The sequence below is a fragment of the Choloepus didactylus genome, chromosome 6, assembly GCF_015220235.1.
Source record: "Choloepus didactylus isolate mChoDid1 chromosome 6, mChoDid1.pri, whole genome shotgun sequence".
Lineage (NCBI taxonomy): Eukaryota > Metazoa > Chordata > Mammalia > Pilosa > Megalonychidae > Choloepus > Choloepus didactylus.
In genome coordinates, this window is record NC_051312.1 from 17290035 (window position 1) to 17434213 (window position 144179).

Here is a 144179-nt window from a genome sequence, read left to right on the forward strand (position 1 = left end):
AGCTTGGGGAAATAGAAAAAGAAAGTTCTTGAAATTTAAAACTGGGATGTTTGGATTCTTAGATAGTGACAGTTTACTAGTAATTTATTTAGTCCTTTCTTAAGAAGTAAATCTTGTGAGAATTGTGATGGACTCAGCATAAAGAAACTCTGTGAATTATCCTGTTAAATCATTGTATGGTATTATCTTTAAACTAAATAACTGCATATTCTAGCACATTCATTTATGACATTCCTTCTCAGATCACTTTTAAAGCAAGGTTTACCTAAGATCACATCAACTTTCTTTTGACTTAGCCATTTTACCTTGCACTCGTAGCTGTCATAATGTCCCAGATCATTTATCTTAGTCCCTGTGCATAAGAAAATTGTAGTCAGACACTTCTGACAAACTTAGAATATGTTCTTAAACCCAAACATGAATATCTGACTCTTCTATTTATATATCCAAAATATCATCTTCTAAGTTTACCTCCTCTAAAAGCCAAATGGATCTCATTGCAGGGATCCAAAAATACCACAAGCTTGTGAGGCTCCCTATCATGACACTACAGATATCTGGGCCTTTCTCAGACTCCTTCTCCCTTTACCAGTGGAAATCATCTAGTACCATGGCTTCCTATTTAATGCACATGCCAATATAGGCCACATTGATATCTCCAACCTTGATTTGTTTGCCAAGATTGAAACTTATAGTTCAATTCTTTGATATTTGTACTGGGAATCTAATAAAGACCTTAAAGTTAACGTTCTTGAGTTCTCGCTATTCCCAGCCAAACTGATTCTTCCCTCAGACACTACATCCACTCAATTACAGAAGACAAATCCTAGCAGTCTTTCTTGATTTCTCTCTTTCCCTTACCCCCCATTTCTCATCCATCAGCAAGCCCTGTCTTTTCTGTGTGAACTATTTTCTATTTTCTGTACATATCCACCTTTCTTTGTTTCTACTGTACCAGTCTAAGGTGTTGGACTGTACCAGTAGTTTCCTAACCAGTCTCTGCTTTCACTCCTGTTCCACTACAATCTTTTCTCTATACTGTAGTTTGTGATATTTTTTAAAATGTAAGATATATTATGTTCTTCTTCTTAAAACAAGCAAAATAAACAAACATACTCCATTGGTGTCTCATTCCACTTAGGATAAAATCCTAATTCTCTCCCAGGATCTACATAATATGGTCCCAACCTGCTTCTCCAGCCTCCTCTCAGACCACTTTCCCTTTTGTTTGACTTAGCTCCAAACATACAAGTAGTTTTCTGTCTCTCAAACATACCACACTGCTACTTATAGTGGTTTCTGATGCCAAAAGCATGCTACCACCACATTTTTACATGGCATTTTCTCATACATGTCTCAGCTCTAATGCCACCTTTCAAACATGAATTTTAGGTAGCACCTCCACACTCAAGGCACCGTCTAACACTTCACATGATTTCATATTCTTCATGCAATATATCTGCTTTAGTTTTCTGACTGATAAAACAAATACCATGCAATGGGTTGGTTTCAACAGGAATTTATTGGCTCATGGTTTTGAGGCAAGGAGAAATTCAAGCCTCAAAGTTTCATCAAGGCAATGCTTTCTCTAAGAAATCTGTGGTATTCTGGGGTTGGCCGATTGCAATCTTGGTCCTTGGCTTTTCCTTCACATGACAATGCACGTGGCAGCCTCTCGTGGTCTCTCCTTTCTCTTCTGGGTTCCGTTGACTTCCAGCTTCTGGCTGCTGCCTGTGTCTTTCTCACACACTCTCAGGCCTTCCCTATAAGGCCTTCAGTTATAGGATTAGGGCCCAACCAGATTGTTGGGCCATACTTAACTGAAGGAACCTCATCAAAAGGTCTTATTTATAAGGGTCCATAGTCACGGGAATGGATTAAGTTTAAGACCATGTATTTCTGGGGTACATAGATCCACAATATCATTATCTGAAATTATAGCATTCACTTTTGCGGTTTGAGATTTGTTTTCTTCCTCCTCTCCCAAGAATGCATACTTCATCACTGCAGAGGTGAGGCCTTATCTGAATAATTTACTGCTCTAAGTCCCATCATCTAGAACAGAACCGGGGACATAGTAGGATTTTCTAATTACTTGGTGAATAAATGAATAAATAAATGAGACATTGTATTTCACATTTTTTAATAAAGGTAAAAAAAATCCTTCAATTTCTATTTCTTCCTGTTTAAGAATAAAAACAATTGAGATAGTGTTTTACCTAAAAAGGATGTTTTTTTTCTATGTATATGATAAACCCCAAGAAAGAAATTAAACAGGGGCTCAAGCTGTACTTCTAAAACAGGGCAGCATCCTCAGCAAGGTGGATCCCAACTCTAGTCTCATGGATTTTTAAACTGAAAAATGTTAAATGTTTACATGCTGCATTAAAATGCCACAATCTTGTTGCCAGCAATTGGAGCACTTTGATTTTCTCCCTAATTCTCTTTGGATCTAACAAGATTTATTTAGGGACCTCTTTTACCCTCTGTATAATCAAGAAACATGCATACACTACATACAAAATAAAACAAGTTACAAGTTAAGTGAAGAATTACAGGTTAAAAAGTATATATTTAATCCTACATGGCAATTAGGAAACATAAATCAACACATGTGTAACCTTAGAGTAGAAAAGCCCTATCTAAGCTTAACACAAAAAGCAAAATCACCATTAAAAAAAAATGACATATTTGACTACAATTGTGTTAAAATCTGCATGAGAAACACACCATGAAGAAAATTAAAGGATAGATGTTAAACCAAGAAAAATATGTGCATATAGTCAGAGCATATGATAGTTTATATAAATCTTTCTTACAAACCAAATTAGAGAAACATGAACAAATCAATAGGAAAATGGACACAAGTTGTGAACAGGTAGGTAGTTCACAAAAGCAGAAATACAAATTGCTATAATTGGATTTAAAAAATATTCAATGGTACTACTACTCAGAGAAATGAAAATAAAATGAGAATTTTTTACATGAAAAAGGCAAACATTAAAATTAAGAATAATACTGAATGAAAATATTGATAATAATAAAATAGGCCTTCTCATGAACTATAGGTAAAAATAGAAATTGTATTGTCATCCTGAAGGTCATTTGACAACATGTATCAAAAGTTTACAATTTGGTAACACATATCAAAAATCATTAAACTGTGCAAGGCCTTTACCTAAGTATTTTCCTTGTCAGAATGTATCCTAAGATTTGCATGTATGCCCAAGGTTTTTCATCCTAATTCTATGTATGGCTGTAAAAAATGGAACCACTTTGCAACCCATGAAAATCACACATTGTCTTCTAACCTGCATACCTTTCTTTCCCCTAATTGCCCTTAATATGTATTTTGGATCAAGTTTTTTCTCCGTTTTCACTGTTCATTGTGGCTATTTAATAAAATTCCGATTTTTTGTCCTCAGTTTATGAAACAATGAAATAAAAATTTTATCTTGGTCTCAAATATTTTAAAAGAATATTTAACTGGTAAGTTGCATTTTTTATGAGTCTGTCATTCTTTATTACTTTTTATCTGCACTGTTTATCCTCCCTCCCCAGAAAAGAAATTATCCTCTCCTGTACTGAATTGTGCTACATACATGCATTTTTAATAAAACAAAACAAAAATATTCCAGGGAAAAATCTGTGCATTTGGTGTTTTGTCCCCTGAAGGAAAGGCAGAAAACTGATGTGGAGACATTGTGGGCTTTTGATGTGGGGACTGTGATGGAAAGTAAGTGTCCATTGAATTTGTGAGTGATAGTGTCCATCACTTTAATATGACAACATATGTGAAATGCCCAGCACAATGCACATCATGCAATAGAAACAGTAATTATGAGCTTTTTTATGGCAACAGGTTATTTGAAGGGGAAGGGAGCAGAAGAAGAGCAAGGGTTTATCATATTCTGTGTCTTCCAGGCCCTCCTATGAGTTTTCCTCATGAACCACAAAGGAAAATCCTGCATTGGATCAACCCCAGGGAATGTGAGGGTCTGACCACTGGGATGGAGATTAATTGTCTCTGCTGTTAGAAAAGTTAAATGTGGATGTGCCTTTTACACCCCAGAGGGTGATTAATTTACAATGCTGGGAATTGTGGATTCTGCGTGCCCTTCCTTTATGAGATATTCAAGCAGAAAATGTAATGATTCATCTGCAAGGATACAGACAACCACCTTCCTAAACTCACCGCAGTCATGACTTCATTGTTTCTTCTCCATGCATTAGTCTACGCCTGCCTGTCTGGGCCCAGACCAAGTTCATGCAGAGCACAGGCTGCTGTGGATTGAGACTGAAAAACACACCAGCCCCAGAAGTAGACATAGATTTATTGGGACTTATGAATAGGAGAGATTCTCCAGTGACAGCCCTTCCAGAGGTTTAGCATCCATGAGGAATAGAAGTGCAAGAGGGATAATATGTGATTTTAGAACAAAGAGATTCCATATAGTAAGAGGACACCAAGTCTCTAGTATAATCATTAAAGGGGCCTAAAACCTGATATTTTACTAAGTTTAATGATTAAGACTAAGATACAATCAATGCCATTTTTACATCCATGGTTACATTCTTCCCCCTCCAGGGAGATTGTTTACTTTCTTTTCCTTTTCATAAACTGAACCCAAATTCTTTCCTTTCCTTTTCTGCTTCTTTGATGGAATCCTCTGAAGGATATCCTGACCCATGTTTGAAACTTTGCTGTTAGGAAGAGAATCAAAAAATAAAACATTCCTAGGGAGGTGGCAGGCTCATGATCCATACCCAAAGAATCCAGAAGTCAAGAGATGTTTTTGGAGAAAGACTTACCAAATGACATATTCTATGTAGAAGGGAAGACCCCAAACCCCAAACTTTGCCTTATTTTCATGCTAATCCCCATCTGAAACTCAACTGCCAGCTTAAAGCTTGTCGCCTTTAAAATAGAATTTAAAAGAGAGTACTCTTTCAGCTTCATCAGTCATTGTATTATTTAGGGTTCTCTAGGAAAACAGAATCAACAAGAGATATCTGTAAATGTGAGATTTTATAAAAGTGTATCACACAACTGGGGGGATGCACAAGTCCAAATTCCACAAGACAGGATGCATGAGTCCAAATTCTGCAGGGCAAAGCAAACTGGCAACTCCAATGAAGTTGTTGGATGAATTCCTCAGGAGACAATGGTTAGCCAAAAAAGAAGTGAAGGTCCTCTCTCTTTCTCCCTGAAGTCTTTAATTGATAGGATTAAATCCAGCTGATTGAATTCTCTCATTGAGGAAGGCATGGCCTTCATTGATGTATTCAGTCACAGATGCAGTCAATTGACTGATGATTTAATAAACCAGCCTTCTGGTTTATTAACCAGCAACAAATGTCCTTGCAGTAATGGTTAGGCCAGTGCTTGCTTAACCAGACACCTGGATACCATCACCTGGCCAAGTTGACACATGAACCAAACCATCACAATTTTCTTCACAATAAGTATACAGGAGAGGTTAGAAGGCTTTAAGCACCTGAGAAGTTAAAGGGAGAAGAAAACACTGAATGTGGAAATATCCCAGTCCAGAAGAGGGTGCTCTCATAGGCAAATTCACATATCTCACAATCTGACCTAGGTCAACCTTGGTTATGTATTATTGATATCAGTTCGTAACATTTTACCTCCACAACCAAGGCATCTGCCAAGCCTAAGTTGACAGCTAAATGGTCAAGCTCAAACTTAGCTAAAAACTTTAACACACTGGCAACTGCTGAAAGCTAATTAAGTAGTAATATGTGCAAAGTGTGATGGGTTTTGCATGCAAAATCATTCCCTAATTGTTATCTATGTTATCTTTTTTGGTGTTATCCTATAATTGGAGATGGTTCTATTCCCATGCCTTCCTCCAATCTCCCACAATAAACATAAAGGAATTAACATATACTCAGTATCCACTATGCACAGAATGTAGAGCTAGACAATTTACAGTTACTGTTTTTACTTAATCAGTACAGTAGCCTACAAGGTGGATATTTCCCAGATGAACAAGTTTCTAATCCCAGACCCAAAAGTTACCAACACTGCCAATTTACGGTTGTCACTTATGCCATCAAATCTTCATTCTCTAACTCTACAAATGAACTAATATTAATTTAAAATGTGATAATATTTAATTCCAATATCTACTGCACCCAAGTGTGGAAACTGAACTATACAAAATTATGCAATTTATGTTTCCACTTCTCTATGTAGTCCTGCATACAGATTGAATTCTCTGTTTTATGGTGAGGTTAGGGACTTTCCCCTCTCTCTCAAGAAAAGAAGAGCCTCTCCTATGTTCAGGAAGTCTCTACATCTTTTACAAGAAGCATTCAGTGGTTCAAATTATGTAAAAAAATCCCTAAAGATACATCATTCTGATTTATTTCTAGAGTAAGATTCAGGATACTAATAAGCAGGATAATAGACCTACTCTCCTGGTGCAAACTTGTATAATGGGAAACAGAATTTCTATTTCTGTTTTTGCTGCTAAGAAATCTTATGGTTGAACTCTGAACTTTCTTCTCTGAGGCAGTTCTCTAAATGAATTTTTAGGGACAAAATAAAAGAATGATTGGAAAGAGCTCTTTCAGAGAACTTGTCAGTCTCAAGAAGACTAAATTCCCAAACCTCACCTCTAAAAACACCTTTCTTTGAACTTGCATATCTCTCAGAGTAGCTTTCCTTTTTCTATATTTAGTGTATGCCAAGATAGGGGTGTCATGGCATTTAATATGTCCATGCCCAAGTATCTTTAAGTGATCCTATAACTAAGCACTCATTCTGTGCCTAGAACTGTATTATAAGCATTGTACACAGCCTCTGAATCAGGAGTTACAAGAACCCCATGAGATAAGCAATATAATGCCCATTGAGCATAAGGAGGAAGTGAGCTACAGAAACAACCTTTTAATTATGGACCAAAAATCACGTAACCAAAAAATGGCAGTTAGAACTAGAAGCAAGCATTATCTTGATACCAAAGCCCACCCAACCATTTTACTTTCTTACCACTCTTGTGCCAACACAAAGAGACCCAAACAAGACTTGGGTTCCACCCAAACTTCCTTCCCTCTCTCCTTCACATATGTTCAGGCTTATGTCATGGTCTGACATTAATCCTAACCTTCCCTGATTCTCTCCCCATTTCATCCCACAGGCATTTACTTTAATAAAACCCTTGCATGTTTGATTTTGTTTTGGCATGTGTTTCTTCGACAACCTGAACTAACAGAGCCACATTGTTCATAAAAGTCCCAAACAGTAAACAACCTAAATGTCCAGAAAGATGTGGATGAATAAATTGAATTATGTTATGCAATGGAATTTCATACAGTGTAAATATGAACAAATTATAGCTACACACAAACACAAGGACTGACCACACAAACATACTATTTAGCAGAAAATGTCAGGCAAATAATACCTGCAATATGATCAAATGCATATAAGATTCAAAAACAGAAAAAAATAAAACTATATTAGGGATGCATAGTTGGTTAAACTAGTGAAACATAAGCAAGTGACTACCATAAAAATCAAGATTGTGATTAGTTGGTGGAGGGCACAGAGGGAGAAACTTGTGATTGGAATATAATATTCTAGGGTTTCCAAATTGCTAGCAGTGTTCCATTTATTGATCTAGGTAATGGCTACATTGATGAGTATTCTATAATTATGAATTACTTTGCTGTGAGTTATATTCCCCCCCAAAAAAAATCAGCCACCTGACCATGTGAATGGCTGAATACACCAATCCAAAGCACCAATTCAATGTCACAAACTATCAAAGTCAAGCCCCAACTATATTTTGTCTACAAGAAATCCATTTTAAATATAAAGACAGAGATAGATTAAAATTAAAGGGATGGGGAAATATATATCATTTCAAAAGGAAGATGGAATAACTTTATTAATTTCAGACAATGCCAGTTTCATAACAAGGACATTTATCAGAGATAAAGAAGAGCATCACATAACATTAAAAATAGTTGGTTCTCCAAGAAGACATAACAATCCTTTATGTGTATGCACCTAACAGAGTTTGAAAACACATAAGGCAAAAACTGATAGAAATAAAAGAAGAAATAAATAAATCTACTATTACATTTGGAGACTTCACATGTTTCTGACAGTAGTTGACAGATCCAACAGGCAGAAAATCAGTAAGGATATAGGTGAATTGAGTAGCACCATCAATCAACTGGACCTAATTGACATTCATAAAATATTTGAGGAAATAATGGCTGAAAATTTCCCAACTCTTATGCAAGATGTAAATATACATGTCCGAAAAGCACAATATAATCCAAACAATATAAACCCTAATAGACCTATTCTGAGACACATAATAATCAGAATGTCAAATGCCAAAAATAAAGAGAGAATTCTGAAAGCAGCAAGAGAAAAGCAATTAGTCACTGTGCCAGTTTGGATATATTATATCCTCCCAGAAAAAGTCACGTTCTTTGAGGTAATCTTGTGGGGGTAGGCTTAACAGTTTTTTATTAGGATGGGATGTTGATTGAGTGTTTCCATGGAGATGTGACTCACCCAACTGTGTGTAACACCTTTGGTTAAATTATTTCCATGGAGGTGTGAACCCCATCCACTCAAAGTGGGTCTTGATTGGCTCACTGGATTACTTAAGAGAACTCAAGAGCTGACCCGATGCTGTCTGGCACCTGGAGATGCTTGTAGATGTGGACAGAAGTATGTTTGGAGATACTAAGCTAAGAGATGAAGCCTAGTTTGCCCCATAGAAGCTAAGAGAGGATACCCAGAAGCTTAGAAAAAAAATGCACTGGGAGAAGGAAGCAAGGATGCACAGGAGCTGAGAGAGAGCAGCCCAGAGACATTTTGGAGGAAGCCATTTTGAAACACAACCTGGGAGCAAAGGACCAGCAGACACCAGCCACATGACCTCCCAGCTGACAGAGGTGTTCCGGACGCCATCAGCCTTCCATCAGTGAAGGCATCCTCTTGTTGATGCCTTGGTTTGAACACCTTTATGGCCTTAGAACTGTAAGTTTGTACCCAAGTAAATACCCTTTATAAAAGTCAATCATTTCTGGTATTTTGCATAATGGCAGCATTAGCAAACTGGAACAGTCACATACAAGGGATCAATAAAATTATACCTATTTCTCATCAGAACCCAGAGGTGAGAGAACAGTGGTATCATATACTTAAGGCACTGAAAGAGAAAACTTGCCAGCCAATAATTCATTATCTGACAAAACTGTCCTTCAAAAATTAAGGAGAATTTAAAATTTTCACAGATAAAGAGAAACAGATAGTTCATCAGCAAAAGACTTGTCCTACAAGGATTATTAAAAGGAGTTCTTCAGGTTGAAAGGAAAAAACAGGAGAGAGTGGCTTCAAGTATAGTGAAGAGATGAAGATCTTCAGTAAAGGTAACTAAAAGGGAAAATGCAAAACCCCATAGTAGTGAATCCTCAATATATAACTCTACCAGCTAATTTCAATAAGGGAATACAAATGAACAAGAAAAGTCTTATTTCCTGATAATGGACAAGTGAAATAGGAAGATGTAATGTACAACAAAAACAATATAAAGAGGAGGAACAGAGGCTTATGGGAGCAGAGAACATGTATGCTATTGAAGTCAAGTTGGTATCTGTTCAAATTAATAGGTTATAGATGTAGGTTGTGTAATACAAACCTCAAGGTAACCACAAAGAAAGTATTTTTAAATATGCAGAAACAAATGAGAAAGAGATCAGATATATCACAAAAGGTCAACTATACATGTTCCAGTTTGCTGATGCTGCCATTTTGCAAAACACCAGAAATAGATTGACTTTTATAAAAGGGAATTTATTTGGTTACAAAGTTACAGTCTTAAGGCCATAAAGCATCCAAGGTAAGGCATCAACAATTGGGTACCTTCACTTGAGAAAGGCCATTGGCATCCAGAAAACCTCTGTTGCCTGGGAAGGCACGTGGCTGGCATCTGCTTGCTCCCAGGTTGTGTTTCAAAACGGCATTCTTCAAAGCATCACCTTACAACAGCCATCTTCAAAATGTCTGTCTCAGCTGCAGCTCCTCCAAAATGTCACTCTCAGTTGCTCTATTAGTGAGCTCCTTTTGTCTTCAGGTTTATAGTGCTCCAGCAAACTAAGCAAGGCCAATGATGAATGGGCAGGACCACACCTCCATGGAAATTAATCAGAGCTATCACCTACAGTTGGGTGGGTCACATCTCCATGGAAACAATCTAATCCAAAGGTTCCAACTTAATCAGCACTAATATGTCTGCCCCTACATTAAAGAATATGGCTCTTGATGGAACATAATATATCCAAACTAGCACAATACAGAAAAGGAGACTAAAACAAAAGAAATAGACAAAAAAAGATATGAAATATAAAAACCTAATGGAAAAATGACTGAAGTAAGTACTGCCTTTACAGTAATAACACTGATTATTCATGGATTAAACTCCCCAGTCAATAGGCACAGATTGGCAGAATGGACAAAAACAAAAAAAAAGCATGATCCAACAACATGTTGTTTATAAGAGGCTCACCTTATACCCAAAGTTGCAAAAATATTCAAAGTGAAAGGATGGAAAAATATATTCCATTCAAATAGTAATCAAAAGAACTGGGGTATCTACACTAATAACAGACAGAATAGTCTTTAAGTCCAAAACTCTTATATGAGGCAACAAAGGACATTATATATTTTAAAAAGTGTCAATAAATCAAGAAAAAATAGCAATCATAAATATTTATGGACCTAACCATGAAGCACAAAATACATGAGGCAAACACTGGCAAAACTGAATGGAGAAATAGACACCTCTACAATAATAATGCTCATCAATAGACAGAGCATATAGGCAGAAGATCAATAAGAAAACAGAGAACTTGAATAATGACCTAACAGACATTTACAGAACATTGCACCCCAAATCAAGGGCACATGGATCATTCTCCATGATAGAACTTATGTTGTGTCACAAAACAAGATTCAGTAAATTCCAAAAGTTCAAAATTATGCAAACCATTTCTCTGTCCACAAGGAAATCAATAACAGGTAGAGAGAAAAGTGGGGCAAGATGGCAGTGCTGAGATATGGGTTTTAGTTATTCCTCTGGGGCAGCTGGGAGATAGCCAGGAACTGTGGGGAACAGCCACTTTATGGAAAACTGTGATCAATCATGCATCATACAACAGTCTAGAACAGTGGAGCAGCTGAGATCACAGTGAAACCTACAAGTTTCTCTGGCCAGGGGGCCAGTGCCCCTCCCCACCAGGCATGGAAGACTGCCTTGTAGCTGGTTTCCTGAGGCAAGAGGAAGCAGTCTGTGCTGGGAACAGTGAGGGAGGCTCAACCCAGCCCCAGTTACAGAAATGGTTAACAAACTTGGACTGCTGAATAGAAGCTCCAACCACGGATAAACTGAGACCAGACACAAGAGAATCTGGGAGTGATCAGCCTAGCAGAGAGGAGACACAGCTAACAAAAACAGAAAAAAAAGAGACTTTTGGAGTTGGGGGTGTTCAGAATATGGGAGAAGGTCTGGGCTCCAACAGAAAGGGGCACATAAGCATATCTGGGAAGCTGGGGCCCTGCTCTGAAAAGCGGGTGTTCCAGTTTGCTAATGCTGCCCATTTTGCAAAACACTAGAAATAGATTGGCTTTTATAAAAGGGAGGTTATTTGGTTACACAGTTACAGTCTTAAGGTCATAAAATGTTGAAGATAAGGCACCAACAACAGGTACCTTCCCTGGAGGATGGAAAATGGAGTCTGGAAAACCTCTGTTAGCAGGAAAGGCATGTGGCTGGTGTCTGCTCTGGAGTTCCAGTTTCCAAATGTCTTTCTCCCAGGATGTTCCTCTCTAGGCTGCAGCTCCTTTCACAGTTGCTTTGCATTCCTTCAAAGTGTCTCTTGTGGCTGCAGTAAGCATCTGGGCCTGTGTGGCTCTTTTTAAAGTACTCCACTGATTCAATAAAGACCCACCCTGAATGAATTGAGCAACATCTCCATGGAAGCACTGAGCCAATAGGTTCCAACTTAATCAACACTAACACATCTGCCCCTTCAAGACTGCATTAAAAAAACGTGGCTTTTTCTGGGGGACATACTATATACAAACTGGTACAGCCAGTTTTTCTGATTTCTTGTTTCATCTTCTCTTGCTTTCAAACTCCTTAAGTTTTTGCATTTCAATAGCCCATCAGAGCTCCTCTCTCAAACCAGTACCCTGCAAGGACAAAATTAAAGTTGTGTCAGAGTAACTTTTCAGTAGGAAGAGATAATAGCCTAAAAGGCTTATCTTAAAATACTCTATAAAGGGACTGACAAAACTTGGGGCTTGGGAAAGGCCCTTCTTTTTATTTTTATTTTCCTTTTTTATTGTTGTTGCAATTTATTTAAATATTCTAAGTAGCCCATTACAGAAAGCCTCAAGATTTGCAACTGGCCACTGGACCCAGCAAGACTGGAGCTAAAATAGCTCTGAGAGACAAAGCAATGAGTCTAGTGCAGGAGACAATTCTGTAAAGGGAATAACTTCCCCAATGAAAGAGGAGGGCTGGGTCCAGCTCAGGTGTCAGCCCTTCTTCACAGAACTCAGTGCCCAGGGCCTAGAAAACAGAAACCACTTTGAATCAGCCATGCCCCAAAAGAGGCTAGGTCTTTGGAGAATTAAAGGTACTGGTGACACCTCTTTACCCTGGTGGGGAGCTTCAGGTTGACAAGCACCATATTCTGGGCAGGATAGGAAAAACACAGAGACTGGAGGCTTCACAGGAGAGTCTGACAACCTGCAGATTCTTATTTTTAGGGAAACTCCATACCCTCCTCCTGAGAACTGAGTCTGTCTGGACTGGGAAAATATGTTTGGGGTCGATCATATATGAGGAGACTCTCTCACAAAAAGGTTAAATAGAGGTAGAGCAAAAACCAGAAAAACAAGAGGTGAAAAACTCTGATCAACTAAACAGAAGTTATGGTAGAGGTCTAGAATAAGTTGAACTCAATGTCCAAAAGCAGATAAAGAACAAAGCCAACCAACAAGAAAATCCTAGGTAAAAGAGTGGAAATGACCTCCAGAATAAATTAATCAAGAAAATCAGATGCCTGGAAAGCTTAAGATAACAAGCCACACTAGGAAACATGAAAACATGGACCAGCCAAAGAAACAAACACCTCAACTGAGATATGAGAATTGAAACCACTAATTAAGAACAAACAGATCTAAATCAATTCAAAAAACAAATCACTGTTCTGAGAGAAGATATGGCAAAAGAGATGAAAGATATAAAGAAGACATTGGGTGAACATAAGGAGGAACTCAAAAGTATGAGAAAGCAAATGGCAGAACTTATGGGAATGAATGGCTTAATAGAAGAGATGAAAAGTACAGTGGAGACTTACACCATATTTGAAGAAGCAGAAGAAAGGATAAGTGAACTACAAGACAAGACATATGAAAGCCTACACATAAAGGAACAGATAAGGAAAAGAATGGAAAAATATGAGCAAGTTTTACGGAACTGAATGACAACATGAAATGCACAAATATATGTGTTATGGGTGTCCCAGAAGGAGAAGAGAAGGGAAAAGGGGCAGAAAGAATAAAAGAAGAAATAATCACTGAAAATTTCCCAACTCTTTAGAAAGACATAAAATTACAGATTTAAGAGGTGCAGCATATCCCAAACAGAATAGGTCCCAATAGACCTACTCCAAGCCACTGATCAGACTTTCCAACGTGAAAGACAAAGAGTGAATTCTGAAAGCAACAAGGGAAAGTCAATCCATCACATAAAATGGAAGCTTTATAACACTGTGTATAGATTTTTCCACAGAAACATGGAAACAAGAAGGTATTGTTATGATATATTTAAGATAATGAAAGAGAAAAACTGCCAACCAAGACTACTGTACCCAGCAAAACTGTCTTTCAAAAAAGAGGGAGAGATCAAAATATTTTCAGATTGACAGACACTGAGAGAGTGTGAATATGAGACCTGTGCCTCATGAAACACTAAAGGGAGTGCTCAAGGCTGATAGAAAAAGACAGGAGAGAGAGGTTTGGAGAAGAGTGCAGAAATGAAGAAAATCAGGAAGGATAAAAGGAGAGAGAGAGAAAAAAATAAGATATGACATATATAATCCAAAGGACAAAATGGTAGAAGAAAGTACTGCACTTACAGTAATAACATTAAATGTCAATGGATTAAATTTCCCAATAAAAAGACATAGACTGGCAGAATGGACTAAAAAACAAAACCCATCTATATGCTGCCTACAAGAAACTCACTTCAGATACAAGGACAAAAACAGGCTGAAAGTGAAAGGTTGCAAAAAGAGATATCACACAAACAACAACCAGAAAAAAAAGAGAGAGTGGCTAGGTTAATAGCAGACAAATTAGACTTCAAACATAAAACAAAACACAGACAAAGAAGGACACATATATTAATAAAAGGGAAAACATAAGAATCATAAATATTTATGCACTGATTAAGAGTGCCCTGAAATACATGCAAACACTCTCAACACTGAAGGGAGAAGTAGATAGTTCTACAGTAATAGTTGAAGATGTCAATACACCGCTTTCACTAATGGATAGAACATCTAGACAGAGGATCTATAAGGAAACAGAGATGCTGAATTGTATAATAAATTATCTAGACTTGACAGAAATTTATAGAACACTACACCCCACAACAGCAGGAAACACATTTTTCTCAAGTGCTCATGGATCATTCTCTAGGATAGACCACATGTTGGGTCATAAAGCAAGTCTCAACAAATTTAAAAGTATTGATATTATACAAAACACCTTCTCAGAACATAATGGAATGAAGTTGAAAATCAATAACAGGCAGAAGGTCAGAAAATTCACAAATACATGGAGGCAAAATAACACATTCTTAGACAACCAGTGGGTAAAGAAAAAATTACAAGACAAATCACTAAATACCTCAAGGCAAATGGAAATGAAAACACAACATATCAAAACTTATGGGATACAGCAAAGGTGGTGCTGAGAGGAAAATTTATTGCCCTAAATGCCTACATTAAAAGAGCAGAAAGCCAAAAACTGGAGAAATTCACGGCTCACATGGAGGAACTAGAGAAACAACAGCAAAGTAAACTGAAAGCAAACAGAAGGAAAGAAATAACAAAAGTTAGAGCAGAGATTAATGAAATTGAGAACATGAAAACAATAGAGAGAAATAACCAAACCAGAAGTTTTTTGTATGAGAAAATAAATAAAATTGATGGACCTTTAGCTAGGCTAATGAGAGAGAGAGAGAGAGAGAGAGAGAGAGAGAGAGAGAGAGAGAGAGAGAGAGAGAGAGAGAGAGAGAGAGAGAATGCAAGTAAACACAACCAGAAATGGAAAAGGGGACATAACTACTGACCCCACAGAAAAAAAGGAGACAATGAGACGGTACTATGAGCAACTATGCACTAATAAATTATACAACCTAGACAAAATGGACAACTTCCTAGAAAAGCATGAACAACCAAAATTGACTCAAGAAGAAGCAGACAACCTCAACAAACCAATCACAAGTAAAGATATTGAGTCAGTCATCGAAAAGCTCCCAGGAAAGAAAAACCCAGAACCAGATGGCGTCACATGTGAATTCTACCAAACATTCATGAAAGAATTAATACCAATCCTGCTCAAACGCTTCAAAAAAAAATGAAGAGCATGAAAAGCTACCTAATTCATTCTATGAAGCTAACATCATGCTAACACCAAAGTCAGACAAAAATACTACAAAAAAAAGAAAATTATAGACCCATCTCTTTAATGAATATAGGTGCAAAAGTCCTCAACAAAATACTCACAGATCGAATCCAGCAGCACATTAAAAGAATTATACACCATGATCAAGTGGGACTTATTCCTGGTATGCAAGGCTGGTACAACATAAGAAAATCAATTAGTGTGATACACCACATCAACAAATCAAAATGGAAGAAACACATGATCATCTCGATCACTGCAGAAAAGGCATTTGACAAAATTCAACATCCTTTCTTGATGAAAATACTTCAAAGGGTAGGAATAGAAGGCAATATATGAAAAGCCCACAGCTAACATCATACTAAATGGGGAAAGACTGAAAGCTTTTTCTCTAACATCAGGAAAAAGACAGGGATGCCCATTGTCACCATTATTCAACATTGCATTGGAAGTTCTAGGTATAGCAAGTAGACAAGAAAAAGAAATAAAAGGAATTCAAATTGAAGAAGAAGAAGTAAAACTTTCACTGTTTGTGAAAACATGATCATCTATGTAGAAAATCCAGAAAAATCTACAGCAAAGCTACTAGAGCTAATTAATGAATACATGAATATACAAATCTAAGATGCTCAACCAACTCCTAAAAGGAGGAAGGCTAAATAGACCCATACCACAGCATTTTATGCTCAAACTATAAATTGACATATATAAAGAGTGAGTTCTGCATGTCTCAAGACAGAAGCAACATGTCACGTACAAGGGACCTTCAATAAAATTGTGTTGACTTCCCATTGGAAATCAAGGAGGAAAGAAGGCAGTGGGATAACATATTTAAAGTGCTGAAAGCAAAAATCTGCCAACCAAGAATTCTACATCCAGCAAAACTGTCTTTCAAAAGATTAAGACATTCCCAGATAACAAAATTTGAGGAAGTTCGTTACCATTAGACCAGCTCTATGAAAGATGCTAAAGAGAGTTTTGCAAGTTGAAAGGAAAGGATGTAGACAATAGATTGAAGCTGCAGGAAGAAATAAAGCTCTACAGTAATGGTCATGACAGGGGTAAATATAAATGCCAGTACTATTGTATTTTTTTGGGTTTGTAATTCCACTTTTTACTTCCTACAGGATCTAAAAGGAAAATGCCTAAAATGTAATGGGGATTCACTAGTTTTGGACTTATAATGTATAAGCATATAATTTGAAATGAGAACTACATATGAGGGGATGAAAGGATATAGAAACATAGATTGTGTATTGAATGTGGTATCAAAATAAGCAGATTGTTATAGATTTAGGATGTTAAATTTAAGCTCTAGGGTAATTACAGAGAAAAAAATATCATAGAATATGCAAGTGCATAGAGACAGAAATTAGCAAGGGGCTGTGAGTTGGGGAGAATAGGACTTAATGCAAAATGTGTGTAGGGTTTCTACTTGGGGAGATAAGAAATTTTAGTAATGTAAGGTGGTGAGGGTGTAACATAGTGAATGTGATTAATCCCAGTGAATGGTATGCTTGGGAGTAGTTGAGATAGGAAAGTTTATACTGTATATATATTCCCACAATTTTAAAAAAAAGAAACAACTGAAGAGACAATGGCAAATAAAGGCAACACATGATCCTGGATGGGCTCTAACATGGGAGGTGAGAAGGCTTAAAAGGACATTATTTGGACATATGAAAAATTGAAATGTAGACTGTAAGTTTAGTATCAGTGTTACATTTCTGAACTTAATAATTGTACTAAAGGTAGATATATAAGTGACTATTATTGTTTTGAGGAAATGTGCATGGCAGTATCAAGTGTTCAAGGAGCATGATGTATACAACCTACACTCACGTGTTCAGAAAGTGGATTGATACATTGATTGATGGCTAGATGAATAGATTGATAGATTGATGAATAGATGAAATAATATGGCAAATGTGGCAAAATGTTAAAATAGGTATCTAGGTATCTGAGGAGATAAAGGAATTTTTGAGTCCTGTATATGTGGCTTGTATTATTTTTGTTACTTACTCTTTCTTTGAATAGAATTTCAAAATAAAGTTTTTTTTAAATCCATTAATGCAATCCACCACATAAACAAACTAAAAAAGAAAATCATATAATCATATCAATAGATTCATTAAAAGTATTTGACAAAATCCAAAACCCATTCTTGACTAAAAACTCTCAGCTACTAGAAATAGAAGGGAACTTCCTCAACTAGATTAAGAATATCTACAAAAACCTGTAGTTAACATCATACTTAAAGGCGGAAATTAGATGTTTTCACCCTAAGATCAGAATTAAGGCACTCCTGTTCAACATTGTATCCGAAGTCCTAGTTAAGACAAGAAGATAACAAAGGAAATAAAAGGTGTGAAGATTGGGAAGGAAAGAAGGAAGAAATAAAACTTTTTTTTTAGCAGATGTCATGATTTACAATACCAAAAGTAGTATTCATGAAAGAAACAATTTTTACATTGGATTTTAAAATTAAATTAAGTTTAATTTTAAAAATTAAAATTAAAAACTTGTGCTCTGTAAAATATATGTTAAGAGATTGAAGAAACAAGCCACAAACTGTGACAAAATAATTGCAAAACACATATCTGATAAAAAATGTGTATATAAAATATACAAAGAACTCTTAAAATTCAACAGCAAGAGTAATCAACAGCAATGTACTATATAGTTGAATGTGGTTGAAAGAGGAAATGTTAGGATGTATATATTGCTAGCAAAAAAATTAAAAGATAAAGCATGGGACTGTACAATACAGTGAGTCCTGCTGTTGATGATGGACGAACAGTGCAGCGGTAGGAATGTTCTTCATGAATTTTAACAAAAGTACGATACTAATGCAGGGTGGTAAAAATAGGGTGGTATATGGGGGAAAATACCTAATGTAAGTAATGGACAATAGATAGAAATATTTTAATAATCTTTCATCAATGCAAAAAAGGTAACTACTGTTTAAAAAAAAGTACAATTTATATTAAAAGTGCTAACATTAATAGTAACAAATGTTCCACACAAAAGCAAGGTGTTGCTTCCATAACAAATAATAGAACATTTGTTACTGTTCATGGTGCATGCCACTCCTGTATTTTATGCATGATTGTTTTGTAAATTCACAGGTTCTCTAATTTTTTTTTTAAATTTAACTCAGCAGCAAGAAAATAACCAACTCAATTTAAAATGGGCAAAAAAAATCTAGACACTACACCAAAGTTACCCAGATAGCATATAAGCATATGAAAAGATGCTTAGCATCATGCATTATTAGTGAACTGTAAATTAAATCAATGGTATATAACTGCATACCTATTAGAATAGCTAAAATCAAAAAAAGAAGTGATAATACTAAATACTGGTAAGAATGTGACTAACAGGAACACTCATTCATTGTTGGTGGGAATGGAAAATGGTACAACCTTCAGAGAAAATCCTCCACCTCTTCCCTCCCACAAGCCTGGGATTTGGCCCTCTTGCCTCTCTTAGCCAGATGTGCCCTCCTGCTCTTCTGCTTTCTGTTCCCTTTTCTTACATTAGAGCACAGACCTCCTTCCTCCACCTGATGTTTCAGAAACACAATTATATAATGATATTAGCATTATGATGATATCAGTATCTTACATTTATGTAGTGCTTAGAAGTATACAAGGGACTACCCTGTGCACTGTCATTTAATTGACTTACACAGTTAACACCAGGAAGTGACTATGGAGGTAAAAGGGAAAAGTGTTGGGTGAGGCTTAAGTAGAGGCAGTTTAAATAGATTTCAGATTTGTTTCTGTTCTTATTTTACTGCAGGGAGTGGTAGCAGAAATAGGGGAGTGCTAGAAAGTGAAGGGAAATTATCACCAGTATGGATGAGAGCTCAACTCATCATTTCAACCATGCAATTCTATCTGCATTCACTGAGGCTGACTAGGTGCATCATTAAAGATGCAAAAATCAATGAAATGTGATTCCTGCATGCTGGGAATTTGGTCTAACAGCGATGACATATAGGAAATTATACAGTATAATGGAAAAATGAAATCTTTGGAGTTGGGGGAAATGAATAGATTATACTCTCTCTCTCTCTCTTTTTTAACAGAAGTTTATAATTTACTGAGACAATGGCAGGAGGCTGGCAGATAGAAATCAAAATATCACCTTAATTACTGACCATGCTCTGTTGGAGAACATGGCTTAAATATGGGCCAGTGGCTGTCCCACATGGCACCCAGAGTTACACAGACTACTCTACTCTGCTTACTTGGTGGCCAAGAGCAAAACAGTTCACACACTCTCTGAAGGGAGATAGATCCCAAAGGAAGAGAAGAAAGAAGAGGAGGCCAAGATATCTCATCTTATTTTTCCCCTAAATGTACCAATGATATAAGTCAATTCTGCCTCCCTAAGGATTGAATGAAGGAGGAGCCAAAAAATAAATTCAGTGTAGGTCCCTCACTGTGGAAACATGAGGAGAAGGAAACAGAGACCCCACAGACATACTGAGATATTGGGGGTTCCTCCATATTCACCCTCTAAGAAGGCCTGTACTGGAATCCCTTCCATGGCTATAGGAACCTCCAGGCCTGAAGACCTGATCTAGTAGAACCCAGTTTACCAGTATCTCCAGAGTCCCACTTAAGAATTCTGTAAAATGCTCACACCCAATGCCTGGACCTTACAGAATTATTATGAGCCCAATGAAGAAAATGGATTTTTTTAATCTCTTAGAAAACATAAATGTAAGGGATTCTTATCATTATTAAATGCCAGTTCCCCAAGAATGTACTCTCAGACATCTTGGACCAGACTAAACCCTATACCATTCTTTCCCCATTCTTGCCCTTTGGTATGAATCATCACAGTTGTAATTGCATATTCCATGTCTGATTTCTCCACTGGACATTAAATTCTTTGGTATTGGTATCATATCTACTTGTACATCATTCTATCCTCAGCATCTGGCACCATGTCTAATACAAAGTAAGTGCTAAATACATATTTCTGATTGATTATTATAATTGACCCTTTTGAAGGAAATCAATTACATGAACAATTTGTGGCCAGTGTCACATGTATCAAAAGAAAATTGACTCTTGAATGATAATACCATTGATATAATTGTTGTAATGGGTGTGACACAAGGATCTTGCATCAAATTCAAAGTTGATACAGCTGAGGAAAATGGCCTTTGGGGATTCTTCAGGCCACTTCCTAATTAGATGTCTTATCACAATGGATGTGTGTGTGTGTGTGTGTGTGTGCACACGCGTGAGAAGGGGAGAGAGAGAGAGAGAGAGAGAGAGAGAAAGGCATGTGCACAAACGTTGCTTAGTAACCTTTTAATAAATCCCACTGTGTCTGCAACTCCCAGCTTCTCCACTAAAAATTACATTTCCTAAAAATATCCAACATTATTCCCTGTGCTAATTATTATATCATACTTCCAATTCAGAATCTGTGGACAAGTATAGACTGTATATGTGTTTGGGTGAAGAGACTCAGAATAGTGAAGAAGGGGAACTTGGCATGCTCACCATTCTAACTGCAAAGGTAGGTGAGGGCATCCAAAGACACAATTGTAGGCAATCTGAGTTAAGTACATATATAATTTTATGATTTCAAGGTGTTCAGTCTTTATTCCCAAAAAGGTAAAATATCCATTGAAGTATCTGTATTGAAGTATATGCTATATACTGAAATATATGTCATAGGCTGATTAAGATCTACTGCCTCCTAACATAAAATATTAGGCTTCTCAAGACATGCTCAAATTAGAAGGCATATTTTTGGTATTAAAATATTCCATAAACATTTACTGAACACTTAGAATATAGGAAAATAAATAACACACAGTCCCTCTCCAAAAAGGAGATTAAAAGCTAGTTTTAATCTGAGAATGGGGAGAGAAACACAATTATATAACCTTAGAATTATGATGGTATTAATACCTTACACATATATAGTGCTTAGAAATTTACAATGTGATATTGCATGCACTGTCATTTAATTGTCTTACACAACAACAAAAAGTGAATATGGGGGCAAAATGGGGAAGTTGAAGATGACACTGAGGGTGGAATAAAGGAGAACAAGTATTTTTGGGATAACTATTGCACACCAATCTCTGTATATCCATTCCTTCATTCATTTATTTAAAAATAATTATTGAATACCTGATATGTGCCAAGTACAGTTCTAGAAAATGGAGATACAATGATGACAAAACAAAATCTCTTCTTTCAGGGAGTTAATATTTGGGGAGAGGGAGACAGAAACAAATGGATAAATAATTTCAGGAAATAAAAAGTGCTAAATTATCACAAGTAACCTTCACAAGAATCTGCAAAGAAGCCTACATTCCCAATTCCATGGATGAAAAATCTGAAGGTCATAAAGTTTGAATAATGTACTCAGGGTCATAGAGTCAAAATATAAAGTACCTGAACCTGGCTTCAAAGGCTGTGTTCTTTTGAACAAGCTGCCTCTAGGTTGTATAATGATGGACAATAAAGGGCACTTTTATTCTCATCTGACATTGCACCTGATAGTCTAGAGTCTTCTGAGATGATTGGACAAAAGAGCAAGTTGAATGACATTAGTTCAATAGAGCAGCCAACAGTTAAAGCTTCACCCACAGTTTCCGGAGATCCTACTTGGCTAGCCCCAGGCTCTCTTTGGGATGCCTGTAGCCAATGCCTCATGGAACCATAATGTATCAAAATAATAGTTAGAACTGTCTTTCATATGCCTCTTTCCTTTAATAAATAAGTTTCATTAATTGATTTATTACTTATTCTATTACAGAAAAGAAAAAGAGTAATCCAAGACACATAATAATAGAGCTCAAGTCACTGGGGACAACCCTTTTTTCAAATTGTAAATAGGAGCATGAGTTTTTCTAATATTAAAAATCAGAAAGCATTTTAAATCATTTTTAAAAAGTAGACACAATGCAATGTCTTTTAAAAGTAAAAACCACCAAAATCCAGTTGCCCACAGATAATCCCTGGTATTACGGTGATATACATCTTTCTAGACTTTTACTTGGCTCAGACATTTTCTTCCAAAATAGCATCAGATGATATACTCAGTGCTTCAAACTGAAATCTTTTCATGTCTACAAATATATATTATCAATTTGAATGGCTGCAAATACTGTATTGTACTATTGTACCATAATTTATTGAACCAGTTAAAAAATTAGATACTAATTTTAATTCCAATTTCTTCTAAACGTCACTATTCTAAACTTTCTTTCTACTTAAATAAAACATTAAATTTATTAACTCCTTAGCATAAATTTATTAACAATTTAGAATAAATTCCTAAAATATAATTTCTGGATCAAAGTTTAGATACATATTTCCAGAATGACCCCAGAAATTTTGTTCATGTATATACTTCCACCAAACACAGAGGGAGACACGAATCTTCTCAATGTTTTTCAATCATTTAGATGAGGAGTGATATCTCATTGCAGTTATAATTTGCATCTCTTTGATTCATAGTGTGATTGAACATCTTTTTATATGTTGGCTGACCAATTGTATTTCTCTCTGAATCATGGCCCATCTCTTAAAGCATATTTATCTGCTACTGATTTATAAGAGCTCTTTATATATCAAAGATATTAAACCTATTTTATATTGTGTTTTAATGGATATTTTCTGAGTGATTCATTTATAACTTACTTATAATGTCTTTGAAACATGAAAGCTTAACATTTTTATTTAGTCAAATCTAATAATCTTTGGTGCAATGCTTAGAAAGTTCTGTACACCAAAAATTATAAAAATATTTACTTAATGTTATTCTAATATTATAATTGTTTTTTTTTCTATTTATATTACTAAGATTGCAAAATCTTCCTTGGTCTTTAATTTCTATGAAAAGTTTAAAAGTTTTGCAATCTATTTCATCTCAATGAATGTATCTATAAAAAGAAATCAAACATTCAAACACAATTAGAATTATGCTGTTCCTTTGCAATACCATAATCATCAGTTAAAATTGGAAAACTAACATACCATTTCACCTGGTAATTTCATTTCTAGGAATTCACCTTAAAGAAATCACAGATACACATGAAGGTGCATTTACAAATTGTTGAGTTCAACATTATTTGAAAATAGTATTTAAGGTCCAACTAGGCAAACTCAAGAGGACAGCTTATGACTTTTGCAGGCCCCATCCCCTGCACATTCTACAAGCCTATAGTGCCACTCGCCACTCCTGGTCTCCAACCCCTCTCAACCCCTGTTTCCCAAGATGTCACTGCTGATGTGAATAGTACCCAATTCCAATCTAGCCTTCATAATCAATGACTTATTCTCAGCTGATTCCCCTGCCCCTGTGAAAACCTACCTCTACCCTAGTTATCAATGTAATACACATTCCACAAAGGATTAGGGATATCATGCCATCAACAACAACAAAACAAATACAATAAAACAACAAAATGTAAAAAAGAGACTCCTAAGACAACACTTGAAAACAATATGAAGTAGGAAATTCAGCCACTCACATGGTTTTGAGTGTCATGGAAGCCAAAATAAAAATCACGATCAGTTACATGGTCCTCATTGTTTAAAATGAGGAATCTTATTGGTTTCCCAGGGGAGCTCCCCTGCACTGGGTTCATATGAGGATACAGAATCATTCCCACTACCAATATAATCCTAAAGTAGAGGCAATCTTCCTTGTAGACTCCTGTATAAGTCAGAGTTCTCCAGGGAAACAAAACTGACAGAATCTTAAGAGATGTGTTATAGGACTTAACTCATCCATCTGTGGGTATTGGCAAATCCAGATTCCATAGGGCAGGCTGTGAGTTGGGTACCCTGATAAGTTGATGATACATCCCCCCAGGAGAAGCTGACTGATTGAAGTAGAGAGAGAAATTCTTTCCAACCGCTGAAGTCATCAGTTCTCACTTAAAGGCCTTCAACTGATTGGATGAGACTTCAATCACTGCTGAAGAAAATCACTTTTTGCTTGTAGATGTAATCAGCTGTAGATGCAATCAACTGACTTATGATTCAAATCTGTCCATGAAATACTCTCACAGTCACAATCAAGCCTTTGCTTCCCTGACCAAATAACTCAACACCATCTCCTAGTAAAGTTGACAAATGAAATTAGCCACCACAACTCCCTCAATAAAAAGGAATAACATCATTTTAATTATATTATTCCATTTGCATAGCTGTCAGCTATGTGCTAGGTGTCAGTGAAAAACTACGGATTACCAATTCTAGGGAACATGTTATCTGATGCTGGCATATTAAAGTAGGATTCTTATTAAATGTATATAAACAGAGCAATTAAAAAGGCAATCCACTTTGCCCATGAAATAAATTATTTCAATGACAGGAATATCAAAAACAAATTTTTAAATAGAGAACATTTTTAAAAGCATTTCTTTATGTCTTAATCCCCACAAATTAAACCATAAGATACACTGAACTTTGTCAACTAAAAAGGGAAATATCAAGACATAGGTTGTTTATGGAATGCTTTATTGTGCTGTATTTCAAGGAAAGTTTTATAATCTTTTTCCTTGTAGACTGCTCTCCCATTTCTTACCATATTTTCTTCAGACATAATTCCATTGCTTTGAATGCCAAAACTGTCTATAATGTAGAACTGGATTTTGGTCATCTCAACCATTTGAATGTTAAAAAATTATCTGGGGTGTGAGCATCTTTGGGATATACAGATATTCTTATTACAGAGTTTTGTAGACTGACGGCTGGATATCTGATTTGAAAAGCTATTTTGTAATAATGTGGCAAAATAGTAGAAAATCATCAGATTTGAATCAAATAAGCCTGGTTAAAATCCTCTATTTTTCACCCATTCATAGTTCATTTCTGTAAACAATAAAGGTCCTCCTCTGTTGTGCTCAAAATGAGGAGGGTTGGGCTAAGTCACTTTGAGGTCCAATGAGGCTTTAGTGAGTTTGTGATATTTTCATGTGTCCTGAACAAAGACTGCAGCTTTACACTATAGCAAGAGGCTTGTTTGCCCACAGTAAGGTCCACATTTACCAGAGTGCCAGGCAAGCATACTTATGAGGGCCCAATTCTTCTCTTCCTTTAAGGGAGAAAGCCAGGGTTAAGTAGTTGGGCTACTTAATTAACTATTTAGGACTTACCTACCCCTTATAATTCTGGTAAACTGCTATGATCGAATTCAGCCCCTGTGACTCCCTGATCTGACAGAATGGTGCAGTGGCAAGACCCCTAGAGTCAACTACTTTGGGTTCAAATCTTCAATTTGCCACTTATACACTTGACAATCATGCAGCGTAGGCAAGTCATTAACTGTTCTAACTACTGCTTCCCCATATAAAAATTGAAGATAATCACAACCACTCTATAGACCTAACAGAGACACCATAAGAACCGAGATGAGAGAGATTGCAAGTGAAAGCCCTTGGTAGAGTTTAAAGCTTTGCATGCATGTGAAAAAGTTACTCCTACAGGATAAGCCATAGTCAAAACAGACCACAGTCCATCCATCTCCCTCCAGTGTGAGTACAGACATAGGATCCATGAGCATGATGGTTCTTCCTGTCAAACCAAGGTCTTCCCAATAGGAAAGAAGAATCATCAGGATAATTCCCAGAACACAAAGGGTAAGATTCTAGTCCAGTTTTCCTGAGCAGTCACAATGCTCTGGATGCTGAGAGAGCCTCATGATGATAGGTGATAAATGATGCTGGTGCCTTGTGGCACCACACTCCTAACTCTAACATAACTTTTCCCCAGGTAGACATGGAAGAAGGTCATCCCCAGAGCAACCACACCACTGTGAAGGAGTTTGTATTTTTGGAACTCACTAGCTTCTGGGAGCTGGAGTTTTTCTTGTTTGTGGTCTTACTCTTTGTATATGTAACAACCGTGTTGGGCAATGTCCTCATTGTGGTCACTGTGACCTGTGAGTGCCACCTCAACACTCCCATGTACTTTCTTCTATGGAACAAATCAGTACTGGACATTGTTTTCTCATCCATCACAGTTCCCATGTTCTTGGTAGATCTTTTGTCAGAGAGAAAAAACCATCTCCTATAATGGCTGCATGGCACAGATCTTTTTCTTCCACTTTGCTGGTGGAGCAGATATTTTTTTCCTCTCTGTGATGGCCTATGATAGATACCTTGCAATTGCCAAACCCCTCCACTATGTGACCATTATGAGGAGAGAGGTATGGATGGCCTTCGTGGTGGCTTCTTGGGTAGGGGGTGGTTTGCATTCAATTGTCCAGATAATTCTTATGCTTCCACTCCCCTTTTGTGGCCCCAACTTCCTGGATGCCTTCTACTGTGATGTGCCCCAGGTGGTAAAACTGGCCTGCACAGACACTTTTGCTCTGGATCTTCTCATGATCTCTAACAATGGGCTAGTGACCTTGCTGTGGTTCCTCCTACTCCTGGGGTCCTACACCGTTATTCTGGTGATGCTGAGATCCCAATCTAGAGAGGAGCAGAACAAGGCCCTCTCCACCTGCACCTCCCACTTCCTGGTGGTGACTCTCCACTTTGTCCCTGGTGTCTACATATACTGCCGGCCCTTCGCCACACTGCCCATGGACACAATTGTATCCATCAATAACATGGTCATCACCCCCATGCTGAACTCCATGCTCTACACACTGAGGAACCAGGAGATGAAGTCAGCCATGAGGAGACTGCAGAGTGGGCTTGGGCCTTCTGAGAGCAATGAACTGGGGTGAGGGAGTCAGGCTGAGACTAGAACTTTAAGACAGATTTAGTTTTCTCAAATTTCTAACCTAAGGGCAAGAGACAGATAGCTCTTTTCTCTGTGCATCCTCATAGCCATTCAACTCTATTAGAGAGGATATAAGAACAAAAGGAAGATATGAGATTGAACAATGTGAGCTATCAGGCTGCTGGACTGGGGAGAAGTATGGGGTATAAGACTGAAATCAACATCCTAAATCCCATTTTGGTGCAATGTGTGATTCTCATGCCAGCATACTTTGCCTGTCTATAACCACTTTTAATATGGAAATAACACTACCCACAAGGTTGTCATGAGGATGAAATATGATAACTGTTATGAGAATGGTAGTTGTGAAAGTCAGCACTGTTCCTGGCACTAAGCAAGTGTTCCATCCATATTCCCTGTTAATTATCCACCTATTCCTAAACATATATACAGAATATAGATGTATTTATTTATATAACATGTTCTTTCTTGTGACTTGTCATTTCCAGTCATTTGTTAAAATCATTTATTGATTTTTTGCATTTGGAGTCTAGAAACCTAAAATATTTCACCAAGTAGTGAAAAGAAAAGGAATAACTTAAGTTGTGTTAAGCCATATATATATCTGTACATGGACAAATCTATACCTAGACCAAGAATTTCTTATTCTCAGGTACATTCTACTGATTTGCCCACTGGACTTAGTCTCAAAAAATCCTTCCCTTTCTCTCTTTTTCTATTTCACCCCCAAGGCTTTTATAAACTGGAGCAAAATTATATATAGTATTCATAGATAATTCAAGGCAAGTCACAGTAGCTCAAATAAAAGTACATAAAAAATATCTTTTCACACACTCAAGGCCCATTTTGTGTACCAGGAGAGAAAAGAAACATATCATTTTTAGGGTCATATAGGAATCACCATTGGGTCTGTGTAAGTAAGAATCCACCCCTTTTCCTGGGAAAGATTCCAAGAGAGTAGATAGAGAAATGATCAGTCTCCTCTCTCTAGGCTCAGCTCAAATTCCGTCCTTCAGCTTCCGTGGCCATTCAAAAATTCAACAAGAAGAGTAACGAAGCTCAAGAAATTGCAACACACTAAACAAATTTTTGCAAGATGTAAAATTGTAATTCATTCATATTCTGCCAAGGAGATCCCAGAAGTTGACAAAATCTGTCATCCTCTATGCATGCTATAAGACAGAGACATTGTGTTAAGACTCTGAATCATATGACACTGCTTCTCCCCCTTTTAAAATTATTGCCCCCATAAAAGGACTTCTTAGATATTTTTTTCTTGATCTTCAATCCATGAAATTTGAATACCACAGATATGGTATTATATGGTATTATAGCCTTGAAGGGCCCCAACCATTGCCATATTTATTTTTTACCCCAGAACCAGTGGTTTCCCCCTTGGGATGATATCACCTTCATTGAGAATACATGAGTATATGACATTAGATGTTTCCACAGAGCAATTTCCTCAAAACTCAGAGAATCATAGAATACATGGATGATTTATGTCCTCTGTGGCCTTTCAAGAATTTAGAAAGCAGAGAAATGTGGATGTCTTCATGTGTATGTACGTGTGTGTGGTGTGGGTGTATGCATTTGTGTGAACTTGAATGCAGTAATGACTTGGAGACTGCTTAATAAATCCCACTGGGACTCCAACACTACCAGCAAAATGTCCATTCTGTTTCCACAGTCACATCCAATAAAATTCCCTTTGCTAATTCTTGTATTAAGATTGGGCCTGAGGGACTAGTGCATGTAGTGGGGACTTTTTGTTACTGGTCAAAGAGTCATGACAATGTGGCTTTTTCCAATGTGAACACTGAAAAGAAAACACTGAAGTCTGGTATATCCAATCTCCAGAATGACTTCACCTACCTTCAAACATGATATTTCCCCAACAATGTATTCACTGAGTCCCAGAATCAGTTGATGTGAATTCATGGCTGGATGCTGAAGGATTTCGGTAAAGAATTACTGTGTGTGAGACATTGTGAGTCATACATGAACATAATGAGCACTAATAATGTAACAGGAATGTAAAATGCTGAAATAATAATTAAAAACTTTAGTGACAGAAAAATAAAGAAGTGGATGTTAAATATTGGGAAAGGGGAAGATCTTCAAAAGAGAGAGAATTCTACAGAAATAGTAAAAGAAAAGGCAACTTGTGTTTGATAGAGCAGTTGAGTTGCATATAAAGAACAGATTTTGTTCCAGCGTAGATCATCCGTGGGGTCAAGAAGCTCTTTCTAAAAACTGGGAACATCCTTAAAAGCATGCTTTTAACTCCAAATTACCACCAAAAGTGTGACAGTTCCAAAGCCAGGGCCACACCCACACATTACTGATGACTCACTGGGTCCCCCTTCCCCTTGCCCAGAGACAGCCCTGCTTGCGGACCCACTGACCCAGCACCTAAGCTTCTTGTCCAGTTGATCAAATCACACAGGTTTGTTGAACAAAAATAAGAAAGAGTTCAAAGACAAGCCATTCTTTTATTGAATAGCATTTTAAGTTTTGTAAATATCTTTATAAATAACCCTTAGTGAAAGACAGGGCAGATCTTGTTTTTACGGGAAAGGGAAAGGAGTAAAATGTATGGAGTGCCTACTATGTCCTGGGTACTTCACAAACATTATATTTACTACTTACACTACCCAATGAAGTAAGTGTTATGCTTCCTAGTTTGCAGAGGAAGAGACTGAAGGAAATTAAAGGACATGCCCATGGCAAGAAAGGAGAAAGGGGCAAGATTCTCACCTAAATATGGCCTACCCAAAAGCTCTTAACATCATCCCATACCACCTCACACTAGACAGCTCCCACACCTTACATCTGAGAATATGAGATACAGAGAAGCAAAGTGACTTTCTCAGGGTGAGAGAGCTATTTTATAGGCTGAATCCGAAGACAAATATCTGGCATCACTGAGACAAAGTCAAAGGAAGAAGCAAAATATTTTCTTAGCCCTTATTCATCATGGCCCCTCTCACTCACCCATACTCCACTACCAGCACTTATAAGTCGTGGTGTGCACTTTTTAACTATGTTTATTCATTAATTCAAAATCAGTTGTTGAACTTCTACCCTGTGTCCAGAATATGGTAAGGCTTTGACAATATTAGGATATGTGAAACACTAAGCAAACAAGATGAACTTGAGGTTTAATAGGGAAGCTACACTGAACTCAGACACAGATGTAAGAAATTGCGTGAGATAAACTCATCGGTGCTAGAAGGGAAGTCAGGGTAGGGAATGATGGAGTCACAAATGAGGGATCAGTTTGAGAGTGCCAGGAAAGATTTCACAGAGGGAGAGCCTGAACCTGAGTGTTAAAAGTTCAGTGTTTGCCAAGGCAAATGGGAGATTCTGAGAATTAGAAGGACATGGCAGGCAGAGGAAACAACAGGAGCACAGATGCAAGGCTGTGGACCAGCAAGAATTTGCATAAAATTTGAGCCCCTAAAACAGAGGATCAAAGGAATCAGGGCACCAAATAATGTCCAAGATGGAGCAAAGTCTCAAGTGCTGTAAAAAGAAGTTTAAACTATATTCTGTAGACAATAGGAACCACTGAAAAGTATCAAACAAATGAATAAAATGGTCCCATTTATGACTTATAAAGACATTTCTGGAAACAACAAAGAGGATAAATTAGAGGAAAACTAGACCAAAGGAAAGAAGACCAGTTAGGAGATGACTGTAACAATCTAAGAACAGATGCTAAGGGCTTAACTGAGGATGGAGAAGAGAGGATAGATTGAGAGAAGTGCAGAAAATAGAGTTCTTTGGAGAGTTTTTAATAAATTGGACTGGTTTCTAGCAAGGCGAGTGGCTCAGTAGCCTTTTGAATGAAACATGCTACCTGTTAGTGCATGCTGTGTAGTTGACTGTGTCCTCATGGACCAAATGAACTGGGGAAACAAGACAAGTAGTCACATTCTCCAGAGCAAATGTTAGGCAAAGTGCTATTTTGATTTATTTATCCACATAATTTCCCAAGGCACTCACCTTCCCAAGATTGTTTTTACATAGACCAAGCATGGTGCTTCCCAGCTCGGGGCTGATTTAGGGACCTTCTATCTATACAGTGGCGCTACCTGACTCAGACAGAAGCTTAGGCTGTGTATGGACTTTTTCCTCTAATGCTGAGCAGCTCAATCACCTGTATCACCATTGTAAGTCTTTCCAGAAATTACTGGAGTGATGTGGATTGGAACATGCATTGTGCTTAAAGTCAAAGTCTGACTTCACCGCTAGCTTGCTGTGTGACCTCCTACCAATCACTTAAGCCTCTCAGGAATTTATTTTTTATTTCTCCTGAATTGATCCTCAAGCAACAAAAGGTTACTTACTTCTGACTCAAATGGGCCAAATATAATGAATTGAAAAATGTCTCAGTTGGATCTGCCATTTCCTTTCCAACCATGAGAGGAAATTTCAAAGGGAGGGAGTGAGGGAGGGGACATTGCTTCCATCTTGAGCTGGTGTGAATGTACTGATTTGTACTTCATCAGAAAATATACAAATCCCAAGCTGAACAGACAGTGCTTAAATTTTATAGGAAGGTACTGTACTTCCTGCTTCTCTGTGGTAACCCTGGATTTCATGTCCTTTATGTATATATGCATGCCTGGACCTTAACTGTCTTGAGGAACAGAGCTGTCTCCATCACCATCATTCTCATCTTTATGTTAAATCCCATGATTTATCCACAACCCCTGAGTATTCATGGAATGACATTTTAGAAAGTAAAGGTAAAACTTGTGATTTCTTAAAGATAGTAGAAGGAAGGGCAATAGTCTGAAATAACCTCAGAGCACTGGCAGAAAAATTTATTGCACTTAGGTGTGCAGCAGCTTTCAAAATTATACAATGGTATTGAAATTGATTCCTATCATGTTGTTACTGAAAGGCATCTGAGCATTTATTTAGCCCAATAGAAACAAAGTGGAACATAAATAAAATCAGACCTTCCCTGCACACTGGAGAGGGCAGTAGGAAGGCCATCTCCACATGCACTCCCATATCACTGTGCCCTACATCTATGTTTATTCTCAGCCCTCCACTGCCCTCCCAATGGGCAGAGCTGTCTCCATCACGTTCACTGTCATCATCCCTGTCCTGAACTCCATGGTCTACACCCTGTGGAACCAGGAGATGAAGTCATTTATGAGGAGACTGAGGAGAAGTCTCATGGTTTCTGAAAGAGAATATTCTCATTATTGATTGTGGAGCAAGGTGCAGTGTATATTTGAATTATTTTCTTAAAATATTATCTGTCACATATTGGGACCCATCCATGCACAGAAATTTAGCTACAGCAGGATGGCAGAGGCACAAAGGGTCAACAGCCTGGAATGCTGGTTGGGAATGAACACCAGCAGGAAGCCAAGTAGCAAGAACATAGTCCTTGAAGAGGACAGCAACTGACAGCAAGCAGTGCACAAAGGTGAAATGTAACAGGAGTTTTTGAATGTCCAAGCAGTAGGATGAAAGAGCTGTGATTTCTAGTCATGTGATAGGCAACAAACTAGCAGAGCTCCAGCAGCAAGATCCCAGTTCAACAAAAGTTATCCTATGACTATTTACTGGGCATGTAATGTGTCCCAGCCCCTGTTGGAAGGCATTCTTCTCTATAATTTCTGCCTGGTCAGTGATTTTGGACCTTCTATTTAATCAACTCACTTATAAAATACACAGTCACAAACCCTACTACCATTCAATATATTCAAAGAGACTTAGGTTGTAAGGATTTCTTATTGCCTCTCACTCCCTATGACTTTGTCAGAACTGATTGTAACCTGGAACTTATACAGCATGATTCTGTAAAGTCCCAGTATATAACTTCAGAAATGGTAAGAATGTGGAACTACCTGTTCATATCACTGCCACTTATTTTCAACTAAGTGCAAAAAGAAAATGTGATATCCAGTCTGTTCTGGTTTGTTAATGTCACCATTATGCAAAATACCAGAAATGGTTTGGCTTTTATAAAGGGGGTTTATTTGGTTACAAAGTTACAGTCTGAAGGCCATGAAAATGTCCCAATGAAGGCATTAACACAAGTATACCTTCACTGAAGGAAAGCCAGTGGAATCGGGAAAACCTCTGTTAGTTGGGAAGGCATGTGGCTGGCATCTGCTGATCCCAGGCTGTGTTCCAGCTCCACTCAGATCCTGTGCATTCTTCAAAGTGTCTCTCTTGGCTGCAGATGCACTGAGTTCCTTCTGTTTGTCATCTCTTTTATATGGCTCCAGTGATTTAATTAAGACCCATGCTGAATGGGCGGGATAACACCTCCATGGAAATTATCCAATCAAAGGTCTTGCCCACAGTTGATTGAGTCACATCTCCATGGAAACACCCAATCAATAGGTTCCAATCTAATCAACACTAATGCATCTGCTCCAACAAGATTGCATTAAAGAACATGGCATTTTGGGGGACGTAATACATCCAAATCAGCACAGAGTCCAATAAACACTTATTTTTCTTATGTGCACTTCTTTGCCCTTTCTCTCACCATATTGTATTAAAATATTCCACAAAAACTTTAAATTAGTAGATCTAATTCTACTTAATATTCTCAATATCTAGACTAGTGCTAAGTAAATATCTAGACTATCTAGAATAGTTCTAAGTAAATATCTGCTGAATTTCTGAATGGAAAGAAATGAAAGCTTGTAGAAAGTTGATACCAAATTCCAGTTAATCTTCATTTTTAGTATTTAAACTGAATTAACTTCTTAAACAGATACTTCCTTGTGGAAGCCAAAGGTAATGGAAATGACTAAACCAGAGCTTACTCAAGGCCTTAGTATCCATGTTGGTCTCCTTATGAGGTCACCAAAACATATGTTGGAACCCAAACAACATCCTATTGCATCTACACAATAGAATGGAAACATCGCAGGGTAAATGAATGCATATTCAGAAACCCATTCATTCAGAGTTCCAATCAGTGTGTGTTCTGTGCTCTTCCAGTACCTGGGATACTTGAACCAAACATAACCACAAAGAAGAGGGTGGGACTTATTTACTCTCTCTTTCTCCTGGATCCTGTAACCTAGTAAGCCTGAGGGAAGAGAAAAGAGAAGGGGTTCACTGAAATATAACTAAAGGCTGGGAATAATAATACAGGACCACATTCTCTTACTTTTGGAATTCAGAATGTCTTAGATTTAAAAAAATAATATAGGGCATGTACTATATATTACATCATTTCTCCCATGGGGAGTAACTCTTACTCAAAGACTTTAATATCTCTTGTAGGGAAATATGTGAATATTCCCTCTAAAAACAATAATTTAAAACTAAGCATAACTTCACATTAATTCAGATCAGATTTTTTAACAAAAATTATTAAGGGGAGGACAAATTTTACTTCCAAATGTGTTTTTTAAAATCTCAGCATTCAGTTTTTGGGGATTTCAGAATGACTGGCAATAAGAAGGGATTGTGGTGGGCAGAAGGATTGATCTTAAAGATGCACATCTCCTAATCCCCAGAACCTGTGAATATGCTATTCCACTGTGTTTTAGTTTCACAGAGGCTAAAACAAATACAATGCAATGGGTTGGCTAACTAAACAAATGTATTGGCTCACCATTTCAGAGGTTAGAAGGCTTGCTTCCTCCAAGGGTCATTATCTTCTGGCTGGTTGGCAACCTTTGGGGTATCTTGGCTTCTCTATCACATGGCCACACACATGGTGGAATCTTCTTTCTCTTCCTGGGTTTGTTGACTTCCAGCTTCTGGCTTGTTTCTCTGCAGCCTTCTCTACAACGCCTCCATTAATAGGATGCAAGACCTATACTGATTCAGTTGAGCCACACCTTAACTGAAGTTACCTCATCAAAAAGTCCTATTTGCAATGGGTTCACACCCACAGGAATGGATTAAGATTAAGAAATGTTTTTGTGGCAAACATAATTCCAAGCCACCATACATAGCAAAAGGGAATTAAGGTTGTAATTGGAATTAATGTGCTAATCAGCTGACCTTATTATTATCTGGATAAATTGAATGTAATCACAAGCATCCTTAAAAATGGAGGAGAGACACAGAAGTGGAGTTCAAAGGATGCAACTTTAGAAGTACTTGACTTGATGGCTTTGGAGATGGAAGTGGGCCATAAATCAAGTAATGCTGACAACCTCCAGAAGAATAAAAAAGCAAGGAAACAAATTTTACCCAAGAGTCTTCAGAAAGGAATGCAACCCTGCCAACACCTTGATTTTAGCCCAATGAGATCTGCAGCTGACTTATGACTTATGGAACTATAAAATAATTTTGTTACTTTAAGCTGATAAATTGTGATAATTTATTACAACAGCAATGTGAAACTAATGCAAGGGTGATGCTTCAGTTGGAGATGAAGAGTCTATAGAAGCCAAAGAGGGAAAGGAAAAGAAAGGTAAATGCTAGAAGAAGGGACGAGAGGTGAGGAGACCATTTCTTCCAACCAAGGGAGTGTGGCCACTTGCTTCTCCCTAGGACCTGGGAATGAGAACTACACATAGGCACAAATCTTGAGTGTACATGGACTTGGCTATAGAAGCCAGTTACAACTGTCACCACTTTAGGACTAGGACATAGCACTTGAATCTGAAGTAAAGGTTCTAATAGAACACCTTCTGAAATTCTATGTGTAATTGATTAATCAACAATAAAACCATTTGATACCAAATAAATTGCTCTCACATTTTATGAAAACAGACACAGAAATGGAGTTTCAAGTATTTTGTATAGCAACCACACTTAACATATTTGAAGATGCCATCTGCTATGCAATGTTTAAGTTCGTGGGCCAAGGGCTAGATTATGGTATCCAGTTGCTTCCTCAAGTATGCATTGGCCTGACTGTTGCCGTGACAGTATTTAAGTCATTTGTTAATTGACTGCAATTACAGCTGATTACATCTACAATCAATACAGGAAATTGCCTTCAGAAATGAGAAAAGTTTTATCCAAACACCAGAAGGTCTTAAAGCAAGAATTTCAGCATTCAGAAAGAATACTTTCCATCTCTCCACCAGCCAGCAAGCTTCTCCTTAACCAGAGTTCCCAAATTCTGGCCCACGTTTCAGAATAAGGAACTGCCAATCCCTGCAGTCAAGCAGCCAATTCTACAATAAATCTCATAATATTTGCACGTATATACTTTCACTTCTATTTCTCTGGAGCACCTTGACTAATACACACTGTAAGATGCATGTGACACTTTAATAACATCTATAACATCTATGTAGTGAAGCATGAAACACTAGCATGCTACATGTACACATTCAGGGATATCTGAATTTTCAGGGATTATATCAAGGCAAGAAGAAAGGTAGGAGGTTTCAGGAATTTAACTTAATCTGTAATATTTTTATTTTTAATTTCTATTTCATGAATAGAGAAAATTGAATAATGCCTTTAAAAATAATACATGTTATTTTACTCAGGGGGTCTATGCTACCCTCCTTCAGGCTGATCTGAGCATCATCTCTTTGTCAGACCATGGCAAGCCTCTACTCTCCAATGTCGTTCTGTGTCACTCAGCAGAAAACACGTTACACTAATCTAATAGTTCTGCATGATTGGAGCCCTGTTACCTCCCCACCCTCTTATTCTGTGTTCTCCCTCTCACAAATTCCACCTTTGTACCTACAGTCCCCTCCTCAAGTACACAGGCCTTTCTTCACTAACCTTTTGGAAATTTTAATCCCCTGCTAAGACACTTTCTATCCCTTCTTGTTTCATTTTTCTCTGTAGTGTTTCTTCCAACTAAAATACTCTCCATATTTTACTTATTTTGTTAATTGTCTGTATTCTCCCACTAGGATGTAAGCTCCATGGGGGCAAGAATACTTGCCCGGTTCACTGTCACATTCCCAGTGACTAGAGGAGTATCTAGTACAGAGTAGGTACTCAATAAGTATTTGCTGCATGGATACTGGGGTTATTCTTTTGTAATTTTTAATGTTTGAAATACTTTAAAGATGCTGGAGATCCTATAACAGGACTGATTTCTCTTCTTAGGTGATTGCCATTTCCTGTTTTCCATTCATATATTTATTCTTGTACTGATTTTATTTTATTTTTGAAATTCCTTTCTCAAATATACAACAAGTCCATGAGAGATTCAGGTTTTTTTTGAGTAAATGATATTGCACACCTTCAGTGCTATCAACTCTTCTCAATCCCTTCATCTGTTCAACATGTCTGTTGAGAGCCTGTATACTTGAAGCTTAATTCAAATGTAAGACTCTTTTTGGCAAAGCAAATACTTGTCCCTTCTGTGTTCTTCTGTAGTTTTACTCTTCTCTTCATACTGGCTGCTTCTAATTTAAATAAATACACAATAAGTGAGACAGAAAGCAATAATCCATTCAGTCTGGATCTCTGTGACCAGATTTCACAGCCCTAGAAATAACAAAAATTAAGAATTCCCATTTCAACTCCCAGGACATTGATCCATACTATTCCTATACTGCAGACTAATACATTGAGTTGGTTTTATGAAAGCAATTATGTGGACAATTCTACCAACTTATCTCTATATTGCTATATAGAAACAGCTTTCTCTAGCTCTTACCAAAGTAAGAGATATCATAGAGTAGAATGATAAGAAACAATCAACAAGTGTGTACACATAACTATAATCTATGACATGTTTCTATACATATTAGTGCCTACAGCAGCTTCAGGGAGCCATAACCATCCTCTGCATGACAAGAAAGTGAAGAGTAATGAAATGAAGATGTTTGGGGTCCGGTTTTTTTTTTCCAATTTAATAAATTTTATTTTGAAATAACTTCAGTCTTACAGAAACAGTTGCAAAAACAGTACAAACCCCATAAGTAGAACTCCATTGGGGTCCAGTTCTTTTTTCTAGCTTCTTAACAGTGCAATTCATGTGACCCATTAAAATAAATAGTGTACTGTCAAACTGTGAAAATAAACCTTTAAATTCTTCAGCCACATTATTTGGCATGTTTAAACAGAAACCTGATTGAGATGAGGATAAGGGAGTTTATTTTTCCCTCCTGCAATTAAATAACCTGGATAAATTCCAAAATGTGTCTTTTTTTCCATAGTGAGTATTTGTATGTTTACACATTCACATATGTAGTAACAACATTTTAATAACTCCCATTGAAACTCTATCACCACCATTAGAATTAGCCACTTAATTTCTACTTAGTGATCATCAGTATGGTTTATGGCATATAAATATGAAATCCATCACTGGAATGATACAGTCCAACTTCATTATTGTAATTACTTCTAGGCAATGGGAAAAGACAGAATAGGAAGTGTTAGAACTTTAGCTGAATCTGTTACATTTTTACTTCTTTTTCAGAAAATAAAGAATTTACTTTTCACATATGCCTGAAATTTTTCAAAGTAATAGTTGAGAAAAATTTAAATGGAAAACAAAGGATTTCTACTTCCATCCATGAGGTATTCTTCTGTCCATCTGTCCATAATGAACATTCTGGTAATGGACTTTCTTTCTCACCAGAAAAAACTAGAAAATTGGACAAAGTGTATGAAACTGCATCAACCAGACAAAAGACAACCAGCAGTGCAGGCCTGTGATACAAGAAAGAAGAGAAACAACACGAGCTTTACAATATCTCTGGCTTCTTCTGATTGGCACTTTCCAGGGTTCAGTGGAGAGAAAAGTAGTCCAAGCAGAGCACAGTAGTCTCCCTCAAAGGAGAAAGAGCTCAGAGTTTGGAGAAGCTGAATCTCTTAGAATTCATGGATCAGAGTACCAGATACTAGGGATTAATGCAGAGAAAGAGCTCTATAAATCTACAGAGAGCTCCTTTCGAGTCTTTAGCTGATTATTAAGCTGTGCATACATAGGGAGAAACATCAGGCTGGTCAAACAACAACCACTGGAAGCTGTAAAATTTTAAAATTCTTAAAGCTCACACAGGGCTGGGAGGTATTCAGGTACTCAGAAGAGAGAGTGGATAGACCTCACTGAATACACAAGTCATTCACCTTGTTCAGAGATGGCAGAAGAGTCAGGCCACAGTAATAGAGCTAATGTACACTTAGAGTAGATGCTACAACAAGATCTGCCACATCAAATCTTTAAAGCAAGCCACAAAGCATCATAATTATCCTCAAATAAGTTAATTTCCAGGGAAAAAATTAAATACTTTTTAAAGGACGACCTCAAAATCAAAACATTCAGCACATTAATATTGGCCATGTTCAGTATCTGACCAAAAACAGCCAAATAGGTGAGGAAGCATGAAATGTGAATTTTTAACAAGGAGAAAAATCAATTAATAGAAAGAGACCCAGAAATAAGACATATGATAGAGTATCAGACAAAGATATTAAAACAGCTATAATAAATATACTCAAGGATTTAAACAGAAACAATTAAAAGAGTAAAGAAATGGAAGAAAACATAAATAATAAAAAGAAATTCTAGGGCTGAAAAATAAAATATCTGAATAAAAAAATTCACTGGATGCAAATAACTGAAGATTATATAGTAAACAATAAAAAAGAATCACTGAGCTTGAAGACCCAGCAAGAGAAAATATCCAAAATGAAGTCCACAGAGGAAAAAAAAAGACTGCCAAACAAGAAAAAAGAAAGAGCCTCAGTGATTTACAGGACAATATTAATGAGTCTACCAAACACAGACTTGAAATATCCCAGAAAAGGCAGAGAACAGAAAAACAATTTAAAGAAATAATGGGGAGAATTTTTTCCAAATTTGAGGAGAACAATAAACCCATTAAAATAAAAAATAAAAAATAAAAAGCCAGACAAACACAAAGAAAACCACATTAAAGCATATAATAATCAAAAAATTGAAAACAAATGATAAAGAAAAATCTTAAAATGAACAGAAGGGTAAAAAGTAGCCCATAACTTAAAATAATAATAGCCATTAACTTCTCCTTGGAAGCAATTAATTACAAAAGACAATGGAATATATCTTGAAAGTACTGAAAGACAAAAAGTCAAATCTAAAATTCCAGATTTGAAACAAAATTTTCAACAATAGTGAAATACATTCATTTTCATTAAAGCTAAAAGAATGTGATACCAGCAAACCTGCACTCAAGAAATATCATGTGAAGTTCTTCAGACTAAAATAATGTGATATCGGATAGAAACTCAGAAATATACAAAGAAATGGCAAAGCCTGGAAAGGTCAAATATATGAATATAGTATTATTTTTTTGGTTTCAATTTCATGAAATGAAATTGAATGTTGAAAGTAAAAATAATTACAATTGAAAGTGAAAGGATGGAAAAAAATATTCCATGCAAGCTACAGCCAATAGAAAGCAGGAATAGCACTATTAATCTCAGATAAAATAGACTTTCAATGCAAGGATATCATATGAGATAAAGAAGAGCACTATATACTAATAAAAGGAACAATTCAACAAGAAGAAATAGCAATCATAAATGTCTATGCACCCAGTCAAGATGCCCCAAAATATATGAGACAAACATTGGCAAAACTGAAGGAAACAATAGATGTTTCTACAATAATTGTGAGAGACTCAATTCACTACTCTCTTCTATAGATAATTCAATCAAACACGGGACCAATAAGGGAACTGAAAAACTAAACAATGTTCTAAATGAATTTGAGTTAACAAACATACATAGAACATTACATGCCAAATCACCAGGATACACATTCCTCTCTAGTGCTCATCGAACTTTCTCTGAAAACAATCACATGAAATTCCTAGGCCACATATGCATGGGCAGGACAAGACATGTGTGCAACAAAGAACCACAGGGAAAGACCCCATGCTTTGGCCAAGAGGTATTCTCCAAATGCATTGTATGACTAAGCTCTGAATGAGAGCACACAGGTACAATGAGGCCACCACATTGTGAATGTGATAAAAACTTAAGGAACAGATGCCTCAGGGTCTAATTTCCATTGATAACACATTAAAATATCAAAATGTCCAGGTTTCAACAAAATATTGCTAATATATAAAGAAACAGGAAGCAATGGCCCATGCAAAAGGAAAGATTAAAGCATTAGATACCATCAACAGGGAGAAACAGACCTGGGTTATACAAAAAGAAGGCTTTTTAAAAATGATTCTAAATATGTTCAAAGAGCTAATGTAAAAGAAGGACAAAGAACTATTGTAAACTAGGAAAACTAGAGAGGAACACAGAGGGAATATAAATAGAGAGATAGAGATTATGAAAAGGAACCAAACAGAGCTGAAGACAACAGTAATAGAAATAAAAAAAAATATTCTTCAGATGGATTTAACAACAGTCTGGGCTGGAAGAAGAGAAAATCAGTGAACTTGAAGATAAGACAATTGAAATAATTCAGTCTGAGGAGGAAAAAGAAGAAAAAATGAAGAAAAATGAACACAGCCTTAGGTACTGTCTGATACCATCAAACATGACTAATATAGGCGTTGTGGGAGTCCCAAAAGGAGAAGAAAGAAAGAAAGGGGCAGAAAGAATATGTAGAGAAATAATGGCTGAAAAACTCCCAAAGTTAATGAAAGACGTGAATATACACATCCAAGACACTCAACAGACTCCAAACAGGATAAACCCAAATAGACCCACACTGCTACATATTACAATCAAACTGTCACATGCCAAATGTAAAGACAGAAATCTGAAAGCCACAAGAGAGAAGTAATGTGTCACATATAAGGGAGTCTAAGTAAGATTAAATGCTAATATCTCATCAGAAATCATGGAGGAAAGAAGGCAATTGGGTGATATATCTAAAGAGCTAAAAGGAAAAAAAAATGCCTACCAAGAATTCTATATCCAGCACAACTCTCTTTCAAAAATGAGGGAGTTTTTCACTACTAGATCAGCCCTACAAGAGATGCTAAAGGGAGTCCTGAAGATTGAAAGAAAAGGACATGAAACAATTGACCAAAGCTAAATGAAGAAATAAAGATCTCTAGTAAAGATAATGACGTGTAAAAATAAACACCAGTACTATTATACTTTTGGTTTTTAACTCCACTTTTTACTTCCTATAGGATCTGAAAGGCAAATCCATAAAATGCAGTGATAAATCAGTGGTTTTTTACTCATAATGTACAAATATAAAATTTATGACAAGAACTACATAAAGATGGGGAGATGGAAGGATAAAGGAAAACAGTTTGTGTCTATTATTGAAGTTAAGTAGGTATCAGATGAAAAAAGACTGTTACAGCTCTAGGGTATTAAATTTAAGCCCCAGTGCATCCACAAAGGAAATAACAGAGAATATGTGAATGCACAGAGACAGAAAGTAGAACATAGTTTATCAGAGGTGGGGGGCAGTGGTGATGGGCAGTTAATGCCTAATGGGTGTAGGGTTTCTGTTTGTGTAAAGGGAAAGTTCTATTAATGAATGGTGGTGAGGCCACCATATTGTGAATGTGATTAATCCCACCTAATGATATGTTTAGGAAGGGTCGGGATGAGGAAGTTTATGTTGTATTTTTGCTTTCTAAGTGTGAAAATAAAACAATTAAAGAGACAATGACAATCAAAGACAATATGTGATCCTAGATGACATCTAAGAATAAAGGAGGAAAGGCTCAAAAGGACATTATTACTCTGAACAAAGATGAGTGTATGTTGGAAGAGGAAGACTAAGGCATTTATGACAGCAGAAAGAAAGATAGAAGGTAAAGACTGGGATTGTAAAATTCAGCCAAACCTAGAGAGGTCAATTTTGTTGATTAAATACACAAATATAAGAAAGTTTTTACATGAACAAATGAATGTCAGTATTGCAAGGTGTTGAAAATTGAACAGTGTGGGGAAAAATACAATCAATGCAAACTAGAGTCTATAGTTGTCAGTAACATTATAATATGCATCCATTAATTGTAGCAAAGGCAACATACAAAAGCTAAATGTCTATAAGAGAGGGATATAAGGTAGTGGTATGGGATTCTTACTGTTGTTATTCTTTGACCTTGTCAGTATATTTTATTTTATTTTGATTTTCCTTCTGTCTTTTATGACTTTATTCTTCATTTTGTTTCTTCCTCTTCCTCTTTCTTTGCAGAAGAAATAGAAATATCCTCATATAGATTTTGGTGGTGAATGTATAATTATGTGATTATAACAGGAATCACTGATTGTTTGCTTAGGCTGAATTGTATGATGTGTGAATAAAACTTTAAAAAATAGAGGGATACAAGTGCTGAAGAAAATGTGGAGTCTCGGATGTACCTATTCCCTGTTAGCAGGGAAGTAGAATGATGCATCCCATCTGGAGGGCAGTGTGATTGTTCCACAGGCAGCTAAGTGTGAGGTTGCCATATGTTCCTGCAACCTGTTATTGGGTCTATTGTTGGAAGAACTGAGAGCAGGGACACAAATGGACATTTGAACACTGGTGTTTATGGAAGCCATATTCATGATTTGGAATGGGTGGATGTGACCTAAGACTACACCAACTGATAAACAGAATGGTGAACTGTGGTGTATAAATACAATGGAATACCAAGCAGGGCAAGAGAAATGAAGTTATGAGGTACACAGCTAGGTCAATGGACTCTGAGGACAGTGTGTGGAATGAAATAAGCCAGAATCAAAAAGACAAACTTAATGCCTCACTAATATGGACTAACTATGTAATGTGCAAACTCTGAGAACTGAATCTGAGAGTATGGGTGATCAGGGAAAGGCTTATGGTAAAGGTTTCTGGATTGAAAGCTCTTAGAGAAGTCACAGCTATTCATGAGCTGTGATTATCTCTGAATTCTGAGATGCTGAGCTATTTGAGTATAACCTGCTTGGTCCCTGTTTGGGTATCTGTGTGACCCCTGAAACTCAGAACCAGAGTTCAGCAGCTATGAATGTCAGCATCACCCCATACAGCAAATGTTAAAGAAGCTGAAAAAGGGATCAGTCTTCAAATAGAGATATCAACAAAATAGACTTGATTAGAACTAAGGTAAACCAAACTAAAGGGAAAAGGATGATATTGACTGTGTTTTAAAACAGAGAGAGGGAGAGAAATAGGAAATGTAGCAAAATGTTGGTATCGGTGGATTTGGATATCTGGGGTGTGGAGGTATGTTGGAGTTTTCTGTATGGAGTTTGTATTATATTTACAAACATCCTATAAGTGTACATTATTTCAAAATACTTTAAGGAAAAAAAGAATTATGTTTGTCACATGCAGGGTCCTCTCCCATACTGTTTTTATTTCTGTAGAGATAAAAAGAAGAATTTGGCCTACTGAAACAACAATGTAAATGCAAGTAAATCCAAATCCATCATCTCCCAGGAACAGTGAAAGTGGGTTCCATATAATATCAAACCATTAATAAATTGAGTTAATATAAAATTACTACAATAATTGTGTGGATGGATTTACTAATTTATATTTATCTAGCTGTCTCCAAATTGAGAGAATCCCTATGAGCATCATATAAGAAAAGCGGAATATTGTGCATTTCCCCAACATCTAAGCCACGTTTCTGTAAATTTGGATATTCATAGCCACATCATGGGGCCACAATCATTCTGTGTTTAATTAGAAACCGAACAGTTAGCAACTGGCTTGAGGTCCAGTTTTTTTCTAGATTTTGGCAATTTAATTGAAAGTCCCCATGTATGTGATGTCCTCTGAGCCTTGCAAGCTGTGGAAACTTGAAGTGCCTTGGGCAGAGCTTCTGGCATGCTTTAACTAAGTTCTGATTGAGCTGTGGTTAGGGGATTAATTTCCTCTAATGCTGCTAAATAATTTGGACATCAACCAAAATGTGTTCATATGTATGTTCATGTACCCATATGCATGTCTTGGTAACTTTTTAATAACTCCCACTGAAACTCCTCCACCAAGAATAGAGTCAGCCACTTGACTTCCACTTCTTTGTCCAATAATATTCCCTTTGGAATTCTTATATTGGGCCTAAGGCTAAGGGATTTGTAAATGAGACAAGGACACAGTAGAATAAACTCAAATATGTGATTTTGAGTCTGCCCTTTCTCTCCTGAAAGTGGAGCATACACATTAAAATATTTAATCCTACAGAGTTTAACTCTCAAAACCAAAATTTTTCCAGAACTAATGTCAGCTGTGTTCCATGACACACAGAACCCTATGAGGTAAATTTTTACTTGGAGTTTGAGGATCAAAGAAACTACGTAGAGACTTTAACTACTAGCTAAAGTTAAAACTTATGGTTAGTGAAATGAGTTATTGTGAAATATTATTGATTATGCATAAATAATTTGGCTTTAAATATTTTACAGATATATTAAATGCTTCAGAACTAAGATCATCTCAGTGACAGAAGTCACAAAGGTGGGTGTTAAATATGAGGAAGAGCAATAATTTTTTAAGACAGAGGCCAAAATGTGGTCCATTCAGTGTGAGCAAAGATGTATATTTGCTGTGACCCTTTGAGTTGCTCATTGATGAGGCTGCCTCAGACTAGGATTGATGCTGACTGGGATTCCAGAAGCCCTTTCTGCCAAATGGTCATCTTTAGACAAACCATTCCAAATCCTCTTGTGACATTAGACTATTGGAATCTGTAAAGAAGATTCAATTTGAAAGTTAAAACGAAAACACTGATTTTTTTAATCTCACTTCCATAACTTCCATTTTATACATTTTCCCTTCACGAAACATAGATTCATGCTATATTCCAAATGAAAAACAGGGACAATTAGTACTTATCCAAAGGGTTGTATGAGGATTAAATAAATCAACTTTTTATACCATTTCACATATAGTAAGCACTCAAAAATAGTAGCTTTTCTTATGGCTGGAAATAATCATATCTCCTTTCCCACCCAAGTCTGTCTGTCTTCTCTCATGCTATATCTCACTTTTTATTAGGTATTGTTACAGCCATTGATTGACACAAACCATTCTCCTCTGTCTACTGTAAACACTTTGGCAGTGCAGTCAAATTTCTCCATATACATTTGAAGATGTGCAACGTGTTCACTCACTACATAGAAGGTGGCACAAGCAATAATAATGAAATTTTCTTGGAATTATCAATAGCAGTTTACAAAATACAAGCATTATTCTAATGACACCAATGCCTCTACCTGCTATGTGATTCTGCTACCCTCTTAGCTGTGACCCAAAGAGGAAAAGAGGCAGACAAAACCTTCCCAAACTAGTTAGTACCAGATGGAGCTCTTCTGTGCTCCGCCAGCAGTTTGTGTTAGCAGTGTAACCCATGTGTGTCTCATGCATTTCCACATTTGTCTTTTCCATTAATTAGTTTGAAAATTGCTCTAGAGTGAGGATTTTTTCATCCTCATGTATACAGAATTAGCAGTAGCAGAATCCCAAGCACACTAAAAGGTTATCAAAATGTGTGTTGAAGGACTAAAGGACTCATTGACTAAATGAATATCTTCCCTCTTGCCCTCCTAATAAAGGCAATGTGGGAAATGTCATTGACTCTAATTTAGGGAGTTAGGTTCCACTTTATTAGCATCAATTTCTGCTACACAATCTTTTTGAGGATGGCACAGAATATGTGAAATTAGATCAAATATATGTTAATTCAAACTTATTTTTGAATTTTATTATTTTTAAAATGAAGAGCTGTTCTGAGACTGTTTTTCTGTCAACTTTACACAAAAATTAATTTAAAAAAAGAATTCTAATCAATCAAAGGCTTAATTGATGAATGGGTATCATAAAGGACAGAACATAGGCTTTAAAACTAAACAGAATCATATCTGAAGTTCAGCTCCACCACTTACTACTTTTATGAGTTTCGAAAAATTAGAGATAAACAACCAAGTGCTTTCATGTGACATAGGTTGAGACAAAAGAACAAAAAAAAAAAAAAAAAAGATTCAATGGATCTGAAAAACTATACCAGGATAAAAGAATTTATTTTCCTTGGCCTAACCCAGAATCAAGAACTGAGCTTGATCTTATTTCTTTCCTTACTTTTGGTGTATGTGACAACTCTTCTGGAAAACCTCCTCATCATGGTCTCAGTGACTTGTGAGTCTCGCCTTCACACTCCCACGTATATTTTGCTCCGCAATTTATCTATTGCCGATATCTGCTTTTCCTCCATCACAGCTCCCAGGGTTCTGGTAGACCTTCTATCAGACAGAAAGGCTGTCTCCTTCAATGGTTGCTTCACCCAGATATTTTTCTTTCACCTTATTGGTGGAGTGGATGTGTCTTCTTTGTCAGTGATGGCACTGGATCGTTATATAGCCATCTCCAAGCCCCTGCACTACATGACCATCATGAGTAGGGGGCGATGCACTGCACTCATTGTGGCCTCGTGGGCGGGGGGCTTCATCCACTCCATCGTGCAAATTTCCCTGTTGCTCCCACTCCCTTTTTGTGGCCACAATGTTCTTAACACTTTCTACTGTGATGTCCCCCAGGTCCTCAAACTTGCCTGCACAGACACCTTTGCACTTGAGCTCCTGATGATTTCCAATAATGGACTGCTCACCACACTGTGGTTTCTCTTCCTTCTGGTGTCTTACATGGTCATCTTGTTGTTACTAAGGTCTCAGGCTGGAGAGGGCAGGAGGAAGGCCATCTCCACCTGCACCTCCCACATCACTGTGGTGACCCTGCATTTTGTGCCCTGCATCTATGTCTATGCCAGGCCCTTCACTGCCCTCCCCACAGATAAGGCCATCTCTGTCACCTTCACTGTCATCTCCCCTCTGCTCAACCCCTTAATCTACACCCTGAGGAACCATGAGATGAAGTCAGCCATGAGGACACTCAGGAAAAAGCTAAGACCTTCTGACAGGGGATAGACCAGTAATTCCCTCCTCTTCATCACCTATGGGCCAATTTGTGCTCTTTTCCCCCTATCAACTCCAAGATTTGAAAATGTTTGTCCATTAAACAAGTTCTATTTAATAAGTGATTTCTAATTTTTTTTTTCTATTTCTACTAACAAGGTAAACATTACTTTGAAGAGTTTGATCAGCTTGCAACTAATGGGAATGAGTTTAAAATATGTGTTTCATTGTCCAGAAGAAAAGAGAGAAATAAAACTGTTAGCAGGTGAAGTGCATATTGTTTTTGCAGGAGAGACTTGCATGACATATAGGAAGCTGAATCAAAATACACTCAGACATTCCCACCACATTCCAGCATTGTTACCAGGAAGGGAGCTGAGACAGGTATTAAAACATAACGGAGCTTGGGCATCGGAATCCTATAAGCACTTTCATGAAGTACACACATCCTAATGAAGTAAGCACATCCAAATTAAGTTCCTCCTTCTACTCTATAGGATGAATAAAGGGAGATTTTGTTATCTTAAGACCACACACCAGAGTTTCAGAGCATGTGCCTTAGAGTTAGCAGAGCTTGATTTAGGAGTTAGATTTGGACCTCATCACTTGTAAGTTCTGTGACCATGGGCAAGATCCTAATCCTGGACTTAATGAACTCCAGGCTTGCTGGCCGCCCCTCCAACACATTCCCTCAGCACCCTATGCTTGCTTTATCATAGCACTCAGAACTCTGTTTTGAATTTCCTGTTCTCCTTCTTTCCCTGTCCCCCAAGAAAGATTATACTTTATTTGTTGTTTTATCCTCAGCACCTTGCAAATCCAGTGGAATATAGCAAACACTGTACTGAAAAATTGTTCAATTAAAAAATCAAATGAATGAAAATTGCCTCTCATTCATTTCTGGTCCTCAAAATATTGAAGAATATTATATATTAACAAAAATGATTTATTTTTATTCTCTGAGGTCATGACTCCATACAAATGAAAAGAAAAACTTACGAATCTGCTTCAGACAATGCATTCACAAAAAGTGTTTTGTATTCAAAAGGTGTTTATATTCAAAAAGTTTGGAATAAAGTTTAACTTTTTTAATATATCATTTGGGTCAATTGGGTCTTTATTTGTTTGCTTATTATGCTAATTACAACTGCTGGAAGGTTTGCGCTTTGTTTCTTTTTTTCTCATTTCCCAAGGTAGACTCTAGATCTTAAAATTGTTAAAACTAGAAAAATGTTCATGTATGGGATCAAATCTCAGTTCATATCACAGAGCAAAGGTCCTGTTGTGGGGGTGTGCCCAGAACATCCAAGGAACAGAACAGAGGACATTGAAACCAGATGAGAGGAAGCAAGGTAGAGAGAGATAGTAGTTGAAGTGAAAGAAATAATGGACCACGTCTTTAGAACCTTGTAGGACATTGCAAAGATTTTGATTTTCACATTGTGTGAGATAGGTTGCATTGAGAGGATTTTGAACTGAAAAAAATAATACGGGCTTTAAAACAATTGAGGGGACTACTGTTATAAATAAGGACAAAAGCAGGGAGACCACTTTGGAAACTGCTGCCATAATTAAGGCAAAAGATAATGAAGACATGACATAGGGTAGTAATGGTGCAGGTGGTGAGAAGATTGAAAAACTTTGAAAGTAGATCAAGTGGGATTTGCTGATGCAGCCAATGTGGGGTTTCTGACTACATGTGTATCTGTGATAACTCCATCATCCTGCTTGGTCATCAGCCCACAGAGAACTCCTTAACTCCTAAGTGACCCCTGCAGGTCCAATGCCTCCCACTAATACTTTGTGGCACATGTCAGGACATAGTAATCACCCTGCACACGTGAAACTACCTAAGGGTGCAATTACCTATTCACATGAATCAAGGAACTAGGAGCAGGATGCAGGACCTCTCTCTCCAGGACTCTCCAGAGTCCATACTTCCACGGATATGGAGGAAGGATAGCATGTAAGGACTCTGAGGCTCAGCCTGTCTGGGTACAAATCCCAACTCTACCACCTATGAGATATTTGACCTCAGTCAAGTGTCTTAATTTCTCTATGCACAAGTCTCTTCACCTGCAAACAGCAATGATAATAATTACCCATTACAGTTACTGTAAGAATTAAATATGTTAATACATGTGAAGTACTTCAGTAAGTCCCTGCACCCAGTGCCCAGATCTTGGCTTCTAATACCATTCTCCAATAAAAGAACAAGGCTGTGTAGAGAAATGGATGACTCTAGGATTGAGACAGGGAATACAGAAGGGAAGCCTAGAGCATCTTAAAGTACCAAAAAGTAAGAAAGCATCCAAAGAACAAAATGATGCAGGTTATGTCAAAGAGACACAGAAGTCAACAGAAAGAACCCCCAATGGTCAAATCTGGAACAACTCAAACAACAAAATATGTCCAATAGTACTGAATTATAGCCCAAGGTATAAAATAAATATCCAAAAGTCCATAACAATGAATAATAAACAAATTATTGAATAAATAAATAAATGGGAAAGAGTAGACAAATCTCCCACTCAGAATACTACTAAAGAATTTATGTAGATTCTTTGCCCTCACATAGTGGCGTATAACTCCCCTTTTCTTAAGTGTGGGCTGCATATAGTAACTTCCTTCCAAAGAGTAATGTATGGAAAGGGGAAAAAAGAGTAGCTGTACAGTGGAGAAAACTTACACTACTTCAGTCAGGCGACCAACATGAACACCGTTAGTGATAAAGTCATGTTAACGGTATGTATCCCCGATATAATGTGATGGAAATGGCACTTTACCACTGTGGTATTCCCCCCCAAACCCCAAATCCCCGTCTAACCCTAAGAAAATCATCAGACTAATTTCCATAGAGGGACATCCTACAGAATAATCTACCAACACTCCTCAATATTGTCAAAGTCATAAAAACAAGAGAATCCTGAGAAGCTGTCACAGCCTATAGGAGCCTAAGGAGACATGATGCCTAAATGTAAAGTAGTATCTTGGGTGAGATCCTAGATAGAACAAGGAATTAGGTTAAAAACTAAGGAATTCCAAATGAAGTATGCATTATACTTAAATCAGTTCATTAGTTGTGATAAATGCACAATAATCATGCTAGTAATAGTGGAAAAAAGGTGTAGGATGTATGAGTATTGTCTGTAATATTCTTGCCACTTTGCTGTAATTCTAAAACAATTCTAAAATTAGAAGTTTATTGAAAAAAATGTACCTGGCCCACAAGAAATTTCAATAAACATTAGTTTTATTTTTATCAGGATGTTTCCCAAAACATGTTGTCTAGGTTCAGAATCCTTTCCTTCCCTACAGCTTTTGGAGATAATAGGATGATATAGAGGAGACTCTTGATTAATATTTCAAAGGAATATCCTGCCAACCTGCTACTGGGAGAACCTAAAGCAATTTCTGCCTCCTACATTGGATGCTGAGCAAGGTTCTCCTTACATGTTGAAAGAGACACCTTATTGAGTCATGCAGATGTAAAGCAAATCCCTACAGATTCCAACTGGAGAAGTTCTGAACCCAAGCAGTAATTCAAATAGTGTGGTGTAGTGGTTAAGTGTTCTGCTGGAGACAAAGCTGGCTCTCCATAGGACTTGATATATTGGATTTAATTCTGGTTGGGGCTGGAGAGTAGTGACTGGGTCTGGATAGTCAGGATTCTTGCCTGCTGAAGGAAGAATGGAGGGTACCTTGGCCAAAGGAGAGCGGCAGCCAACAGGCAGCCCTCTGGAGGCAAGACACCCCAGACAGAGAGGAGGACCAATAATATCCTTTACATCTTAATGGTGATCAAATAATGCAGCTATCAAGTAGAATCCCAATTCTCACACCATAACCATCATAGTGTTTTGTTTCATTTTGCTTTGTTTTTCTGGGTATACTTAGCCAGCAATACTGCTTCGTCCTGTGTCTGCTACAACTTCTTCCCAAACTGGAGAATTCCTTGTGAATATAGTGTTGGAATATGGAGAAGGAATGGGCCTTCCTCATGCTTTCATGACCCTGACATTTCCAATTCTCTTTATATTAGCTATTAGACTCAGAAAATAGATTCGGATGGAAGGACCCCATGAGTCGAGTCCCCTTCTCAGTTATCAGTCTGTCTGTGCCACCAGTACCCACAGGCCAAGTGTGCTCTGATCCCTGGCAGCAGAGGTTTCTAAGAAATGCAACTTCACATGTTTTAACAAAGCTTATCTTCCTGTTAGAGCCAGAGGATGAGGGGATTCACTTTCTCAGTTGCCACTAGAAAATGTTGGACTACACAAAATGTGTGTTTCAAAGTATATGTACTTGAATAATGTTTTAATTACTCCCACTGAAATGCCCTTACTATCAGCAAAATGTTTCCCACAGCCATAGCCAACTGTAATCCCTCTGATAATTCCCACAGTAGATCTGGGATTAAGGAATCAATAAGTGTGATGGGGCACTGTGAATTAGCAAGGGAGAGCCAAGAATATATTTTTCCCTGAGTCCACCCTTTGCCACATAAAGGTAGAAGAGAAGCCACTGACACCACTGGGCTTCACAGGGACATTTGTCTTTGAAACCAGAATTTTCTGAAGCTGAATGACTCCCAATGTTCATGTGAACATTCTTTAAGATTCTAGAATTCTTGCAGAAGGTTGGAGATATTATGTAAGAAATATGCCACTACATGAGTATGTGTGTGTGTGTGATCTTTGGGTATCTGTGTGTAAGAGTGAGAAAAGTAAAGTCCTTGAAATCCAGATGTAATTGATAATTATTCACAAATACACTTTGACTATGAATAATATAATATATACACAAAATGCTGTATTCCCAGGATGAACTCTTCAGTGACAGCACAACTTAGAAATCGTAAGAAAGAAGATATTGTGGGATGAAAATAAAAGAAATTACATCAGTTTGAAATTGGGAAAAAGGCAACTTTTGTTTTCTGGGACTCCTTAAAGTCACAGAGAGTTTTTTCAGGCTTCTTTCCTCTAGATGGATCTTCTCATACTGAATTCTACAGAAGTATCTCTTATTCTAAATTTTAATCTAAAGAGAAAAATTTGATATTTGAAACCTTCAGAAAAGTTGAAAGAATCGTACAGGAGCCACCTAAATACACTCCCTTAGATTTTACCAAAAAAAAAATGTTATAGCAACAAATTCTTTGTGATCTCCATACCTTCACGTTCACACCCTTTCTTCTAACCAAACTTTCCATTTATAAGTAACTTCTATATGTCCCAAGTGGTCCCCCCAAGCCACAGTACCTTTTCTCCCCATTCCCATGTGCCCCAAACATAAATGACACAACCTCTGTGCAGATTTCTCTGTCTTTGAGTGACAAATATCTTCCTTTTCTCCCATGTAGCTCAACATCTGTCCATAGATGGACTCTATCATTGCCATATAACTACTAGACTTCTACTGTATTTGGGTCATGCTCCCTTCTCTCAGCCTGGAGCTCTTTCAATGCTCTAACAATATTTGCTCAATAATTGGATGGATGTAAAACAGCAGAAGCTGGAAGATGTTGTCTGAATTACCAAAGGAAATTTGTGAACATGTGATCTATTCTTTCTGACAAAGGGACCTGGCCTATCCCCATTCCACAGATGAGGAAATGGACTCGAAGATGTCACTTAATGCGCAAATCACACAGCTGTAAGTGGCAAAGCACTTGACTCCAGGGGATGCTCACTCCAGAGCCCATGAACTGAAGCACTTCTTTGGTCTGCCAAAGCGAAGTTAAACAAGAATGGAAACCAAGCAAATTTCATTGCCGTTGAAGGAAAAACTCATCTTGTTTTTCTCAAACAAGTACATTGTGATGCAATTATTTTAGAATACATGTTCTAGGAAATATACAGCTCCCCTAAAAGCTTCTTAGCATATTAAAGAAACTCTGTATCTGTGAAAGTTATTGGTACAGACATTTTCTTTAAGGTAATACACATAGAATCACACATTACAAATTGCGCAGTGTTCTAAGTACTGATGCTTTACATAGATTAATTTATTTAATCTGCATAAAAACCCTCTAGTGGGAGATGCAATTGTCTCCAAATTACAGATTCAGAGACTGAGATTGAGAAAGGTGAAGAGACCTACCCAAGTTCACATCACCATAAAGTGCCCAGCTGGGCTTTGAACAGGCTGTCCTGAGTGTGGGGTTGCAATCCACTATTTAAACCACTATGTTGATACCTCCCAGTTGTCTTGTTTTTTGTTTTCCAATTTAAAGAGATTTTGAACAAATTCACACACAGAGGAAAGGAATCTTGAAAAGAAGGTGAGCTAGGTGAAAGAAATATCCTCATTTGAACTGGAAAACAAAAAATGAGAGCAGAGTGACTCATCTTTCTTTTCTTTGTGATTGTGGGAAGAATAGAAAGATAAACTGAGAAGAAAGGAATTAAGATCCATTCAAATATTCTTCAAAAATTGAAATAAAATAAACGAAAGGAATTGAAAAGGCAATACAATTATATGGCAAGTACATATTTAACATTTTAAGAATACGTCAAACAGTTTTCAAAAGTGTTTGTGCCATTTTGCATTCCCACCTCCTCTGCATCCTCGCCCACATTTGATATTATCAGTTTTTAATCTCAGCCAATCTAGCAGATTTATTGTGGTTTTAATTTTCATTTCCCTAATGATAATGATGTTCAACATTTTTCCATGTGCTAATTTGCTATCCCTATATCTTCTAATAGAAGTGTCCAAATCATTTGCCTGTTTTAAAAATTGGCTTGTTAGTTTTCTTATCATTAAATTTTAAAACTTACAGTCATTCCACTACTAGATACTTACCCAAGGGAAAAGAAAGCATACGTCTGCACAAAGACTTGTATGTACACAAATATCCATAGCAGCTTTGTGTGTGTAATAGCCAAAAGCTGGAAACAATCCAAATGTCCATCATCAGGTGAATAGATAAGCAACTATGCCACATCCACACATTAAAAAAAATTTTTTTTAAAAGAGGGAGAGGCAGAGAGGTAAGAGTTTCTCTAGAATTCTGTCTACAGAGAACAATTTTACAGATAGGGTTTCTTAAAACCAGTTAAATGGAGCACCAAAAAAAAAAAAAAAAAAACTTGCTTGTGGAACTCAAAATGTCCCAGTCACAACAAAATGGCACCACCTTACCCACAAATAAAGATGACTCCAGTTTTTACATCCCTCTTGTCCAAAATATTCTCTTTCTGAATATTTAACATCCATCTGCTTTTTTTATTCTTTTTTTAATAAGAAATTTTATTTTGAGATGAATTCAAACTTACAGGAACAGCTGCAAAAACAGAACAAACCCCATACATAGAACTCCATCATACCCCGACTCCCTTCCCCCGATACCCCGATCCACCACCTTTAACATCCTGTCACACCACCATGTCTTTCTTTCTTTCCCTCCCTCCCTCCCCCCTCTCCCTCCCTATCATCCCTCGTCTATTGCTCTGTCTTCTGAACATGACAGCAAGCTGCACACATCCTTGAAAAAACAATAAAATTCACATATACATTTCCCATGAACAAGAACATTCTTTTATGCAATCCCATTAAACGCAGCTAAAAAGTTCAAGAAATTCAACCTTGATACAAAGCTTACATTCTATATTTCCTTTTTTTTTTTCCTTATGTCCCATCTGTGTCCCTTTGAGCCTCCTCTCCTCCATCCTCAGATCCCATCCAGGATCACCCTTGGCATTTAATTGTCATCTATTTAGACTGTCTTTTTCTTTTTTTCAATTGTGGAAACATATATACAGCCTAAATCTTCCCATTCCACCCCCTCCCTAGCATTCCATTAGTGGGATTAATCACATTTAAAATGTTGCAATGCTATCACCTTCCCACCATCCATTTCTAAAAATTTCCCTTCACCACAAACAAAAACTCTTCTCTCATTTCTTAACTCCCCATTGCCCCTTCCCCCACTTCTTGGAACCCCTACTCTACTTTTCATCTCTTTGGTCATATTCTCTGATACTTTCTTTGTGTTTACCATTGGGCTTAAATTTAACATCTTAAATCTATAACAATCTTGTTTTTCTTTGATACCAACTTAACTTCAATATGACACATAAACTATGTTCCTATAATCCCTCATTCCCCAACTTTTATGTAGTTCTTGTCAAAAACTACAGATTTTACATTGAGTCCAAAATCACTGATTTATCATTGCAGTTTACGTATTTTAGATCCTGTAGGAAGTAAATAGTGGAGTTAGAAATCAAAAATACATTAGTATTGGTATTTATATTTACCATGTGATCTTTAGTGGTGCCCTTTAGTTCTTCATGTAGTTTCAGTCAATTGTTTAGTGTCCCTTCCTTTCAGACTGCTCAACTCCCTTTAGCATTTCTTACAGGACTGATCTACTGGTGGTGAAGTCCCTCAGCTTTTTTCTCTGTCAGTAGGGCTCTCTTAGTATCTGAAGTAGGGCAGGTCTTTTATTAGCAAATCTCTCATTGTGTTTTTGTCTGTGAAAAATTTAAGCTCCCCCTCAAATCTGAAGGAGTGTTTTGCTGGGATAAAGTATTCTTGGTTGGAAATTTTTCTCTCTCAGAATTTTTAAATATGTCATGCCACTGCCTTCTCACCTCCATGGTGGCCACTGAAGTAGTCACTATTTTAGTCTTATGTTGTTTCCTTTGTATGTGGTGAATTGCTTTTCTCTTGCTGCTTTCAGAACTTGCTCCTTCTCTTCAGTATTTGAGAATCTGATCAGAATATGTCTCAGAGTGGGTTTATTTGGATTTATTCTATTTGGAGTTTGCTGGGCATTTATGCTTTGTGTATTTATATTTTGTAGAAGGTTTGGGAAGTTTTCCCCAACAATTTCTTTGAATACTCTTTCTAGACCTTTACCCTTCTCTTCCCTTTCTGGGACACCAATGAGTCTTAAATTTGGACGTTTTATTTTATCTATCATACCCCTGAGATCGTTTTCAATTTTTTCCCCATTCTTTATTTTGTTCTTTCATTTTCTGTTCTGTGGTCCTCAAGGAGTCTGCATTGTTGTTCAACTTCCTCTAATTTTGTATTATGAGTATCCAGAGTCTTTTTAATTTGGCCTACAGTTTCTTTAATTTCCATAAGATCTTCTTTTTTTTAATTTACTCTTGCAATTTCTTCTTTATGCTCTTCTAGGGTCTTCTTTATGTCCTTTATATCCTGTGCCATGCTCTTCTTCATGTCCTTTATATCCTGTGCCATGCTCTCATTGCCTGTCTGTAGTTCTTTAATTGAGCCAAGTACTGTGTGTCTTCTGATCTTTTGATTTGAGTGTTTGGGTTTGGGTTCTCCATATCATCTGGTTTTATCATATGCTTTAAAATTTTCTGCTGTATTTGACCTCTTGGCATTTGCTTTACTTGATCTCTAAGTTTTCAGAACTGCAGCTTGGTGGCATTACACTTAACTAACCAGCAGATGGCAGCCGTGAGTCACCGATTCCCCTCAAATCAGTTCTCCCCAAATTTGTCTTTGTGGTATGTGGGGATGTGATTCTTGTGGGGTTCAAATGTTGCACTAAATTTGGGTGTGTGTGTTGGTGCTATCACCCCTGAAAGAGGGGCATGGTCTGAGCGGTTAGGGAGGGAGAGCAGCTTTAATAATCAAACCTCCCAGGTGTTCCTGGAGATTTAAGGCTGTTGCAAGAGTCTAAGCCCTTCATTTCAGTCTTGGTACAGATTGTCTCTGCCACTGACCCACAAGTCCTTGGTATTGGTGTAGGTTCCCTGGGATTTCTGAGCAGGTCTGTTTTCCCTGTTGTGCTATTCTAGGACCTCATATGAGGGAGGGCCACACCACATCATAAGTGTGCATCAGCCTCCAGAGAAGTCCTGTGACACCAGGCCGTGCAGGGGTGTTCCCAGCCCACTTCAATGCAGGTTGAATGGGATGCATTAACTTCCCCCTTTTTGGCACAGCCTCCTGCCCTCCCAGCTCCAGGACAATCAGGCATGAGTGTATTAAAGGCCTCTGTCCATGGCTGATATTGTGGCATGTGTGCGGTGCTGTGGGAAAGATTCCCCATACACTGGGTTTCCCTGGCCCGGGCATGAGTGTCTCCAGGCCGCCGGGGAGATGGGTGCAAGTGGTGCAGTTTTTTCCTCCTTTTGGCTCCCCTTTCCTCCCCTGGCCCCAAGAAAATCAGCAGTGGATGTGGGAAGGGATATCCTCCAAACCAGACACTGAGAAGTTAGCCCAGCCCACTCCTGCCATGCTTCACTGCACAGATCACTCCATCATATCTGCAGCTGCTCGCGGGCTTTTTTTTTTTTTTTTAAAGAACTGGTCCATCTCCAAATGCCAACCCACCATTTCCCCACACTGCAGAGGGGCTGAGGGACTTTCAGCTGACTCACTCACTCGTTTCAGAATGGAGACTCCTGGTTTCACCAAATGCGCGGTCCCTATAGATTTAGCAGACCTTGTCTGGCTGGTGCTACATTGGAACTGGTGTTCTGGGTCACTTTCTGGTTTTTATCTCGTATTTTTCATGGAGGTGTTTTTTTTTGCCCTGTCTCACCTAGCCGCCATCTTAGATTCTCCTGCTTCATTGGTTCTTTGTCAGTCTAAAGGTCTAGTAGATCTTCCAGCAAATGTTTCTATCTGTTAAGAGAATCCTTTCAGAAACAATATTTTAGCCCTTGTAATCTAACCCAACTGTGATTTCTTAGCAGAGTCATATTTAGAAGACATTACTAGAGTTCACCATTTTGCATGTTCTCTTCTTTCTAGGGACACAGCTAGATTATGTACTCCAGAATCTCATGCAGTTAGGTGGGGCCATGTGACCAATTTCTGGCCTATAGATTGCAGTCAAAAGTGACACACACCGCTTCCAGGCATGGCCCATAAAGACAAAATCCTCCATAGAATCCTCTGTCCTCTCTCTCTTTCTCCTTTCCCTGGGTAAGTGGAGAGGATGGTGAGGATCTAGAGAAAGATGGAGCCCAAGACGGAAAGGGCCTGCATCTGAGCAACTGCATGGAACAATTCCTTCTTTCTACAGACCACTACAGACCTGTGACATGTGCAGGAAATAAACTTTTATTGTGGTTATTGAGATTTGGGGATTTTTTGTTACAGTGGTTGGCCTACTTGGATTAATATAAAAATACCAGCTGCTGTGTCTTGAACTTTGTGATAATGAGAGGTGTAGTACAGTAAAGTTCATTGATCCCAGAAAAATATAAGCTTGACTGTTAGATAAACCTTCTCCTAGACCCATTTCCATCCCTTTCACTGCACAGACTAGCAAATTCTCGTATTCATTGCTTAAACTTTCATGGTTTTTACTACAATTTCTCTACCTTCCTGTGGATTTAGTGGAAAGTATAAAGGAGTGGTGAGGTCCCTGTATGCAGAAACAAGGAGAAACTTAGGGCTGCTACATAATGGGGAATCAGTTGATTTCCATGGGCATGCTTAGCATCTGACTCTGCTCAAGCTTTTCAAAATTCAGGTTAACAATACTCCCACTTATGGCATTGACTCCTTTTCCCCTATGGTTTTAAAGTGATTTGGGGTTGTTTTCTCTCCAAATGAAATTAAAATTGATGCTTTCTCTCCAATTTGAATTACTCAGAGGGCATGAATGCAGTCCTTGTTTCCCAACTTTCCTTTTAAATATTAACTACTGGTATTCACCCCATGAGTGAACTACTTGGTGTCTACACTGAACTCACTCCTGCACAAATGTGGCATACCACATACCATTTAATTCCTCTGCTATACTGTTTTCTTTGCTTAGAATGGCCTTCTCTGCCTTTTTCCCCTTGAAAAGGTCTACTCACTGTCAAATATCTTTTGAAGTGCCTACAATGTTTCCCCAGCACTTTGTTCATATATTTATTAAAGCATTTATGAAAGCATTGAACAAATGCCTCTAGGGAAGTATGTGTATTTAATTTTTGCAGCATTCTGAAGCCTAGAATATAGTATGTGCTCCACAGATATTTGTGGAATAAATAATTGAAAGTAAGTAGTGGAATACATAAATGAGCCTCACCTGAAAGCAGTATCACCCACATGGTCCCCAGTACATACTGTAGGACCAATCTCTTTTAGGACTCCTGGTAGCCATAGATGCCCCTTTGTTTTTGGTCTTAAGGTGATTTTTTTTTTCTTATTTTGAGAAAACAAAATTAAACTCTGCCTTTAAACTTTGGTGCCATCCCACTCAACATAAATTTAAATCCTTTCAGAATGCCCTAATTGTTTCTTCAGTTTCCTCATGGCTGACTTCATTTCCTGATTCCTCAGGGTGTAGATCAAGGGGTTGAGCAAAGGGGAGATGACAGTGAAGGTGACAGAGATGGCCTTATCTGTGGGGAGGGCAGTGAAGGGCCTGGTATAGATGTAGATGCAGGGCACAAAATGCAGGGTTACCACTGTGATGTGGGAGGTGCAGGTGGAGATGGCTTTCTTCCTACCCTCACCAGCATGAGATCTCAACATCCTCAAGATGACTGTGTAAGACATAAGGAGAAAGAAGAATACAAACCAACTGAGTAATCCATTGTTGGAAATCATCAGGAGCTCCAGAATTACAGTGTCAGTGCAGGCAAGTTTGAGGACCTGGGGGACATCACAGTAGAAAGTGTCAAGAACATTGGGGCCACAGAAGGGGAGGGGCAGCAAAAGGGAAATCTGCACAATAGAATGGACAAACCCCCCCACCCATGAGGCCACTACCAGGTTAGTGCATCGTCCTTTATTCATGATGGTCATATAGTGGAGGGGTTTTGAAATGGCTAAGTAACGATCAAATGCCATGACAGAGAGAGAAAGAACATCTGCTCCCCCCAAAAGGTGGAAGAAGAACATCTGAGTGACACAGCCATGGAAGGAGATTGTCTTTGTCTTTGATAGAAGATCAACCAGGACCTTAGGAGCTGTGATGGAGGAAAAGCAGATGTCAAGAACAGATAGATTACGGAGCAGGAAGTACATGGGAGTGTGAAGCTGAGACTCACAGGTAACTGTAACCATGATGAGGAGGTTTCCCATCAGAGTCGTCATGTACACCAAAAATAAGAAGACAAATAAGATCCAGCTTAGCTCTCGAGACTGGGTAATACCAAGAAAGATAAATTCTTTCACTCTGGTGTAATTTCCCTCATCCATAGGAACAGAGATCCAAATGCAGTTAAAGAATGTGTTATGAAGTCTAGTGTTCCTTTTGATTTTCAACTCAGGAGGAGGTTCTTCTTTTTCTACACATGCATCATGCAGGCAATTTAGTATTTTGCCATCAGATGGACGATGACCCAGGTTTTTCATTCAGTCATCCAAGCAGCCAGGTTCCACTATTATGGCCACTGAAACACAGATTACAGTAATGAAGCCATTTAAATTGTACTTTAACTATAACATCTGTACTTAAAGTACTAAATAATAAGCATAAATTGGTTTATATTGATATTAAGGATTTCTGTTCACAAAAGACACCATTAAGAGAATTAAGAGGTAACACACAGGTGGGAGAAGATATTTATAATATATATATCTGTGATATACATTACATCCAAAATATATAGAGAGCTTCTACAAATCAATAAAAAGACAGATGACCCAGCAAAATAATGGCAAAAGACATGAACCAATACTGCACAAAAGAATTGTCCAAATGCCAATTCTACTTCTTCAGGGTATGCAAATTAAAATTATAGCAGGGAACCTCTATGGACACATGAGAATGGCTACATTGCAGGAGATGAAAAATTCCAAGTGATGGTGAGGATGTGGAGCAAATGAAACTCTTACACACTCCTGGTGAATGTGTACAATTGTTAAAAAACTTCACTTTTGGTTAAATCTGCTTAAGTAGATACAGATAGCAATCTGTTCCACTCACAGAAAATACATGAATATGTCCACCAAAAGACAGAATATTCAAAGCACACTGTTTGTAATTGTCTCAAATAGGAAAATGACACAAATATCCATCACAGTAGAAAAGATCAAATTCACACAATGAAATACTATACAGAAACAAGAAGGATCAACAATTGCACACGATGTTATAAATGACTTTCATAGACAATGTTGAGTGAAATAAACCAGGCATAGAAGAGCACATACTATCTGATTTTGTTCATATAAAGAACAAAAAATTGAAGGGAGCATGAGGGAGGCTTCTGGGGTGCTGGTAATGTTCTCTTTCTTGATCTTGATGTTTGTTTTATAGGTTTATTCAGTTTCTGTGAACATTCATTGAGCTGAACACTAATGTGCATTTTCTTGTTATGTATGTTATACCTCAATAAAAAGTTAAAAATAATAAACAAATATAGTGGCTACTTCATAAGATTTTTACCTCATGTATAAAGATGAATTTCATTTAAAGCAAAATTTAATTGACCACCCACTTTCATAGGAGGTTAGTTTTAATAACTAACTTTCACCAGCTACAATCTGAGGGTTATTGTTGGAATTTCCTCTCCTTTATGAACTTTAAGTCCTCCCAAACTCTTTAGTTATGCAGATTGCCCTGCTGTAAACATTCAGTTCTTTCTCTGATTCTTGTTTTGGTTTCTCTAGTTTTTTTCCACTATGTTCATCTAACCCTAGAAAAACCCTTACAAGACCATGTTTCCCCAGTCAGCACTCTCCTTTCCACTCTCACAGAATACTACAATAAAAGGCCCAGTTTCCCATTCCATTGGCATTAGTTCAGATTCAGTTCAGTCTCCTCCTCTTCTGTGTTTATGTCAACAGTACTGGGTGAAATGTTCAAAATAATGATCACGGGAGATGTCAGGTCTTCAGAATCTCTGACATGAGAATTCCCCACACTATTCAGACCATGGCTAGAAAGTGGAAGAATCATCCCCAGAGGAGTCTTTGGTTAATCTGGAATGAAGAAGCACACTTAAATTATGACAACAGTGTGCTTTAGGATCTTTCTTTTGGATACTGGAATGATAAGTCAATGGTAACTCAATGATTTTTCACACATAACGAATAACATACATTTGTAACCAGAACCCAGATCAAGAAAGAGAACATTACCAGCACCCAGAAGACTCCTTCTTTCTCCCTTCAGTTTTTTATATTTTTGTTCTTTATGTAAACAGAATCAGATAGACACTCAGGAGACCACTATGACAGGCCTGAGAATTTCCTGCGTCCCTAGCCTCTCCCTCTTTCCTCTCTTTCTTTTTTCTTTTCTTTTTTCTATTTTCTCTCCCTTTTATTGTTTTTTTTTTAATCCTTTTTTTCCATTTACCATTTTGATGACATTCAGACTGTCTTGGGAGAAAATCACATAAAAGGATTACAGTTAAGACAATAAGAGAGTTGCAACTTATGGAATCTTCAGAAGGAAATGTGAGAAGGAATAAGATCATGGGAATCTATGTGAAAAACTGCAGGGAGTTCCATGTGGTTGTTTAATTTTTGTAAACCTCTGCTGCCCAGGAACTCTGCTGAACAATATCACTTCCCACCTTTGCATTTGGACAAATATACATGAATTGTCTGGAACATTTATGCAATTTGAGGTCCACCATTTCTTAGCTTGTGAGCTCTTGGGCAAGTTACTCAATCATTGTACCAAATTCATGGAAAACTTTTGTGATGTGCAGGGAACAGAGCATAGAGTCAATTCTGACCATGTGCCATTATAATTTATCTACACTATTATGATAATAAGGCCTGCTTCACACACAGCATGCTTCCAAGGAGTGGCTGCGATTATATGTCTACTTTGGAAACTGAAAGCAGCAGGGAATCTGATTTTACCAGTTGCTTCCCAGGCTGCTAGCCCAAAGTGCGTTCTTACGTATGCCTGGACCATCTCTCTGGACTGTCTAAGAGTGGATGGTCTGGCTAGTGTCCCTGTGGTTCAAAGCCCTTTTCCCAGGAGCTCTGTGCAAGTGGAAAATGATGTCTCTCCTCTGGAAATATTTTTCCTTTTTGCTTAGAAATCTGAGCTAAGGTATAAGTTCAAAAGATTGGAGTATTGTACATACATACCCCTCTGTGAAGAAACTAAATTTTTATATGACGTTATGAACATATCTATTTATGCCATAAACCTTTAAAGAAAGAAAAATGCACTATAATTCCCAAAATGAAATCTACTGTTTTGGATATCAGACTCCAGGGGTTCCATGCAACTTTCAAGGTCTTAGCATTACAGAAATGCAGGCAGAGTAATGGCTCTGTGCTTTGTTTATTTTTTGCTTGCTTATAGCTAACATTTATTGAACATGCTGTACAGTGTGTGCCATATATCTCTTTCAAGAGCTATAATATCCTTGTGAGATAGATATTATTATCTTGATTTTATAGCTGAGAAAATTGAGGTAATGAAAGATTCAGCTGTCATGGTTGGTAAAGCCATGTCTCAAACCAAGATGTCTTACCCCAAAGACTAGCACTCTTAACCACTGCAACTATACTTCTTCCCAGAATTGATCTACTCTTCCCAGAAAATGTTGAAAGAACAGTGATCAGGAACGCCCTTTGCAAATCAAGCAAAAATGATATGTGGATTCAAGATGGTGTTGTTAGAAGCATGCACATGGCAAATGAGAGGTGTGGTTGAGAGAGACTTAGCATGACAGGATGTTATAGATGACTTCAAAAAAAATCAGAAAGATTAAGAAAGCAGTTTTTGCAGCCTTCAGAGGAATCTTCATAAAGTACCTGAATCAACCACACATAGCGCCAATGGCAAAGTGCAGAAATGAGTTCTGAATAGCAAAACCTCAACTATGAACTCCCTTTCAAAATAATGGATCTGGTAAGTTCCTATGGATGCTCTCTTTTACAAAGATTGGGAAGGATACTTTGAAAATACAGTATTATATACATCACATTAAAAACATGAACATTATAGGGAGGGAAGGGGAAATAAATAAATAAATACAATTTCATGTGTCTGTATATGGTGAAAATCAGGATCACAAGGATTTCTTAGAAATCACTCCATTGAGGATCATCTTTTGGAAATGAAAATATCAAACATCTTCTACAGAGCCCCCAAATGGAGATATTCCCCTAGACTGTAACATTCCATTGAACAAATTTTGCCCCATTCTTTGAATTGTCATATTTTTTTACATGCTCCTCATATCACAGGTTTCTCCTTCCCATTATTGAAAGCTCCTACACTTTATTGGATCTCTATAGGTTTAGGAGCATTGATAATATTTTCTGAATTTTAGTAATACATAAGGTCATGTATAAGCTAAAAATTAAGAGTTGTTTCTCAAAGTCCCCAACCCTCCACTCCCAGCCAGGAAGCAAAGCTTAACTCAGTAACCCTTGTCAGTAAATGTTGTTTTTCCAAGACAATCATCCTCCTGAGAGCTGGAAATATCAGCAACTTCTCCACTACCTTCAAAATACTTTGAACCTCAACATCCTGCAGAGTAAAATGTCGGTTCATCCTCTGGAGCCAACTGATATTCTTCCTATACAAATTTTTTGTAAGCCACACTTACCCTCTTCCTAATAGTGGAAAAATGCCACTTTGGTTGAGTAAGAGTTTTAGCTCCAAAAGAGCATTTTATAAATGTGCAGCATTTCAAGAAACCAAAAGTAACAGATTTTCAGTTTCAGAAGTTCACACACACTAACAGGTAAATGTTCCTTTCTAAAGTCTTCAATCCCCATGTGAGAAGTGGATCTTATGATGCATCAAACAAATCTTATAAGAAGTAGGTTCTGGCACAATCTATGCTTGCATGTAAAGCCTACCTCAAGACTCTTGAGTTTTTCCTTGTCTTCCTTCAGATGGGAAAAGACAAACTCAAGGAACCACATCTTCATAACTCTACCACTCTGACTTATAGTGTCTTGGCCAACTGCATCAGTCCCTCATCCACAAGCCCAGTATAAGAATTACCAAAGGGATTATTGTTGGGTGTGAATGAGGAAGCTGGGTGGCCAATTCCATTGAATTCCTTTGGGAGTCATTAAAATGTCCTCCTCCTCTCTCTTTCTCACTGTCATTTCTCTTCCACCCGATTTCATATGTACATGCAGAGACACCAGCACACATTCAGGATATGTGCTTTCCTCAAGAGGTAGCAGATGAGACAAGGTGTTTTCCTTCTTGGCTCAGAAAGTGTTGTGTTAAACCACACCAAGAACAGTGCAGTTTTCTTCCCAACCAAAGTCACTGTGGTTCTTGGCTGGGTTCCTGTTGGGAAAAGCATCTTAAATAAAAGGGTAGCAAAGGACAAACCTAAGCTTTGTGGTGACTGCTGTGTTGATTAATATGTGCAGTTTCTATTTAAAGCAATATGTGCATTACTTGTATGTAATTATTTTAATTCAAATCTCTGAGACCTACAGCTCACTCAGAATCTTGGAAGGCAGCACGGTACAGCTCTTGATATTCAACAAGTTCATTATTATTTTATGTTTTGGTGCATTCATGGGTACTCAGAGATGTTTATAATGAAAATATTTGATTAAAGGGCCATATATTGGAATGGGTAACTCAAAAGCCATATGTATGCCCAGAGCCAGTTGACTTTTCTGTGGTTCCTTGCAGCAGAGCTTAGAATATAATAAAACTTATTTCAATAGAAAAATGCAGCACAACGTGATTTTGTATCATCCAGATAAATGATATATGCGTGAGTAATCAGATGCAATTATTTTCCACTTCCCCTGAGTTATTGAATCAGGTTATGTTGTGTGTTGAGACATGGTTTGAGGAATTAGGGACAATGATGAGGCAAGGTACAATGATGAGTTCTCACCCCTTTTGGATTATGGTTCTGAGATACAGTGATTCAGACACCACAGATGGTTGGTGTTTTTCAATTCTAACATAGAGATAAAAACCCAATTTGAGTGAGTGACAAGTGATAGGAAGGAAAGGAAAGGACATATTTGCATGAAATGGGTTCTAAAGTGGTTTGTGGTGTATATTTTTCATTGGCAATTTCATAAAGAAAAGCCTAGGACTCTTGAGACCAGAGGTACCCAAGCAAAGGTAGCAGGGGCCCATGACAGGTGAGTTGGCTAGTATGAATTATTAGTATTTTCATACTTGTGGATGTGGGTTAATATTGTAAAAAGTTAGAATTGCTTGCTCAGGGGGACAGAAATGGCAAACAATTGAGCCAGTTAGTTAATGAAGCTTATAGGTCCAGGCCAGGTCCACTGAGGGAAAAAAAGTGAGGTTTGTCTTCAGCATTCACTCTCCTTTGGCTAACTCTTGTTGGGGCCTCTGTTCTATCTCACTGGGCCTGACTTCTTGGTCTGATCCCTTATTGCTACTCTCAATGCAAGGGATTAATCTCATCTTTGCCTCATCATGTTCTTTTGGTATGAGACATCATTTTCTGAGGGACATCATTTTCAAAATTCTGAGTAAGTTGTATAAATGATAACAGGAAAATCAATTGTGATGTGTGTGTGTGTGTGTGTGTGTGTGTGTGTGTGTGTGTATGTGTGTGTTGATTCGATTAAAAAGAGTTTACCTATCTATATACCCATGTTGGCCCAAAAAGATTAAGGGTGGCATAAAAAGGGATCATAGTAAGCTTTTTCAAATATATTATAGCCAAGATCTTAAATATATTATTCTCCCCAAAAGCTAGCTGCTTCCAAGCTTGATTTAATATTTTGCATGTTTTCCCTCCATTGTTTGGTAAATATATTTGCTTCTCCTTTCTGCAGTTGACGTCTGACTGTTGCCTACTGCTGTTTTGTCAGCAGACATTTCACCTTCTGTTTTACCAGTTCCAGAGGAATTGCTGAACAGCTTACAGCACTGCCTGTGGAAGTAACACTCAGAGTTCTTGTTCTATATTGATTTATAATCTCTCTCATATTTTCTTCATCTCCAAATGGCCTGAATTCTTTGTTTAGTCATGACAAGTTAATCTGATGAGGGCATTCATCTTACTCTCAGAGCCAGCAGGGATTTCTCCTTGGACCCGACTGACCATCCTGCTTACTGTCATTTTCAGTTTTGTTTTGCTCTTTGGAAAACTCAGTTTCAGAATTGTTTTCAACAACCTGCACTTTTATTTCTTCTAAAGCTTGATTGAATTCAGTCATTTCAAAATTGTGTGTATCAGCATTCTCCTCAGATAGACATCTTCCTTTATTTGTTTAAGGTCTCCAGATAACCTGTGGCAGCAGCCATCTGACTCACATAGAGAGCTTTGCTCACTTTCAGTTTCTGACCTACAAACCTTTGCTTTTCCTGACATGTCTTCATCAGAAAATGAGAATTCAGATCCTGCAGTTTCAACATTTTTATCATCTGGACCTACTGGATGAAGCAGTTCATTATCTGCCTGCATTTCCTTTGTGTAGCCACTGGCTGAGGCCTCTATATCAAGACAGTCCATCCTCCTGATATCACTAAATGTTGGATAAAGTTCACTTTCATAGCTGAAATGTTTCAGGAAGAAATAGCTAGTGCATTTAATGTCTCTGTCAAAATACCATTCAGCATTGGAAAGAGAAGTTGAAATCATTCTGGAAAATCAGTCAAGGTAATGTGGTCATCTTTCTCCAAAATGAGATTGAATTCATTGAAATCTCCATGAATTAGCCCATGATTTGCAAGTTTGACAATTAATTCCATAGCTTCATCATATACTAATGCAGTCTTAAGACAGCATGGTGTATCTGACATAGAAGAGTCCATGATCACTGCATGGCAATTGTAATCAATTGGCTTTCAAACTGGGAATTGCATCTCATACAGTGCCTTCATATAGGTGAATTCCTTCAAGGCAGGGAGACAAGAATAAATAAAGCCAAGACATCTTATCTCTGTGTTTATGGTAATCATGCCTGTTTTTCAGATTTTGAAAGGAGGGTCTTCCTAGTCTGAGAAGCTTTAATGCGAGATGCTTTCTCTCTTCACTTGCAAAATGTAAATATTTGATTTTTTTGCCAACACCCACAGACCTGTCTAGAAGAAAGTGTTTTCAAAGCTAGGTAGTCATATCGGTGTTTGTCAACCCAGAGCCCTGGACAGTTTTGGTATGTTCCCAAACTATGCATTTGTTTCACTAATTCTCTTAAAACTTTATTACAGCCACCATGTTTAAGGCAGACTATAAAAGCAATCAAACTTCAGGGAATGATTTCATGTTTCTTCATGCCCATTTACACTACTTACTGCTGTCAGGACTCTGAAGTCATCCCAGCTCACGTAACGCAACTTGGCCTTCCCCATGACGGCCCAAAGTGGCAAGGCTCAGTCCAGCTATTGCGATGTTTTAATGACAAAGAAACAGAGATTTTTAAAAGGATAAATTCTTTGGGTTTAATGGACATCCCTGTGTTCTCTATGCTATCCGTTCTCTAATCATGAGGAGTATGAGCCACATAGGAGATGAATGTAACAGCTGATGGGGCATAGCATTTGTGCTATAAAGAACAATATGGATAAAATATTAGAAATAATATTCATCCTTCACTGAGAATTTACTACCTGTGAGGCATTGTGTTTTATATATACTATTTCATTTTAACTTCCACAACAACTCTACGAGGTGTGTGTTTAAGTAGCTTTGTATAGGTGAGGTAGTCCCATTGGAGACATTAAATAACTTTCTCAAGATCATGCAAGAAAGACAGGATTTGAACCCAGATTTGTATGACTCTGAAGAGAGAGCTTTCAGCTACCATACTTTGCAGGTTTCCCAGCTGAAGACATTAGCTTGAACACACAGGAGCTGGCACATGGGACTGTCCTCTCATTAACACCAACAGATTGAGAATAGACTGGTTAGAGTTGTGTCTTCTTTAACACTTCTCCCTTTTCAGTGGGAAGAAATATGAATCACTGGTGAAGCCAAGCTGAGGTTGGGCCTGGGAAGGCTGCAATTGGAAAATCAGTCCTTGGATAATGGAAGGGATTGCTCCATGTGAGGGATTCCAAGATTTTGACAACATTTGAACTCATCATAAGCATGTGAATCTAGTGAGTCTAGTTCCACATTAAAATAAACTATTTAGGACATTTTGGGAAACCTTCCCAAGCTTCCTCATTCCTGATAAGAATACAGGAAGAAAACCATAATATATCTTGGAAGTTCTCAATAGGTCATGAGACCACAGGGAGTTTAAGCAGAGGCAAAATTTTCAATCTGTAATAGGTCACATTTCAGAGGTACTGATTATGAGATCCTTCTGGAGCAGGATTACAATTTGGTATAGACAGGTCCATTAAAGCAAAATGTTGCATTTATATGATGGAAGAGTTTTAGATTGGGAGTCTGAAGACTTATCTCTGTTAATCAACTCAACATAGGACCTCGGACAAATAATTTTACCTTTCTGGGCTTCTATTTCCTTATCTTCTGGAAAAGGGGTTGGACTTAATCATTCTATTTGTCTGCCATACAGTTGTACAGATTGACAAGTGAAAATGTATCAATTACTTCAATCTTGTTACGAGTTACTTCATGCTGTCCAGAAGTCAGATTAGCAGTAATGTATTAACTTAAATAGGAAGATAGTTAACTAATAAGTGTAGATAGTTAATTGAACAACATATTTGAGTATACAAAGATGAATACATTGGAAGCAAAATACAGTTAAGTCCTCAGGGATGGAAAATTTGGGGATTCTTCTTCTATTCCCTTTCAGGAAGCTTGAATCTTCTTTTCAGTCTTCTCATAGCTGACTTCATCTCATGGTTCTTCAGGGTGTAGATCAAGGGGTTGAGCAGAGGGGAGATGACAGTGAAGGCAACAGAGATGGCTTTATCTGTGGGGAGGGCAGTGAAGGGCCTGGCATAGACATAGATGCAGGGCACAAAATGCAGGGTCACCACAGTGATGTGGGATGTGCAGGTGGAGATGGCCTTCCTTCTGCTATTTCCTGACTGAGATTGTAGCATTGATAGGATGACAGTATAAGACATGAGCAGGAAGATAAACCACAGGGTACTGACCAGACCATTGTTGGAAATCATCAGGAGCTCAAGTGCAAAGGTGTCTGTGCAGGCAAGTTTGAGCACCTGGGGGACATCACAGTAGAAAGTGTCAAGAACATTGGGGCCACAAAATGGGAGTGGGAGCAACAGGGAAATCTGCACAATGGAGTGGATGAAGCCCCCCCCTCCATGAAGCCACAATGAGTGCAGTGCATCGCCTCCTACTCATGATGGTCACATAGTGCAGGGGCTTGGAGATGGCTACATATCGATCAAATGCCATCACAGAGAGAGAAAAAATGTCAGCCCCACCAAGGAGGTGGAAGAAAAGCATCTGCATCATGCAGCTTGTATAGGATATTATCTTTATCTTTGATAGAAGATCCACCAAGACCTTAGGAGCAGTGATGGAGGAGAAGCAGATGTCAAGGATGGCTAGATTGCAGAGCAAGAAGTACATGGGGGTGTGAAGGCAAGGCTCACAGGTCACCGTGATCATAATGAGGAGGTTTCCCAGCAGAGTTGTCATGTACACAAAAAATAAAAAAAGAAATAAGATGAAGCTCAGGTCTTGGGACTGGGTAAGTCCCAGAAATATGAATTCTTTTACCCTTGTGGCATTTTCCAGCTCCATTGAATCCTGTTTCTTATTCATTGTGTATCTTGAAAAAAATAATAGCGTTATTTCAAAAAGTGTTTACTCTGTCTTGATAGATTCAGGTATAAGGTCTGAAATCAGTGAGGTATTATCACCGCATGGATAGCTATTCTGGAGTTATTGCTAAAGTGTCCAAAATGACAGCTTATTACACAAACATGAATTTAATTTTTAGAAAAATATTGCTCTAAATATATAAATTCTAAGTATTTAAGATACAAGCAGATAAATGTTAAATATTCAGAAAGAGACTATTTTGGACAAGAGGGAAGTAAAAATGGAGTCAGTTTGATGTGTGGGTAAGGCGTTGACATTTTATTGTGACTGGGACTGGGACACTTTGAGGTCCAAGGGAGTTTTTTTTTTTTTTTTTTTGGTGCTCCGTTTAACTGGTTTTAAGAAACCCTATTGTAAAATTGTTCCCTGTGGACAGAATTCTAGAAAAACTCTTATCCATGCCTCTACTGTTTTTTTTTTTTTTTTTTTTTAATCTTCTTAATGTGTATATGGCATAGTTTGTATATATTTAGCTGTTGATTGACATGTGGATTGTTTCTGGCTTTTGGCTATTAAACCTAAAGCTGCTATGGACATTTGTGTACATACAAGTCTTTGTGCAGACGTATGCTTTCTTTTCTCTTGGGTAAGTATCTAGGAGTGGAATGACTGTAACTTTTAAAACTTAATGATAAGAAAACTAAAAAGCCAATTTTTAAAAAAGGCAAATGATTTGGACACTTCAATTAGACTATACAGGGATAGTAAATTAGCACATGAAAAAATGTTCAGCATCATTATCATTAGGGAAATGAGGGTTAAAACCACAATGAGTTAACACAATACATCTGTTAGTTTGGCTAAGATTAAAAAGGATGATAATATCAAGTGTGAGCAAGGATGCAGAGGAGGTGGGAATGCAAAATGGCACAAACACTTTTGAAAACAGTTTGATGTATTCTTAAAATGTTAGACATATAGTTGCCATACAGTCTTATTGCCTTTTCAATCCCTTTCTTTTATTTTATTTCAATTTTTGATGAATCTTTGAATGGACTTTAATTCCTTTCTTCTCAGCATATCTCCCTTTTCTTCCCAGAATCACAAACAAAAGAAAAATGAGTCACTCTGCTCCAATTTTTACTTTTCTAGTTCAAATGAGGATATTTCTTTCACCTAGCTCACCTTCTTTTCAAGATTCCTTTTCTCTGTATGCAAATTTGTTCAAAATCTCTTTAATATGGAAAACTAAGAAACAGGCAACTGGGAGGTATCAACATAGTGGTTAAAGTAGTGGATTATGACCACACACTCAGGACTCAGCCTGTTCAAAGCCCAGCTGGGCACTTTCTGGTGACGTGAACTTCGGTAGTTCTCTTCACCCTTCTCGACCTCAGTCTTTGAATCTGTAATTTGGAGACAATTGCATCTCCCACTGAGGGTTTTTGTAAGGATTAAATGAATTAATCTACATAAAGTATCAGTACTTAGAACACTGCCTAATTGGTAATGCATAATTCTATGTGTGTTACCTTAAAGAAAATGTCTGCACTAATAACTTTCACAGAACCACAGTTTCTTTAATATGCTAACAATCTTTTAAAGGAGCTGTTTATTTCCCAGAACATGTATTCTAAAATAATTGCATCACAATGGACTGTTTTGAGAAAAATAAGCATTTTTCCTTCAATGGCAATGAAACTTGCTCGGTTTGGGTTCTTGTTAACTTCGCTTTGGCAGACAAAAGAAATGTTTTAGTGCATGGGCTCTGGAGTGAGCATCCCCTGGAGTCAAGTGCTTTGCCACTTACAGCTGTGTGATTTGAGCATTGAGTGACCTCTTTGGGTCTCCATTTCATCATCTGTGGAATGGGGATAGGCCAGGCTCCTTTGTCAGAAAAGAATAGATCACATGTTCACAAATTTCCTTTGGTAATTCAAAGACAACCTCTTTCAGCTTCTGCTGTTTTACATCCACCCAATTATTCAGCAAATATTGTTAGAACATTGAAAGAGCTGCAGGCTGAGAGAAAGGAGCACGATCCAAACCCAGTGGAAAAAAACATAGAAGTCTGGTAGTTATACGGCAATGATAGAGACCATCTATGGACAGATGTTGAGCTACGTGGGAGAAAAGGAAGATGTTTGTCACTCAAAGACAGAGAAATCTGCACAGAGGTTGTGTCATTTATGTTTGGGGCACATGGGAATGGGGAGAAAAGGTACTGTGGCTTTGGGAGGCTACTTGAACATATAGAAATTACTTATAAATGGAAACTTTGGTTAGAAAGAAAGGGTGTGAACGTGAAGGTATGGAGAGCACAAAGAATTCGTTGCTATAACAGTTTTATTTTTTGGTAAAATCTAATGGAGGGTATTTAAGTGGCTCCTGTACGATTCTTTCAACTCTTCTGAAGGTTTCAAATATCAAATTTTTCTCTTTAGATTTAAATTTAGAATAAGAGATACTTCTGTAGATTTCAGTATGAGGAGATACATCTAGAGGAAAGAAGCCTGAGAACTCTCTGTGTACCTTAAGGAGTCCCAGAAAACAAAAGCTGCCTTTTTCCCAATTTCAAACTGACCTCATTTCTTTGACTTTCATTTCACAATGTCTTCTTTCTTACGATTTCTAAGTTGTGCTGTCACTGAAGAGTTCATCCTGGCAATACAGCATTTTGTGTATATATTATATTATTCATAGTCAAAGTGTATTTGTGAATAATTATCAATTACATCTGGATTTCAAGGACTTTACTTTCCTCACTCTTACACACAGATACCCAAAGATCACAGACACACACATACTCATGTAGTGGCATATTTCTTACATAATATCTCCAACCTTCTGCAAGAATTCTAGAATCTTAAAGAATGTTCACATGAACATTGGGAGTCATTCAGCTTCAGAAAATTCTGGTTTCAAAAACAAATGTCCTTGTGAAGCCCAGTGGTGTCAGTGGCTTCTCTTCTACCTTTATGTGGCAAAGGGTGGACTCAGGGAAAAATATATTCTTGGCTCTCCCTTGCTAATTCACAGTGCCCCATCACACTTATTGATTCCTTAATCCCAGATCTACTGTGGGAATTATCAGAGGGATTACAGCTGGCTGTGGCTGTGGAAAATATTTTGCTGTCAGTAAGGGCATTTCAGTGGGAGTAATTAAAACATTACTCAAGTACATATACTTTGAAACACACATTTTTCATAGTCCAGTATTTTCTAGTGGCAACTGAGAAAGTGAATCCCCTCATCCTCTGGCTCCAACAGGAAGATAGGTTTTGTTAACATGTGAAGTTGCATTTCTTAGAAACCTCTGCTGCCAGGGATCAGAGCACACTTGGCCTGTGAGCACTGGTGGCACAGACAGACTGATAACTGAGAAGGAGCTTTGACCCAGAGGGTCCTTCCATCCTAATCTATTTTCTGAGTCTAATAGCTAATATAAAGAGAATTGGAAATGTCAGGGTCATGAAAGTATGGGGAAGGCCCATTCCTTCTCCATATCCCAACACTTTATTCACAAGGAATTCTCCAGTTTGGGAAGAGATTGTAGTAGACACAGGACAAAGCAGTATTGCTGGCTAAGTATACCCAGGGAAACAAAGCAAAATGAAACAAAACACTATGATGGTTATGGTGTGAGAATTGGGATTCTACTTGATAGCTGCATTATTTGATCACCATTAAGACGTAAAGGATATTATTGGTCCTCCTCTCTGTCTGCGGTACCTTGCCTCCAGAGGGCTGCCTGTTGGCTGCCTCTCTCCTTTGGCCAAGGTACCCTCCATTCTTCCTTCAGCAGGCAAGAATCCTGACTATCCAGACCCAATCACTACTCTCCAGCCCCAACCAGAATTAAATCCAATATATCAAGTCCTGTGGAGAGCCAGCTTTGTCTCCAGCAGAACACTTAACCACTACACAACACTAGTTTGAATTAATGCTTGGGTTCAGAACTTCTCCAGTTGGAATGTGTAGGGATTTCCTTTACATCTGCATGACTCAATAAGATGTCTCTTTCAACATGAAAGGAGGACCTTGCTCAGCATCCAACGTAGGAGGCAGAAATTGCTTCAGGTTCTCCCAGTAGCAAGTTGGCAGGATAGTCCTTTGAAATATTAATCAAGAGTCTCCATATCATCCTGTTATCCCCAAAAGCTGTAGAGAAGGAAAGGATTCTGAACCTAGACAACATGTTTTAGGAAACATCCTGATAAAAATAAAACAAGTGTTTATTGAAATTTCTTGTGGGCCAGGTACATTTTTTTCAATAAACTTCTAATTTTAGAATTGTTTTAGAATTACAGCAAAGTGGCAAGAATATTACAGACAATACTCATACATAGTACACATTATTTCCACTGTTATTAGCATGATTATTGTGCATTTGTCACAACTAATGAACAAATATTAAGTAAAATGCTTCAAAACTTCATTTGGAATTCCTTATTTTTGAACCTAATTCCTTTTTCTGTCTAGTATACCACCCATGATACTATATTACATTTAGGCATCATGTCTCCTTAGGCTCCTATAGGCTGTGACAGCTTCTCAGGCTTCTCTTGCTTTTATGACTTTGACAATATTGAGGGGTGTTGGTAGGTTATTCTGTAGGATGCCCCTCTATGGAAATTAGTCTGATGATTTTCTCAGGGTTAGACAGGGATTTGGGGTTTGGGGAGGAAGACCACAGTGGTAAAGTGTCATTTCCATCACATTATATCAGAGGTACATACCATTAACATGACTTTATCACTAATGGTTTTCATGTTGGTCACCTGACTGAAGTAGTGTGTGTAAGTTTTCTCCACTGTACAGCTACACTTTTTTCCCCTTTCCATACATTACTCTTTGGAAGGAAGTTACTATATGCAGCCCACACTTAAGAAAAAGGGAGTTATACTCCACTATGTGAGGGCAAATTATCTACATAAATTCTTTAGTATTATTCTGAGTGGGAGATTTGTCTACTCTTTCCCATTTATTTATTTATTCAGTAATTTATTTATTGTTCATTGTTATGGACTTTTGGATATTTATTTTATACCTTGGGTTATAATCCAGTACTATGTGACATATTTTGTTGTTTGAGTTGTTCCAGATTTGACCATTGGGAGTTCTTTCTGTTGACTACTGTGTCTCTTTGACATACCCCCATCATTTTGTTCTTTGGATGCTTTCTTACTTTTTGGTACTTCAAGATGCTCTAGGCTTTCCTTCTGTATTCCCTGTCTCAACCTTAGAGTCATCCATGTCTCTACACAGCCTTGTTCTTTTATTGGAGAATGGTATTAGAAGCCAAGATCTGGGCACTGGGTGCAGGGACTTACTGAAGTACTTCACATGTATTAACATATTTAATTCTTACAGTAACTGTAATGGGTAATTATTATTATAGCTGTTTGCAGGTGAAGAGACTTGTGCATAGAGAGATTAAGACTCTTGTCTGAGGTCAAATATCTCATAGGTGGTAGAGTTGGGATTTGTACCCAGACAGGCTGAGCCTCAGAGCCCTTACACGCTATCCTTCCTCCATATCTGTGGAAGTATGGACTTTGGAGAGTCCTGGAGAGAGACGTCCTGTATCCTGCGCCCAATTCTTTGATTCATGTGAATAGGTAGATGGGCCCTTAGGTAGTTTCACGTGTGCAGGGTGATTACTATGTCCTGACATGTGACACAAAGTATTGGTGGGAGGCATTGGACCTGCAGGGGTCACTTAGGAGTTAAGGAGTTCTCTGTGGGCTGATGACCAAGCAGGATGATGGAGTTATCACAGATACACATGTAGTTAGAAACCCCACATTGGCTGCATCAGCAAATCCCACTTGCTCTACTTTCAAAGTTTTTCAATCTTCTCACCACCTCCATCATTACTACCCTATTTCATGTCTTCATTATCTTTTGCCTGAATTATGGCAGCAGTTTCCAAATTGGTCTCCCTGCTTTTGTCCTTATTCATAACAGTAGTCCCCTAAATTTTGTTAAAGCCCATATTATTTTTTCAGTTCAAATCCTCTCAATGCAACCCATCTCACTCAGTGTAAAAATCAAAATCTTTGCAATGGCCTACAAGGTTCTAAAGACGTGGTCCATTATTTCTTTCAGTTCAACTACTGTCTCTCTCTACCTTGCTTTCTCTCGTCTGGTTTCAATGTCCTCTGTTCTGTTCCGTGGATGTTCTGGGCATATCCCCACAACAGGGCCTTTGCTCTGTGATATGAACTGAGATTTGTTCCCAGACATGAACATTTCTCTAGTTTTAACAATTTTAAGATCTAGACTCTACCTTGGGAAATGAGAAAAAACGAAACAAAACACAAACCTCCTAGCAGTTGTAATTAGCATAATAAGTAAACAAATAAAGACCCAATTGACCCAAATGATATATTAAAAAAGTTAAAGTTTATTCCCACCTTTTTGAATATAAACACCTCTTGAATACAATACACTTTTGTGTATGCATTATCTGAAGCAGCTTCAAAAGTTTTTCTTTTCATTTGTATGGAGTCATGACCTCAGAGAATAAAAATGAATCATTTTTTGTTAATATATAATACTCTTCAATATTTTGAGGACCAGAAATGAATGAGAGGCAATTTTCATTCAATTGATTTTTTAATTGAACAATTTTTCAGTACAGTGTTTGCTATATTCCACTGGATTTGCAAGGTGCTGAGGATAAAACAACAAATAAAGTATAATCTTTCTTGGGGGACAGGGAAAGAAAGAGAACAGGAAATTCAAAACAGAGTTCTGAGTGCTATGATAAAGTAAGCATAGGGTGCTGAGGGAATGTGTTGGAGGGGCGGCCAGTGAGCCTGGAGTTCATTAAGTCCAGGGTTAGAATCTTGCCCAAGGTCACAGAACTTAGAAGTGATGAGGTCCAAATCTAACTCCTAAATCAAGCTCTGCTAACTCTACAGCACATGCTCTCAAACTCGGGTGTGTGGTCTTGAGATAACAAAATCTTCCTTTATTCATCCTGTAGAGTAGAAGGAGGAACTTAATTTTGATGTGCTTACTTCAATAGGATGTGTGTACTTCATGAAAGTGCTTATAGAATTCCGATGCTCAAGCTCCGTTATGTTTTAATACCTGTCTTAGCTCCCTTCCTGGTAACAATGCTGGAATGTGGTGGGAATGTCTGAGTGTATTTTGATTCAGCTTCCTATATGTCATGCAAGTCTCTCCTGCAAAAACAATATGCACTTCACCTGCTAACAGTTTTATTTCTCTGTTTTCTTCTGGACAATGAAACACATATTTTAAACTCATTCCCATTAGTTGCAAGCTGATCAAACTATTCAAAGTCATGTTTACCTTGTTAGTAGAAATAGAAAAATTAATTAGAAATCACTTATTAAATAGAACTTCTTTAATGGACAAACATTTTCAAAACTTGGAGTCGATAGGGGGAAAAGAGCACAAATTGGCCCATAGGTGATGAAGAGGAGGGAATTACTGGTCTATCCCCTGTCAGAAGGTCTTAGCTTTTTCCTGAGTGTCCTCATGGCTGACTTCATCTCATGGTTCCTCAGGGTGTAGATCAAGGGGTTGAGCAGAGGGGAGATGACAGTGAAGGTGACAGAGATGGCCTTATCTGTGGGGAGGGCAGTGAAGGGCCTGGCATAGACATAGATGCAGGGCACAAAATGCAGGGTCACTGCAGTAATGTGGGAGGTGCAGGTGGAGATGGCCTTCCTCCTGCCCTCTCCAGCCTGAGACCTTAGTAACAACAAGATGACCATATAGGACACCAGAAGGAAGAGAAACCACAGTGTGGTGAGCAGTCCATTATTGGAAATCATCAGGAGCTCAAGTGCAAAGGTGTCTGTGCAGGCAAGTTTGAGGACCTGGGGGACATCACAGTAGAAAGTGTTAAGAACATTGGAGCCACAAAACGGGAGTGGGAGCAACAGGGAAATCTGCACGATGGAGTGGATGAAGCCCCCCGCCCACGAGGCCACAATGAGTGCAGTGCATCGCCCCCTACTCATGATGGTCACGTAGTGCAGAGGCTTGGAGATGGCTATATAACGATCCAGTGCCATCACTGACAAAGAAGACGCATCTACTCCACCAATAAGGTGGAAGAAAAATATCTGGGTGAAGCATCCATTGAAGGAGATAGTCTTTCTGCCTGATAGAAGGTCTACCAGAACCCTGGGAGCTGTGATGGAGGAAAAGCAGATATCGGCAATAGATAAATTGCGGAGCAAAATATACATGGGAGTGTGAAGGCGAGACTCACAAGTCACTGAGACCATGATGAGGAGGTTTCCCAGAAGAGTTGTCACATACACCAAAAGTAAGGAAAGAAATAAGATCAAGCTCAGTTCTTGATTCTGGGTTAGGCCAAGGAAAATAAATTCTTTTATCCTGGTATAGTTTTTCAGATCCATTGATTTTTTTTTTTTTTTTTTTTTTTTTTTTTTTTGTTCTTTTGTCTCAACCTATGTCACATGAAAGCACTTGGTTGTTTATCTCTAATTTTTCCAAACTCATAAAAGTAGTAAGTGGTGGAGCTGAACTTCAGATATGATTCTGTTTAGTTTTAAAGCCTATGTTCTGTCCTTTATGATACCCATTCATCAATTAAGCCTTTGATTGATTAGAATTCTTTTTTTTAAATTAATTTTAGTGTAAAGTTTACAGAAAAATAATCTCAGAACAGCTCTTTATTTTAAAAATAATAAAATTCAAAGATAAGTTTGAATCAACATATATTTGATCTAATTTCACATATTCTGTGCCATCCTCAAAAAGATTGTGTAGCAGAAATTGGTGCTAATAAAGTGGAACCTAACTCCCTAAATTACAGTCAATGACAATTCCCACACTGCCTTTATTAGGAGGGCAAGAGAGAAGACATTCATTTAGTCAGTGAGTCCTTTAGTCCTTCAACACACATTTTGATAACCTTTTAGTGTGCTTGGGATTCTGCTACTGCTAATTCTGTATACATGAGGATGAAAAAATCCTCACTCTAGAGCAATTTTCAAACTAGTTAATGGAAAAGACAAATGTAGAAATGCATGAGGCAGACATGGGTTACATTGCTACCACAAACTGCTGGCGGAGCACAGAAGAGCTCCATCTGGGACTAACTAATTTGGGAAGGTTTTGTCTGCCTCTTTTCCTCTTTGCGTCACAGCTAAGAGGGTAGCAGAATCACATAGCAGGTAGAGGCATTGGTGTCATTAGAACAATGCTTGTATTTTGTAAACTGCTATTGATAATTCCAAGGAAATTTCATTATTATTGCTTGTGCCACCTTCTATGTAGTGAGTGAACACGTTGCACATCTTCAAATGTATATGGAGAAATTTGACTGCACTGCCAAAGTGTTTACAGTCAACAGAGGAGAATAGTTTGTGTCAATCAATGGATGTAACAATACCTAATAAAAAGTTAGATATAGCATGAGAGAAGACAGACAGACTTGGGTGCGAAAGAAGAAATGATTATTTCCAGCCATAAGAAAAGCTACTATTTTTGAGTGCTTACTATATGTGAAATGGTATAAAAAGTTGATTTATTTAATCCTCATACCACCCTTTGGATAAATACTAATTATTCTTGTTTTTCATATGGAATATAGCATGAATCTATGTTTGGTGAAGGGAAAATGAATAAAATGGAAGTTATGGAAGTAAGATTAAAAAAATCAGTGTTTTCTTTTTTACTTTCAAATTGAATCTTCTTTAAAGAGTCCAATAGTCTAATGTCACAAGAGGATTTGGAAAGTTTTGTCTGAAGATGACCATTTGGCAGAAAGGAGTTCTGGAAACCCAGTCAGCATCAATCCTAGTCTGAGGCAGCCTCACCAATGAGCAACTCAAAAGGTCACAGCAAATATACATCTTTGCTCACACTGAATGGACCACATTTTGGCCTCTGTCTTAAAACAATATTGCTCTTCCCCATATTTAACACCCACCTTTGTGACTTCTGTCACTGAGATGATCTTAGTTCTGAAGCATTTAATATATCTGTAAAATATTTAAAGCCAAATTATTTATGCATAATCAATAATATTTCACAATAACTCAATTTCACCAACCATAAGTTTTAACTTTAGCTAGCAGTTAAAGTCTCTACATAGTTTCTATGATCCTCAAACTCCAAGTAAAAATTTACCTCATAGGGTTCTGTGCGTCATGGAACACAGCTGACACTAGTTCCGGAAAAATTTTGGTTTTGAGAGTTATACTCTGAAGGATTAAATATTTTAATGTCTATGCTCCACTTTCAGGAGAGAAAGGGCAGACTCAAGAATCACATATTTGAGTTTCTTCCACTGTGTCCTTGTCTCATTTACAAATCCCTTAGCCTTAGGCCCAATATAAGAATTCCAAAGGGAATATTATTGGACAAAGAAGTGGAAGTCAAGTGGCTGACTCTATTCTTGGTGGAGGAGTTTCAGTGGGAGTTATTAAAATGTTACCAAGACATGCATATGGGTACATGAACATACATATGAACACATTTTGGTTGATGTCCAAATTATTTAGCAACATTATAGGAAATTAATCCCCTATCCACAGCTCAATCATAACTTAGTTAAAACATGCCAAAAGCTGTGCCCAAGGTGCTTCAAAGTTCCACAGCTTGCAAGGCTCAAAGGACAACACATACATGGGGACTTTCAATTAAATTGCCAAAATCTAGAAAAAAACTGGACCTCAAGCCAGTTGCTATTTGGTTTCTAATTAAACACAGAAAGATCGTGGCCCCATGAAGTCGCTATGAACATCCACATTTATAGAAACATGGCTTAGATGTTGGGGAAAGGCACATTATTCCTCTTTTCTTATATGCTGCTCATAGGGAATCTCTCAATTTGGAGACAGCTAGATAAATATAAATTATTAAATCCATCCACACAATTATTGTAGTTATTTTTTGTTAACTCAATTTATTAATGGTCTGACATTATATAGAACCCACATTCACTGTTCCCGGGAGATGATGGATTTGGATTTACTTGCATTTACATTGTTGTTTCAGTAGGCCAAACTCTTCTTTTTATCTCTACAGAGATGAAAACAGTATGAGAGAAGACCCTGCATGTTGACAAAGGTAATTCTTTTTTTTCCTTAAAGTATTTTGAAATAATTTACACTTATAGGATGGTTGTAAATATAATACAAACTCCATACAGAAAACTCCAACATACCTTCACACCCCAGATATCCAAATCCACGGATTTCAACATTTTGCTACATTTCCTATTTCTCTCTCTCTCTCTGTTTTAAAACACAGACAATATCGTCCTTTTCCCTTTAGTCTGGTTTAGCTTAGTTCTAATCAAGTCCATTCTGTTGATATCTCTATTTGAAGACTGATCTCTTTTTCAGCTTCTTTAACATTTGCTGTATGGGGTGATGCTGACATTCATAGCTGCTGAACTCTAGTTCTGAGTCTCAGGGGTCATACAGATACCCAAACAGGGACCAAGCAGGTTATACTCAAACAGCTCAGCATCTCAGAATTCAGAGATAACCATCACAACTCATGAATAGCTGTGACTTCTCTAAGAGCTTTCAATCTAAGAACCTTTACCATAAGCCTTCGCCTGATCACCCATACTCTCAGATTCAGTTCCCAGAGTATGCACATTATATAGTTAGTCCATATTAGTTAGGCATTATGTTTGTCTTTTTGATTCTGGCTTACTTCATCCAACACACTGTCCTCAGGATCCATTGACCTAGCTGTGTACCTCATAACCTCATTTCTCTTGCTCTGCTTGGTATTCCATTGTATTTATACATCACAGTTCACCATTCTGTTTATCAGTTGGTGTACTCTTAGGCCACATCCACCCGTTCCAAATCATGAATATGGCTTCCATAAACACCAGTGTGCAAATGTCCATTTGTGTCCCTGCTCTCAGTTCTTCCAACAATATACCCAAAAACAGGTTGCAGGACCATATGGCAACCTCATACTTAGCTGCTTGTGGAAACACCACACTACCCACCAGATGGGCTGCATAATTCTACTTCCCCGCTAACAGGGAATAGGTACATCCTAGACTCCACATTTTCTTCAGCACTTGTATCCCTCTATTTTTTAAAGTTTTATTCACACATTATACAATCCAGCCTAAGCAAACAATCAGTGATTCCTGGTATAATCACATAATTATGCATTCACCACCAAATTCTATATGAGGATATTTCTATTTCTTCTGCAAAGAAAGAGGAAGAGGAAGAAACAAAATGAAGAATAAAGTCATAAATGATAGAAGGAAAATCAAAATAAAATAAAATATACTGACAAGGTCAAAGAAGAGCAACAGTAAGAATCCCATACCACTACCTTATATCTCTCTCTTATAGACATTTAGCTTTGGTATGTTGCCTTTGCTACAACTAATGGATACATATTATAATGTTACTGTTAACTATAGACTCTAGTTTGCATTGATTGTATTTTTCCCCCACACTGTTCAATTTTCAACACCTTGCAATGTTGACATTCATTTGTTCATGTAAAAACTTTCTTATATTTGTGTATTTAATCAACACCATTGACCTCTCTAGGTTTGGCTGAATTTTACAATCCCAGTCTTTACCTTCTATCTTTCTTTCTGGTGTCATAAATGCACTAGTCTTCCTCTTCCAACATACACTCATCTTTGTTCAGAGTAATAATGTCCTTTTGAGCCTTTCCTCCTTTATTCTTAGATGTCATGTAGGATCACATATTGTCTTTAATTGTCATTGTCTCTTTAATTGCTTTTTTTTTTTTTTACACTTAGAAAGCAAAAGTACAACATAAACTTTCTCATCCCAACCCCTCCCAAACATACCATTTGGTGGGATTAATCACATTCACAATGTGGTGGCCTTACCACCATTCATTACTAGAACTTTCCCTTTATACAAATAGAAACCCTACACCCATTAGGCATTAACTGCCCATCACCCTTGTCCCCCACCTCTGATAAACTGTATTCTACTTTCTGTCTCTATGCATTCACATATTCTCTGTTATTTCCTTTGTGGATGCCCTGGGGCTTAAATTTAATACCCTAGAGCTGTAACAGTTTTTTTGGTCTGATACCTACTTAACTTCAATAATAGACACAAACTGTTTTCCTTTATCCTTCCATCTCCTCACCTTTATGTAGTTCTTGTCACAAATTTTATATTTATACATTATGAGTAGAAAACCATTGATTTATCACTGCATTTTATGAATTCGCCTTCCAGATCCTATACGAAGTAAAAAGTGGAGTTAAAAAACAAAAGTAAAATAGTACTGGTGTTTATTTTTACACATGTTGTTATCTTTACTAGAGATCTTTATTTCTTCATTTAGCTTTGGTCAATTGTTTCATGTCCTTTTCTTTCAATCTTCAGGACTCCCTTAGCATCTCTTGTAGGGCTGATCTAGTGGTGAAAAACTCCTTCATTTTTGAAAGACAGTTATGCTGGATATAGACTTCTTGGTAGGCATTTTTTTCCTTTTAGCACTTTAGATATATCACCCAATTGCCTTCTTTCCTCCATGATTTCTGATGAGATATTAGCATTTAATCTTACTGAGACTCCCTTATATGTGACACCTTACTTCTCTCATGTGGCTTTCAGACTTCTCCCTTTACATTTGGCATGTGACAGTTTGATTGTAATATGTAGCAGTGTGGGTCTATTTGGGTTTATCCTGTTTGCAGTCTGTTGAGTGTCTTGGATGTGTATATTCACGTCTTTCATTAACTTTGGGAGTTTTTCAGCCATTATTTCTTTACATATTCTTTCTGCTCCTTTCTGTCTTTCTTCTCCTTTTGGGACTCCCACAATGCCTATATTGGTAATGTTTGATGGTATCACACAGGTACCTCAGGCTCTGTTCATTTCTCTTCATTTTTTCTTCTTTTTCCTCCTCAGACTGAATTATTTCAATTGTCTTATCTTCAAGTTCACTGATTTTCTCTTCTTCCAGCTCCAGACTGTTGTGAAATCTATCTAAAGAATATTTTTTTTATTTCTGTTACTGTGGTCTTCAGCTCTGGTTGGTTCCTTTTCATAATCTCTATCTCTCTATTTATATTCCCTCTGTGTTCCTCTCTAGTTTTCCTAGTTTACATTAGTTCTTTGTCCTTGTTTTACATTAGTTCTTTGAACATATTTAGAACCATTTTTAAAAAGTCTTCTTTTTGTATAACCCAGGTCTGTTTCTCCCTGTTGATGGTATCTAATGCTCTAATCTTTCCCTTTGCATGGTCCATTGCTTCCTGTTTCTTTATATGTTTTGCAATATTTTGTTGAAACCTGGACATTTTGATATTTTAATGTGTTATCAATGGAAATTAGACCTTGAGGCATCTGTTCCTTAAGTTTTTATCACATTCACAATGTGGTGGCCTCATTGTACCTGTGTGCTCTCATTCAGAGCTTAGTCATACAATGCATTTGGAGAATAGCTCTTGGCCAAAGCATGGGGTCTTTCCCTGTGGTTCTTTGTTGCACACATGTCTTGTCCTACACATGCATATGTGGCCTAGGAATTTCATGTGATTCCTTTCAGAGAGTGTGCCATGAACTCTAGAGAGGAATGTGTATCCTGGTGGTTTGGCATGTAATGCTCTATGTATGTTAAGTCAAATTCATTTAGAACATTGTTCAGTTTTTCAATTTCCTTATTGGTCCTCTGTTTGATTGAGTTATCTATAGAAGAGAGTAATGAATTGAGTCTCTCACAATTATTGTGGAAACATCTATTGTATCCTTCAGTTTTGCCAATGTTTGTCTCATATATTTTAGGACACCTTGACTGGGTGCATAGACATTTATGGTTGTTATTTCTTCTTGTTGAATTGTCCCTTTTATTAGTATGTAGTGCTCTTCTTTGTCTCATATGATATCCTTGCATTGAAAGTCTATTTTATCTGAGATTAATATTGCTACTCCTGCTTTCTATTGGCTGTAGCTTGCATGGAATATTTTTTTCCATCCTTTCACTTTCAATTGTAATTATTTTTACTTTCAACATTCAATTTCATTTAATGAAATTGACACCAACAAAAAGTAATACTATATTCATATATTTGACCTTTCCAGGCTTTGCCATTTCTTTGTATATTTCTGAGTTTCTATCTGATATCACATTATTTTAGTCTGAAGAACTTCACATGATATTTCTTGAGTGCAGGTTTGCTGGTATCACATTCTTTTAGCTTTAATGAAAATGAATGTATTTCACTATTGTTGAAAATTTTGTTTCAAATCTGGAATTTTAGATTTGACTTTTTGTCTTTCAGTACTTTAAAGATATATTCCATTGTCTTTTGTAATTAATTGCTTCCAAGGAGAAGTTAATGGCTATTATTATTTTAAGTTATGGGTTACTTTTTACCCTTCTGCTCATTTTAAGATTTTTCTTTATCATTTGTTTTCAACTTTTTGATTATTATATGCTTTAATGTGGTTTTCTTTGTGTTTGTCTGGCTTTCTATTTTTTATTTTTTTATTTTAACGGGTTTATTGTTCTCCTCAAATTTGGAAAAAATTCTCCCCATTATTTCTTTAAATTGTTTTTCTGTTCTCTGCCTTTTCTGGGATATTTAAAGTCTGTGTTTGGTAGACTCATTAATATTGTCCTGTAAATCACTGAGGCTCTTTCTTTTTTCTTGTTTGGCAGTCTTTTTTTTCCTCTGTGGACTTCATTTTGGATATTTTCTCTTGCTGGGTCTTCAAGCTCAGTGATTCTTTTTTATTGTTTACTATATAATCTTCAGTTATTTGCATCCAGTGAATTTTTTTATTCAGATATTTTATTTTTCAGCCCTAGAATTTCTTTTTATTATTTATGTTTTCTTCCATTTCTTTACTCTTTTAATTGTTTCTGTTTAAATCCTTGAGTATATTTATTATAGCTGTTTTAATATCTTTGTCTGATACTCTATCATATGTCTTATTTCTGGGTCTCTTTCTATTAATTGATTTTTCTCCTTGTTAAAAATTCACATTTCATGCTTCCTCACCTATTTGGCTGTTTTTGGTCAGATACTGAACATGGCCAATATTAATGTGCTGAATGTTTTGATTTTGAGGTCGTCCTTTAAAAAGTATTTAATTTTTTCCCTGGAAATTAACTTATTTGAGGATAATTATGATGCTTTGTGGCTTGCTTTAAAGATTTGATGTGGCAGATCTTGTTGTAGCATCTACTCTAAGTGTACATTAGCTCTATTACTGTGGCCTGACTCTTCTGCCATCTCTGAACAAGGTGAATGACTTGTGTATTCAGTGAGGTCTATCCACTCTCTCTTCTGAGTACCTGAATATCTCCCAGCCCTGTGTCAGCTTTAAGAATTTTAAAATTTTACAGCTTCCAGTGATTGTTGTTTGACCAGCCTGATGTTTCTCCCTATGTATGTACAGCTTAATGATCAGCTAAAATCTCAAAAGGAGCTCTCCATAGATTTATAGAGCTCTTTCTCTGCATTGATCCCTACTATCTGGTACTCTGATCCATGAATTCTAAGTGATTCAGCTTCTCCAAACTCTGAGCTCTTTCTCCTTTGAGGGAGACTACTGTGCTCTGCTTGGACTACTTTTCTCTCCACTGAACCCTGGAAAGTGCCAATCAGAAGAAGCCAGAGACATTGTAAAGCTCGTGTTGTTTCTCTTCTTTCTTGTATCACAGGCCTGCACTGCTGGTTGTCTTTTGTCTGGTTGGTGTAGTTTCATAAACTTTGTCCAATTTTCTAGTTTTTTCTGGTGAGAGAGAAAGTCCATTACCAGAATGTTCATTATGGACAGATGGACAGAAGAATACCTCATGGATGGAAGTAGAAATCCTTTGTTTTCCATTTAAATTTTTCTCAACTATTACTTTGAAAAATTTCAAGCATATGTGAAAAGTAAATTGTTTATTTTCTGAGAAAGAAGTAAAAATGTAACAGATTCAGCTAAAGTTCTAACACTTCCTATTCTGTCTTTTCCCATTGCTTAGAAGTAATTACAATAATGAAGTTGGACTGTATCATTCCAGTGATGGATTTTATATTTATATGCCATAAACCATACTGATGATCACTAAGTAGAAATTAAGTGGCAAATTCTAATGGTGGTGAAAGAGTTTCAATGGGAGTTATTAAAATGTTGTTACTACATATGTGAATGTGTAAACATACAAATACTCACTATGGAAAAAAGACACATTTTGGAATTTATCCAGGTTATTTAATTGCAGGAGGGAAAAATAAACTCCCTTATCCTCATCTCAATCAGGTTTCTGTTTAAACATGCCAAATAATGTAGCTGAAGACTTTAAAGGTTTATTTTCACGGTTTGACAGTACACTATTTATTTTAATGGGTCATATGAATTGCACTGTTAAGAAGCTAGAAAAAAGAACTGGACCCCAATGGAGTTCTACATATGGGGTTTGTACTGTTTTTGCAACTGTTTCTGTAAGACTGAAGTTATTTCAAAATAAAATTTATTAAATTAAAAAAAAAACTGGACTGCAAACATCTTCATTTTATTACTCTTCATTTTCTTGTCATGCAGAGGATGGTTATGGCTCCCTGAAGCTGCTGTAGGCACTAACATGTATTGAAACATGTCATAGATGATAATTATGTGTACACACTTGTCGATTGTTTCTTATCATTCTACTCTATGATATCTCTTACTTTGGTGAGAGCTAGAGAAAGCTGTTTCTATATAGCAATATAGCGATAAGTTGGTAGAATTGTCCACATAATTGCTTTTATAAAACCAACTCAATGTATTAGTCTGCAGTATAGGAGTAGTATGGATCAATGTCCTGGGAGTTGAAATGGGAATTCTTATTTTTGTTATTTCTAGGGCTGTGAAATCTGGTCACAGAGATCCAGACTGAATGGATTATTGCTTTCTGTCTCAGTTATTGCATATCTATTTAAATTAGAAGCAGCCAGTATAAAGAGAAGAGTAAAACTACAGAAGAACACAGAAGGGACAAGTATTTGCTTTGCCAGAAAGAGTCTTACATTTGAATTAAGCTTCAAGTATACAGGCTCTCAACAGACATGTTGAACAGATGAAGGGATTGAGAAGAGTTGATAGCACTGAAGGTGTGTAATAACATTTACTCTAAAGAAACCTGAATCTCTCATGGACTTGTATATTTGAGAAAGGAATTTCGAAAATAAAATAAAATCAGTACAAGAATAAATATATGAATGGAAAACAGGAAATGGCAATCACCTAAGAAGAGAAATCAGTCCTGTTATAGGATCTCCAGCATCTTTAAAGTATTTCAAACATTAAAAATTACAAAAGAATAACCCCCAGTATCCATGCAGCAAATACTTATTGAGTACCTACTCTGTACTAGATACTCCTCTAGGCACTGGGAATGTGACAGTGAACCGGGCAAGTATTCTTGCCCTCATGGAGCTTACATCCTAGTGGGAGAATACAGACAATTAACAAAATAAGTAAAATATGGAGAGTATTTTAGTTGGAAGAAACACTACAGAGAAAAATGAAACAAGAAGGGATAGAAAGTGTCTTAGCAGGGAATTAAAATTTCCAAAAGGTTAGTGAGGAAAGGCCTGTGTACTTGAGGAGGGGACTGTAGGAACAAAGGTGGAATTTGTGAGAGGGAGAACACAGAATAAGAGGGTGGGGAGGTAACAGGGCTCCAATTGTGCAGCCCTATTAGATTAATGGGTGTTTTGTGCTGAGTGACATAGAATGACATTGGAGAGTAGAGGCTTGCCATGGTCTGACAAAGAGATGATGCTCAGATCAGCCTGAAGGAGGGTAGCATAGACCCCCTGAGTAAAGTAACATGGATTATTTTTATAGGCATTATTCAATTTTCTCTATTCATGAAATAGAAATTAAAAATAAAAATATTACAGATTAAGTTAAATTCCTGAAACCTCCTACCTTTCTTCTTGCCCTGCGATAATCCCTGAAAATTCAGATATCCCTGAATGTGTACATGTAGCATGCTAGTGTTTCATGCTTCACTACATAGATGTTATAGATGTTATTAAAGTGTCACATGCATCTTAAAGTGTGTATTAGTCAAGGTGCTCCAGAGAAATAGAACTGAAAGTATATACGTGCAAATATTATGAGATTTATTGTAGAGTTTGCTGCTTGACTGCAGGGATTGGCAATTCCTAATTCTGAAGGGTGGGCTAGAATTTGGGAACTCTGGTTAAGGAGAAGCTTGCTGGCTGGTGGAGAGATGGAAAGTATTCTTTCTGACTGCTGAAATTCTTGCTTTAAGGCCTTCTGGTGGTTGGATAAAACTTTTCTCATTTCTGAAGGCAATTTCCTTTATTGATTGTAGATGTAATCAGCTGTAATTGCAGTCAATTAACTAATGACTTAAATACCCTCACGGCAACAGTCAGGCCAATGCATGCTTGAGGAAACAACTGGACACCATAATCTAGCCTTTGGCCCATGAACTTAAACATTGCACGGCAGATGGCATCTTGAAATATGGTAAGTGTGGTTGCTATACAAAATACTTGAAACTCCATTTCTGTGTCTGTTTTCATAAAATGTGAGAGCAATTCATTTGGTATCAATGGTTTTATTGTTGATTAATCAATTTCACATAGAATTTCAGAAGGTGTTCTATTAGAACCTTTACTTCAGATTCAAGTGCTATATCCTAGTCCAAACAGAGTCCATAAAGTGATGACAATTGGAACTGGCTTCTCTAGCCAAGTCCATGTATACTCAAGATTTGTGCCTATGTGTAGTGCTCATTCCCAGTTCCTAGGGAGAAGCAAGTGGCCACACTCCCTTGGTTGGAAGAAATGGTCTCCTCACCTCTGGTCCCTTCTTCTAGCATTTACCTTTCTTTTCCTTTCCCTCTTTGGCTCCTATAGACTCTTCATCTCCAACTGAAGCAACACCCTTCATTAGTTTCACATTGCTGTTGTAATAAATTATCACAATTTATCAGCTTAAAGTAACAAAATTATTTTATAGTTCCATAAGTCATAAGTCAGCTGCAGATCTCATTGGGCTAAAGTCAAGGTGTTGACAGGGTTGCATTCCTTTCTGAAGACTCTTGGGTAAAATTTGTTTCCTTGCTTTTTTCTTCTTCTGGAGGTTGTCAGCATTACTTGATTTATGGCCCTCTTCCATCTCCAAAGCCAGCAATGGCAGGTCAGGTACTTCTAAAGTGGCATCCTTTGACTTCATTTCTGTGTCACTCTTCCATTTTTAAGGATGCTTGTGATTACATTCAATTTATCTAGATAATAATGTTAGCTGATTAGCACATTAATTCCAATTGCAACTTTAATTCCCTTTTGCTATGTATGGTGGCTTGGAATTATGTTCGCCAGAAAAACATTTCTTAATCTTAATCCATTCCTTTGGGTGTGAACCCATTGTAAATAGGACTTTTTGATGAGGTAACTTCAGTTAAGGTGCGGCTCAACTGAATCAGGAGAGGTCTTACATCCTATTAATGGAGGCCTTGTAAAGAAGGCTGCTGAGAAAGAAGCCAGAAGCTGGAAGTCAACAAACCCAAGAAGAGAAAGAAGTTTCCACCATGTGTGTGGCCATGTGATAGAGAAGCCAAGACACCCCAAAGGTTGCCAACCAGCCAGAAGATAATGACCCTTGGAGGATGCAAGCCTTCTAACCTCTGAAATGGTGAGCCAATACATTTCTTTAGTTAGCCAACCCATTGCATGCTATTTATTGTAGCCTCTGTGAAACTAAAACACAGTGGAATAGCATATTCAGAGGTTCTGGGGATTAGGAGATGTGCGTCTTTAGGATTTATCCTTCTGCCCACCACAATCCCTCCTTATTGCCAGTCATTCTGAAATCCCCAAGCACTGAATGCTGAGATTTTAAAAAAACACATTTGGAAGTAAAATTTGTCCTCCCCTTAATAATTTTTGTTAAAAAATCTGATCTGAATTAATGTGAAGTTATGCTTAGTTTTAAATTATTGTTTTTAGAGGGAATATTCACATATTTCCCTACAAGAGATATTAAAGTCTTTGAGTAAGAGGTACTCCCCATGGGAGAAATGATGTAATATATAGTACATGCACTGTATTTTCTTTTAAAATCTAAAACATTCTGAATTCCAAAAGTAAGAAAATGTGGTCCTGTGTTGTTATTCCCAGCCTTTAGTTATATTTCAGTGAACCCCTTCTCTTTCCTCTTCCCTCAGGCTTACTAGGTTACAGGATCCAGGAGAAAGAGAGAGTAAATAAGTCCCACCCTCTTCTTTGTGGTTATGTTTGGTTCAAGTATCCCAGGTACTGGAAGAGCACAGAACACACACTGATTGGAACTCTGAATGAGTGGGTTTCTGAATTTGCATTCATTTACCCTGTGATGTTTCCATTCTATTGTGTACATGCAACAGGATGTTGTTTGGCTTCCAACATATGTTTTGGTGACCTCATAAGGAGACCGACATGGATACTAAGGCCTTGAGTAAGCTCTGGTTTAGTCATTTCCATTACCTTTGGCTTCCACAAGGAAGTATCTGTTTAAGAAGTTAATTCAGTTTAAATACTAAAGATGAAGATTAACTGGAATTTGGTATCAACTTTCTACAAGCTTTCATTTCCTTCCATTCAGAAATTCAGCAGATATTTCTTAGAACTTTTCTAGATAGTCTAGATATTTACTTAGCACTATTCTAGATATTGAGAATATTAAGTAGAATTAGATCTACTAATTTAAAGTTTTTGTGGAATATTTTAATACAATATGGTGAGAGAAAGGACAAAGAAGTGCAGATAAGAAAAATAAGTGTTTATTGGACTCTGTGCTGATTTGGATGTATTACGTCCCCCAAAATGCCATGTTCTTTAATGCAATCTTGTTGGAGCAGATGCATTAGTGTTGATTAGATTTGAACCTATTGATTGGGTGTTTCCATGGAGATGTGTCTCAATCAACTGTGGGCAAGACTTTTGACTGGATAATTTCCATGGAGGTGTTATCCCGCCCATTCAGCATGGGTCTTAATTAAATCACTGGAGCCATATAAAACAGATGACAAATAGAAGGAACTCAGTGCATCTGCAGCCAAGAGAGACACTTTGAAGAATGCACAGGATGTGAGAGTGGAGCTGGAACACAACCTGGGATCAGCAGAGGCCAGCCACATGCTTTCCCAGCTAACAGAGGTTTTCCCAATGCCACTGGCTTTCCTTCGGTGAAGGTATATTTGTGTTGATGCCTTCAGTTGGACATTTTCATGGCCTTCAGACTGTAACTTTGTAACCAAATAAACCCCCTTTATAAAAGCCAATCCATTTCTGGTATTTTGCTTAATGGTAGCATTAACAAACCAGAACAGACTGGATATCACATTTTCTTTTTGCACTTAGTTGAAAATAAGTGGCAGTGATATGAACAAGTAGTTCCACATTCTTACCATTTCTGAAGTTATATACTGGGACTTTACAGAATCATACTGTATAAGTTCCAGGTTACAATCAGTTCTGACAAAGTCATAGGGAGTAAGAGGCAATAAGAAATCCTTACAAGCTAAGGCTCTTTGAATATATTGTATGGTAGTGGGGGTTGTGACTGTGTATTTTATAAGTGAGTTGATTAAATAGAATTTCCAAAATCACTGACCAGGCAGAAGTGATAGAGAAGGATGCCTTCCAACAGGGTCTGGGACACATTACATGCCCAGTAAATAGTCATAGGATAACTTTGGTTGCACTGGGATCTTGCTGCTGGAGCTCTGCTGTTTTGTTGCCTATTGCATGACCAGAAATCACAGCTCTATATTTTATCCCATTGCTCAGACACTCAAGAGCTCCTGTTGTACTTCACCTTTGTGCACTGCTTGCTATCAGTTGCTGTCCTCCTCAAGGACTATGTTCTTGCTACTTGGCTTCCTGGTGGTGTTCATTCCCAACCAGCATTCCAGGCTGTTGACCCTTTGTGCCTCTGCCATCCTGCTGTAGCTGAATTTCTGTGCATGGATGGGTCCCAATAGGTGACAGATAATATTTTTTTTTATTAAATTCTGTTTTATTGAAATACATTCACACACCATACAATCATCCATGGTATACAATCTACTGTCCACAGTATGATAACATAGTTATGCGTTCATCACCACAATCTATCTCTGAACATTTTCCTTACATCAGAAAGAACCAGAACAAGAATAAAAAATAAAAGTGAAAAAAGAACACCCAAATCATCCCCCCATCCCACCCCATTTGTCCTTTAGTTTTTATCCCCATTTTTCTCCTCATTCATACACTAGATAAAGGGGGTGTGATTCACAAGGTCTTCACAATCACACTGTCACCCCTTGTAATCTACATTATTATATAATTGTCTTCAGGAGTCCAGACTGCTGGGTTGGATTTTGGTAGTTTCAGGTATTTACTTCTAGCTATTCCAATACATTAAAACCTAAGAGGTGTTATCTATATAGTGCATAATAATGTCCGCCAGAATGACCTCTCGACTCCATTCGAAGTCTCTCAGCCACTGAAACTATTTTGTCTCATTTTGCATCCCCCTTTTGGTCAGAAAGATACTCTCAGTCCCAGGATGCCAGGTCCACATTCATCCCCGGGAGTCATATTCTGCATTGCCAGGGAGATTTACACCCCTGGGAGTCAGGTCCCACGTAGGGGGAAATGCAGTGAGTTCACCTGTCCAGATGGCTCAGTTAGAGAGAGAGAGGGCCACATCTGAGCAGCAAAGAGGTACTCAGGGGGAGACTCTTAGGCACCATTACATTCAAGTTTAAACTCCCCTTTGTGGTAATGAGCTTCATAAGGGTAAGTCCCATGCTCGAGGGTTCAGCACATCAAACTGCCAGTCCCAATGTTTGTGACAAAATCAACACCAGTCCAGGTGAGGATGTCCAACACATCCACACCTTCCCCCAGATCCTCGGGGACCAGGAGGGGGTGGCTGTAAATATATTTTTTATTAACTGCCCAAATTACTCTGGGATGTGTCACTAATATCTTAAGAAAATAATTCAAATATAAACTGCACCTTGCTCCACAATCAATAATGAGAATATTCTCTTCCAGAAACCATGAGACTTCTCTTCAGTCTCCTCATAAATGACTTCATCTCCTGGTTCCACAGGGTGTAGACCATGGAGTTCAGGACAGGGATGATGACAGTGAAGTTGATGGAGACAGCTCTGTCCATGGGGAGGGCAGTGGAGGGCTGAGAATAAACATAGATGAAGGGCGCAGTGATATGGGAGTGCATGTGGAGATGGCCTTCCTCCTGCCCTCTTCAGTGGGCAGAGAAGGTCTGATTTTATTTATGTTCTACTTCGTTTCTATTGGGCTAAATAAATGCTCAGATGCCTTTCAGTAACAACATGATAGGAATCAATTGCAATATCATTTTATAATTTTGAAAGCTGCTGCACACCTAATTACAATAAATTTTTCTGCCAGTGCTCTGAGATTATTTCAGGCTATTGCCCTTCCTTCTACTAACTTTAAGAAATCACAAGTTTTATCTTTAATTTTTAAAATTTTATTCCATGAATACTCAGGGGTTGTGGATAAATGATGAGATTTAATACAAAGATGACAAGGATGGTGATGGAGACAGCTCTGTTCCTGAAGACAGTAAAGGTCCAGGCATGCATATATAGATAAAGGGAATGAAATGCAGGGTTATCACAGAGAAGCAGGAAGTGCAGTAACCTCCTATAAAATTTAAGCACTGTCTGTTCAGCTTGGGATTTGTATTTTCTGATGAAGTACTAATCAGTACATTCACACCAGCTCAAGATGGAAGCAATGTCCCCTCCCTCACTCCCTCCCTGTGAAATTTCCTCTCATGGTTGGAAAGGAAATGGCAGATCCCACTGAGACATTTTTCAATTCATTATATTTGGCCCATTTGAGTCAGGAATAAGTAACCTTTTGTTGCTTGAGGATCAATTCAGGAGAAATAATAAATAAATTCCTGAGAGGCTTAAGTGATTAGTAGGAGGTCACACAGCAAGCTAGTAGTGGAATCAGACTTTGACTTTAAACACAATGCGTGTTCCACTCCAAATCACTCCAGTAATTTCTGGAAAGATTTACAGTGGTGATAGAGGTGACAGAGCTGCTCAGCATTAGAGGAAAAAGGCCATATGCAGCTTAAACTTCTGTCTGAGTCAGGTAGCGCCACTGTATAGATAGAAGGTCCCTAAATCAGCCCCGAGCTGGGAAGCATCATGCTTGGTCTATGTAAAAACAATCTTGGGAAGGTGAGTGCCTTGGGAAATTATGTGGATGAATAAATCAAAATCGCACTTTGCCTCACATTTGCTCTGGAGAATGTGACTACTTGTCTTGTTTCCCCAGTTCATTTGGTCCATGAGGACACAGTCAACTTCACAGCATGCACCAACAGGTGGCATGTTTCATTCAAAAGACTACTGAGCCACTGGCGTTGCTAGATACCAGTCCAATTTATTAAAAACTCTCCAAAGAACTCTATTTTCTGCACTTCTCTCAATCTATCCTCTTTTCTCCATCCTCAGTTAAGCCCTTAGCATCTGTTTTTAGATTGTTGCAGTTGTCTCCTAACTAGTATTCTTTCCTTTGGTTTAGTTTTCTCTAATTTATCCTCTTTGTTGTTTCCAGAAATATCTTTATAAGTCATAAATGGGACCATTTTATTCATTTGTTTGATACTTTTCAGTGGTTCCTATTGTCTACAGAATATAGTTGAAACTTCCTTTTACAGCACTTGAGACTTTGCTCCATCTTGGACATTATTTGGTGCCCTGATTCCTTTGATCCTCTGTTTTAGGGGCTCAAATTTTATGCAAATTCTTGCTGGTCCACAGCCTTGCATCTGTGCTCCTGTTGTTTCCTCTGCCTGCCATGTCCTTCTCATTCTCAGAATCTCCCATTTGCCTTGGCAAACACTGAACTTTTAACACTCAGGTCCAGGGTCTCCCTCTGTGAAATCTTTCCTGGCACTCTCAGACTGATCCCTCATTTGTGACTCCATCATTCCCTGCCCTGACTTCCCTTCTAGCCCCAATGACAGTTTATCTCACGCAATTTCTTACATCTGTGTCTCAGTTCAGTGTAACTTCTGTATTAAACCTCAAGTTCATCTTCCTTGCTTAGTGTTTCACATATCCTAATATTGTCAAAGCCTTACCATGTCCTGGACACAGGGTAGAAGCTCAACAAGTGATTTTGAATTAATGAATAAACCTAGCTGGAAAGTACTGGTAGTGGAGTATGGGTGAGTGAGAGGGGCCATGATGAATAAGGGCTAAGAAAATATTTTGCTGCTTCCTTTGACTTTGTCTCAGTGATGCCAGATATTTGTTTTCGGATCAGCCTATAAAATAGCTCTGTGACCCTGAGAAAGTCACTTTGCTTCTCTGTGTCTCATATTCTCAGATGTAAGGTGTGGGAGCTGTCTAGTGTGAGGTGGTATGGGATGATGTTAAGAGCTTTTGGGTAGGCCATATTTAGGTGAGAATCTTGCCCCTTTCGCCTTTCTTACCATGGGCAAGTCCTTTAATTTCCTTCAGTCTCTTCCTCTGCAAACTGGGAAACATAACACTTACTTCATTGGATAGTGTAAGTAGTAAATATAATGTTTGTGAAGTACCCAGGACATAGTAGGCACTCCATACATTTTACTCCTTTCCCTTTCCCCTAAAAACAAGATCTGCCCTGTCTTTCACTAAGGGTTATTTATAAAGATATTTACAAAACTTAAAATGCTATTCAATAAAAGAATGGCTTGTCTTTGAACTGTCTTTCTGATTTTTGTTCAAAGAACCTGTGTGAATGGATCAAGTTAATACATTTAATGTTTTATTTAAGTAGAAAGAAAGTTTAGAACAGTGACTTTTAAAAGAAATTAGAATTAAAATTAGTATCTAATTTTTTAACTGGTTCAATAAATTATGGTACAATACTACAATACAGTATTTGCAGACATTCAAATTGATAATATATATTTGTAGAAATGAAAAGATTTCAGTTTGAAGCACTGAATGTATCATCTGATGCTATTTTGGAAGAAAATGTCTGGGCTAAGTAAAAGTCTAGAAAGATGTATATCACCATAATACCAGGGATTATCTGTGGGCAACTGGATTTTGGTGGTTTTTACTTTTAAAAGATATTGCATTGTGTCTACTTTTTAAAAATGATTTAAAATGCTTTCTGATTTTTAATATTAGAAAAACTCATGCTCCTATTTACAATTTGAAGAAAAAGTTGTCCCCATTGACTTGAGCTCTATTATTATGTGTCCTGGATTTCTCTTTTCCTTTTCTGTAATAGAATAAGTAATAAATCAATTAATGAAACTGATTTATTAAAGGAAAGAGGCATATGGAAGACAGTTCTAACTATTATTTTGATACGTTATGGTTCCATGAGGCATTGGCTACAGGCACTCCAAAGAGAGCCTGGGGCTAGCCGAGTAGGATCTCCGGAAACTGTGGATGAAGATTTAATTGTTGGCAGCTCTATTGAACTAAAGTCATTCAACTTGCTCTTTTGTCCAATCATCTCAGAAGACTCTAGACTATCAGGTGCAACATAAGATGAGAATAAAAGTGCCCTTTATTGTTCATCATTATAGAACCCAGAGGCAGCTTGTTCAAAAGAACACAGCCTTTGAAGCCAGGTTCAGGTACTTTATATTTTGACTCTGTGACCCTGAGTACATTATTCAAACTTTATGATCCTCAGATTTTTCATCCATGGAATTGGAGTGTAGGCTTCTTTGCAGATTCTTGTGAAGGTTACTTGTGATAATTTAGCACTTTTTATTTCCTGAAATTATTTATCCATTTGTTTCTGTCTCCCTCTCCCCAAATATAAACTCCCTGAAAGAAGAGATTTTGTTTTGTCATTATTGTATCTCCATTTTCTAGAACTGTACTTGGCACATATCAGGTATTCAATAATTATTTTTAAATAAATGAATGAAGGAATGGATACACAGAGATTGGTGTGCAATAGTTATCCCACAATTACCTGTTCTCCTTTATTCCACCCTCAGTTTCATCTTCAACTTCCCCATTTTTCCCCCATATTCACTTTTTGTTGTTGTGTAAGTCAATTAAATGACAATGCATGCAATATCACATTGTAAATTTCTAAGCACTATATATGTGTAAGGTATTAATACCATCATAATTCTAAGGTTATATAACTGTGTTTCTCTCCCCATTCTCGGATTAAAACTAGCTTTTAATCTCCTTTTTGGAGAGGGACTATGTGTTATTTATTTTCCTATTGTGCCAGTTTGAATGTATTGTGTCCCCCAAATGCCATTATCTTTGTGGTCTTGTGTGGGGCAGACGTTTTTGGTGCTGGTTGGATTTGCTTGGAATGTGCCCCACCCAGCTGTGGGAGATGATTCTGATGAGATGTTCTCATGGAGGTGTGGCCCCGCCCATTCAGGGTGGGCCCTTATCAGTGGAGCTATATAAATGAGCTGACTCAGAGAGAGGAGACTAACTGAGTGCAGCTGGGAGTGATGTTTTGAAGAGGAGCAAGCTTGCTAGAGAGGAACGTCCTGGGAGAAAGCCATTTTGAGGCCGGAGCTTTGGAGCAGATGCCAGCTGCCTTCCTAGCTAGCAGAGGTTTTCCGGACGCCATTGGCCATCCTCCGGTGAAGGTACCCGATTGCTGAGGTGTTACCTTGGACGCTTTGTGGCCTTAAGACTGTAACTGTGTAGTGAAATAAACCTCCGTTTTATAAAAGCCTATCCGTCTCTGGTGTTTTGCATTCTGCAGCATTAGCAAACTAGAACACCTATATTCTACGTGTTCAGTAAATGTTTATGGAATGTTTTAATACCAAAAATATGCCTTCTAATTTGAACATGTCTTGAGAAGCCTAATATTTTATGTTAGGAGGCAGTAGATCTTAATCAGCCTATGACATATATTTCAGTATATAGCATATACTTCAATACAGATACTTCAATGGATATTTTACCTTTTCGGGAATAAAGACTGAACAGATTGAAATCATAAAATTATATATGTCCTTAACTCAGATTGCCTACAATTGTGTCTTCAGATGCCCTCACCTACCTTTGCAATTAGAACTGTGAGCATGCCAAGTTCCCCTTCTTCACTACTCTGAGTCTCTTCACCCAAACACATATACAGTCTACACTTGTCCACAGATTCTGAATTGGAAGTGTGATATAATAATTAGCACAGGAAATAATGTTGGATATTTTTAGGAAATGTAATTTTTAGTGAAGAAGCTGGGAGTTGCAGACACAGTGGGATTTATTAAAAGGTTACTAAGCAATGTTTGTGCACATACCTTTCTCTCTCTCTCTCTCCCCTTCTCACGCGTGTTCACACACACACACACGCACGCACATCCATTGTGATAAAACATCTAATGAGGAAGTGGCCTGAAGAATCCCCAAAGGCCATTTTCCTAAGCTGTATCAACTTTGAATTTGATGCAAGATCCTTGTGTCACACCCATTACAACAATTGTATCAATAGTGTTATCGTTCAAGAGTCAATTTTCATTTGATACATGTGACACTGGCCACAATTTGTTCATGTAATTGATTTCCTTCAAAAGGATCAATTGTAATAATCAATCAGAAATATGTATTTAGTGCTTACTTTGTATCAGACATGGTGCTAGATGCTGAGGATAGAATAATGTACAGATACATATGATACCAATCCCAAAGAATTTAATGTCCAGTGGAGAAATCAGACATGGAATATGCAATTACAACTGTGATGATTCATATCAAAGGGCAGGAATGGGGAAAGAATGGTATAGGGTTTAGTCTGGTCCAATATGTCTGAGAAAACATCCTTGGGGAACTGGCATTTAGTAATGATAAGAATCCCTTACATTTATGTTTTCTAAGAGATTAAAAAAATCCATTTTCTTCATTGGGCTCATAATAATTCTGTAAGGTCCAGGCATTGGGTGTGAACATTTTACAGAATTCTTAAGTGGGACTCTGGAGGTACCGGTAAATTGGGTTCTACTAGATTAGGTCTTCAGGCCTGGAGGTTCCTGTAGCCATGGAAGGGATTCGAGTACAGGCCTTCTTAGAGGGTGAATATGGAGGAACCCCCAATATCTCAGTATGCCTGTGGGGTCTCTGTGTCCTTCTCCTCATGTTTCCACAGTGAAGGACCTACACTGAATTTATTTTTTGGCTCCTGTTTCATTCAATCCTTAGGGAGGTAGAAGTGACTTATATGATTGGTACATTTGGGGGAAAAATAAGATGAGATGTCTTGGCCTCCTCTTCTTTCTTCTCTTCCTTTGGGATCTATCTCCCTTCAGAGAGCATGTGAACTGTTTTGCTCTTGGCCACCAAGTAAGCAGAGCAGAGCAGTCTGTGTAACTTTGAGTGCCATTTGGGACAGCCATTGGGCCATATTTAAGCCATGTTCTCCAACAGAGCATGGTCAGTAATTAAGGTAATATTTTGATTTCTATCTGCCAGCCTCCTGCCATTGTCTCAGTAAATTATAAACTTCTGTTAAAAAAAGAGAGAGAGAGAGAGAATATAATCTATTCGTTTCCCCCAAATCCAAAGATTTCGTTTTTCCATTATACTATATAATTTCCTATGTGTCATCTCTGTTAGACCAAATTCCCAGCATGCAGGAACCACATTTCATTGATTTTTGCATCTTTAATGATGCACCTAGTCAGATAGAATTGCATGGTTGAAATAATGAGATGAGCTCTCATCCATACTGGTGATGATTTCTCTTCACTTTCTAGCACTCCCCTATTTCTGCTGCCACTCCCTGCAGTAAAACAAGAACAGAAACAAATCTGAAATCTATTTAAACTGCCTCTACTTAAGCCTCACCCAACACTTTTCCCTTTTGCCTCCATAGTCACTTTCTGGTGCTAACTGTGTAAGTCAATTAAATGACAGTGCACAGGATAGTCCCTTGTAAACTTCTAAGCACTACATAAATGTAAGGTATTGATATCATCATAATGCTAATATCATTATGTAAGTGTGTTTCTGAAACATCAGGTGGAGGAAGGAGGTCTGTGCTCTAATGTAAGAAAAGGGAACAGAAGGCAGAAGAGCAGAAGGGCACATCTGGCTAAGAGAGGCAAGAGGCCCAAATCCCAGGCTTGTGGGAGGGAAGAGGTGGAGGATTTTCTCTGAAGGTTGTGCCATTGTCCATTCCCACCAACAATGAATGAGTGTTCCTGTTACTCACATTCTTACCAGTATTTAGTATTATCACTTCCTTTTTTTTTTTGATTTTAGCTATTCTAATAGGTATGCAGTTATATACCATTGATTTAATTTACAGTTCACTAATAATGCATGATGCTAAGCATCTTTTCATATGCTTATATGCTATCTGGGTAACTTTGGTGTAGTGTCTAGATTTTTTTTTTTTGCCCATTTTAAATTGAGTGGGTTATTTTCTTGCTGCTGAGTTAAATTTAAAAAAAAAATTAGAGAATTTGTGAATTTACAAAACAATCATGCATAAAATACAGGATTCCCATACACCATTAATAGTAACAAATGTTCTATTATTTGGTATGGAAGCAACACCTTGCTTTTGTGTGGAACATTTGTTACTATTAATGTTAGCACTTTTTAAGTAAATTGTACTTTTTTTTAAACAGTAGTTACCTTTTTTGTATTGATGAAAGATTATTAAAATATTTCTATCTATTGTCCATCACTTACATTAGGTATTTTTCCTATATACAACCCTATTTTTACCACCCTGCATTACTATCATACTTTTGTTACAATTCATGAAAAACATTCCTACAGTTGCACTGTTCATCCATCATCAACAGCAGGACTCACTGTATTGTACAGTCCCATGCTTTATCTTTTAATTTTTTTTGCTAACAATATATATATCCTAACATTTCCTCTTTCAACCACATTCAACTATATAGTACATTGCTGTTGATTACTCTTGCTGTTGAATTTTAAGAGTTCTTTGTATATTTTATATACACATTCTTTATCAGATATGTGTTTTGCAATTATTTTCTCACAGTTTGTGGCTTGTTTCTTCAATCTCTTAACATATATTTTACAGAGCACAAGTTTTTAATTTTAATTTTTAAAATTAAACTTAATTTAATTTTAAAGTCCAATGGAAAAATTATGTCTTTCATGGATACTACTTTTGGTATTGTAAATCATGACATCTGCTAAAAAAAAGTTTTATTTCTTCCTTCTTTCCTTCCCAATCTTCATACCTTTTATTTCCTTTGTTATCTTCTTGTCTTAACTTGGACTTCTGGTACAATGTTGAACAGGAGTGCCTTAATTCTGATCTTAGGGTGAAAACATCTAATTTTCACCTTTAAGTATGATGTTAACTACAGGTTTTTGTAGATATTCTTAATCTAGTTGAGGAAGTTCCCCTCTATTCCTAGTAGCTAAGAATTTTTAATCAAGAATGGGTTTTAGATTTTGTCAAATACTTTTAATGAATCTATTGAAATGATTATATGATTTTCTTTTTTAGTTTGTTTATGTGATGGATTGCATTAATTGATTTAAAAAAAACCTTTATTTTGAAATTCTTTTCAAAGATATAGTAACTAACAAAAATAATACAAGTCACATATACAGGACTCAAAAATTCCTGTATCTCCTCAGATACCCAGATACCTATTTTAACATTTTGCCACATTTGCCACATTATTTCATCTATTCATCAATCTATCAATCTATTCATCTAGCCATCAATCAATCAATCAATCCACTTTCTGAACACGTGAGTGTAGGTTGTATACATCATGCTCCTTGAACACTTGATACTGTCATGCACATTTCCTCAAAACAATAATAGTCACTTATATATCTACCTTTAGTACAATTATTAAGTTAAGAAATTTAACACTGATACAAAATTTACAGTCTATATTCCAATTTTTCATATGTCCCAATAATGCCCTTTTTTTTTTTAATTTTTTTTATCTTCCTTTTATTGAGATATATTCACATACCACGCAGTCATACAAAACAAATCGTACTTTCGATTGTTCACAATACCATTACATAGTTGTACATTCATCACCAAAATCAATCCCTGACACCTTCATTAGCACACACACAAAAATAACAAGAATAATAATTAGAGTGAAAAAGAGCAATTGAAGTAAAAAAGAACACTGAGTACCTTTCTCTGTTTGTTTGTTTCCTTCCCCTATTTTTCTACTCATCCATCCATCCCGAATGCCTCTTTGTTGCTCAGATGTGGCCCTGTCTCTCTAGCTAAGCCAAGTTGAAAGGTGAAATCACTGCCCTCCCCTCTACGTGGGATCAGACACCCAGGGGAATGAATCTCCCTGGCAATGTGGAATATGACTCCCGGGGAGGAATGTAGACCTGGCATCGTGGGACGGAGAACATCTTCTTGACCAAAAGGGGGATGTGAAAGGAAATGAAATAAGCTTCAGTGGCAGAGAGAATCCAAAAGGAGCCAAGAGGTCACTCTGGTGGGCACTCTTACGCACACTTTAGACAACCCTTTTTAGGTTCTAAAGAATTGGGGTAGCTGGTGGTGGATACCTGTAACTATCAAACTACAACCCAGAACCCATGAATCTCAAAGACAGTTGTATAAAAATGTAGCTTATGAGGGGTGACAATGGGATTGGGAAAGCCATAAGGACCACACTCCACTTTGTCTAGTTTATGGATGGATGAGTAGAAAAATAGGGGAAGGAAACAAACAGACAAAGGTACCCAGTGTTCTTTTTTACTTCAATTGCTCTTTTTCACTCTAATTATTATTCTTGTTATTTTTGTGTGTGTGCTAATGAAGGTGTCAGGGATTGATTTGGGTGATGAATGTACCACTATGTAATGGTACTGTAAACAATCGAAAGTATGATTTGTTTTGTATGACTGCGTGGTATGTGAATATATCTCAATAAAATGAAGAAAAAAAAAAAAAAAAAAAAAGCAGGGAAAGTTAAAAAAAAAAAAAGAAGAAAAACAAGGAAAAAAAGATGTAGTGCCCCCTTGAGGAGCCTGTGGAGAATGCAGGGGTATTGGCCTACCCCACCTCGATGGTTGCTAACATGACCACAGACATAGGGGACTAGTGGTTTGATGGGTTGAGCCCTCTACCATAGGTTTTACCCTTGGGAAGATGGTCACTGCAAAGGAGAGGCTAGGCCTCCCTATGGTTGTGCCTAAGAGCGTCCTCCCGAATGCCTCTTTGTTGCTCAGATGTGTCCCTCTCTCTCTGGCTAAGCCAACTTGAAAGGTGAAATCACTGCCCTCCCCCCTACGTGGGATCAGACACCCAGGGGAGTGAATCTCCCTGGCAACGTGGAATATGACTCCCGGGGAGGAATGCAGACCTGGCATCGTGGGATGGAGAACATCTTCTTGACCAAAAGGGGGATGTGAAAGGAAATGAAATAAGCTTCAGTAGCAGAGAGATTCCAAAAGGAGCCGAGAGGTCACTCTGGTGGGCACTCTTACGCACACTTTAGACAACCCTTTTTAGGTTCTAAAGAATTGGGGTAGCTGGTGGTGGATACCTGAAACTATCAAACTACAACCCAGAACCCATGAATCTCGAAGACAGTTGTATAAAAATGTAGCTTATGAGGGGTGACAATGGGATTGGGAAAGCCAATAATGCCCTTTTAAGCCTTCTCACCTCCCATGTTAGAGCCCACCCTGGATCATGTGTTGCCTTTATTTGCCATTGTCTCTTCAGTTGTTTCTTTTTTTAAAATTGTGGAAATATATATACAGTATAAACTTTCCTATCTCAACTACTCCCAAGCATACCATTCACTGGGATTAATCACATTCACTATGTTACACCCTCACCACCTTACATTACTAAAATTTCTTATCTCCCCAAGTAGAAACCCTACACACATTTTGCATTAAGTCCTATTCTCCCCAACTCACAGCCCCTTGCTAATTTCTGTCTCTATGCACTTGCATATTCTATGATATTTTTTCTCTGTAGTTACCCTAGAGCTTAAATTTAACATCCTAAATCTATAACAATCTGCTTGTTTTGATACCACATTCAATACACAATCTATGTTTCTATATCCTTTCATCCCCTCACCTTTATGTAGTTCTCATTTCAAATTACATGCTTAAACATTATGAGTCCAAAACTAGTGAATTCCCATTACATTTTAGGCATTTTCCTTTTAGATCCTGTAGGAAGTAAAAAGTGGAATTACAAACCAAAAAAAATACAATAGTACTGGCATTTATATTTACCCCTGTCATGACCATTACTGTAGAGCTTTATTTCTTCCTGCAGCTTCAATCTATTGTCTACATCCTTTCCTTTCAACTTGCAAAACTCTCTTTAGCATCTTTCATAGAGCTGGTCTAATGGTAACGAACTTCCTCAAATTTTGTTATCTGGGAATGTCTTAATCTTTTGAAAGACAGTTTTGCTGGATGTAGAATTCTTGGTTGGCAGATTTTTGCTTTCAGCACTTTAAATATGTTATCCCACTGCCTTCTTTCCTCCTTGATTTCCAATGGGAAGTCAACACAATTTTATTGAAGGGCCCTTGTACGTGACATGTTGCTTCTGTCTTGAGACATGTAGAACTCGCTCTTTATATATGTCAATTGATAGTTTGAGCTTAAAATGCTGTGGTATGGGTCTATTTGGCCATCCTCCTTTTAGGAGTTGGTTGAGCATCTTAGATGTGTATATTCATGTATTCATTGATTAGCTCTAGTAGCGTTGCTGTAGATTTTTCTGTATTTTCTACATAGATGATCATGTTGTCATAAACAGTGAAAGTTTTACTTCTTCTTCTTCAATTTGAATTCCTTTTATTTCTTTTCCTTGTCTAATTGCTCTACCTAGAACTTCCAATGCAAAGTTGAATAATGGTGACAATGGGCATCCCTGTCTTTTTCCTGATCTTAGAGAAAAATCTTTCAATCTTTCCCCATTTAGTATGATGTTAGCTGTGGGCTTTTTGTATATTGCCTTCTATTCCTACCCTTTGAAGTATTTTCATCAAGAAAGGATGTTGAATTTTGTCAAATGCCTTTTCTGCATTGATCGAGATGATCATATGTTTCTTCCATTTTGATTTGTTGATGTGGTGTATTACACTAATTGATTTTCTTATGTTGTACCAGCCTTGCATACTTGGAATAAGTCCCACTTGATCATGGTGTATAATTCTTTTAATATGCTGCTGGATTCAATCTGTGAGTATTTTGTTGAGGACTTTTGTACCTATATTCATTAAAGAGATGGGTCTATAATTTTCTTTCTTTGTAGTATTTTTGTCTGACTTTGGTGTTAGCATGATGTTAGCTTCATCAAATGAGTTAGGTAGCTTTTCATGCTCTTCATTTTTTTTTTTGAAGTGTTTGAGCAGGATTGGTATTAATTCTTTCATGAATGTTTGGTAGAATTCACATGTGAAGCCATCTGGTTCTGGGTTTTTATTTCCTGGGAGGTTTTTGATGACTGACTCTATATCTTTACTTGTGGTTGGTTTGTTGAGGTTGTCTGCTTCTTCTTGAGTCAATTTTGGTTGTTCATGCTTTTCTAGGAAGTTGTCCATTTTGTCTACGTTGTATAATTTTTTAGTGCATAGTTGCTCATAGTACCTTCTCATTGTCTCCTTTTTTTCTGTGGGGTCAGTAGTTATGTCCCCTTTTCCATTTCTGGTTATGTTTACTTGCATTCTCTCTCTCTCTCTCTCTCTCTCTCTCTCTCTCTCTCTCTCTCTCTCTCTCTCTCTCTCTCTCTCTCTCATTAGCTTAGCTAAAGGTCCATCAATTTTATTTATTTTCTCATACAAAAAACTTCTGGTTTGGTTATTTCTCTCTATTGTTTTCATGCTCTTAATTTCATTAATCTCTGCTCTAACTTTTGTTATTTCTTTCCTTCTGTTTGCTTTCAGGTTAGTTTGCTGCTGTTTCTCTAGTTCCTCCAGGTGAGTCGTGAATTTCTCAATTTTTTGGCTTTCCGCTCTTTTAATGTAGGCATTTAGGGCAATACATTTTCATCTCAGCACCACCTTTGCTGTATCCCATAAGTTTTGATATGTTGTGTTTTCATTTTCATTTGCCTTGAGGTATTTAGTGATTTCTCTTGTAATTATTTCTTTACCCACTGGTTGTCTAAGAATGTGTTATTTTGCCTCCATGTATTTGTGAATTTTCTGACCTTCTGCCTGTTATTGATTTTCAACTTCATTCCATTATGTTCTGAGAAGGTGTTTTGTATAATATCAATAGTTTTAAATTTGTTGAGACTTGCTTTATGAACCAACATGTGGTCTATGCTAGAGAATGATCCATGAGCACTTGAGAAAAATGTGTTTCCTGCTGTTGTGGGGTGTAGTGTTCTATAAATTTCTGTCAAGTCTAGATAATTTATTATACAATTCAGCATCTCTGTTTCCTTATAGATCCTCTGTCTAGATGTTCTATGTTCTATCCATTAGTGAAAGCGGTGTATTGACATCTTCAACTATTACTGTAGAACTATCTACTTCTCCCTTCAGTGTTGAGAGTGTTTGCATGTATTTCAGGGCACTCTTAATCAGTGCATAAATATTTATGATTCTTATGTTTTCCCTTTTATTAATATATGTGTCCTTCTTTGTCTGTGTTTTGTTTTACATTTGAAGTCTAATTTGTCTGCTATTAACCAAGCCAGTCTCTCTTTTTTTTCTGGTTGTTGTTTGTGTGATATCTCTTTTTGCAACCTTTCACTTCAGCCTGTTTTTGTCCTTGTATCTGAAGTGAGTTTTTTGTAGGCAGCATATAGATGGGTTTTGTTTTTTAGTCCATTCTGCCAGTCTATGTCTTTTTATTGGGAAATTTAATCCATTGACATTTAATGTTATTACTGTAAGTGCAGTACTTTCTTCTACCATTTTGTCCTTTGGATTTTATATGTCATATCTTATTTTTTTTTCTCTCTCTCTTTTTATCCTTCCTGATTTTCTTCATTTCTACACTCTTCTCCAAACCTCTCTCTCCTGTCTTTTTCTATCAGCCTTGAGCACTCCCTTTAGTGTTTCATGAAGCACAGGTCTCATATTCACACTCTCTCAGTGTCTGTCAATCTGAAAATATTTTGATCTCTCCCTCTTTTTTGAAAGACAGTTTTGCTGGGTACAGTAGTCTTGGTTGGCAGTTTTTCTCTTTCATTATCTTAAATATATCATAACAATGCCTTCTTGTTTCCATGTTTCTGTGGAGAAATCTATACACAGTGTTATCAAGCTTCCATTGCATGTGATGGATTGACTTCCCTTGTTGCTTTCAGAATTTGCTCTTTGTCTTTCACATTGGAAAGTCTAATCAGTGGCTTGGAGTAGGTCTATTGGGACCTATTCTGCTTGGGGTATGCTGCACCTCTTAAATCTGTAATTTTATGTCTTTCTAAAGAGTTGGGAAATTTTCAGTGATTATTTCTTCTATTATTCTTTCTGCCTCTTTTCTCTTCTCTTCTCCTTCTGGGACACCCAGAACACATATATTTGTGCATTTCATGTTGTCATTCAGTTCCATAAAACTTGCTCATATTTTTCCGTTCTTTTCCCTATCTGTTCCTTTATGTGTAGGCTTTCATATGTCTTGTCTTGTAGTTCACTTATCCTTTCTTCTGCTTCTTCAAATATGGTGTAAGTCTCCACTGTATTTTTCATCTCTTCTATTAAGCCATTCATTCCCATAAGTTCTGCCATTTGCTTTCTCATACTTTTGAGTTCCTCCTTCTGTTCATCCAATGTCTTCTTTATATCTTTCATCTCTTTTGCCATATCTTCTCTCAGATCAGTGATTTGTTTTTTGAATTGATTTAGATCTGTTTGTTCTTAATTAGTGGTTTCAATTCTCATATCTCAGTTGAGGTGTTTGTTTCTTTGGCTGGTCCATGTTTTCATGTTTCCTAGTGTGGCTTGTTATCTTAAGCTTTCCAGGCATCTGATTTTCTTGATTAATTTATTCTGGAGGTCATTTCCACTCTTTTACCTAGGATTTTCTTGTTGGTTGGCTTTGGTCTTTATCTGCTTTTGGACATTGAGTTCAACTTATTCTAGATCTCTACCATAACTTCTGTTTAGTTGATCAGAATTTTTCACCTCTTGTTTTTCTGGATTTTGCTCTACCTCTATGTAACCTTTTTGTGAGAGAGTCTCCTCATATATGATCGACCCCAAACATATTTTCCCAGTCCAGACAGACTCAGTTCTCAGGAGGAGGGTATGGAGTTTCCCTAAAAATAAGAATCTGCAGGTTGTCAGGCTCTCTTCTGAAGCCTCCAGTCTCTGTGTTTTTCCTATCCTGCCCAGAATATGGTGCTTGTCAACCTGAAGCTCCCCACCAGGGTAAAGAGGTGTCACCAGTACCTTTAATTCTCCAAAGACCTGACCCCTTTTGGGGGCATGGCTGATTCAAATGGTTTCTGTTTTCCAGGCCCTGGGCACTGAGTTCTCTGAAGAAGGGCAGCCACCTGAACTGGACCCAGACCTCCTCTTTCGTTGGGGAAGTTATTCCCTTTACAGAATTGTCTCCTGCAATAGACTCATTGCTTTGTCTCTCAGAGCTATCACTTCCTATTAAGCGCTGGATGCTCTTAACTCCTGTCTATCTGAATTTTTTTCTTCTATTCCCTTTTTGTCTCTTAATTTATTAACACATCTTTAGAATTTCCAACTCTGATCCAAAATTTGGGATTAGCATCCTTACTTATAGACCCCTGGATTTTATGGACCCTGAATATAAAACATAATTATACCTTTATATATACTTTATTTCTCTTTAATGCAATTTTATTAAGATATAGTCACACAGCATACAGTCCATCCAAATTATACCAAAAGTAGTTCACAGTATCACCACATAGTTGTGTGTTCATCACTAAATCAATTTTCAAATATTTTCATTACTCCAGGAAGCAAAAAAAGAAAGAAAAGAAAAGAATAAAGAGAAAACCCAAAACATCCTGTCCCCTTATCCCACCCCACCCCCCACTAATATTGATCTCTAGCATTGGTGAGGTACATTTGTTACTGTTGATGAAAGTTTACTAAGATATTACTGTTAACTGTAGTCCATAGTTTGCAATAGGTGCATTTATTCCCATATACCACTATATTATTAACTCCTTGTATTAGTATTGTACATTTGTCCTAGTTCATGGAAGAAATTTTTTATATTCATACTTTTAATCACAGTCATCATCCACCACAGGATTTACTGAGTTGTAAATTTCCATGTGTTAACCTCTGTTTTTCCTTCAGTTGATGTATATGACTCTAAACTTCCACTCTACCACACTCACACAAAATTCAGCACTTTTAGTTATAATCATAATAATGTGCTACCATCATCTCTATCCATTTCCAGTCATTAAAATTCAACCTAGCTAAAAACTATGAACATCTTAAGCAACTGTTCTCTATTCTCTGGCCACATTCTATCTCCTGGTAACTTATGTTTAAATTCTATGCCTATGAGTTTACACAGTATAATTAGTTCCTATTAGTGAGATCATAAAATATTTGTCCTTTTGTGTCTGGCATTTCATTCAGCATATTGTTCTAAATGTTCATCCATGTTGTCACATGCTTCAAGACTTCAACCCTTTCTTACTGCTAAATAATATTCCATTGTATGTATATACAGTATTTTGTTTACATATTCATCAGCTGATGGCCACTTGGATTGTTTCCATCTTTTGGCAATTATGAACAATGCCACTATGAACTTCATTGTGCAAATATCAGTTTGAGACCCTGATTTCAATTCTTCTGGGTGTGTACCTAGAAGTGGGATTGCTGGGTCATATAGTAAATCTATATTTAGCTTCCTGAGGAATGGCCAAATTGTCTTCCATAGAGGCTGCACCATTTTACATCCCCACCAACAAAGAATTAATCTTCCTATTTCTCCACATCCTCTCCAATACTTGTAATTTTGTTTTGTTTTTAAATAGTGGCCACTCTAATGTGTGTGAAATGATATCTCATGGTTTTGATTTGCATTTCCCTACTATCAAGAGATGTCAAGTATCTTTTAATGTGCTTTTTAGCCATTTATATTGCCTCTTTGGAGAAATGGCTATTCAAGTCTTTTGTCCATTTTTAAAATTGGGTTGTTTGTCTTTATACTGTTAAGTTGTAGGAGTTCTTTACATATTCTGGGCATTAAACACTTATAGGAGGTGGCCTTTTCACTTCCATGACAAAGCCATTTAATGCTTTTTTTTTTTTTAATTTAGAAGCAGTCCTCTTTATTTTTTCTTTCATTGCTTGCACTCTGGTTGTAAAGTCTAAGAAACCATCGCTAACACAAGATCATGAGGATGCTTCCCTATACTTTCTTCTAGGAGATTTATAATCCTAGCCCTTATATTTAGGTTTTTTATCCATTTGAGTTAACTTTTGTATATGGTGTCAGGGGACTTATTTTTTTCTGTCATATATGGACATTCAGTTCTCTCAGCACCATTTATATCTATTTATATCTATTCTTTCCCAGTGGAGTGGACTTTGCATCCTTTTCAAAAATCAATTGGACATAGGTGTGAGGGTCTATTTCTGGATCCCTCATTTCAATTCCACTGGTTGATCTCTCTATCCTTGTGTCAGTACCATGCTGTTTTGGCCACTGTAGCTTTGTAATATGCTTTCAAGTCTGGAAGTGTGAGTCCTCCAACCTCATTCTTACTTTTCAAAATGCTTTTGGCTATTTGGGGACCTTTACACTTCCAATTAAATTTGATAATTGGCTTTTCCATTTCCGCAATGTAGGCTGTTGGACTTTTGATTGGAATTGTGTTGAATGTGTAAATCAATTTGGATAGAATTGTCATCTTAATGATGTTTAGTCTTTCAATCCATGAACATGGAAAGTCCTTTCATTTATTTAGTCTTCTTTGAATTCTTTTAGCAATATTTTTTTAGTTTACTATGTACAAGTCCTTTGCCTTTGTTTATATTTATTCTTAGATATTTGATTATTTTAGTTTCTATTGTAAATGGAATTGTTCCTTGATTCTTCCTCAGTTTGCTCATTACTAGTGTGTAGAAACACTAATGCTTTTCATGTTGGTCTTGTATCCTGCCACATTGCTGAATTCATTTATTAGCTCTAGTATCTTTCTTGTCAATTTTTTCAGGACTTTCTACTTGTAGGATCATGTCACCTGCAAATAGTGAAAGTTTTATTTATTCCTTTCCAATTAACATGCCTTTTATTTCTCTTTCTTGAATAATTGCTCTGGCTAGAACTTCCAGTACAATGGTGAATAACAGTGGTGACAGTGGGCATCCATATCTTGTACCAGTCTTTCACCATTGAGTTTGATGTTATCTGTGGGTTTTTCATATATGCACTTCATCATGAAGAAGAAGATGCCTTCTATTCCTATTTTTATAAGTATTTTTCTCAAGAAAGGATGCTGAATTTTGTCAGATGCCTTCTCTGCATCAATTGTGATGATCATGTGTATTTCCACTTTTGTTTTGTTGGTGTGATATATCTATAAATTGATTTTCTTATTTTGAACCATAGTAGCATACCTGCAATAAAAGCCACTTGATCATGGTGTATGATTATTTTCCTGTGCTGTTGGGTTTGATTTGCAAGCATTTTGTTGGGGATTTTTCCATCTATATTCATTAGAGGATTTGGTGTGTAATTTTCTTTTCTTGTAGTATTGCTGTATGACTTTGGTATTAGGATACTGTTGGCCTCATAGAATTAGTCAGGTAGTGTTCTCTTCTCTCCAATTATTAGGAAGAGTTTGAGCAGAGCTGGTATGAATTCTTCTTAGAATAATGGTAGAATTTAGTTGTTAAGGCATCTGGTCCTGGGCTGTCTTTGTTGGGAAGTTTTTGGTTACTGATTCAGTCTCTTTAATTTTAATTAGTCTTTTGATGTCTTCTATTTCTTGTATCATCAGTGTGCTTGCTCATGTGTTTCTAGGGATGTGTCCATTTCATCTACATTCTTTAATTTGATGCCATACAATTACTCTCCTCTTATGATTCCTTTTATTTCTGTGGGGTCAGTAGTTACAATCTCCCCTCTCTTTTCTGAATTTATTTATTTGCATCTTTTCTTTTTCATTTTGTACATTTTATTGATCTTTTCAAAGAACCAACTTTTCGTTTTGCAAATTCTCTTTATTATTATTTCTTTTTGTTCTCAATTTCATGTATTTCTGTTCTAAGCTTTGTTATTTCTTTCCTTCTGTTGTCTTTGGAGTTAGTTTGCTGTTTTTTACGAGTTTTTCTAGTTCCTCTAGGTATGCAGTTACAGCTTTCTATCTAGCTCTTTCTTCTTTTCTAATCTAAGAGTTTAGGGCTATAAAATTCCATCTCAGCATTGCCTTTTCTGCAGTACATAACAGCTTCAAAACAGCATACATAGAATATCTTTTTCATCTTTTCATTTTCAACCTATTTGTGTCTTTGAATCTAATGTGACTCTGTTGTAAAAAACACACAGTTTGATCATGCTTTTTTATCCATTCTTCCAACCTGTGTCTTTTGACTGGGGAGTTTAATCCATTAACACTTCATGTTATTACTGCAAAGGCATTATTTATTTCAGCCATTTGTTCTTTGGTTTTGATATGTCACATCTTTTTTTTTTCACTCTCTTTTCCTTTATTGCAACCTTTTCTGTACAGCTGATCTTTTGTGATGTGTCTGACTGATCCCTATCTTATATCTGTGTTCATATATTTTAAATACTTTTGTTGTGATTATGCAATGTACATCTATTACCTAAAATTTAAAAAGATACCAAGTTAGCTTCAATAGCATACAAGATATCTGTTCCCATAACCCTCTGATTCTGCTCTTTATGTTGCTTTTATCCCATTTTACAACTTTATATTTTGCATGCCCATTATCATATGCCTTTTTCTTATTCAATTGTATTCTGATTCTTACATGAATTAAAGAGTTGTATATTAAGAATACAGTACTATTGGATTTTGCATTTACCCTTTTTGTTACTCTTACTGATGATCTTCATTTCTTCACACTACTCCAAGCCACTCTTTCCTGTCTTTTCTTTTCAATCTGTAGAACTCCTTTTAATAATTCTTGCAGGGTAGGTTTCTTGTTTATGACTTCTCTCAGTTTCTGTTTATCTGTGAATATCTTATGTTTTCCCTCATCTTTTCTTTTTCTTTGTTTTCTTTTTTTTTGCAATTTTATTGGGATATATTCACATACCATACAGTCATCCAACGTGTATAATCAGTTGTTCACAGTATCATCACATAATTCTGTGTTCATCACAACAATTTTTTGAACATTTTCATTACTCAAAAAAAATAATAGGAATAAAAATAAAGATAAAAGTAAAATAGAACACCAAAAACATCTCCATACTCCTCCCCCATTATTAATTTACTTTTTGTTGCCTTTTTTTATACTCATTTGTTCATTCACTAAAGAGAGTGTGAGTCACAAGGTTTTGACAAACATGTAGTCACACCATGTAAGCTATATAGTTATATGATCATCTTCAAGAATCAAGAATACTGGATTGCAGTTCAACAATTTCAGGTATTTCCTTCTAGCTATTCTACTACACTAAAAACTAAAAAGAGATATCTATATAATGCATAAGAATAACCTCCAGAATGACCTCTTGACCTCATTTGAGATCTTTCAGCCACTGAAACTATATTCTGTTTAATTTTTCTTCCCCCTTTGGAAAGGTTTTCTCAATCCCATGATGCCATGTCCAGTCTCATCCCTGGAAGTCATGTCCTATGTTGTCAGGGAGATTTGCACCACTAGCAGTTATATTCCATATCGGGGGTATGGTAGTGAATTTACCAGCCAAGTGGGCATAGAGAGAGACCACATCTGCACAACAAAAGAGGTTCTCTGGGAGTGACTCTTAGTCACCATTATAAATAGACAGCTTCTCCTTTGCAGTAACAAGTTTCATAAGGTCAGTCCCTAAGATCAAGAAATTGGCCTGTTATAATTGTAGTCCCCAGTGCCTGTGAGAATATCAAGAAGTCCCCAGGTGGGGAAGTTTAATGTTTCTACATTTTTCACCAGGCCCTCAAAGGAGCTTTGCAAATACTTTTTATTTTCTGCCCAAATTACTCTGGTATCTATCAGGGCTTCATGTTAACCGTGTAAAAACCAATGAGATCTCATGCCAAACTCTGGCCCTGAGTCTCAGGTGTCACACAGATACCCAAAGTTACAGAGACTGACCACCTCAGCCTCTCAGAATTTCGAGATAACCATTACAACTCATGTTTGATGTGACTGCTGTAAGAGTTTACCATCTAGGAACCTTTACCATGAGACTTTCCCTGATAACCTATGCTCTCAGATTCAATTCTCAGAGTTTGTACATTATAGTTAGTCCATATTAGTGAGGCCTTATAATGTTTGTCATTTCCTTTCTGGCTTATTTTACTCAGAGTATTGTCCTCAAGGTCCATTCACCTAGGTACATACCTCACGATGTCCATCATTTTTGCAGGACAGTTTTGCCAGATAAAGAAGTTTGGTCTCCAGTTTTTCTCTTTCAGTACTTTAAGTATATCATACCACCTTCTTCTCTCCTCCATGGTCCCTAATGAGAAATCAGTACTTAGTCCTTATTGAGGATCCCTTGTATTTGATGAATCACTTTTCCATTACACTTTTCAGAATTCTCTGTTTATCTTTGTTCATTTGACATTCTGGTTAGTATGTGTCTGTGAGAATTTATTCTGTGTTAAGTACTTTGTACTTCTTGGACATGTATACTTGTGTCTTTCATAAGATTTATGAAGTTTTGGACCATTATTTCCTCAAATATTCTTTCTGCCCTTTTCCCTTCTCTTCTTTTGGGCCACCCATGACATTCATTTTTTGTGTGTTTCATGCTGTCACTCAGATCACTGAGATATTTCTTAAATTTTTCTATTCTTTTCTCTATCTGTTCTTCTGACATTATGGTTTCAATTGTTGCCTTTGTCTTTGCTGATTCTGCCTGCACAAATCTGCTGTTGTATGCCTCTAATGTATTTTTTTATGCTTCAAGGTGTTATCAAAATGTAGTTGACTATTTTTTAATTCAATTTTATTGAGATTAGTCTCATACCATACAATCATCCAAAGTGCAAAATCAGTTGCCCACACTACCATCATACAGCTGTGCATCATCACCAAAATTAATATTTTTTTCCAAATTTAGTATATTTTAATTACCTCAGAAAAGAAATAAAAAAGAAAACTCAAATCCTCCCATACCCCTACCCACCCCTCCTCCATTATTGACTCATAGAATTGGTATAGTACATTTGTTACTATTGATGAAGGCATGTTAAATTACTACTAACTGTAGTACATAGTTTGCAATAGGTATATTTTCCCTATATACCCCTCCATTATTAGCTTCTAGTTATAGTGTCATATGTTTGTTCTAGTTCATGAAGGAGATTTCTAATATTTGTACAGTTAATCATGGACATTGTCAACCACAAGGTTCACTGTATTACACATTCCCATATTTTAGCCTCCAACTTTCCTTCTGGTGACATATGTGACCTTAAGCTGACCTTTTCCAGCACATTCACACACCATTCAGCACTGTTAGTTATTCTCATGATAACATGCTACCATCACCTCTGTCCTTTTCAAAATACTTAAGTTCAACCTAGTTAAGCATTCTGCTCATAATAAGCAACTAGTCCCAATTCTTTAGCCTCATTTTATATCCTAGTAACTTATATTTCATGTCTATGAGTTTACATATTATAATTAGTTCATAACAGTGAAATGATACAATATTTTCCTCATGTGTCTGACCTATTTCACTCAATATATTTCCCTCAATGTTTCTTCATCAACCTGTTTTTTAAGAGAGTTTTGTTCAAACACCATAAATTCCATCCTAAGTAAACTATTGATGTTTCCCTGTGTAATCACATATTTATGCATTCACCAACATCAACACAATCTATATAAGGACATCTCCATGTTTCCCACAAACAAGGAGGAAGAGTCAAAGAAGGTAGAGGGGTAAAAGAAAAAGAAAGAAAAAAATGACAGCTAAAATGCAACAAAAGGAAAAATAGGATTAAACTAAAGTACAATAAAAGAGTCACACAATGTCACCAACGCCAGAAGTCCTATATCCCTCCCTTATGTCTCCCTCTTATAGGCATTTAGCTTTTGTATATTGCCTTTGTTACATTAAATGAAACATAATAAAATGTTTCTGTTAACTATAGTCTGTAGTTTGCATTGATTGATTTTTTTCCAATACCACCCCATTTTTAACAACTTGCAATGTTGACATTCATTTGTTCTCTCCCATGTATACATATATTTGTACATTTTATTACAATTGTTGAGTATTCTAGGTTTCACTGAGTTATACAGTCCAGTCTTTATCTTTCCTCTTTCCTTCTGGTGTCCCACATGGTCCTAACCCTCCTCTTTCAACCATACTTAAAGTCATCTTTGTTCAGTGTGCTTAGATTGCTGTGCTCCCATCACCAAACATTGTGTTCCAAACCTCTCACTCCTGTCTTTTTCTAACTGTCTGTAGTGTTCTCTTTAGTATTTTGTGTAGATCAGGTAGGTATCTTGTTCATAAACTCTGTCATTTTCTGTCAGAGAATATTTTAAACTCTCCCTCATATTTGAAGGAAAGTTTTGCTGGATATAGGATTCCCTGTTGGTGGTTTTTCTCTTTCAGTATTTTAAATATATTACAACTTCCTTCTTGCCTCCATGGTTTCTACTGAGAAATCCACACATAGTGTTATCAAGCTTCCATTATGTGATGGATTGCTTTTCTCTTGCTGCTTTCAGGATTCTCTCTTTGTTTTGGATGTTTGATAATCTGATTATAAAATTTCTTGGTGTAGGCCTATTCAGATCTATTCTGTTTGGGGTATGCTGTGCTTCTTGCATCTGTAGTGCTATGCCTTTCATAAGACATGAGTTTTCAGTGATTAATTCCTCTATTATTCCTTCTGCCACTTTTCCCTTCTCTTCTCCCTCTGGGTCACCCATGACACATACATTCATGCATTTCATGTTGTCATTTAATTCTCTGAGGTATTGCTCATATTTTTCCATTCTTTTCCCTATCTGGTATTTTGTGTGTAGTATTTCAGGTGTCTTGTTCTCCAGTTCCTGAGTGTTTTCTTCTGCCTCTTGAAATCTGCTGTTTTATGTCTCCATTTTTTTTTCCATCTCATTTAGTGCCTTTCATTTCTTAGATTCTGCCAGTTTTTTTTTTCATACTTTCAATTCCTATCTTATATTCACCGAGTGTTTTCTTTATATGCTTCATCTCTTTTGCCATATCCTCCCTGAACTTGTTGACTTGTTTTTAAATTGATTTTGCATATTTCTTTGAAAATCTTTAATTGATTGTTTCATTAAAGTGAAACAATATCTCAATTGTACCCTGATTGAGGTGTAAATTTTTTTCTTTGACTGGGCCATATGTTTATTTTTTCTGGTGTAATTTGTAGTTTTCTGTTGTCTAGGCATCTGGTTTCCTTGGTGTATTAGTTAGGGTTCTCTAGGGAAACTAAATCAATGAGAGGTGTCTCTGATTATCAAATTGTAAAACTGACTCACGCATGTGTGGGTATGCATGAGTCCAAATTCTGTAGAGCCATCAACAAACTGTCAACTCCAAGGAAGATGTCCAATGAACTCCTCAGGAAACAAACTGGCAACTTCAATGAACTCCTCAGGAAATGCTTCAATGGGCAGCCGAAGAAGAAGTGAAGGTCCTCTATCTGTCTTGCTTATAAGTCATCAACTGATTAATTGGATCAAATCCAGCCAATTGCATTCTCTCATTGTGGAATGCATGCCCTTTGATGAGTCATCAGTCACAGCTGCAGTCAATTGACTGCTGATCCAATAAACCAGCCTGTTGGTTTATCAACCAGCCTCAAACATCCTCACAGCAATTGTTAGGCCAGTGTTTGCTTTACCAGACAGCTGGGTCACCTGGCCAAGTTGACACATGAACCCAAACATCACAGTCCATCCCTTGTCAACTTGGCAGTTATACACATCACCTAAAACCATACCTTCAAAATGAACATTACAGCTTATGCCATATGATAAGGGGATAAGACAGTGAAGAAAGCAAAGATATTTGCTTTACAGACAAATACAAACATAATCATAACAAAACGAGGAGGAAATATTCATGTCATCATAGTCCTTGTTTCTGTAACTGCTCACGTGGCCGAAGTTCATATTTATCACGAACTTCTTCCACTACCCATTGCATGTTCTCTTTACCCTCAGCAAGCACTTCAGCTGGCCGTGGTTGCTTGCCTGGTGGGGTGACCCAAACCTTCATTTCTGAAATTTCTTGCCCATTCATAGTCCTGCCTGGATTGGGTTGCTGCAGATTTCCATTGACTTGAATCACAGGGCATGGTAGTACTAAGAGACGCCCTAGGGGATTGACTGTATTCCAGGAAAACTCTTCTTTACTTCCATTGTGTAGTTGCAGTGCTATTTCCCCTTGATAGTCAGGATCAATCACCCCAGCCAGTACAGTAATCCCCTTCCTTGCCTGTTGATTCAGAGGCACAAGAAGCCCAAAGTGGCCAGGTGGCCGTCTTAACTTCCAGTTCAATGGGATTATTGTTGTGTTTCCTGGTGGAAGCACTCCTCCTTTTGGAACTAAGACCTGTAGACCAGGAGAGCTTAAGCTTGCAGGGACAGAAAGCAAAAATTTACCTAGTGGATCACTAGGAGTGATAGTGAGTGGTGCCACTCCTGTTTCCACCCCTTGATTCCTGGACCCATGAATCCTGGCTATGGGAGAAACAGCATCATAGAGTGGACGCTGATTCAGAGCATACACAGCCTCCTGGAGAACACTGCCACAACCCTGCAAGGTATTGCCATCTAGTTGGTGCCATAATTGAGTCTTCAACAGGCCATTCCACCATTCTATCAACCCAGCTGCCTCTGGATGATGGGGAACATGGTAAGACCACAGAATTCCATGAGCATGTGCCCATTCCCTCACTTCATTTGCTGTGAAGTGGGTTCTTTGGTCAGAAGCAATGCTCTGTGGAATACCATGACAGTGGATAAGGCATTCTGTAAGTCCACGGATCATAGTTTTGGCAGAAGCATGTCGTGCAGGGAAGGCAAACCCATATCTGGAGTATGTGTCTATTCCTGTAAGAACGAATCACTGCCCCTTCCATGATGGAAGTGGTCCAATGTAATAAACCTGCCACCAGGTAACAGGCTGGTCACCTCGGGGAATGGTGCCATATCAGGGACTGAGTGTGGGTCTCTGCTGCTGGCAGATTGGACACTCAGCAGTGGCTGTGGCCAGGTCAGCCTTGGTGAGTGGAAGTCCATGTTGCTGCGCCCATGCATAACCTCCATCTCTACCACCATGACCACTTTGTTCATGAGCCCATTGGGCAATGACAGGAGTTGCTGGGGAAAGAGGCTGATTTGTATCCACCAAACAGGTCATTTTATCCACTAGGTTATTAAAAGCTTCTTCTGCTGAATTCGCCCTCTGGTGAGCATTCACATGGGACACAAATATCCTCATGTTGTTTGCCCACTCAGAAAGGTCTATCCACATACCCCTTCCCCAGACTTCTTTGTCACCAGTCTTCCAATCATGTTCCTTCCAAGTCCCTGACCATCCAGCCAAACCATTAGCAACAGCCCAGGAATCAGTATACAGATGCACCTCTGACCCGTTCTCCTTCCAAGCAAAGTGAACAACCAGGTGCACTGCTCGAAGTTCTGTCCACTGGGAGGATTTCCCCTCACCACTGTCCTTCAGGGACATCCCAGAAAGGGGCTGCAGTGCTGCAGCTGTCCACTTTCAGGTGGTGCCCACATATCGTGCAGAACCATGTGTAAACCAGGCCTGAGTCTTCTCTTCCTCAGTCAACTGACTGTAAGGATCTCCCCAAGATGCCATAGCTGTGGGCTGGGAAAGAGAAGGTTAGGTGGAAGGATTGGGGGCCATGGGCATTTGGGCCACTTCCTCATGTAACTTACTTGTACCTTCAGGCCCTGCTCGAGCTCTATCTCATATATACCATTTCCATTTTATGATGGAATGCTGCTGTGCATGCCCAACATTTTGGGTTGGTGGGCCAGACAACACCCAGCTCATGATAGGTAACTCAGGTCTCATGGTAACTTGGTGGCCCATGGTTAAGTGTTCTGTCTCTACTAAGGCCCAGTAGCAGGCCAACAGCTGTTTCTCAAATGGAGAGTATTTATCTACAGAAGATGGTAAAGCTTTACTCCAAAATCCTAAGGGCCTGCATTGTGATTCTCCTATAGGAGCCTGCCAAAGGCTCCAAACAGCATCTCTATTTGCCACTGATACTTCCAGCACCATTGGGTCAGCTGGATCATATGGTCTAAGTGGCAGAGCAGCTTGCACAGCAGCCTGGAGCTGTCACAGAGCCTCATCTAGTTCCGGTCCCCACTCAAAACTGGAAGCTTTTCTACTCACTCAGTAAATTGGCCAGAGTAGCACACCTAAATGAGGAATATGTTGTCTCCAAAACCCAAAGAGGCCAACTAAGTGTTGTGCCTCTTTTTTGGTTGTAGGAGGGGCCAGATGCAGCAGCTTATCCTTCACCTTAGAAGGAATATCTTGACGGGTCCCACACCACTGGACACCTAGAAATTTTACTGAGGTGGAAGGCCCCTGTATTTTTGTTGTATTTATCTCCCATCCTCTGCCACACAGATACCTTACCAATAAATCTAGAGTAGTTGCTACTTCTTGCTCACTAGGACCAATCAAGATGATATCATCAATATAATGAACCAGTGTGATGTCTTGTGGGAAGGAGAAATGATCAAGATCCCTGCGGACAATATTATGACATAGGGCTGGAGAGTTGATATAACCCTGAGGTAGCACAGTGAATGTAAACTGCTGACCTTGCCAGCTGAATGCAAACTGTTTCTGGTGGTCCTTGCTGACAGCAATTGAGAAAAAAGCATTTGCCAGATCAATAGCTGCATACCAGGTACCAGGGGATGTGTTGATTTTCTCAAGCAATAATACCACATCTGGAACAGCAGCTGCATTTGGAGTCACCACCTGGTTAAGCTTATGATAATCCACAGTCATCCTCCAAGACCCATCTGTTTTCTGCACAGGCCAAATAGGAGAGTTGAATGGGGATGTGGTGGGAATCACCACCCCTGCATCCTTCAAGTCCTTAAGAGTGGCATTAATCTCTGCAATCCCTCCAGGAATCTGGTATTGCTTCTGGTTCACTGTTTTGCTAGGCAGGGGCAATTCTAGTGGCTTCCACTTGGCCTTTCCCACCATAATAGCCCTCACTCCAGGAGTCAGGGAACCAATGTGAGGATTCTGCCAGTTACTGAGTATGTCTATCCCAATTATGCATTCCAGCACTGGGGAAATAACCACAGAATGGGTCCGGGGACCCACTGGACCCACTGTGAGATGGACCTGAGCTAAAACTCCATCAATCACCTGACCTCCATAAGCCCCAACTCTAACTGGTGGATCAGAGTGACGTTTTGGGTCTGCGGGAATTAATGTCACTTCTGAACCAGTGTCTAATAATCCACAAAATATCTGATCATTTCCTTTTCCCCAATGCACAGTCACCCTGGTAAAAGGCCATAGGTCCCCCTGGGGAAGGCAGGGAGGAAGTTTAACAGTATAAATTTTTGGCAGTGCAACAGGGTCCTTCCCCAAGGGTACCCAGCCTTCCCTTCATTCAAGGTGCTCTGGATTTGTAAACTGTCTCAAGTCTGGGAATTGATTAAGGGGCCATAACTCTCTACATTTGTAATTCAAGGGAGACTTTTGTTCATGTGACCTAGAATTCTTCTGCCTATATAGTTCAAATAAGAATTTAGTTGATTGCCCATCTATTTTACTGCTTGGTACTCCATGATCCACTAGCCAATGCCATAAGTCTCTGCAAGTCATATTATTTTGATTGCTGCTTTGAGCCTGTTTTCCATTATGGTAGCCATGCCCACCTTGTCTGTGGTGATTAACTGCAACCACTTGGCTTCTACCGACTCAGGACCTGATTATCCCCATTGTGTTTAAAGATTCCAACTCAGTGACAGCAGTTCCTACAGTAATATCTGACCTGCAGAGAAGGGTGACTACAGAGCTCTTCAGGGCTGATGGAGCTAGTTTCACAAATTTATTCCTTACAGTCGTGGTAAAAGGTGTGTCCTCTGGACATTCCAGGGCTGTGTGAGCAGATCTTCCATGATAAATCCACTCTAACATTCCAATCTCTCTAACCCTTTGAATCCCCTCCTCCACATTGTACAAGGGCAGTTCTGGCATTTCAACCTGCGGTAATGCCGGCCACCTTTTGATCCATGTTTCAGCCAGCCACCCAAACAAATTGTTAACACCCTTTCTAACCCCTCGAGCTACAACATTGAATGCAGAATCTCTGCTTAGTGGGCCTATATCAGTAAATTCAACCTGATCTAACCTTATATCCCTTCCACCATTATCCCACACTCTTAATATACATTCCCACATATATTCCCCTGGTTTCTGTCTGTATAAGTTGGAAAACTCATACAGTTCTTTTGGAGTATAGCATACTTCCTCATGGGTCACACTTTGTACCTCACCCTTTGTGGCTTGTTGGTACTTGAGCCTAGTTATAGGTCTTGAAGCAAAAACTGGTTGTGGGTGTGGGTCATGAAAAGAGTTAGAATTATCTCTCAAGCCATTCACCTCAGGACATTCTGTTGCATTTTCATCTCTTAAAACAGGATTAATCTCTCCAGACAAAGGAGTGAGGGCTGCTTCCTCAGGGGAGGTGATTACAGGACTGGCAGACACTGAAGGTTAATCTCCTTAGGTGGGGGTTGGGTAGCAGGCTCCTTAGGGCAGACTGGAGGTAGGGAAGCTGTTTCCCCAGGACAGCCCTCTACAGGTAAATCTAACAGTGACCAAGCAGAATCCAGGGTTCCAATGTCCTCACTGCCATTAGTATCAAGCCATATGTCCCCCTCCCAAGTTTCTGGATCCCATTCTTTTCCAATAAATGCCTTTACTTTAACAACAGACACCCTGAGAGGTTGAGATTTTAGTTTACATTGTAAATGTGCTACTCACACAATGAGAGACTGAGTCTGGTTTTCAGAAACTTCCAGTTTGCGGGCACAGGAAATACGATTTTCTTTCAGGGCACACATGGAAACCTTTACATCTGTCATATGACATTTAAGTTTTGAATTTGAAGCCTTTATCTCATCCCTTTCTCTTACAACTGTATCCAAAGTATCTAAGAGCAGCCAGCCAACATCATTATACCTCTTAATACTGCAAAACTCCGTGAAAGTGTCAAAAACACGGTCACCCAGAGCCCTGCTTCGTACTAGAGTATGATTAGGAGAATCAAACTGTGCTATTTTGCATATTTCCTTTGCCAACTCATGCCATGGACTGTCAGTGCCCTCTTGATTATTGGAAATAGAGTCATTAGTGCCTCTGAATCTAATCAGAGTAGAAAACAAATTGTAAAAGCCCATTTTAAGATTCTGTTTCTTAAGAACCACTCCCGGTACCAAGTTGTATTAGTTAGGGTTCTCTAGGGAAACAGAATCAATGAGAGGTGTCTCTGATTATCAAATTGTAAAAGTGACTCATGCAACTGTGGGTATGCACGAGTCCAAATTCTGTAGAGCCGGCAACAAACTGTCAACTCCAAGGAAGATGGCTGATGAACTCCTCAGGAAATGAACCGGCAACTTCAGCTAACTCCTCAGGAAATGCCACACTGGGCAGCTGGAGAAGAAGTGAAAGTCCTCTATCTGTCTTGCTTATAAGTCTTCAACTGATTAATTGGATCAAATCCAGCCAATTGCATTCTCTCATTGTGGAAGGCATGCCCTGTGATTAGTCATCAGTCACAGCTGCAGTCAATTGATTGCTGATCCAATAAACCAGCCTGTTGGTTTATCAACCAGCCTCAAACATCCTCACAGCAATTGTTAGTCCAGTGTTTGCTTTACCAGACAGCTGGGTCACCTGGCCAAGTTGACACATGAACCTAACCATCACACTTGGTTAGCCCAATTGGATTTTCCCAGACCAGAATGTATTCAGGTCTCAGAATGGGGCTATATTCAGTGCCAAGTTTCACTGGGTGAGTGTCCTCAACTATTGGCAGACTTTTCTGTGATGCCTCTAGCCACTGTGATTTTCCTCACCTGCCCAGCAGGTGGTGCCTGTTAGCCTGTCACTTCTGACTGATGTAAGGATGTGTGGCCCTTTACATCTCATCTAGTTTTTTTCTGTTTTGGCTGTTTTCCCCCAGGCTCTGGGGTCTGAGTTTCAAAGGGTGGGCTGGCACTAGACCTGGGCCCTGCCTCCTTCCTTTTAGTGAAGATAAATCCCCTAGGGAGATATCTTCTGCATTTGAATTACTCCTTCATCTCTCTGATTCCGTTAACTCCACCCCGTCTCAGAGCCCTAAAAACTGAAAATGGCTGAGTCTTTCCATTGAGCCACTCAGGTTGAGAGAGAGAAAAATGGAAAGAAAGCCTCCTTTCAGAGATAGTCCATGGTTCCCCAGTTTTTCCCACCAGTCAGAGAAAGTACCCAGTCTTCTGGGCTCCCTTTCTCAGAGCAGGTGCATTTTATATATAAGTTAAGTCATCTCTAAAAGCCTCTGTATTTTTCCTTCTTTTTTTAAATTTTTTTTTTTCTGTCAGTCCCACCTCCTCTCCACTGGGAGTGATTTCAGGGTACTTTGCTGCTTGTTGGGTATTTGTCTATGTTTGTATCTTGTATTCAGCAGTCTATACTTCTTAATTAAAACCCCATTTGGAGCTATTTTGCAGTATATTTGCTCACTCTGGGAATGATGCTTTCTCCCACACTGAGGTTTTGCAGCTCAGCCTGCCATGGGGGAAGGGGGCTCCTGGCATGGCTCCACAGTTTTTACTTACAGATTTTATGCTGCACTCTCAGCCATCCCACCCAACCCTGGTTGGTGTATGATGTGCGGACAGTCACAGTTGTTCCCCAGCAGATGTTCCAGATTATTTACTGGTTGTTCCTGTTTATTAGTTTCTCCATGGGATTAACGAAATTCCACACCTCTTTTTGCCACTATCTTGCCCCTCATCCCTGTAATGTATTTGTAATCTCTACTATTGTGCCTTTCATGCCCATAGTTTTCATTTTTCAAATTCTTCTTTAGGCTCACATGTTGTCCTCTTAGTATTTTTCATCCCTTTATAAATATTTTAATTCATCTCCTTGAAATGATTTAGGAGAATTTTTTGAACATCTTTGATTAGTTGTTTTAATTTCTAAGTCTCCTCTGAAGTTTTAACTTGTTCCCTTATCTAAGCCATATCTTCCTGTCTCTTAGTATGCCTTGTAATTTCTTGCTGATATCTAGGCATCTGAATATCTTAATGAATCCTTATCTTCCTCTTGCCTAGGGTTTAATTATTGATTGGCTTTGTGTTAAAGTTCTTTGATACTTGGTCTATTTATTATAGACTTTTGGAGTAGCCCAGGTTTAACTGTTTGGGTTTTTTCAGCCATGTGACTTTTTCTGGGAAATGAAACATATGTGACACATGTCCTTTTCAGGCATAAACAGTGAGCATATGTGACATATGTTTCTTCTAGGTGGAGGATTAATATGTAGGTACTTTGCTCACCTGCTGTTTTTATAATTTTCCCACCTGTGGCTGATTGAGAAAGATGAAGATGATGGTGTTGGTGGTGTGTTATGATGACATATGTGTTAGCAAGAGATAAACTTTTGTTTTAAATTGTTTGTTACTGTAGCATAGCTCATCTATCATAAGTATTATGCTTATGTAAAATATGCTATTTTAAAGACAATAAAACATTAACATTTGCAACTTATTTAAGGTCATACAGTAGGTGATTGAAATCCATTATCCTAAGCTGGAAGCAGTTCATGTTTGGCATAATAAAACATTTGGTATCACTATCAACTGTGATAACTTGGAAGAGAAATTAAATAATTAATATATAGATTTAGGTGAAAACACAGAAAAACAAAATGCTTGTAGTGTATATTTTTAGAGTTGGATGCATACACATGCTTTATAAGAAAAAGAAGCCTACAAAACAACTGGACAATTTGCAAGAAAAAATGAAAGAAAATATAAGAAAATATAAAGAATCAAGAAATTTGAGACTTGGAGTTATAAGATAAAACTTATGCTCATGTGCACCCATTAAAGGTAAAAATCAGAAAGACTTTGAGCAAGAAAGATCAACTAAGCTCAGCTTTACAGCAAGACCAAATCATGGATTCAGCCATAAAATCTGGTTATAAAGCTTCTAAATGTTTGAAGGTTTTGCTCTGTAAATCTTTGTAATTGGACATATTTCATGGAACATAAAGTTAAAGGGTTAAGGTGTAATTCCCTCAGTGAAGCCTGAACAGCCCAAGGTATCTATAATTGAGAGACAGAAGGGTATGGGAAGAGAAGAAGAAGGAGGAGGAGGAGGAGGAGGAAGAGAAGGAGGAGGAGGAGAAGAAGAAGAAGGAAGATGAAGAAGAAGAAAAGTAGTAGTAGTAGGAGAAGAAGAAGAAGAAAAGATAAGAGAACAGAATTCTGGAAAAGAAGTGTAGGTGCAGCTGTTGGTCTGTGGAGCTGATTCAAATAAGCAGATAAGAAGTCAACAGTCTGGAATAATAAAGATTAGTCTATTTGAGGCTTAAAAGAGTCATTAGATTGATATTCAATGGCCGAGAGTTAGACAGAGAAAGCTGTCCAGTCCCAAAGAAGGACATATTCCTAAATTTCCTCTTAAAATGTGATGAAGGAAGATTAATGGTAAAGGAAAGGCTTTCCAAAAGGAGAAGCTGAGTCCATGGAAAAAATGGACCTGGAGAAAGGAATGAGCACCTAGTCACAATACAGGCAACAATCGTAGAGTTGGGTTCTTCATAAGATCTTCCTAGTAGAATTCTTGAATTGCTTTAGAGCAATGAGTACTATATATCTTCTGAACTTTCTCTTTCTGAAGAAGTGTGTTCATTGCTGTTATCCTATCCATGCTATACAACTCAATATTTTTGAGTGTGTGGAAAAGAGATAACTTGTCTTGTAGTTCACAGGTCTCCAGGAGCAGATACAACTGGAGCTGATCCTGAGTCTTTTAGACAGATCTCCATAAAACTTGGACACACTGAAGGCCTATAGTATGAGGCAGAGATGCCAGAACTTTCAAAACATAGTGTTGAGTAAGAAGTCACAAGGGTTAGGAAGTTAGAATGTTAGCTTGGATATATCATGCAAGAACTGAGAGGGCAGAGGTAATAAAGATGCACTGGTGAGGGATATTCAGGTATAACTGAGAATCTTTGCTGGTGATTCTCTTCTGTGGAAAGGTGTTGGCAGTGGAATTCTGCCTTGGAATTGAGCTTACAGATATCATTAGGATGATGGGACTGAGAATGGCCAACTCTGGATACTGCTTTCAATAATCACAGGCCAGGTGGGCATAATTACCACAATGTTCAGAGAAATCACTAAGAATGAAGATAAAACCTAAATCACATCTTTTGTGCTCTGCTTTAAGCCATTGAAAAAGGAAAGAAATTCTTCAAAAAAACCCTGATGACATGAAAGCATGATACTTAGAGGTTATGAGACTATGGCCAGCATTGGCCCTTGAGGTATTTGCTAATCCCTGGTGGCATAAGGCCTCTATTCCTATGAACATGCATGTGAATGTGAATAGAAAGAAGACTGTGTGAGGTTGGAGTAGAGACAACCTCTTACCCTACAGAAATCAGGGTCCCTCAAAGGGTGACACTCATGGGGATAAAGTAGCCTGAAACTTACCCCTTTCAATGAGACAGTGATGTGCACATCTCTCTTAGCCTTAGTTTGGGAGAAGCAGGGGAAAAAAAAATCTCCCCTGGTAATTTTTACCCTCACATTGGTGCTCATGTAAGTATGTTGCCTAAACCTTATTACTAGTATGGCTCTCCAACCTGCAAGTGAAAATTTTGGTTAAAGGATTTCTGGGTGGTATTGCCTCTAAAATACCTGAAAAAAGTAAGATAAATCATTTCTGAAGGAACATATCATAAGCTTTGGCCTCAATGTTTCCCACAGATAAAGTTTGAAGAAATATGAACTTATGGTAAAGAATCACTTAACAGACAAATAAAGAAGGCACCATGAGAATTAAAAAAAAATAATAATATGGTCAAGTAAAATATGAGGCTGAAATTATAAAGGTGGAAAAAGAGACTATCAAAATTGAAGAGGTTTATTTGGAAAACAACAAAATGTAACCCATAGAATTGAAAATAAAAAAATTATGAATGAAATTTGAAATTTAGTGGATGGTTTAAACATCCAGTAATACAGATTACTATAGAATGAATTAACCAGAAGAGAGAACTTTAAAAATTAAAAAATGCCTTAGAGAAACACACACAAAAATGGATGTTTCAGAGTTGTGGAATATAGAGTGAGATGATCCAATGTACAACTAATGATTCAAGGATATGTAATAGAAAAAATGAGGGGGAGGAAAGTTTCAGAATACTATTTGTGTTTAGTAGACAGCACACCAGGTCTATTGCTATCATACTGAATAAATGACCATTAGACATAACTGTGCTGATCTTAATGATCACAAGGAGAATTGCAGTATATGATATAGCTGCTCAATAAGTCATTTTGTTGTTCATTTTTCATGATGATGATGAAGATCATAATGATAATTGATATAATCTTCTGCTTTCTTCCCACAACATTCTCCCTCCTTTTAGTATCACTTGGGAAAGATCTTGTTCCAAGACTGATATGGTAAATTCATTGTCTGATAACATTCTCCTCTTCCTATAGTAATACGGACATCTTGATTTTCTTTTCCAATTAGTCTACTTTTTCCTTGAGAATCCTCAAAACTGCACAAGGAAGCAATGACTGATCTTTCTAGGGAAATAAACTCTTTGACCTTAATTCTGTGGATATGATTTTATGCCTTTCTGATGATTTCCCCTTTTTCTTCCATTTTGGAACCAGGTGACTGGAAAATGCATGGAGAGAAGGAAGAGATTGTGGCTGGCTAATGTTGACAAATATTTGCAGTTCATACAGATGTTTTATTGCAATTATGTCCCAGCCTCACTAGGAAACTCTCCAAAGTTCTTTCTTCTACCCATAAGTGCTTTATAAGCATTATCCAATTTAATTCTATGTACGGTACCCTGTGTATTACCTACTAACTTTAGCTGCATGGCCTATGGAGATGTTACATTGCTGAAAGTCACACAATTAGCAAGTAGCAGAGCCAGAGTTCAACCCAGATTGGCTGATTCCAGAGTCCATGATTGAAACTGTATTGTTGTGTCTCTGTCATGAATTCATTTATTGTATTCCTCAAATTCCTCACTTAGGCAAAGGAAATAATGCCATATCTACTATACAGCCTGCTGTGATGACTGAATTAAGTAAAGTATTTAAGAAAATATTTGTATGTATCTATCTAAAATGAAACTGTTTTGTAAGCTTGGAAGTGTATGGAGACACAATTCATTATTATCAAGCTAAATCACCAGCTAGGAGTGCAGTCTTGGGTAAATCCCTTAGCTTTTCTGTCATCAGGTTCCTCACCAGAAAGTAGAGAATATTAGATGAGAAGAACTCTAGGTTTTTCCAGCTCAAATGTCTCCAAGGTCAACAATGAAATGTCTAAATCATGAGATCATGATAGGACCAGGAGAAATGATGAAAGAATTCAGTAGGGACAAAAGCTCCATGACAACCATGACACCAGCAAACAATTACCTGGGGCATTTCCCTCCCTAATTGCCTTTTCTCCTTTCACCTCTGCCTTAAGCAGGCATTTAAGAAGATTCCCAGTTGTGGGAAAGTGTCTTTTTGTTGGTTGGTAGCCATTTTTTAGGCCAAATGGGCAGATCCTGTGCTGCAATAGGGCCCACCTGGAAAATTCCTTTGGAAAAGAAATAAGCAATTTTAGCTTGGCAAGAACTCTGTTAGCTGTGGGATCTGAGTCAAATTCAAAAGGCAGGACCTAGAGAGACCAGTGGATTCTGAACTATCTCAGTGTCAGTGTAATCCATAAAGTAGGAATTAAGTGGAGTATAGTTAACGGAATGCAATCTTCCATTCATCTATTTTTGTTGAATCCTCACTTCCATACTCCCCACTTAGGACTCTTCCTCTTGTCTCATATTCCTTGCTCAAATTCTCTAAAATTTTTTTTTTAGCTTTCTACCCTTCAATGAGAAGTTTAACCTCAAATGTAAAATCTCAGGTAATATTACAAGTTGGAGTATGGGGGGGGGGTTGAAATGTAATCTGCAATTTTTTTAAGAATATGACTTTGGTCTGTTACCTTCTGTTTTTTTACCTCACAAAATGAGTTTATAGGAGCTTCTAGAATTAAATGAGAAAATGCCAGTAAAGCCTGATATTTAATTTTTGCCCTTGAGGATTTTGTTTTTGAAATAATAACAATTTGATTTTTATTTAAACATACAGCTTGATAATTTCTGAATAATAAGAGACAAACTGGCTCACTTAATGATATAAATAAGTACACAAATATATTTCAATTATGTCTTTTAAAATTCCTCAAATATCTCTCCATGGTCATCTTTGGAGGCTCTGGGTGTCTGGAGACAATACACTGGGGAGCCGAGATATCAGAGATGCCTACTCCAAGCACAGGTAGTGTTGGTCTCCTGTCCCTTTTAAGCTTCCTTTACTTGCCTTGTTTTCTTTAATTAGAAACATTTCCTCTGTTTCTTTGCATAATTTTGTACCCAGGACAACCTAGGAAACTGACCCCCTCCCTATTAGATCAGGATTGCATGGGGTTTTGATTAGCCAGAGAGACTATTTAAGTCTGTCACCTTTTCTTCTCCAAATCTTCTGTTGAAACATGCAAAAAAACTAATCAAAGAGAGTCAGCATATGCAGATTTTTGTCTTCTTCCTCTTGTCTACAAAATTTTAACAGAAATTCTCAGGATAAACTTCATCTGGAATGAGAAAAACAATGTACAGCTCCTCACTCTTCTGGGAATAGTTGATTGCATAGATTACATTTAATTATTGCTGCTTCTGTCACTGAAATGTATGAAAAAATGCAGAATTTTAGTACAACAGATTGGTCAATAGTTACACATATTTTCACTTAATTGACCAATTATAGTAGTGTTTTGAAATATTTGGGAACTGAAATATTTCTGTGACCCTATCTGTATTTCAAGGACCACTGCAATTTGATGCTGGTTGTCCATTGACCCAGTTTACCTGAATTCAATCAAACTGTATGGAAAATGCTTTATGTGGTTTGTATCTTCTCAGACTTGTTGGTTTGTCTTGCATGAATACTAGGTCTAAATGTACACCTGTTTAGAAGGAATGCCACACTGTTTACAGAGCTGATGATTTTTCAGGAATTTCCCCAAATTGACCCATTAAATTCTGGCATCACTAGCATTCCTATTCATAGGTAGAACGATAGGTCTTGGGCATCTCTAAGCAACTGATGGTAAAAATATCCAACATTGACTGAACAGTTACTATGTGCTGAAATGTGTGCTGAGCACTTCCATAATTTCCTTTTATAATTCTCTGATAAACTTGTTTTCATGGACTCATTGCCCTCACATTTTTGTGAGTAAATCAGAGTTTAGTGTGTTTAAGCCACTGAGACAAGTTCATAAAGAGAGAGGGAATCAGAAAGCAAAACTCCAAAATGCAAACTCTTAACCAGAGAACCATGCTGTTTTCAAATAGGCAAAATACCCTGCATTGTGACAATATTGGGCCAATATGGGACTTTGCTCAGTCCTTTGGAATGCTTTGCATAGGACTTCCATAGAGGACTGATCCCTTAAGTTTATTGGATACACAAGCTTCTGCCCTACCAAAATAATTAAGTATTAAAAAGTATGCTCTTTTCCAGGCTTGCTTGAAGGTGTATTAAATAAACTTGCAAAATAGTTTGGAAAATTGTCATAAAGAGAATATAATTATTCTTAAGAGTAAAATAAGAAATTTTAAAACCTTGATGAAAATCTAGAACAGAAGGTCTATTTCAAATTTATTCTAGGGAGATGCCACTTATATTTTTATTATTATAAAACTGCAGTTATATGATAAAGTAACAGATGTCTTTAAAATTTTTACTTAACTAATGATCACTACCTTGTAAATTGTAAGCACAGCATTTCTAATAGCACATTTTTAAAATTTCCACTCAATATTTTAAATTCCTATTAATTCCATGAGACCACATGAATTAATTGAAACCCAAATTACTGAGTAGCTACTTCAAGACTGCTTTGAGGGACAAAGATGGGCAGCAAAGTATTTTGGCTCAAGAGGTCAATAGGGGAAAAGACTGGCACGTAGGAAAATGATAATAATATCACTTTGCCCAGCCCAGCAATGTATTCTTTTGTCTCCTTTCTGATTTTAGGATCACTGAGTCAATGATTGGGGAAGGAAATAACACAGAGATAATCTACTTTATCCTCTTGGGATTCTCAGATTTTCCCAGGATTTTAGCAGTGCTCTTTGTTATATTCCTGCTGATCTACATTACCACTGTGACTTGGAACCTGTGCCTCATCATCTTAATAAGGATGGATTCCCAGCTCCACACACCCATGTACTTTTTCCTTAGTCACTTGTCCTTCATAGATATCTGCTATGTTACCTCCACAGCCCCAAATATGCTCTTCAACTTCTTCCAGGAGCAGCAGACAGTCACCGTTATGGGCTGCATTGTGCAGTACTTCATCTTTTCAACCATGGGTCTGAGTGATTCTTGTCTCCTGATAGCCATGGCTTACGACCGATATGCAGCCATTTGTAAGCCACTGCTCTATTCATCCATCATGTCTCCCAGCCTGTGTGGTCAGATGGCCCTGGGAGCCTATATGGCTGGGGTCTCTGGTTCTCTATGCCAATTGTGTGCCTTGCTTCAGCTCCACTTCTGTGGGCCTAATGTCATCAACCACTTCTTCTGTGACATGCCTCAGTTGTTAATCTTGTCCTGCACTGACACATTTTTTGTACAAGTCATACTTGCTATATTATTAATGACCTATGGGATAGGAAGTGCTATAATCATCATGACTTCCTATGGCTGCATTGTCATCACCATCATGAAGATCACTTCAGCTAAAGGCAGGTCCAAGGCTTTCAATACCTGTGCTTCTCACATGACAGTAGTTTCCCTCTTCTATACCTCAAGTATGTTTGTTTATTTGAGTTCTAGCTCTGGTTCTTCCCCTAGCTTTGACAGAATTGCTTCAGTGTTGTATACTGTGGTGATTCCCATGTTGAATCCCTTGATTTACAGTCTGAGGAACAGGGGAATCAAAGATGCCTTGAAGATGTTGCAAAAGAAGAGAGAGCACTGCCAAGGTCACACACCCTGATATTTATGACAGATTTGGCTGGTAAGAATCGATCAACTTAACCCATGAATTATGCACATGAATGGTAATTAATAAAATTAATAGTGGACAAAGGAGGTTTAATTTGATACAGATAATATCCCAATGTGGCCCATGAGTGACAATCATTGTTGCTCAAAGCACTAAGTTTTAGTGTGGTTTGATTATGCAAAGATAATTGACTAATACAGTTTGAAATTAACAACTAAGAATTTTCTCTTAGTTATTCTGGTTTCAATTCAGACCAATTCAATTCAATTCAATTCAACTCAACTCACTAGCTTTGTGATTCTGGGCTAGACACCTGCCCTTTAATTCTTCAGTTTCCTCCTCTATAAAAGGGGTAATATCATAACTACCTTTTTGTTCTGTGTAGGGTGATTAAACAAAATTGATATTTGCAAACATTCAGAATATAGTCCCTCGTACATAATTAGCATTGTATGTATGTTTTGTATTATAATTCATTGAGTGCTTATCATATTTAAACAATTTATAGTGCTTAAATTAAGCTAAGTTCATTTCTGTAACAATTTCAGAAATGTGAAACTTGCCCAAATTAACTAGTTAGTAAATGATGGAATCAAGATTTGAAATAAGGAGCACACATATCAGAGCCTACCCTCTTAATTTTCTCTTAATGTACACGGTACCAAATTACCTCTTAATATTCAACTATGGTATGAAGGAAATACACCAATACTTATCAAATTCAGTCAATTCTAAATTCAATAGCAATCTTATTTTGACAAGAAAAAATAAAGCTGTTAACTGAAGAAATTGCAAAAAGAATGGGAATACAAACCATAAGGAAAATATAAAGAACAAATAACATGCAGATATATAGGAAAACAGAAGAAAAAATGGCAACTATATTTGACAGATGGATCTTTATGAAAATAGATAAAATGGAAACACTAAATGCATATTTGCAAGAAATTAGAGAACATCCAAATTTGGAGAAAAGACTAAGGACAGCAGAGATTTTAAATATTATAAGAATGCATCCATAAGGGTAAGAAAATACCTAAAAATAAATGGAGCAAATGTGTAACAATTTTCTGGAAAACATTAATAACATTGACTCAACAAATAGTAAACAAAAGTATACCAATAACCAGAAGATAAACATTTAAGTTATCAAATAACTTTCTGCATATAAGGCTATTGGCCTGAATGGCTTTGGTGGTTTTATGGAAAGCACATGTCAATATGAAAAAAAAAATATTTTAGAACATTGAAAGGGCGTAAAAGGTACCAGTGTATTTTAAATTGGCTTTCTTTTATCCAGAAGATTATTCTCTCTACCTCAGTGTAGATTCATGAGAAAAAGATAGAAAGTGGTTGGGGAAGTAGCAAAACACCAGTCTGATTAAATTCAATTAAACCAAATCAATCCTGGATTTGATTTACAAATTCAGACTTCCTGCTCATTAAATTCATTCTATTGATTTTAAAAAGATTATCATTCTTGTACCAAGTATTATAATTATTATCCACAACAATTATAGAAATTTATTTCTTATCACTTTTGAATGTGAAAGTTAAAATCAAATTTAAAACACCCAAATGTGTGTTTTTACAGCAAGTTAAAATAATCATTCAGAAACAAGAAAGATTTATTCCTTGAAACCAGCTGTGGTTTTATTATTATAAATTGACCTTATACCAATTGATAAATTTAAAAGAAATAAAATAATTGCAGAAAAGGCATTCAAACACATCTAACACATTCCTAAATCAAAAGCATATTCTTAAATGCCAGAAATTATTGCAGTGGTCTCCAGCATATTAAAATAGTACTTCATAAAGCCAATGCGAATGAATGACCATATCCACTGTCCCAAGAGATAATGGAAAAATGTCTCAACACACATAGAATAATTGGTGTTTTAAATTCTCTGTTGGTGCATCTCTCATCAAGAAGTTCAGTTCACTTCAGGTGTTCATTCTGCATCCTGGTGTTGGCTTCATTCTCAGGCTGGTAGCAGGTTCATGGCAGTTGTTCTACAAGTTATATCCAGATAAGACAATGTGCAGAGGAAGAAGAGAGATCATCTGCACCAGTGGTTCTCTCATGAAAATTGTGGATGGGACCCTCCCTAAATCGGGGTTCATTGCTCAGTGTAGCCAAATGTACAGACACACCGAATGGCTGAGGAGGAAAAAGAGGTTTATTTACACCTGGGAGAGCAGGGCAAAATTGCCCAAATTCCTCCTCTTCATAGTGATTTTTCAATTGGCTTTTATACACTTTAGGGACAAAGAAAGATAGTCATCTTGGGTAACAGGGGTCTGGAGAACTTCATTAGTTCCTCATCTTTGTTATTTACTACTTCCTTTAGGATTTACATCCTCTGTGACACTTCGGCATTGTACCTTCAGGTGGGGCTATAGATGAAAACTTATTCATATCTAGGTCCAGACTTTACATTTACATATTATGCCTTTTTTTGACTAAGAACTCACATTCAGAGCTTGCTTACAGTTTTATGATTACACTTAACAGGTTACTGCTACAAAAGGAGGAGACATTTTCCAAATACTGTTCTCTCCTTCTTCCCCCAGCAGAAGTCCATATGCATATTAGTGACCAGAACTGGGTCTCATGTCCATTTCTAAACCCTTTGCTGCCAAAGCAAGTAGGAATGTCATTAGAGTAAAGTTCTTCTGAAATAGAACCACCATGTCGCATCAGAATTAAATGTCAGCCTTAATAGAAAAATTGGCATGCATATATCATCACTGTGATATCATATGATCTATTCTTACGTATTCCAATAAAACTTTTTTCTAATGCAAAACCAGGCTGGATTGTTTTCAATTTAAGAACATTTTTAAGAGCAAAACTGATCCACATGGTCAGAGGAGGGATGTTCACAGATGAGACACACACTGAAGTTCATAGTTATTTATCAAGCACCCATATGTTAAGGAAGTTGCTGCCAGGGGTTATTTCACCCTCAACAAGACACTTAGCCTGGCATATATTTGGCAATGAGACTGTCTCTGGCTCTGGGATACAGCTGGGAGGTGTCCCATGAGCCTAAACAGGAAGAGATGGGTTCAGCACTGTGACCGATCCAATCTTGCCTCTACTCACTTCCTGTATTCTGTTAAAAATTTCTGTGCTGTATTTTCCATATTATCTGTCTGGAAGCCACTCTTTTGACAGCAGAAGGCAAAGCAGGTATCCTTTTCCATTTGAAAACACTTTCAGTCAGTGCAACTTTTTGATCTTTGAAGGCTCTGGAAATGTTTTTCATCATGCATGCTATTCTTGGTACTTTTCAAACAGAACACCAGGCATGGCTTTCCCTCTTTAGTCATTCAAATTAATTTTAATATTAGTATTTGGCTAATTCACCATTATGCTTTCCTATGTTTTTGTTTTACCTGTTAGGATTCAGTGAGTGTACTTAAAGCTGAGTCTGACAGTATCCTTTCTCCATGCTCAAATTGTGACCCTTCCTCTTGTAGGAGTCCTTTGCTTGTTCAAAGTGAGATGAGGAGGAGCCTTTATTTAATAACTATTAATGACACCATATACCTATCAATTATATGTTCTAAAGAGTGAAATGGATTATTTTACAACACACACACACAAAGTGACCTTGGCTTCTATCACTTACAGTAACAGGAACCTCAATATTCCAGCATCTGAACGACTGGCACGTAGTATACACTTAATCAATAATTGCTGAATTAATTAATTAATTATGCATTCTAGTGCATATTTTATTGTTTTGATTCTTCCTAATTAAAAATTATCAAGTTGCCTATATTCAGCAATATTTCTGAAATCTAAAGTTGTGCCGATTTGTATATATTATGCTCCCCAGGAAAAGCCATATTCTTTAATGCATTCTTGTGGGGGCAGTTGTATTCATGCAGATTGGGTTGGAGCCTATTGGTTCAGTGTTCATGACGATGTGAACCACCCAACTGTAGGTGATAACTCTGATTGGACAATTTCCATGGAGGTGTGGCCCCACCCATTCAGTGTGGGCCTTGTTTAGTTTACTGGAGCACTATATAAGCTCAGACAGCAGGAGCTCATATCAAGCTGGAGCTGAGGCAGACATTTTGAAGACAGCATTGGAAACTGGTGCAGACATTTTGGAGAACACCATTTTGAAATGCCACATGGGAATAAGCAAAAGCCAGCCACGTGCCTTCCCAGCTAACAGAGGTTTTCTGTATGCCAATGGCCTTTCTCCAGTGAAGGTACCCTTTGTTAATGGATACTTTATGGCCTTAAGACTTGTACCTGTATAACCAAATAAACCCCCTTTTATAAAAGACAATCGATTTCTGGTATTTTGCATTCTGGGAGGTTTAGCAAACTAGAACAAAAGTGAATCATGAGGCATGTAAGTTCTTAACTGGATTCTTCGAAGGGACATACAATTATCATGTCTATTAAATTTTTATGTTCTCTTACATTGTAACAGCAGATTTTCATTTTTTAAAAAAGAGATTTTCTTTTTACAATGCTTTTAACTAAAATTGTGTATGTAGGACATGTTTTTCCGATCCATTGAAATGTGTAAGTCAAATTATCTATTTTGGCTTCAAGATTTGGGGATAGAGAATTTCTCAGTTTTTTATTTGATCCTTAAATACTGAAATTTAAGTTTTAAAACTAAGATCTAATTATAGTTTTGGAATGAAAGGAAAATATGATTTTCTCTTATCAAGCACACATACACACACATATACAGAATTTTACTACACAGTCATTAAAAAAAATGAATTTTTATCCAATCACTAGTCTTCAGAAATTAGTAAAATAAATATGTAAGCTAATATTTTATAAGCAAAGGTGGTATTAAAAATTAGTATGCAAATTAGTGTGATTAATAGAATAAAAACATACAAACACAAGGTCCATTTCAATTGTAATAAAATAAAATTTAAACAATTTTTATACCTAATGAACTATAAATAAAAGCAAATTTTAAAATAATTAACACTGCATTATATAAATGTAAGGGGGAATAATGTTCAGTGAGACAATTATTTCTAATGACAGTATAAAATTGCTTAAAAAGTTAAAAATTATAGTTGTGATATTTGTTTATAAATAATGGATTGAATCCATGAATTTTGTCTATTTGCCTGTATTCCCTCCTGAAACCCACCCAAAATGACAATAAAGATTGTTTAAATGGTATTATATTATCAAGGTTTGGAGAATGGAGAGGAGAAAAGAAAACAAATGTTGGAACTAGAAATTAGATGTATGAGGGGTAACTAAATCAGACTTCAGAAACAGAAAGCTATAGGTTTCAACAGGGTGGGAAATGGAGGAAAGGCTTAGGCTAGGGAGAAAGAAGTCGATTTCCATGGCACAACTCCAGGAGGATCAAAAAAATGAAGACACTAGGTTCCTACACAGGCTGCATGAGACTTAACAGGAGGCTTGGTTGACAGTCTATTTGAGAAATAGCTAGATCGCCAGGCACAGGTTCTAGGCCAGCTCTTCCCCTCTTCCAGCACATACACCACCACTCCCCACACCTCTTTTTCAATCTGGGGAAGACTGGAAGTTTATTCTCTGGGAAATGGAGCTAGAGACTATGGGTTTTGGACCATCTAACATACCTTTAAAGAATACTGTTATCAGAGGAATTAGTATTATCTATGCATGGTAAAGAGAGATTCTCCTTGCCTGTGACCCTCTCCCCACCACACACCTACTCCATTCTCTATTCCACTTGCAGAACACTCCCAGTTGAGTTGATATCTCCTGGGCAGGGGCTTGGAGAATTCCCATGTGGAGACAAACCTGCACAGGAGAAAAACCTATAGTTGCTTGTAACAGGGCTTCACTGGGACAACTGTAGGATCCCCTCCAGATCTCGTAGTGTAAAGCAGATCAGAGTGAGGCAGGGTTAGGATTAGGGCAGGGACCTGCTAATGAGCAAGGGGCAAATTCCAGGAAGGGATGAGGCTCAAGAAGAAAAATATTTCTGAGGAAAACAGCAGTAAATATCACCTGGCAGCTGAATGAGTTATGTACCATCAGGTGTCATCAAAGGAAGAAGTGGGGGAGGACAATAAAACAGTAGAAAATTATAGAAGGAACAGAAAAACAATGAAAGCAAACCTTCTGACAGTGGTGCACACCTCTCTCTTTGGTGAGTGTACCCCTACACCCCTCTCAAGTGTGTACTCAATAAATTCTGCCTGCTGGCTCAATCTGTGCCATACCCTTGGATTCTTTCTAATGTCACAGCCAAGGACCTGGGAACTCCAGAATGAGGACAATAAATACCTGACCATGAACATCAAGCTTCAATGTTCTTTCTTTGTTCCTCTCTCTGAAATGTGAAAGGATAGACAAGGACCATTAGAAAAAGCCCCTAAAATGAACAAACATGAAAAAAACTCCACTCAGATGGCAAAAAGTGCAAGGAGCAAAAAATGTGTATAAAGCAAAATTCCAAAATTAATATACTGAGATAAATTAAAGATTTTTCATGTTTTTAAAGCAGGAAGAAAGTTCTATATAAGAGGAACAAGAATGGGAATGGTATAAAAATTTTTACAATTATATGTCTATTAAATTTTTTTAAATTACGCAGAATTATTAATTATTGCATTGATAGTTAAATTACAAAAATTAGTGGTTCATTCATTTTTACTGCCCAGCTTGCATAATCATTTTTTTTTTGAGGAATATCTTGAATTTTGTGGCAGGGGATGGGGGGGTCAGGGATTCTCTTTTCCATTCTCAGCCATCATTGTATGAGTAGGAATTGTCCCACCCTGGGTTCAGGGCTGAATCTTGATTGATTTTAGCCAGAGAGAAATATAATCCATTAGCCATTACAACTAGCATGGGAAGAAGTGGGGGACTGTAAGTGTTGAATTGTGTCCCACAAAAAGGTATATTCTAGTCCTAACATACAGTACCTCTGCATTTGACCTTATTTAGGAATAGGGACTTTGCAATGTAATTAATGTCAAGTTAAAATAAGATCATACAATGATCTGAAATCCCATAACTGGTGTCTTTATAAGAAGAGGAACATTTGGACACAGAGGGTCAGAAGACCCACAAACCAAGAGAAGGACCTGAGATGATGGGAGCTGAGACTGTGGTAAGGTGTTTACAAGCCAAGGGACATCAAGATGCTGGCAACCACCATAAGTGGTATGGAGCAGATTCTCCCTCAGTGATTCAGATGGAACCATCTTGCCAACATCCTGATTTCAGATTTCTGACCACCTGAACTGTGAGACAATAAATTCCTGTTGTTTAAGCCACCCAGTTGATGGTAAGTTGTTACATCAGTGTGACAGTTTGAATGTATTGTGTCCCCCAAATGCCATTATCTTTGTAGTTTTGTGGGGTAGACATTTTTGGTGCTGGCTGGATTTGTTTGGAATGTGCCCCACCCAGCTGTGGGTAATGATTCTGATGAGTTGTTCCCATGGAGGCGTGGCCCTGCCCATTCAGTGTGGGCCTTGATCAGCAGAGCTATATAAATGAGCTGACTCAGAGAGAGAAAACTCAGGGAGTGGAGCTGGGAGTGATGTTTTGAAGAGGAGCAAGCTTGCTAAAGAGGAACGTCCTGGGAGAAAGCCGTTTTGAGGCCGGAGCTTTGGAGCAGATGCCAGCTGCCTTCCTAGCTAGCAGAGGTTTTCCGGACGCCATTGGCTATCCTCCGTTGAAGGTACCCGATTGCTGAGGTGTTACCTTGGACGCTTTGTGGCCTTAAGACTGTAATTGTGTAGTGAAATAAACCCCCATTTTATAAAAGCCTATCCATCTTTGGTGTTTTGCATTCTGCAGCACTAGCAAACTAGAACAATCAGCCTAAGAAACTAGTACAGGGCCATTGACCAACCAAAGGCACAAAGGTGCAGGGAGATGTTTGCAGGGGATTCTGGGTAAGGAAACCTAACTCTCTTCTGTGGAAGCTA

The 144179-nt window shown here is 37.6% G+C and overlaps 5 protein-coding genes and 2 pseudogenes across 5 annotated transcripts; 3 read left to right on the top strand and 4 right to left on the bottom strand.

Annotated features, from left to right (window-relative positions):
* Positions 1 to 26523: 26523 nt before the first annotated feature.
* Positions 26524 to 27481, top strand: LOC119536628 (olfactory receptor 4D6-like). Its single transcript, XM_037839469.1, is given in 2 exon segments — positions 26524 to 26802; positions 26804 to 27481. Coding segments are annotated over 2 exon segments (957 nt in total).
* A 19844-nt stretch (positions 27482 to 47325) lies between these two features.
* LOC119536629 (olfactory receptor 4D10-like) lies at positions 47326 to 48261 on the top strand. The gene has a single exon (XM_037839470.1). It carries the CDS (start codon positions 47326 to 47328, stop codon positions 48259 to 48261), a length of 936 nt encoding a protein of 311 aa, XP_037695398.1.
* A 12189-nt stretch (positions 48262 to 60450) lies between these two features.
* LOC119536511 (olfactory receptor 4D9) lies at positions 60451 to 61386 on the bottom strand. Its single transcript, XM_037839334.1, has one exon. It carries the CDS (start codon positions 61384 to 61386, stop codon positions 60451 to 60453), a length of 936 nt encoding a protein of 311 aa, XP_037695262.1.
* Positions 61387 to 67809: 6423 nt separating this feature from the next.
* On the bottom strand, positions 67810 to 69427 carry LOC119538679 (annotated as a pseudogene).
* Positions 69428 to 70831: 1404 nt separating this feature from the next.
* Positions 70832 to 71768, bottom strand: LOC119536630 (annotated as a pseudogene).
* Positions 71769 to 79261: 7493 nt separating this feature from the next.
* Positions 79262 to 80197, bottom strand: LOC119536631 (olfactory receptor 4D10-like). Its single transcript, XM_037839472.1, has one exon. It carries the CDS (start codon positions 80195 to 80197, stop codon positions 79262 to 79264), a length of 936 nt encoding a protein of 311 aa, XP_037695400.1.
* A 55075-nt stretch (positions 80198 to 135272) lies between these two features.
* Positions 135273 to 136226, top strand: LOC119536632 (olfactory receptor 5AN1-like). The gene has a single exon (XM_037839473.1). It carries the CDS (start codon positions 135273 to 135275, stop codon positions 136224 to 136226), a length of 954 nt encoding a protein of 317 aa, XP_037695401.1.
* The last annotated feature ends 7953 nt before the right edge of the window (positions 136227 to 144179 follow it).

Excerpts from the sequence above, each read along its gene's own strand:
- LOC119536629 (XM_037839470.1), top strand. The coding sequence starts at position 47,326 with ATGGATCTGAAAAACTATACCAGGATAAAAGAATTTATTTTCCTTGGC.
- LOC119536511 (XM_037839334.1), bottom strand. The coding sequence starts at position 61,386 with ATGGATGAGGGAAATTACACCAGAGTGAAAGAATTTATCTTTCTTGGT.
- LOC119536631 (XM_037839472.1), bottom strand. The coding sequence starts at position 80,197 with ATGGATCTGAAAAACTATACCAGGATAAAAGAATTTATTTTCCTTGGC.
- LOC119536632 (XM_037839473.1), top strand. The coding sequence starts at position 135,273 with ATGATTGGGGAAGGAAATAACACAGAGATAATCTACTTTATCCTCTTG.